At 38.6% G+C, this 143,455-nt stretch overlaps 7 protein-coding genes across 10 annotated transcripts; 5 read left to right on the top strand and 2 right to left on the bottom strand.

Moving 5' to 3' along the window:
* Positions 1 to 23,732: 23,732 nt before the first annotated feature.
* On the bottom strand, positions 23,733 to 38,671 carry LOC111611613 (zinc finger protein 260-like). Its single transcript, XM_023348715.1, has 4 exons — positions 38,488 to 38,671; positions 34,170 to 35,479; positions 32,654 to 33,487; positions 23,733 to 24,454 (listed from the first exon to the last, which is right to left on the bottom strand). The coding sequence occupies exons 1-4, from the start codon at positions 38,624 to 38,626 to the stop codon at positions 24,341 to 24,343; spliced, it is 2,397 nt and encodes a 798-aa protein (XP_023204483.1). The 5' UTR covers positions 38,627 to 38,671; the 3' UTR covers positions 23,733 to 24,340.
* Positions 38,672 to 81,734: 43,063 nt separating this feature from the next.
* Positions 81,735 to 91,002, top strand: LOC102226415 (platelet endothelial cell adhesion molecule-like). 2 transcript variants are annotated; one of them, XM_023348745.1, is made up of 15 exons: positions 81,735 to 81,942; positions 82,060 to 82,083; positions 83,120 to 83,410; positions 83,893 to 84,189; positions 84,279 to 84,539; positions 84,664 to 84,942; positions 86,372 to 86,671; positions 86,760 to 87,038; positions 87,133 to 87,265; positions 87,948 to 88,012; positions 88,119 to 88,181; positions 88,265 to 88,357; positions 88,450 to 88,506; positions 89,070 to 89,092; positions 90,652 to 91,002. In XM_023348745.1, exons 1-15 carry the CDS (start codon positions 81,888 to 81,890, stop codon positions 90,820 to 90,822), a joined length of 2,391 nt encoding a protein of 796 aa, XP_023204513.1. In that variant the 5' UTR covers positions 81,735 to 81,887; the 3' UTR covers positions 90,823 to 91,002. The 2 variants fall into 2 exon arrangements, with proteins under 2 accessions (XP_023204513.1, XP_023204514.1); XM_023348746.1 differs by having other exon boundaries at positions 81,736 to 81,942; positions 88,119 to 88,172.
* A 10,633-nt stretch (positions 91,003 to 101,635) lies between these two features.
* On the top strand, positions 101,636 to 103,707 carry LOC102226162 (protein phosphatase 1 regulatory subunit 27-like). The gene is made up of 3 exons (XM_005807041.2): positions 101,636 to 102,342; positions 102,472 to 102,622; positions 102,848 to 103,707. The coding sequence occupies exons 1-3, from the start codon at positions 101,916 to 101,918 to the stop codon at positions 102,966 to 102,968; spliced, it is 699 nt and encodes a 232-aa protein (XP_005807098.1). The 5' UTR covers positions 101,636 to 101,915; the 3' UTR covers positions 102,969 to 103,707.
* A 515-nt stretch (positions 103,708 to 104,222) lies between these two features.
* On the top strand, positions 104,223 to 107,332 carry mcrip1 (MAPK regulated corepressor interacting protein 1). Of its 2 annotated transcripts, none has more exons than XM_023348769.1 (5): positions 104,223 to 104,322; positions 104,927 to 105,008; positions 105,113 to 105,231; positions 106,387 to 106,491; positions 106,618 to 107,332. In XM_023348769.1, exons 2-5 carry the CDS (start codon positions 105,001 to 105,003, stop codon positions 106,680 to 106,682), a joined length of 297 nt encoding a protein of 98 aa, XP_023204537.1. In that variant the 5' UTR covers positions 104,223 to 104,322; positions 104,927 to 105,000; the 3' UTR covers positions 106,683 to 107,332. The 2 variants fall into 2 exon arrangements, with proteins under 2 accessions (XP_023204537.1, XP_005807078.1); XM_005807021.3 differs by having other exon boundaries at positions 104,922 to 105,008.
* Positions 107,333 to 108,101: 769 nt separating this feature from the next.
* On the top strand, positions 108,102 to 112,453 carry LOC102217946 (THO complex subunit 4-like). Of its 2 annotated transcripts, none has more exons than XM_005807020.2 (6): positions 108,102 to 108,484; positions 109,810 to 109,968; positions 110,059 to 110,206; positions 110,692 to 110,755; positions 111,705 to 111,876; positions 111,972 to 112,453. In XM_005807020.2, the coding sequence occupies exons 1-6, from the start codon at positions 108,233 to 108,235 to the stop codon at positions 111,984 to 111,986; spliced, it is 810 nt and encodes a 269-aa protein (XP_005807077.1). In that variant the 5' UTR covers positions 108,102 to 108,232; the 3' UTR covers positions 111,987 to 112,453. The 2 variants fall into 2 exon arrangements, with proteins under 2 accessions (XP_005807077.1, XP_023204524.1); XM_023348756.1 differs by lacking the exon at positions 108,102 to 108,484 and adding an exon at positions 108,491 to 109,392.
* A 1,362-nt stretch (positions 112,454 to 113,815) lies between these two features.
* On the top strand, positions 113,816 to 124,850 carry LOC102217692 (rho GDP-dissociation inhibitor 1-like). Its single transcript, XM_005807019.2, has 6 exons — positions 113,816 to 113,900; positions 120,953 to 121,153; positions 122,175 to 122,258; positions 122,680 to 122,756; positions 122,892 to 122,955; positions 123,394 to 124,850. Exons 2-6 carry the CDS (start codon positions 120,964 to 120,966, stop codon positions 123,594 to 123,596), a joined length of 618 nt encoding a protein of 205 aa, XP_005807076.1. The 5' UTR covers positions 113,816 to 113,900; positions 120,953 to 120,963; the 3' UTR covers positions 123,597 to 124,850.
* A 191-nt stretch (positions 124,851 to 125,041) lies between these two features.
* Positions 125,042 to 142,948, bottom strand: LOC102217281 (cerebellar degeneration-related protein 2-like). Its single transcript, XM_005807017.2, has 5 exons — positions 142,775 to 142,948; positions 129,618 to 129,730; positions 129,000 to 129,148; positions 128,412 to 128,576; positions 125,042 to 126,866 (listed from the first exon to the last, which is right to left on the bottom strand). Exons 1-5 carry the CDS (start codon positions 142,851 to 142,853, stop codon positions 125,942 to 125,944), a joined length of 1,431 nt encoding a protein of 476 aa, XP_005807074.1. The 5' UTR covers positions 142,854 to 142,948; the 3' UTR covers positions 125,042 to 125,941.
* Positions 142,949 to 143,455: the final 507 nt, after the last annotated feature.

Here is a 143,455-nt window from a genome sequence, read left to right as displayed (position 1 = left end):
GAGCTGTGCCGTCATCGAGACACCTGCCATGGCGACTTGACTGACCGACTCCTGCTGGGTCAGCATGAGGCCTGAGTCCTGCACCATGTGGGAAAAAAGAGCACAGGCACAGTGGGGGGAAATGATGATTACTGCCTGATAAAAAGGGTTATTTACAGCAAATTGCAAAATGCTCAATGGCTTTTTTAGAGCCAGAGGTCTCCTACAGCCTTTAACAAATTTTCTTCGTGTACTAAGCTCTATTTGCACAATCTATCTTGTCTTCGGCTTCTCTCTTTCTCCTAAAGAAAACACAGTGTTTTCTGTGTTGACCAAATAGTTTTTGTCTCATTTGGCCCAAGAACTTTCTTTCACAGGTTTCTGCTACTTACAGGACTTCTGGTAAACTGAATACATGACTTCTTATGCCTTTTCTTTCAACAATTGCTAGTTCTTCCAAAATTCAATTAATACCAAAATCCAATGGCTATTCTATCAACACGTATTTCCAGCACAGCTATGGATGTAGGCATTTGGCTCCTTGAGTGATTATTGGTCTTCTTTCCCATTCAGTAAATTTAACTGGACAATCATGTAATGTTGGGTTTGAACATGATATTTCTACAAGTGGAATGCATTCACTAACAATGTGAGCTTTAGAGGCAATTTGTTTCACTGGATTTGAAATTTAGGAGTATCGCTCAAAAGTCGATGAACACAAATGGCGACCTTGTGTATTTTTATTTTTGAGAGAGAAAAAAAATTGAAAGCCATACATTGTTCTCTTTTTGCTTCATAGCTTTGCATCATTTTATATCAATCTATCACTTAAAATCCTGATGAAATTAGGTTTAGGGTTATAACATAACAAAAATGCTTCTTAAAGGCATTGTAACTATTTGTGAAATCTGAATAAAAGGGGGATAAATATGCTAAAAAAAACAGCACAGAGCTATGGAAACATGCATCTACACATGCTTTATTCCTCTCCAACAGAGAAGGACTGAAGTTCGTCCCACAGTAATTTGGCTGCCATGGCGCCTTGGCAAAGATTTCAGGGTATTGGTTTCATCTAGAACTTATTGCAGAGAAGAACCTCTGAAATTCCTTAAATTTATCATTGCAGTCTGAGGCAAGTATTCTCTATTCTAAGCCAGCATCTTCATCTGTATATTTATCAAGTCATCCATTATTTGTTTCAGAGCTCTAGTTATGAAACTGCTCCTTCAAGCAATAAAAAACAAACAGAGAAATTGACAAGCACTGAGCAGAAAGCCGGCACAACTAAGGAAAATCAATGCTGTCATGGAGACAGGAGCTCAGACCTCTCTCTCTGTGCTCTCTCTCGCTCCGTATTAATTCCTCCGTTGTAATTACTAACCCCTCCTTTCAATTCACATCGGCCATCCTGCCCCTGCCCTGCAGCCGCCCACCAGCTGCTATCGGGCAGGATACACCCACAGGACATTCCTCAGTTCCTTGGCTTCCCTTTAGAGATTGGTGCAGGGCCTCAGGTTATCAGGTTGTTCTTTTCCCTGAGCAGGAGACAATCGGGGGTCCCATCTGCACAGGCTTACATTTAGAGATGGGTTGTAATGTTCTTACTTTACTTCAGCTAAAGTATCAGTTTCATCTCTCCTCTGTTTTTGCTTACCTTTAAAAAAAATCTGATTATATTTTTTTCAATAGGATTATTTAGAATGTTTTGACTAGAGATGCAGAGAGAACAAATGATGACTGAAATTCAATAATTATCCTAAGTAGCTGGAAACTCAAAAATCCAATCTTTTGTCACTCAGTGAACACACCATGTCAAGGTACTAACAGGTTTCATCTATAATCAATTTGGAAATGTTAGCTGTCATTATAAAAACTGAGTCCTAAACGCCATCCTACAACCAGTTTGCTTTCCCATCACATCTTTTCCCAGCATGCAATAGATTGAACCAGGTGTCAGAAACGTTTCTGAGGATCGGCCCACATTGACATGCTCATTATGCAGTTGTTGCACATTCGGCAAATCCCCTGTTCCACTAAATCCTACAGATTCTCCATTCGAAATCTTTCTCAGCACTGTTCTACATCCTGAGTGCAAGACAGGATAAGGCTCGTCAATAAATAAATAACTATGTATCGCAATAGACGATACATAATATCAGTGGATAATCTGTCAGATAGAATATTCAGTAATTTTATTGGACTACAATCCAGAACCACACAGCATTCTGGGGGATGTAGGCATCTCTTAACAACCAGCTAAGAAAAGTTGGTGGCATCAACTAACTCACTCACTGTTTGGTTACCTAGCAACGACCTGTTAACTAGCTTGCACAGCGGCAGTTTTAGGCATCATGCCTCAAACTGCTTAAAAGTAAAAAACAACAGAGTGAAGTGAAAACTGTGGATAAAACAGGAAAGTTCACATCACCAGTTTGACAGTATTTCTTACATTTAAAACAAAAAAAACCTAGTCAATAATTATTAATATCGACTGATATGAGACTCTTGTCTCTACAATTTTCAGCAATATCATCCAGCACAAAGACGTTATTTATCTATGTTTTTCACACCAAACTCTGAACCACCTTCTTGAACTTTCAGCGAAAGTCACGACTTATGCAGCCAGGCAACGTGCCATTGTCTAGTAATGCTAATTGTAGCCTCAGGATTTTTAGCCAGTTGCACCCAGAGTCATTTTTCTGCTACTAGTGGAACATCTGCTTCAGTTGAAGAATCAGAGATGGCGCACTGTGTGACTTTGTTTTAATGAATGGTTGTTTGAGCTACTGCAGCTGTTTCATCACACTGAGTGGGTCCACCCATTCACCTCTGACTCCAACTGGGCATTTTTGTGCAAACAGCCGCAATTAACTGGATATTTTTGTTTGCAAACCCCAGCAGATGCTCAGTTTGAGCTAGTCATCTTCACATGCCCGAACATGTGAAGATGTTCACATGTTTCACAAGTTTCTGCCTTATTTTTCTAAGACAGGAACTTGAATAGTTTAAAACTCCGTTGATAGGTATTATTTTAAAAAAATAAAAATAAAAAAAACAGAAACAAATTTCTGATCCATTTTATTTGTTGATAAAGATGTCCCTGGCAGACTAGACACACATCCATCCCTCTTGGTGTTTCGAGCACAATCAATTACTCCAATACGACTAAATGTCAGTATCCCTGTAAGTCGTTTTCAACGTTCTGCACCGCTTCACCTTTCAAACTTTGTCAGCTCCTTCTCCACCTGCACCCCCTCCTACACATGATCTCTTCTTCCTGTCTCTGCCCTGGGGGACATCATCAAGAGCATCGCCTCCTTTTCAATGCCTTTCTGGGGCTCCAGGTGTGTGCTGGCTCTTCCTTGCCCTGCAGTCATTGATTTTTTCCCCCCTCCTTTTATGTATAAATTTAACTCACCTCTTTTTTATCTTTTCTCTGAGGAATATGGTGCAGAAGACATTATGGTCATCTTTTTAAGTGGAGGAGTCCAGATGAAGGGTTTTATATGCTCTTGAAAGCTGTTTATTGTCGTTTATCTTTCAACTTTTATATTAAGTGACGCTCAGATATTGGTTTACATTTATTTGAATAGACTCAGGTTGAAGAGGTTTATAATTGAAGTCAGAGCAGAAAATCCTTGCAGTCAGCGGTGAGGATAGAATAATTTTCCCCTGACAAAGTTTTTACTTTTAGAAATTCAGCTGTTTAAGCTGTTAAGAGTTGAGCTAAAGTTGAAGGCTTTTCACTGATTGGTTTGGTTAGCTTGACCTTCTGCTAATTAGTTTACTCAATTTCTGATTCTGGTTCAGGAAATGCAGAGCTAAAGCACAAAATACAGCTCTGGAAAAAAATTAGACACCACTGCAGGGAACCCCACCGAAGACCTCACGGTTATTCCACCAAATATTGATTTCTGAACTCTTCCTGAGTTAAAACATTAGTATTGTTGTTTCTAAGTGAACTTGTATTCTTTGCATTATTTGAGATCTGAAAGCACTGCATCTCTTTTGTTATTTTGACCATTTCTCATTTTCTGCAATAAATACTAAATTTTTGCTTGGAGTTTCAGAGACATGATGTCAGCAGTTCAGAGAATAAAAGAATAATCATTTTACTCAAACATATACTGTACCTATAAAGAGTAAAATCAGAGAAACTGATCATTTTAAGTGCTCTCAGTATTTGCTTTTTCCAGAACTGTACATGGTCCACTTCATCAACATGTAATCCTTCTATACACAGGTTGAAAAATCATAGTATCGAGGGTGCAATCTTCAATTTGATTTAAGAAATTATTCCTGAATTTAGAGATCTCAAACACTCTCAGTATTATGAGAATAAATTTGATATATTTTCATTTCTTCCTCATCCAGACTTTAAAAAGTCAAGTTGCAATTTAAAACCTATATTTCTCACAAACAATAAATCAGAATAAAATGGTTTTAACTCTGCTTATATTATCAACATATTTGCATTTGCTGTATGCGAAAATAATGACAAATTAAAATTTTAGTCTTTATTACAAATATATTGCGTGTCTTTACTATGGTTTGCTGGATTTTTGGCTCATTCCTTCTGACAAAACTGATGTAACTGTGTCGGGTTGTAGGCCGTCTTGTTCAGCTCTGCCCAGAAATTATCCATGGTACCGAGTCACTCCAAAACATTGACCCTGTTGTCTTGAAACTTCTTTGCAGCTTTAATGGTGGTGTAATAAGGTTATTGTGCGTTCAAAGTTATTTGTGCTGATTCTCTTTGTGGATTTGCATCAGTGGAATTTATCTTTGTGGGATTGCTGGGTCACACTATTGGGACCAGTGTTTGTTTTATTATCGTTTATTCTCTAATATATATATTTTTTCTCTCTCTCTCAAAAGAATAAAATGGATTTTTCAAAAATGTTTCAATTTGGAATTATGTTACTGCAATCAAAAGTGAAACCTCATCATAGCTTTATAAACATCTCTCCCCAGGGGCAAAGCTAAATGTTTACTCATTTATTATAGGAATCCAGGATGGAAAATGTCAATATATGAGTGAATGTAGCTTGAAATTATTGTGACTTTGTGTAAAACCTCAGAGGTCTCAAGGACTTTGACACAACCAGAGCATTTAACACTGCTGTGTTTTATTTATTATTGTAAATTAGCAGTAAGTATAAGGTTCAAAACTCTGCCGCATAAAACACATCATCAAGTCATAGTTTTTGTCTTCAATCAGTTAAACAGTTCGCAGCCAATTCTGCTTCTCTGATGTTGCGGCTCTCTGGGAATTTTTTTTTTTTTTTTTTTCTGGAGGCTGGTGCAGTCGAAGATGGTGAAGACTGGGAATGAAGGGATTATGATGAACTTCCCCCATATGCCCAAGACAAAGACAAGCATTTCTAAGTAGCAAATCAAATTATGCAGCCAAATTGTGTTTTGAGGTCTAAGTCTCTGAAGACTGCCAACATAACAAAGAGACAAGGAGCTTGAAGGTCTTATACACTTCAAACTCTGGCCGAAACGAAGTCTTCACCTATGACGTCTTAAAGATGGCGCTCATTGTTGCAAAGTTTCCATATGGCCAGTAAAATAACAAAATAATTTAAAACTCATGAGTCGACAGATCTAACTACCAAGAGGAATCGCTGAGTGATTTGTGATAATAGACTCCTGAAATGGGGAGCAGAAAAGTTTAGATTGCCATAAAGGTTATTTGGACAGAGTAATTTTCAACCTTTTCTCACAGAGACATTTAGGAGATTGGATTTAATGAGCATTTAACAGGGGAGTTCCTGTGAAAGTTCCTCGTGAACTTCGGACTTTACTTGAAAAACACCGGCGCTCCTCTGGGCCTTGTGGAAAGCCTGGTACAGAAGGTGCTGGGTGTCTCTCAGGATCGGCTCTGCAATATTGATGAAATGCATTTTTACTTTTCACCTCTCTCTTGAAAATAAAAGTGTTTTAATTCAAACTTTCAGACTTTCTCCACTTCAAGTGTCGTTTTTCAACTTATCCTGTTAATCTTTTAAAAAAAACATACAAATCTGAGCTTCCCTAAAAACTGCTTTAAAATGATACCATTTATGTAGTTTTCCACATTTAAACACCAATCTCATGAATTCAGTCAAATATGAAAATCAATAACACTGAATATATAATAATTATAAATATATTATCAATATTCAAATCAAGTAGCCTTTTTTTAACTTATCAAAAATACACAAATTGGAATTTTAAAGCAAACATTAAAGTTGGGTTTTCAGTGAGTGATGTTTATATCTTATATAAGGAGCTTGGCCTTTTTATGCTACATAAAGTAGCTACACATTAAATATGCCTGCACTGTTATATATCCTCAGGATAGCAGCTGTTTCTCACGTGTGCTTGTGTTTTATTTCCTTTTTGAACACCCACTTATGAGTACAACTACATAGCATTAAGCTATTTAAAAGTAGCAGCTTCAGAGTCTCTAAAAATACACGCCTTGAAAATGTGACATAAGCATAATACGACCATTACACACACATGTACGCACCCAGTTCTGGCTGAGCAGCTAAGATAAGCCAGAGGATTAAAAGAGCACTAAAATGTCTCTGATGCGGAGGACAGACAGTTATATAACACGTGGAAATGCTGACCAAGAGGTCCAGCTCAGTGTGTGTCCGTTTATGAACGCGTCTGCCTCAGTGCGTCTCCGGCATCGCATCTGTTTGACGCTTATCTGTTTGCCTATGAAGCTCGATCATAAAAAATGCAAAGAAAAATATGATTTCAAGTTCCTGCCGCAGTGCGAGTATTAAATTTGTGGCTGTAACGCGGTGCGTTTTTTTTTTTTTTTCTTTTAGTGTGCAGCAGTTTTGCGCATGCAAATTTAATAACCCAACTCTCCTGTTGTCTTTGCTGCCTGGATGAATTGATTCCTTACAGCAGTGGAGTCGGTAAAAGTCTGCAGCACGGCGTTTCTGCAGGGTGAACTCCCCCTGCAGGTCAAAGTCTGCCCTGTGGAGAAAAGAGCTTTCAGCCTTTCATATACCGCTCCTGTCAGAGGAGGGTTTTGTAACAGAGGGGCCAAGGGAAGTTGAGGGAGATTCTATAAAGATGTGACACATATCCGCCACAGGTCATGAGAAGTATGGAAGTTAAAGTGAAAAGAAGAAGACCCGGACTTCAGCTGAGACACGTCAGGCTCTCTGCCTACCAGTTGTTTGCCATTTTAACCTGAGTTTCATACGTTTTCTGCATGTGAAATTGTGTTCAAGCATTGTTACTTTACTCTATGTTACTTATTTTATGTGCTGTTATTGTATATTTTATCAACTAAACTGCAAATAGAATAAGTCTTTAAGTAATAATGAAGATTTCAAGGGGGAGTCCTTTACTGTGTTTGTATCATTTGCAGAAATTATTTTGTAAATGCTGCTCAGTTGGAGGCACATCTGTGGACGTATTTGAGGGCAGCACCTGAAAACACGCTGCCTCCTTTTGTGACAGCATGGCTAAATGAAAATAAACCACCAAAATATCAGACAATTTTAACCTCCACAAGCCTAATTTATTCTCTGGTATGATCTCCAGGTACCTGATGGTGCCATGTTCATCCATTCATCAATTCAGCTTTAATGTCACTCAAGAGGAAAACAGTTCTAAGTACCAAAGATGGACATGTTTAGGTTTCTTCACTCCAGAACAAAACCAAAACACCCTATGAAGATTTTAACTGAAGGTGATGAAAAGCTATGATCTACAGTGAGTCCTGTACTAACTTTTACATAAACACCTTCCTCAACTGAGAACCCCAACTATGAAGTATCACAGTGCCATCATCATTTTATGGTGTCATGAGGAAAAAACACAAAATAACAAAGTCTCAAGACACAAGTCAGGAAGTTTAACCATGGGCACAAATGGGTCTTTTGCATACTGACTCTAAAATTTGTTGAAAAGTGGCTCAAGAGCAACAATGTTAGCAGCTCGCAGTGGACAATGGTTTAATATTAGTCTTGTAAGCAGCTTGTCAACCGGACTCAGATACACATTTTCTAATGGGAGAAATGGGTCAAAATCCATCAAAACTATCATGCAAAGCTCGTGGAGTTTGACCCAAGTTATTTGGTTTGAAACGTCATTCTACCAAATGTTAAGTAAATGAAGGAAAACTGTTAAATATACAGTACAACTGTTATGCAGTTTATGCAAATATCTGGTTTCAACTGTATATTCACTGCTTTGAAGGTAACATCAGCTTTGTTACCCACACAGATTTTCTAAAACCAACTCAGAACAGGATATACAGTATTTCCACAGATACAAAACAAACCTGAGCAGCTCTTGTTAAGTGGAGGCTTCGTCATGGCAACAAATCGTAAAGAGACACCTTGTACTCCGCTTAGGAATAAACTGTCTTCTTTTGCACAGTACAATCTGCTGCTGCTGTTACGGTGTAATCGAATTGTTAAACACTTGGACTTCAACGATTTCCCCTCAGGGTTTTTTTTCCCCTCCAACAGCCAGAATAATGAGGAGTCTTTTTGCCTGCTGTTATTTAGGGAATCTGGTCTGATCTGGGCTCACCAGGATCCAGCCCCTATGCTAAACCAGCACAGAAAACTAGAGCTGTACTTATACCCCTGGCATCTGCTACCCATTGATAAATTATACCACCCATTTTGGGCAAACTTTACCAACTGCGTCGTCATCAGCAGCACTGTGTTTAATACTGTAGCAGCCTTCCTTTTATAAATTTCCCATGTTTCCTTTCAGCTGTTTTAATTTAATGAATGACTCTGCTCTTTTTCCTCAAAGCACCTGCTCCCCATCCCCGCCGCCTACTCAGTTCGACCCACTTCCTCTCCCTCCCTCCTCATCCCATGTGCTCGCCTTGCACGTTCCCACCTGCATCCATAATCCACTGCATGAGTCCACACCCTGTGTCCTGATTTCACACAATCCTCCCCTGACTGACAACTCAAATTTTAATCATCCATTATCAGTGCTTAGCTAAGCCTCAATGCCGGAGGCCAATGACATTGGCCTCCGCAACGCTCGAGGTCACTTCCTGTTCCTGTGTGCTCTGTATTCGAATCTGAACGGCAAGGTTACACGATGTTTTGTTATCCGTGGGGACGTGCAGGTAAAATGCTCCACGCTACATTTTTGTTAAAGTCGTCCCCAATTGCTTGTCGTATTTTTATCTGTCTCTTTTCTTTGTCAAATGACACTTTCTTTATGCGATTACTCTCATAAAAACCCAGCATGCAGCATTCAGTGTTCTTAAATTGATCGATCTGTCAGCCATCTCCGTCATGACACACCAAAGAGTAAATGTTTTAATAACCAGTGTGCTCGCTGTGCTTTATGTTAATGGCCGTCCTCACACAGAGCTTGAGGAGCAACTTTAGAGCTGTGCAAAACGACGCCTGTAGTTTATTCCTTTATTCTTGAAAGATTTAAGATGACATCTTGTGCTATAATGAAATGTGATGGATGCACCGAGTGACGCATTGAGAAATCAACTTTTTTAAATTCTTTTAAAAAACGCACACACATCTAGTTTACTTTTAAGTACTGCAGCATCATGGTTATGATTTACTTTCTCCACATTTGTCCCTAATAAAATGCAATAATCATTTAACTGTCCATCAGCCGTGAAATTCAGTGTATCAATGCAATAATAGCTTCATTTCAGGTCTGTACAGTAGTGGTTCTCGAAGTTAGGATTAGCACCTCACTATAAAGGAAAACATAATCATATTTATGCACTAAATGTTAGAAGAGATTATAAAAAGATGACTCACAAAGATAGTACATCATAAACACTCTGACTGCTACTCCGGAGGACACACAGCACAGAGCAATTACCAGACAATGCTACTGGAATGACACCATTTGATGTAAAATTTATGTTTCTGAGCTGCTGCAAATTATGGCAATCTGAGACAAAGTGATGAGATAAAACATTGCCTAATTTTACTGGTTCCCATAGCAACTCAGGATGAGCAAATGGAGGACTTACAGTATCACGACCATAAGAAGTCTGGTTGTGGTTGTGTCAGGAGTCTCAAACATCCAATAGGGTCAGTCTCCTGCAACTTATAGCTGTCTCTGCTTCAATAGACCCAAAACAAATACTTAGGTCGTTATAGCAGGATTCTGAAGAATCTTAATCAATCAATCGAGTTTATTTGTGTAGCACATTTCAGCAACAAGGCAGTGTTCAAAGTGCTTTACATCATAAAAACACAAAAATACAAAGTCATAGAACACACAGTCAGCAATCGAATCATCACATTTTGTCAAGTGCCGTCGTTACACATCAGAATGTGTATTAATGTTTCATTTAGAATGCTTCAAAAGCAACTCTGAACAGATGGATTTTTAGTCTAGATTTGAGGAAACTCAATGTTCCTTTTCATCAGTCAGGGTACCGCTTTAATTAAAGCTTTCTGGTAATTTATAGACAAGTTTGTGGGTGAGTTTCATTGGCAGCATCAATCATTTCTCCACATCCATAAACGAAACGTTGGCAACTTAAGCACTGATAACTTTAGCTACATTTGGCCTTTGGCACCTGGTGTGGGTTTAATCTATCAATACGTGTAATTAAATGCTTCTGTTGCTTATTTTCTCTGATAATCGTATATGTGTCACCGATGCATCTCCACCATGATTGGCCATTGGTACGTTTTGTAATGGCACCGTAAAACCTTTAGATAAAAGCTGTATGTTAGCTGCTGATGCTGTTTATTCCCTGAATTTAGCATGACTAAATTTTGATGCTAAACTTCCACTGTTGTTATCAAAGAATCTTGATAGTTCAGCTTCCAATTTTCCTAAGATATTGGAGAATATTTGCGTGTGTACACTCCCTTGGTCACTTATTCTTCCAATAATGAATTAGTAAGGCGATTTCCTTGCTGATTATTGTGGTTTGGTACGCACAGAGTTTAAATCTTGTGGTACGCTTTGTGGCGGCTGTACGGACAGCTGAGCAGAAAGTTCTGCATGGAAGAAAAACAGGAGATCTTGAATGAGTTTTCATTTGCTTTTCTTATGTTGTTGTCAAACTCCTGGTTAGGAAATATTAACCAAGTCTCTCATCGTCAAATGTTGCCCACTGCTGTGGATCAGGAGCTTTATTTGTCAGGAAGCTTTTTAATCCTTATAGTAAAACCTGTTCTTTGTTTTGTCTCTGGCTACAAAATATGTTTCTCCCTTGGCATGTAGCCGAAACTAAATCCTCTTTGTGCAGTATGCTTCCATTATAAGAGCTTAAATCACAAATCAGGTGCAGCCAATTAGGCATGATGAAAGCATTACAAATGACAGATTGAAAACAGGATCATAAAATGACTTTTTAGAGGCAGTTTGCCACAGAAAAATGCTCTTTTTTTACTTCTTTATTGCACCTCAAGTAAAGCAATCAACCAACAGATCCCTTGAGTACAATTAATGACTCATTGAGCAAACAGATGCAAAAGCATTTGCGACTGTACAATGCTGTGACATAAAACTCACTTTAATTCACTCCTATTAGATTACTTATTCGTTGTTTTAACCCAGAAAACTGAAGTGCACAAATCACATTCAGGATCTGTGGCACGTATTGTATTTAAAGATGCAGTCTGAGTACTTTTCTAATAGGGTGGTGGTGTAAAAGTGTGAAGCAAATTGGGTTAATAAATTAATAGTTTGATCTTTGGACATCTTAAGAATTAAATTCAGTTCAATTCAGTTTGTCTATATTGCACCAATTCATATCAAGACACTTAAAAAAAAAGAAAATAACCTCAATCCAACCCATTCTAAATCATCCTAGATTACTGTAAACCTACTGAAGTAGCACCATGAACCTAAACAGACAGCAGACGTCAACAACACCTGTATTAGTCATGTACTCCACATGTTTGGTTTTTATGGAAGCGTTTTAAGAAAGGCGTTTAAAAAACAGCAAGAAATGTGTAAAATTGTAGTTTGCTGCAAGTTGTATGGGAGACACATCTGGAAGTCTTTTGATCTACATGCAGAAAACCAACTGCACATCATACTGCTGGAAGCATCTGGCTGTGGTCATCCATTGCTTATGCAGAAACAAAGTGACTCCACCCACATTTTTCATGAATGTGGGTGAAGCTAAATTTAGGGTATGAGAAGAAAACATGTTAGAGGCTGAAACATACTTGAAACCGGGTTGAGGGTTTACCATTCTTATGTTCTTCAGTGGCCAAGGCAAGTGCAGACATAAATCTAATTGAAAGTCTTTGACAGAACATAAAAAATTATGATAACAGATATCCTATAAGAATGACCTTGAGCTATTATATGAGGAAAATTTGCTCAAAAGCCACATTTTCAGATTTTTATCTCTAAAACAATAAATTGGAGAGGAGTGGTGAATGGATGGTCTACCCTTTAGTGTATAAAGAAAAAATAATTTAGAAAAATATATTAAAATGAAGTCTCATCTATAGTTTTGCAAAAAAAAAAAAAGAAAAACAACAAAAAGATGGTTGGGAACTACATTTTCTTTGGTAGAAAATCTTCTTTGCTTGTAAGTGGACATTTAAAAAGTGACTGATAGTCCATTTTAAGTTTTGGTTGTAACAAAAACATGTTACATGTTTTGTATACTTTGTATACATGTATACTTAATGGCAAAACGAGAAACAACTTACCCTCAGCAGTGAGTCTCATAATCAAACTGCACAAGAGACATGACCTGGAACTATCACTGTCCTCTCGGCTGGATGTGGGGCAGTGTCTGGGATTTATCGGTTCAATTTAATTTAGCTTTCATTCATTACGGCTTATCCTCTGAAATGTGACTGTTAATAGATAGTCTGTGGTCATCGGCACATGGAGCAGCGCTGGGAATTTGAGGTCAATAAGCCGGAGACGCACACTGTGTGCCAACAGATCCGACACAACATTGTAAATGAAAACATTGTGTGATGCAGCAGGAGTGATTGTGCTCTAACCGCTTACCTTCTCTTTGAACTCCCGGAAGCAAACTAGCACCACTTCAGTGTCCGTGTTTTAATACTGAATAAACATTTATGTAGAAACATTTCCAGTGCTACAGTCTATAACCTTGACTATTATACGGAGCGCATCACAAAAAAGTGTCTGACTCTGTCTGAGGGCGGAAGCGGCTCATTTGTACAAGAATTGAAATATCAAGTAGAAACACATTTATTCTAAAAAGAAGGTTGAGCAATAGGGTCGTTCCACTAAAGAAAGAAGTTATATTTTTAATTCTGAGAGAACAATCCCAAGGCCCTTCACAAATGCAAAGCCCACATGTATCTACACTTCAAAGCTGGCTTGGTGCCTTGTTGAACAGAGTAAAGACCCCTGAGTCACTGCGTTTTCTTACTGTTCATACGTGCCTTGAATACAGCAGAGACTGAGACATATTGCAGAAAAAAAAACACAGAGGGTTTTTTTTTTGTTCATCACATGCACCTTTAACATCTTTGAACGTATAAATTAATAATGGCATAAGATTTATCTCCTTGTTGTGTCCTCTCTGACACCACCTCTTTCTTTTGGGTCCGTCTTCCTCCCCTTGTGTATAGTTTTTAAAAATCGCCAACCGACAGCTTCAATAATTCACAGCAATGTTTCTAAAGTGCAGCAGATAAATCTGCTCTCTCAATAAAGTGTTCCTGGTTTTTTTTTAGACTTGTTTTTTGTTTCTTTTTCTGCAGCAAATGAACATCAGTAAATGGAAAAACTTTTTTTTTTGGAGCAAAAATAAAATCAGTTCATGGAGGAACAAGAATTGTGTAAAGTTACAAAAACTGGAATCACTCTTTCAATAAAATTAGTAGACTTGCACTCCTTTGTGTTGGAAACATGTTTTCTCTTTTTTTTTTAGTAAATTGAGTTTCCAATTGGCCTTTGAAACGTGCTCTATAAGTAAAAGTGATGTAACTTCTCTCCAAAGAAAACATTGATGTTTTTTTTATTGTGTCAAGATCACAACATATGACCGGAGAATATTGCAAGTGAAAGAACAATGTTCGATTTTCTTGTGATAAAATTACAAGACATTATACCTAGCCAGGACATTTTGTACTTTACAAGTGCACCTCCTATTTCTTAGTTAAAACAAAATAGAAACTTTCAGCTCAAAACTTGTCAAGATGATGCTGCAACGTCTTTGTGGTTGCAGTTCTTTTTCAAGCTTTGTCTGAGTATCTGGGGGCTTTTAATTACTAATCAACAATTTCCTGTTTCCCTTGGGTCCGTGACAAACAGGCCTATTTCTTTAAGCCACATTTATCTTACCAATATAAACAGTGAGGAGGAACGTACGGAAATTAAAATCTCACAACCTCATTGTTGGAGAAACGCTGCACAGAGTGGCATCTTGTTGTCACTAAGTCTCCATGACAACCACTGGGCTTCATTAAAGGACAACCAATAATTTTAGCTCTAATGTTTAGTCGTTTTCTTGTGGCTACACAGCTGTTCAGTTCCAATCGCTTTACTTCCCTTCACACTGTGAGTGAAAATGCTTTTGCTTTCACTATTAAGCGTAGCCCTTGATCATTGCCACAAATAAAAATAAAGGTGCACATGAATATTTTCAGCTGTAATTTTGTTAAAAGCAGGTGGCATGATGCATTCCTGTTGCTCACATAGTGTTAAAATGACCAGCATGGGTTACAGTATACAGTTGGTATTGGTGCCCTGCATGCTGGAATAGTAAAACATCTGAACCCCTACAGTATAGCAACTCTGCCTCCTGTCAGAGTGACAAAAAAAAAGTAGTGCAGCTCACACTGGTGCTGATGCTGCAGATGAGAGCCTCAGGTTTTATTTCCTAGAGAGAGAGGAGGGAGGGAAGGAGAGAGTGAGGGAGAGAGGGAGCAGGGCCATGAAGAAATGGAAGAACGCATAAACATGGAATTAAAAATAAACCCGCAACCTCTGGGGTGCAACCACCCACCATCTCCTTTGCTTTTCCATCTGCTTACACCTCCAGTGAACTTTGGAATTTTTCCTGTTGCTTGTTATTACCGTCGTCTTTGTTACATCCGCTCTGGACCTGAATGCAGCAGGCAGCTGTTGAGGTCAGGGATGTTGCTGCCTCTGTTGACCCGCCTTCTCCTCACGCACACAAATGCGTCTTACTTGACTATAACGCACTACATTGTGATTATGTGATGCGTCTGCTTGTTTATTGACGCTACTAAAAGATTTTCTACGCACCCAAAGACGCATGGCCCTGTTGGCCTGTTGGGGCCAGCATCAAACATCTGCCCCATTTAACACAGCCGTCACTGTATCATACTCTGCTTTGCTTTAACCAATAAACACAACCTCAGATGCCTCTATAAGCCTACAGGTGGCTACAGACAACTTAATGCACATGTAGACCTGCACAGCTTTGACTCCTTGTTGACAAATTGATGCGTTCTGTGCAGATGATGTGTTGTTTAAACAGCAGGAGTTTTTCTCAATTAGTTCAGTGTTTCACCACCTCTGAAGCTATAAGTATGTTGACATGAGTGGCAACAAAAACACTGTGAAGAAAACCTCGAAAATATGAAATGGCACGCATGGTGACAAATTGTGCCAAAAAACATTTTAGAAAATTTGCCAGGACTTTTCTCAACCTCTGTAAATCTTCAGTGCCTCTCTTATTTTTTGCACTACAACTTCAAACTTTCAATGGATATTTTTTTTGTCCATTTTCTGATGTATGCCACACTCATTTATTCACAGTAACATGGCGTCTCTGGAGTCTTACCTTTAATGTGGTACCAGAACTATTGCTCACAAAGGAACTGCAAACCTTGCAAACCAGTACCTAAGATATATACAAAACATTTGGCATGTTATTTTCGAGCAGATCTCTCAAAAAGTGGAGATAACTTTTTATGTGATACCTAAAATTTTCTAATGGATCCAGGTTGACATAGTCTAATTGATTACATTGACATTATATATATATATATACACTGCTCAAAAAAATAAAGGGAACACTTAAACAGGTGTTTCACACTTAAAGTGTTCCCTTTATATATATATATATATATATATATATATATATATATATATATATATATATATATATATATATATATATATATATATATATATATATATATATATATATATATATATATATATATATATATATATGAGAGAGAGAGAGATATTTCAGTGCGATGTCAGTTTTTGCTGAATCCTCAGTCTCTTAAAGTTTTGTTGGTGAGTTTAGATGTTATGCAGCTTTTACTGTGAGAACTGCACAATATTTTTTCAGGTGGGTGTTTCATAAAACAAAATAGCGGTTAAAGGGATAAGAAGCTGCATTTGGTCAGGAAAGTTTTCCGACAAACCTGCTGGTAAACTTGACAACAAGCCAATTTGGATGTGTTGGAGCAGTAAAAGAGCTCCAACAGGAGACGGCGCTCCCCAGATGGACAGGGCATCGCTCCGCTGTGCAATATAATGATTTTGCTTGAAGAATCAGAAGAATAGCCTGTTCTGTGTGTTCACTTTGAGAGAGATTTTGAAAGTCACTGCGATACATCTTGAGACGTCAGTAGTTCTTTAAAATGAGTCACTGGTAGAGCTGGCCTTTCCACTCTTTTACTTTTTATCCCTTCTGAAATAGTTTTCAATATTTGCTTCTTGGAGACACATAAGCAGCACCATAATAATGAGGCCCCATCATTTTAGTTGCCAAACTTTAGCCTTGAATTTTAGACAATTTTATTAACCGAGGCAATATGAATTACATATTTTTATAATCATACTGGTCTCATGATTATTACCAGCATTCGCTGATGCTCTTGTAATTGAGCCTTCGAGCTCTGCAGCACTCTGCAAGAAATGATTATTAGAATTGTGCTGAAGAGAGAGCAGAATATTGCTTCTATAAAAGCCAAAAACACAAGATCGCAAATGAACACACAGATTTAAGGTGGGGGCAGGTTGGTGGGACTACAACTTCTTAGTCTAGCTCGTTGGCTCAGCTCTGCGGAAACAAATTGGCTGATTTGGCTCAACTGCAATTAAAATAAAACATTAACACAGTTTGAATTATTGGTAACTAATCTTCCTTTCAGCGGTGAAATGTTGTTGCTTATTCACCCGACAGTTACACAGATACAAAGAATTTAGACAGCAGCAGAAAGAGGCTGGTTTGTTTGTTTTTTTTTTTTCTTCCAATAAATCTCAAGGCAGAAAAACACTCTTTATTCAATTTAAAAGCACATCTTACTCTTCTGCTGAATAGCAAGTGCAAATTGATTTTTACTACTTCTTTAGACTTTCCTGGGCTTCTAAAGCATTTTTTTTCTCTACCCTGATGATGCAGTGATGCAGATATTTGAAATTCAGCTGACTGTGAACCATTTTTACTAAACTCAACAAAATACTTCCACTGCTTATTTTCGGTTTTCTCCCCTTATATTAAATAGTGTAAATCAAATATAACTAATTGCTCAAAGGACCTTCTGGTCTAAATTATATGAATACTCTTTATCAAAACCTAATTAGCTTTCTCCGAACAATAAAAACAAAACAAAAGCGCAAAACGGGAGACACAGCAATGTTGTGAAAGTAATCACAGAGAGTTACACATCCAGTTTAATCATCTCTTTGAATCATTCAAGCTCAGGCCGCAAAGCCAGCAGCTTTAAATGCAAAAACTTCCTTCATGACAGGAGGCAAAAAAAAAAAAAGCTCCAGATTAACATAAGCAATAATCTCTCTGTAATGAACTCAACTATAATATCTGCAGCTAAAGAGACATGTTCATCTGATCACCGTTCCATATAAGCAAACCGAGTCCTTTGCTTGTTTTTTGTTGCGCTTCTCTGTTTGGAGCTCAGTTCTGTTAATTAAGGGAATATTCCTGGGATATTAATGTCAAATGCAGGATTCTCTGCAGTTACTGGCACCCCCGGTGAAGACGCATAAAAGGGCCTTCGTATAAATTCATATTTTACTGCGGTTCTGTCTCAGCCTGGAAATCTTGTTTTTATGGTGGAAAAATATGTTCCTGCAGTTAAACTATGGGCACCGCCAGTTACTGGTTTGTCTGACAATCTTTATGAAACAAAAAGTAATTGAAAATGTTTAATTTATATCTCACATAGCAGTCTGCATTAAATTGCAAATATTTCGTGTAAGGGCAATAATTCAAGTTAGAAGCAGTTCTACTGTGGCCAAAAGGGTCTCAATGAGGCTCCTTTGAGTCTTACTGGAGGATGTTAGGAGAGAGAAGTGAACACATCCCCAAAGGTCGCTGTTAGAAATCTGGGTGAGTCAACATGTTTCCATAGCAACCATTTATTTTAGGAGTTTTTAGAATTTTCTTTAACACATCTTTGCCAGAACTTGCTAATAATTGTGGAGGGTGTTTCTTTACCACAAGAGGCAGGGAGGTGTTTGTAATTCTGGTTGTCACTCGGTTTGGTTTCTTAGGATGCATTTTTATCGACGTCACCTGAGCACTGCTACAGCAAGACACAAGATGGCAGTCCTTAAAATAAACCTGACAAAACCGTTAAAATGCAGATGTTTGTAAAGTAAAACATTATCCACATCCACCTGCTTTGTGGACCTTGTGTCTGTTTTAATTCGAGTTAAACCTGGGCTGTGATTGGAAGGGGATGCATTTGCTCACTCCTCTCTAAGAACAAACTTTGAAAGACGTCAGAGCGAACCGACTGAGCGACGCAGCACATTAAACTATTAAAGTATTTCCTTCCAGGGCTTAAAGGCTTCTGATGGCCGCCTCAGACTCATGAAGGAGACATGAAGGTGATACAAAATACGGAGCAAGTCGTTCCATATAAAGATGGACCACATTTCTCTGGATCGAACAACCTCAGAAGTCAAGTCGGATTTCAACATACAAGGATAAACTACTTGGAGATTCATCCATGCGTTTCCATCTCAACCGTACAGTCGTGCCATTGGGATCTCTGTCCTGTCTTTGGTGGTTGTGCATAGCAGAGAGATGATTCTTCACTTAACGTGGTTTAGTTTTCACCACAGCGCCACGTTTCCTCGGCCCGTCTGATTTACTCTGCGTGATTAAATTTTACAGCAGCCCCATCTTCTCTCCTCGGTTGACCCACGAAACAAACCAGCCTGAGAGCTCAATCCATTAATGTCGCTCAATCCAACAAATGTCTTCTGACAGTCCCACAGATAGGCTTTAAAAATGTAATTGTTATTAAGGTGCACCATTATATTATTTGCTCCAGGTGTGCAGCTGTAATTTGTCTGATCGGGTCACTGGAAAAGCTCAGGGATGTTAGGCTTCTTCATTTAAAGGCTTAAAATATTCAAGGGTTTCACCACTTAGAGCCACTCAGCTTTTCATTAGTGTCAGTGGAGAACTTTAACGTCAGATAATAAAACACCTTGAAGCTTCACCCATTCTTTTAAAATTACAGTTTTTAAGACTGGAAACCTCAGTGGAAGCTTTGCTTTGGACAAAGTAAACAACCTTCTCCAGAATGAGTTTTTTCTCATTGTTCTCTAGTAAGTTTTTTTGTTTGTTTGTATTTTTTTAACTCCACACTTGTCTAGTAAAATGGACGCTCATTTATTTTCGGTCATTTATTTTGACACGTTTAGAAACTCTTAATTCATCGGAAGTAAATGTATTCCCATCTGGCTCTTTGGCGGCCCTCTGAGCGACCATTTGTTCAGACTGGATTGTGTTCTTTAATAACAAATGGATCGGCGGGTAAAGACCGGAGGCTGGTGGCCTACCGGAGCTCCCGGTGATAAATGAGTCCTGACAGCGTTATTGAAGGATATATTGTCTTCTAGGGCGCTGGAGAGTATTGTCAGGGAATGATTAAAGGGATGATACCACAGAGATTGGTACTGCACACAGATCTGCCATAATGCTACTTCAGAGGAAGGCCAAAGTTGGGATGTTAAAGAAAACTCAAAGTTCGGAATGTGTTATGCTCTTTAAAGCAATATTAGGTCTCCTTTTCTGACACTTATGTGCAAATAAGCCCAAATATTTTAAACATTCAGAGCTTATTGCATCCTTTGGGGAAACTACGTCTTTCTGCAGTTAGTTGACAGAAGTGACAAAAAGCAGCCTTTTTCTCTGAAGTGAAGAGTGTCACAAACACTGGGAGTGAACCGTAGGAACCCTATTTTTAGTTCTTGCATATAGTTGTACTAATAAGTAACACAGAGAGGTTCTGTCATCTAAATACTTAAACTTCAATGCTTGGCTTGAAGGTTGGGAAGTGTTAGTAATCTGTAAATGGGTTTTTGCTTGGCACAGACACTCACCAATCACTTCAGACAGTTTGTATGTATTTCTTTTTTCTTATATAAATGCAACATTTTGAAGATGTGCTGCTTATTTACAAAAAGCAGCAATGAGAGATGAGCGTGTTGTTCATGTCCCAGTGTTTTACAGAGTCTGACGTTTCTTTTTCAGTGATGCACTCTTGGGACAGTTCACCAGTCCATCCCTGGGCCACACAGAGACACGCAGCCATGTATGCCTAAAGGCAATTTAAAGAGTCCAGTTAACCTTACAGTCATGATTTTTTTTTTTGGCAGTGTGAAGACAAAAATACCCAGAAAAGACACATATATAGTAGTCACCCAAAGCAATTTTCTCTACTCATATTTTTATATTTCTCTCCTTTAATTGTATTAAATGTTTCTATATTTTTATGCATTTTTTAAAATTAATTAATTGGATTTTTAAAATAAATGTTCAATTTAGAAATCTGTGTTTCAGAAGCTCTTGAAATGTCACATGTATTTTACTACTTTAAAAAAAAATAATAATTATAATATCCCATATTTAAATACTCTGACTCTTATTTTAGGGGAAAAATCAACAAAAAAAAAAATCATGAGCTCAAATGACAGAGTTAAGTCATATCACTGTCTTTGGTAGAGGATTTTTTTTCCAGACTCAATGAATAAGAACTTTAAATACCCATGAATCCAGTGTTGTCCCATGACGGACTGGCCATTGGTCCGTGGTTTCCTGCTTCACAGTACGCCATGAACTGTTACAGCATTGCAGTTCATCACTATACTGTATTACAAAAACAAAAAACTTGACTTCCTCCACCAGCCTTCCTGTCTACAACATCTACTGGAGTTCAATCTAAAACACAGGGGAAGTACAAACCAAACACTCTCTGCTACCTGCCTGCCCTTCATCGTCCTCCACCACCATCTCAAGGTCCACTAACGCAAACATAAGTCACCTGCTGCAATATTTCAAGAGCTGAACTAATTCTCCTCTCTCTCTGACCAAACCCTGCTGACTGAACTCTTTTTTTTTTTTGCTCATTGATGAATTTTACCACAAAAAATCATGTTAAACACACCTCTGTCCATAATTGGTTCATGCATTAGTCCATCCATGTCAAATTATTCCAAATAGAATTCATATGTCACTTTTGCATAGGGCTGAAAAATCCAAAAACTGTGGTCATTTGAGATATTTGTTTAAAATGTAACTTTTATTTACTTTACAGCAGCAAAAAAATCGTTTCTTGCAATCTCTGCTTTTCTGTCTTTCAAGTCTGAGGGTCCTAGTTGCATTTGTAGCCATTTAGGTTAGCATGTCTTTAATATCTCCTCTTTTTTCCAAACTATTTATCCAACGATTTATTGTTCAGTGTTATCTCAGGTTAAATTCTCAGTTTAAAATCATGAAACTATTTTAGAAGTCTTAAGTGAAAATACTATGCAGCTTCTTTTTACAAATATGTTTGTTGATTTTTTTCCTCCCCAGCTCATGACATGACAGTAGATTTTTCTGACATCGGCAACATTTTGACTGAGCAAAACCGCAGCGGCAAGTTTCCCTCCATGAACGCTAACTTCACTGAAACGGCTCCACGAGCTGAAGACACTCTAAGGTTGGCCAAAACTTTTAAAAATTTGGATCTCATTAAAATGACTAAAAACTTTTCCCCACTGTATTGTAGAGTATATCTAATACCTTTCCTTTTGTGGCTAAACGAAAATAATGCAAATAAACAACTTTTATTTTAATTCATTAAGTACGCTATGATTTTTATGCGCTAAAAACAACACTGTAAAGGAAACAAAACTTTGTTTTTTTCTTACAGGGACATTGTGTCCTACAGAACGGACAAACATCAGGTGTTCCTGTTAATCCAGGGGCTGCAGAAGAACAGAAGAGCAGATCCAGTAGTGACCGATGATTAGGATCTGTGTTCACTGTGATGTTATTCACCAACAATAATGTAGCTTATTAGCATGGTGTTACATAAAGCCCTAAAGATAAAATGTACACTTCCAACTGTTGTGACTTATAAAGCAACAGTTTTACCGGTTGTACTCCGTGTTTTTCTTTCTTGTTAAAACTCTGACATGATAAACAAACGTTGGAGGATGGTTTTGTGCGGAGGATCGGTTTAGCATGATGCGCTCTGATTGTGTCTTAATGTGACTTTTACTACGACACTTTATGGAGTTCCAGTTGTGTCCAGTAATAGCGGATTAAGCTCTATCTTGGTAGAATTATATTCCTACATTTCCAATTATTTACCATCATTTGTAATAAAGTGATGCCAACACCACAAATTCAGCAGTGATGAATCTGTTCTAGTCATCTTAAAGATGGAAAGAGTCAATGTTGTGCTGATTCTGAGTAACTGAATTACTTTTTTTTTTCATGTCAGAGTTCGGTCAGTGAGGTTATTCATTTTGTGGCAGGCCTAGTCTCAGAAAGAAATGAAAACAAAGAAGGAAGACTGCAAATGTGCATATTGGTTCCACAGGTTTCCCCTGAAAATCCCCATAAAATCAATCATTACAGAGTAAAAGTCATTTGAAGAGGGAGAAGCATATAAACAAGTCAAGTCAATGACGAGTCAATGACATGATGCAATCTGCATTTTTAACTCGGATAACTTAACTTTTTTTTGTGACTTTTATTATTCATTTAAATTGCTGCACTATATAATAAGTAGCATAGAAATGACTTTGTTTTGGTAAATTGTCTTGAGATTACCTATTGTAAATTAGTGTTATACAAATCAACTGAATTGGATTTAGAAATGTGACTGGACTTAAGAGAAATTATACAGTGTTTTATAGGTTGATGAAAGCAAAGATTGGTATGTTTTTCTGCAGAGCCATCCTCTCAGCAGCAGTGCAGCTGCTGTGCCACAAGTGATGCAGACAGAGAAAGCTCTCCACCCCACAGCGATAATAGCTGCTAACCTTAACAGGTTCATTTACTGTTACCCAACATGATGTAGCATTTAAGGTAACATTAGCTTTTGTTTAATTGGGACAAGAAAGCTAAGCTAAACTTACTCAATGGATTGAGTTAATGTTATGCTAACATACCGCACCATGGTAACCAACGAATTTAAGCTAACAGATTAAATTTTTTTACCTAAAACCTAAACCACCCGTATTTAATGGGTTAAGTCGTGTTAACCAACACGCCAGCGTAAGCCAACATAATATTAATATTTAAGCTAACAGCTTTCTTTTTGACTAATGTTTTGACTCTTGTTACTGCAGTATGGGTTAAAAGTTGTTACTCTCTTTAATGCTGAAATACTTCAATATATATTATACTTTACCTTTGTAGCATGATCATGCACTTAAACTCAAATATTTATGCAAATTACAGCAGTAGAGTTCAGCACTCACTACATTTTCAAAGGAAATGCAAGTGATCATGTGACTTTGTAAGGAATTAATCAAACATATATCTATGTGTAGAGATTAAATTAGTTTCAACTTTAAAAAAAGATAGTGATCTTTAATAGAAAACAGCCACAGCAGAAAATAGAAAAATTATACAACTACGACAAGCTACACACCAAATTATTGGAGAGAATAATCACACATACTTTGTACAATCAAGCACAATCAATGAAGGAAAATATGTATATTGCATTTTCTAAGCAAAAGGGCATATTAATTTATTTGAAAAGCTTTTATATAGACTGGTTAATATAATTTGAAACAAATAACAGCATCAGTTTCAGTCTAGTTTTGCTTTAAAGACAAACCTATCAAAGATCTTTTTTAATACAGTAAATTTCAAAGTGCAAAACAATTACCGTAATGAAAATCTACAAAGAGTGCACAACAGCACATTTTATTTTGGATTAAAAATGTATAAAAGTAAACGTCATTCACCCCACTCATTCTTTCCATACAGAATAATACAAATCAATACTTCAAATTTATATTGTACATCTCTAAGTATCCAAATGTCAAGATCCAAATGATCACATTTAACAAATTAGAAACTTAAACCATTTTCCCACTTTATGAACAAGAAAGCCCTCCAGTTTTCATCTAAATGACTTTAATAATGAAACTCAACATAGGACAAATATGGAAAATAGTTCTAGGGCTTTTCACCAGTGTGAATCATCATGTGCCGAGTTAAATCCTGTTTTTGACTAAAACTTTGTCCACAGTTCACACATGAAAACGGCTTTTCACCAGTGTGAATCATCATGTGCTGAGTTAAATCCTGTTTTTGACTAAAACGTTTTCCACAGTTCCCACATGAAAACGGCTTTTCACCAGTGTGAATCATCATGTGCTGAGTTAAATCCTGTTTTTGACTAAAACTTTGTCCACAGTTCACACATGAAAACGGCTTTTCACCAGTGTGAATCATCATGTGCTGAGTTAAATCCTGTTTTTGACTAAAACTTTGTCCACAGTTCACACATGAAAACGGCTTTTCACCAGTGTGAATCATCATGTGCTGAGTTAAATCCTGTTTTTGACTAAAACTTTGTCCACAGTTCACACATGGAAACGGCTTTTCACCAGTGTGAATTCTAATATGACCATTGAGAGCATATTTGGTAGTGAAACTTTTTTCACAAATGACACATACGAAAGGTTTGCTTCTTTCCTGATTTTTCTTCTGAGCTTCAGCAGCTTCCTGGAAGTTGACTTGGTGTGTTTGCTCATAAACAGTAGACCCCATGAAGGTATCAGTCTCCTGTTTTGATGCAACCTGGTCTTCACTCTGACTGCAGTAAACTTCTGTCCCTTCCACTCTTATCTGCTGATGTTTTAGATCCTCCTGCTCTTCTTTTCTCTGTTGATCATCTGGCTCTTCCTGTTCTTGTTTCCCCTGCAGAGGTTCTAACTCCTCCTGGTCCAGAGTGGAGCTCCTCTCCAGGTCACATAGCTTCTTATAAACGTTATGTCGTTGGCGATCTAGAGAAGAAAACAGAAGAAAGAGGAATTGTTAACTTTATTTATTGAAGTAAATGAGAGAAGACTTTCATTTAATCCCAAATTTCTAATTGGAAATTTTTATTACATTTTATGTTGGTTATGTTAGTTAAATGTCAGTTTTATATTCAGGATTTATTGTTGCCAGTGGGAAACTACGTAAACTAATTTACACTAATCTAATCTATTTATACATACAAAAAAAATAAAAATAATAGCATGCATAACCTATAATAACGAGGCATGATTACAAATGTCTTTAGACTCGCTTTAGATGGCTGATCAGCGCAGAGTGCAGGATTTTTTTTTTTTAGATTTTTTTTTAAATGCCACATCATGCAGATGGCTTTGTCTTTATGTGCCAAAGTCAGGTGAAAATTTCTTATTATGCACAAATGTACATCCTGGAGGAACTTCTGCCTGTTTCACCAGACCAAGCACGACACTTGGTCTTGCTTGGTCTGTAGTAAGATGATCATCTTTAGTAAGATCTTACTAAAAGATGACAACATCATTTAGTAATTCAGTGCACTGAACATAGGCCATACTTTGTGGAAAGGGTCACAAAGTATGACCCTTTACAGCAGGGGTGTCAAACTCCAGTCCTCAAGGGCCGGTGTCCTGCAACTTTTAGATGTGCCTCTGCTGCACCACACCTGAATAGAATAATTAGGTCATTAGCAAGGCTGGGAGAACTGATCTACACAAGGAGGAGGTAATTAAGTTATTTCATTCCAGTGTTTTGCACCAGTGGCACATCTAAAAACTGCAGGACACCGGCCCTTGAGGACTGGAGTTTGACACCTGTGCTTTACAGAGTGGGAACTCTCAACTGAGGGAGTGACAGTGATGTAGAAGACATAGGATACATGCAGTACATAGTGAATATTCATCCATTATGTACTGTATTTATTTAGCCTTCATATCTTTTTGTAATCTGTCTCCCTTTCTCTTTCAATTTTTATCAGCTGGATCTTTCTAATTATCAGAAAGATGATTTTGTGGGGAGACAGTAAAAGGGCTTTTAATTTAAAAATAAATAGCTAAACATGTTTGCAACTTTCAAATAAAATAACCATGTTTATTAATACACTCTAAACAATAATGATGCAAACAAAAATGCTGAGTAATCATGTTAGTCTAAGAACCTAATATTTCCAATCTTTGAAGTCTATTTCTGTATGCAAAATCAATCTACTCAAGTAAGTACTATGGCATATTAGGATCAGTGCAGACCAGGGGCGTCAAACTCATTTTCATTTTGGGCCTTATTAAAAATCTGAATGTTCTTAAAGGGCCGGTTGTGTCAGGATCTATTGATAAAACCCATTAGACTGTTAAAATATCAATAAACATCTGTTTGTTTATCAGTTGGTTCCGCACAGGTGCAAAAACGGCGATAGTATCTTCGCGCTCGCGTTGAGTTTAAAGGCGGCTCGGAAAAAACATGTTAACGGTTTAAAAATTATAAATGCTGATAAATGTCCGGGGGACAGAGGGCACAGACATGGGAAGAGCGGGAGTCCCTAAAATAATAGAACCACTACGAGGTAAAGAAAGAAAGAGAGAAAGAAGAAAAGAGAAAAAAAAAGCGTGCCAACAGCAGAGTTAGCAGCACGGCTAACTCCGCTGGTTGCCATGCTTACGTTAGTCTTCTTATGTATAACGGATGCATTCGGGGATAAAATAATCAATATATACCTTCAGTAGAAGACCTTTTAAAGAACATATTATTAAGGAAGAATAATTTAACATTAATTTTGGACAAAATTTAGCCTCTTCTTCCTTAGAGTCCCGGAATCTCTGGCAGGCGGGCTGCGGCTGGAGGAAGTGAAACCACGACACTGCGCGTTGACGTCACAGATCACAGAGTTGAATTCATAAGAGCAATCGACAACAAAGCTGCAGAGATACAGAGATATATTCATTACCTGTAACAGGAGAAATAGAAAAAGAAACACAAAGAAACAAGGGGGGCAAAGACGCGTCTTTGGAGAAAGCTTTTTTTATGCCAAAAAGCAAAACAGTGGTAGCATTCTGAATTTTTAACGTTTACATGAAGTTTTATACTGAGTGGGCGTTTCTTCAATTTAATATATTCAACTAAGGCGTTCCGCTCTTTAACCAATTAGAAACTCCCGTAGGAACTACAGGAAACTTGAGAAGTCTCCCAATTTACAACGAAGTTCCAAAGGCGTCTGGTTTCTATCGAGAGACAAAGGCGGACCATCTTGGACGATACCAGGTACGAATGTCCCCGGCGCCGAGAGTCTTAAGATAAGATTTCGCAGACACCCATAAATCTGACGTCTCTTCCATTATCTCTCCTAACGTTCTCGAAGAGACTTGCATCTGGTAATTTTCAAAAAATGTTATCTTTACAAACCCCAGTTTTGCTTTTGCACATTCAGCCCCCCAAAAGATTAAGTTCTGCCAAAATAATACATAAAATCTACAGGACAAAATAAAGTATAATTCCTGAGCCATTTTCTAATAGTAAAAAAACATTTTCATTCAAACAATTTCCATTTGCTTCTAATATCGTCACAGATAATACAGTTTTCAAATACATTCATCCTTTAATAGTTTTTAAATGAGATAATACAATCTTCAGTAAACATGGTATTAATACTTAGAAGTTAAATGTTACGGGGTTTCAATCTTCTATTTTGCATTAGTTTTACGCCATCGCAGATGCTGGCCTCCAGCAATTCTCCCCAACTGCCTGCAAGAATGTTAATTTATGTTTCTGTGTTCTGGCCGGGCTGCAAGCGGCCCCATTTAGTGATCTGCATTCTAACCCCTGTCTGTCCGGTTCAAAACAAGAGTATCAAACCTACCCTTTTACACATGCGTAAAATTAACTGCATTAAGCACCAAAATCAATAATTTTCCTCGACAATATGTACAAGATATTTTACTTATAGTTGATTATTAAAGTATTTTATTGACTTGCTCTAGTACAGACAAAACGTAAAGATGCCTGGTCATGTGACGATTCGTAGCTAGATGAAACTGATATAACTTAAGAGTAGACAACCCATTATATTATTTTAAAACTTTAACAGGGACCCAAAATGTCAAAGCAACATTTTTACATTCCGAAAGTTAGAAAAAATGTCTGGCCACAATCGTTGCCTGCGAGACGGAAGACCAAACGTTGGTGTTTCCTACCTATTCGGTGTAAGATGATCTGGGGAGTCCGGGAAAAAGCCAGCAGTCTGCGCTGATCGTCCATCTCTTCCACCGACTCGACGGTTATTTCGTTAAACTCTGTGAATGTTTCTTCCGCAGCACTGAACCACTTGTTCATGAACTTGTTTAAGCTGGACCGAAGAAATGTTTAAACATTCGCACGTTAAACAAAACAGACCACGTGCCCTCCGTCTTCTTCCTCTACAACGGCTTCTTCTTCTTCTTCTTCGATTTTTTTTTTGGCGGTTGGCAAAGCTACGGAAGCCCGTTTCCGCCACTCTGTTAAAAAAATAAAAATAAATTATCTCATTATAATGAGATAGTATCTCAAAATAATTAGATACTATCTCAACATAACGAGATAGTAACTCAAAGTAATGAGATAGTATCTCATTATAATGAGATAGTAACAAAAAATAACGATATAGTATCTCAAAATAATGAAATACTATCTCATTATAATGAGATAGATTTTTTTTTTTACAGAGTGGCGGAAACTGGCTTCCATACAAATCAGACTGTCACTCAAGGATTACATACTATTAATGAATAACCGTTCATTTTAAATAATCAACACAGATAATCTGATGAATTTTACTTTTCCAATTATTCCTAAATAAAATCAACTAAATCCAATTAAACTTTAATTCTATTTCATTTTTGAGATTTCTTTTTCTTTTTTTAAACGATACATGCAAAAAAAGAGTATGGCAATTTACAATAGTGCAAATCTACAGAGGGCTTCGCAGAGACAAACTTAGAAATGGGAACACAAAAGCATAAGTGATATAAAATATATTAAATAAAACTACAAGTGGACGATTATTTTGGTTTTAACATGCATCAATGAGCAATTCCATTAAAATTTCAGTCAGGTATCCATGTTTCAATATATTTCAGAGATTCCCAATACCATTGGAATTCAGATTTTTAAAAAATTTAAAAACTGGGGATTATCTTAGCTCTCTTTGTTTATGAATAAACATTTTTACCAGTCAAAATATTAATTACAACACAGTTGCAGATTTTTGTTATTCAATAATACTCCAATTATTCAGCTTAAATGGTTAATTTTCTGTCACCAAATTCACAGACTATTTCATTTCTCCTGCTGATTCTACTCATTACATTTCAGTAACTATTCTCCAGCTGAACTCAAATTTCAGCAAGAGCATTCGATGAATGCAACATGTGCCCTTTTAACAAACAGTTAAGAAGCTACTTGTTAAAGACACTTCCATTTTTATAGAAAATGCAATTGTTCTTGTGACATTCTAAGACTTTAAACATATATCTATAAAAGAATCTTTAAAAGAAGACAGCATCAGAAATGAGAAAAATTATACAATTAAGATGGGAGACACCAAATTATTGCAGACAATAATCAGACATTCTTTGTACAATCAAAAATAATAAATGCATGAAAATAGTTTACAGATGGTATTACATTTCCTGTAATGGACAAAGGTATCTTAATGTATCTGAAAAGCTTGTAGACAGCTAAAAATAAGACTGGTTAATATAATTTGAAACAAATAACAGCATCGGTTTCAATCTCATTTTGCTTTTAAGACAAACCTGTCAACACTTCCGACCCCCTCAACTCATCACTCACGCCCCCTAATTATTCATATATTTTTTTAGTTTTTTTAGTTTTAGTTTAGTTTATTTCAGACAAACCTTTCACCGACAGTGTAAACGACACAAAGTACATAATATATTTCTTTTAAAAAAGAAAAACAAAAAAACACATCACATCGGTGATTATGAGTCTGAAAAGGAGTATGCTGAAGTATAACTTATGTAGTCATACCCCTTTTCCAGCTGTAATTTATTACAGTATTTTCAATGTCCGATATCCTTTCTGACAAAGGAAATAATAAGTATAATAAGATTTCCTCAGCTAGATGAAAATAGTGCATACACACACATACACATCTGTACACATGCATATATATATATTTACATATACAAACATATATACGTACATACACCCATATACACACCCATCTGCTTATACACAAAATACACTGTTATTTTCATACCTTTATATATTTACCCACACCTGCGCCGACATGCCACCTACTTGATGACATCATACCTAAAGTTTTAGTTCCCAACCAGGATTATCCCCCTTGTTCTTCCTTATAACTTTGAATAATAGCTGCCTTGAGACCTTTTTTAAAATGTCTCATACTTGGACTTTGCTTCAGCTCTTTAGAGAGTTTATTCCATATCCTCACACCAACCCCCGAAATGCACAATGTTTTCATTGTTGTACGAGCCTTCAAAGTTCTGAAGTTAAGGTTTTCTCTATAGTCATATCCCCCACTCTATCGGAAAATAATTGTTGAATCTTTTCTGGCAATATTTTATTCCTGACTTTAAACATAATCTGTGCAGTTTGAAGCTCTACTAAATCAGTGAATTTCAATAAATAAGAATCTATAAATAGATTGTGGGTATGACAGTAAAAATCAACCTTATGAACTAAACGAATGGCTCTTTTTTGTAATGTGCATAATGGTTGTAGTAACGTTCTGTAAGTGTTGCCCCAAATTTCCATTCATATTCATAACCTGTCATATTGAAGTTTGACGAGAGGCTGTACCTACTGTACATGTTGGTTCCACAGCTTCCCCTGAAAATATGGATAAAATCAATCATTACAGAGTAAAAGTCATTTGAAGAGGGAGAAGCATATAAACAAGTCAAGTCAATGACGAGTCAATGACATGATGCAATCTGCATTTTTAACTCGGATAACTTAACTTTTTTTTGTGACTTGTATTATTCATTTAAATTGCTGCACTATATAATAAGTAGCATAGAAATGACTTTGTTTTGGTAAATTGTCTTGAGATTACTTATTGTAAATTAGTGTTATACAAATCAACTGAATTGGATTTAGAAATGTGACTGGACTTAAGAGAAATTATACAGTGTTTTATAGGTTGATGAAAGCAAAGATTGGTATTTTTTTCTGCAGAGCCATCCTCTCAGCAGCAGTGCAGCTGCTGTGCCACAAGTGATGCAGACAGAGAACGCTCTCCACCCCACAGCGATAATAGCTGCTAACCTTAACAGGTTCATTTACTGTTACCCAACATGATGTAGCATTTAAGGTAAAATTAGCTTTTGTTTAATTGGGACAAAAAAGCTAAGCTAAACTTACTCAATGGATTGAGTTAATGTTATGCTAACATACCGCACCATGGTAACCAACGAATTTAAGCTAACATTAGATTAAATTTTTTTACCTAAAACCTAAACCACCGGTATATAATGGGTTAAGTCGTGTTAACCAACACGCCAGCGTAAGCCAACATATTAATATTTAAGCTAACAGCTTTCTTTTTGACTAATCTTAGCTCATACACTCTTGTTACTGCAGTATGGGTTAAAGGTTGTTACTCTCTTTAATGCTGAAATACTTCAATATATATTATACTTTACCTTTGTAAGCATGATCATGCACTTAAACTCAAATATTTATGCAAATTACAGCAGTAGCGTTCAGCACTCACTACATTTTCAAAGGAAATGCAAGTGATCATGTGACTTTGTAAGGAATTAATCAAACATATATCTATGTGTAGAGATTAAATTAGTTTCAACTTTAAAAAAAGATAGTGATCTTTAATAGAAAACAGCCACAGGAGAAAATGGAAAAATTATACAACTACGACAAGCTACACACCAAATTATTGGAGAGAATAATCACACATACTTTGTACAATCAAGCACAATCAATGAAGGAAAGTATGTATATTGCATTTTCTAAGCAAAAGGGCATATTAATTTATTTGAAAAGCTTTTATATAGACTGGTTAATATAATTTGAAACAAATAACAGCATCAGTTTCAGTCTAGTTTTGCTTTAAAGACAAACTTATCAAAGATTTTTTTTTAATACAGTAAATTTCAAAGTGCAAAACAATTACCGTAATGAAAATCTACAAAGAGTGCACAACAGCACATTTTATTTTGGATTAAAAATGTATAAAAGTAAACGTCATTCACCCCACTCATTCTTTCCATACAGAATAATACAAATCAATACTTCAAATTTATATTGTACATCTCTAAGTATCCAAATGTCAAGATCCAAATGATCACATTTAACAAATTACAAACTTAAACCATTTTCCCACCTTATAAACAAGAAAGCCCTCCAGTTTTCATCTAAATAACTTTTATAATGAAACTCAACATAGGACAAAAATGGAAAATAGTTCTACGGCTTTTCACCAGTGTGGATCATCATGTGCCGAGTTAAATGATGCTTTCGATTAAAACTTTTTCCACAGTTCCCACATGAAAACGGCTTTTCACCAGTGTGAATCATCATGTGCCGAGTTAAATCCTGTTTTTGACTAAAACTTTTTCCACAGTTCCCACATGAAAACGGCTTTTCACCAGTGTGAATCATCACGTGCCGAGTTAAATGATGCTTTCGATTAAAACTTTTTCCACAGTTTCCACATGAAAACGGCTTTTCACCAGTGTGAATCATCATGTGTTGAGTTAAATTCCGTTCATGACTAAAACTTTTTCCACAGTTCCCACATGAAAACGGCTTTTCACCAGTGTGAATCATCACGTGCCGAGTTAAATCCTGTTTATGACTAAAACTTTTTCCACAGTTCCCACATGAAAACGGCTTTTCACCAGTGTGAATCATCATGTGCCGAGTTAAATGATTCTTTCGATTAAAACTTTTTCCACAGTTTCCACATGAAAACGGCTTTTCACCAGTGTGAATCATCATGTGTTGAGTTAAATTCCGTTCATGACTAAAACTTTTTCCACAGTTCCCACATGAAAACTGCTTTTCACCAGTGTGAATCATGTGCTTAGTCAAATTCTGTTTATGACTAAAACTTTTTCCACAGTTCCCACATGAAAACGGCTTTTCACCAGTGTGAATCATCATGTGCCGAGTTAAATCCTGTTTATGACTAAAACTTTTTCCACAGTTCCGACATGAAAACGGCTTTTCACCAGTGTGAATCATCATGTGCTGAGTTAAATTCTGCTTTCGACTAAAACTTTTTCCACAGTTCCCACATGGAAACGGCTTTTCACCCGTGTGAATCATGTGTGTCCACAGTTCCCACATGAAAACGGCTTTTCACCAGTGTGAATCATGTGCTTAGTCAAATTCTGTTTATGACTAAAACTTTTTCCACAGTTCCCACATGAAAACGGCTTTTCACCAGTGTGAATCATCATGTGCCGAGTTAAATCCTGTTTATGACTAAAACTTTTTCCACAGTTCCGACATGAAAACGGCTTTTCACCAGTGTGAATCATCATGTGTTGAGTTAAATTCTGCTTTCGACTAAAACTTTTTCCACAGTTCCCACATGGAAACGGCTTTTCACCAGTGTGAATCATCATGTGCCGAGTTAAATCCTGTTTTTGACTAAAACTTTTTCCACAGTTCCCACATGAAAACGGCTTTTCACCAGTGTGAATCATGTGCTTAGTCAAATTCTGTTTATGACTAAAACTTTTTCCACAGTTCCCACATGGAAACGGCTTTTCACCAGTGTGAATCATGTGTGTCCACAGTTCACACATGAAAACAGCTTTTCACCAGTGTGAATCATCATGTGCTGAGTTAAATTCTGCTTTCGACTAAAACTTTTTCCACAGTTCCCACATGGAAACGGCTTTTCACCAGTGTGAATCATCATGTGCCGAGTTAAATCCTGTTTTTGACTAAAACTTTTTCCACAGTTCCCACATGAAAACGGCTTTTCACAAGTGTGAATCATCATGTGCTGAGTTAAATTCTGCTTTCGACTAAAACTTTTTCCACAGTTCCCACATGGAAACGGCTTTTCACCAGTGTGAATTATCATGTGCCGAGTTAAATACTGTTTTTGACTAAAGCTTTTTCCACAGTTCCCACATGAAAACGGCTTTTCACCAGTGTGAATCATCACGTGCCGAGTTAAGTCCTGTTTTTGACTAAAACTTTGTCCACAGTTCCCACATGAAAACGGCTTTTCACCAGTGTGAATCATCATGTGCCGAGTTAAATGATGCTTTCGATTAAAACTTTTTCCACAGTTTCCACATGAAAACGGCTTTTCACCAGTGTGAATCATCATGTGTTGAGTTAAATTCTGTTCATGACTAAAACTTTTTCCACAGTTCCCACATGAAAACGGCTTTTCACCAGTGTGAATCATCATGTGCCGAGATAAATCATGTTTTTGACTAAAACTTTTTCCACAGTTCCCACATGAAAACGGCTTTTCACCAGTGTGAATCATCATGTGCCGAGTCAAATTCTGTTTATGACTAAAACTTTTTCCACAGTTCACACATGAAAACGGCTTTTCACCAGTGTGAATCATCATGTGCTGAGTTAAATTCTGTTTATGACTAAAACTTTTTCCACAGTTCACACATGAAAACGGCTTTTCACCAGTGTGAATCATCATGTGCTGAGTCAAATTCTGTTTATGACTAAAACTTTTTCCACAGTTCACACATGAAAACGGCTTTTCACCAGTGTGAATCATCATGTGCTGAGTTAAATTCTGTTTATGACTAAAACTTTTTCCACAGTTCACACATGAAAACGGCTTTTCACCAGTGTGAATCATCATGTGCCGAATAAAATTCTGTTTTTGACTAAAACTTTTTCCACAGTTCCCACATAAAAACGACTTTTCACGAGTGTGAATTCTAATATGATCATTGAGAGCATGTTTGGCAGTGAAACGTTTTTCACAGATGACACATGAGAAAGGTTTGCTTCTTTCCTGATTTTTCTTCTCAGCTGCAGCAGCTTCCTGGAAGTTGACTTGGTGTGTTTGCTCATAAACAGTAGCCCCCATGAAGGTATCAGTCTCCTGTTTTGATGCAACCTGTTCTTCACTCTGACTGCAGTAAACTTCTTTCCCTTCCACTCTCATCTGCTGATGTTTTAGATCCTCCTGCTCTTCTTTTCTCCGTTGATCATTTGGCTCTTCCTGTTCTTGTTTCCCCTGCAGAGGTTCTAACTCCTCCTGGTCCAGAGTGGAGCTCCTCTCCAGGTCACATAGCTTCTTAGAAACGTTATGTCGTTGGCGATCTAGAGAAGAAAAGAGAAGAAAGAGGAATTGTTAACTTTATTTATTGAAGTAAATGAGAGAAGACTTTCATTTAATCCCAAATTTCTAATTGGAAATTTTTAATTAAGTGCAACTTATAATAATTTCTGTTATTTAGGAATTATTACATTTTATGTTGGTTATGTTAGTTAAATGTCAGTTTTATATTCAGGATTTATTGTTGCCAGTGGGAAACTGGAGGGTGCATGGGAGTTCGCCCAACCAGTCTACATGTGTTTTGTGGACTTGGAGAAGGCGTTTGACCGTGTCCCTCGGGGAGCCCTGTGGGGGGTTCTCCGGGAGTATGGGGTACCGGGCCCTTTGATACGGGCTGTCAGGTCCCTGTATGACCGGTGTCAGAGTCTGGTCCGCATTGCCGGCAGTAAGTCGGGCTCGTTTCCGGTGAGAGTTGGACTCCGCCAGGGCTGCCCTTTGTCACCGATTCTGTTCATCACTTTCATGGACAGAATTTCTAGGCGCAGCCAAGGTGTTGAGGGGATCCGATTTGGTGGCCTTAGGATCTCATCTCTGCTTTTCGCAGACGATGTGGTCCTTTTGGCTTCATCAGATCGTGATCTGCAGCTCTCGCTGGAGCGGTTCGCAGCCGAGTGTGAAGCGGCCGGGATGGGGATCAGTGCCTCCAAATCCGAGGCCATGGTCTTGAGCCGGAAAAGGGTAGAGTGCCTTCTCCGGGTCAGGGGGGGTGTCCTGCCCCAAGTGGAGGAGTTTAAGTATCTCGGGATCTTGTTCACGAATGGGGGAAGAAGAGAGCGGGAGATCGACAGGCGGATTGGCGCAGCGTCTGCTGTCAAGCGGGCGCTGTACCGGTCCGTCGTGGTGAAGAGAGAGCTGAGCCAAAAAGCGAAGCTCTCGATTTACCGGTCGATCTACGTTCCCACCCTCATCTATGGTCATGAGCTTTGGGTCATGACCGAAAGAAAAAGATCGCGGATACAAGCGGCCGAAATGGGTTTTCTCCGTAGGGTGGCTGGGCTCTCCCTTAGAGATAGGGTGAGAAGCTCAGTCATCCGGGAGGGACTCAGAGTAGAGCCGCTGCTCCTTCACATCGAGAGGAGCCAGTTGAGGTGGCTCGGGCATCTGGTCAGGATGCCTCCTGGACGCCTCCCTGGTGAGGTGTTCCAGGCACGTCCCACCGGGAGGAGGCCCCGGGGAAGACCCAGGACACGCTGGAGGGACTATGTCTCTCGGCTGGCCTGGGAACGCCTCGGGATTCCCCCGGAGGAGCTAGAAGAAATGGCTGGGGAGAGGGAAGTCTGGGCCTCCCTTCTGAAGCTGCTACCCCCGCGACCCGACCTCGGATAAGCGGAAGAAGATGGATGGATGGATGGATGGATGGGAAACTACGTAAACTAATTTACACTAATCTAATCTATTTATACATACAAAAAAATAAAAATAATAGCATGCATAACCTATAATAACGAGGCATGATAACAAATGTCTTTAGACTCGTTTTAGATGGCTGATCAGCGCAGAGTGCAGGATTTTTTTTTTTAAAGATTTTTTTAAATGCCACATCATGCAGATGGCTTTGTCTTTATGTGCCAAAGTCAGGTGAAAATTTGTTATTATGCACAAATGTACATCCTGGAGGAACTTCTGCCTGTTTCACCAGACCAAGAACGACACTTGGTCTTGCTTGGTCTGAAGTAAGATGATCATCTTTAGTAAGATGATCATCTACTAAATTACTAAAAGATGACAACATCTTTTAGTAATTCAGTGCACTGAACATAGGCCATACTTTGTGGAAAGGGTCACAAAGTATGGCCCTTAACAGAGTGGGAACTCTCAACTGAGGGAGTGACAGTGATGTAGAAGACATAGGATACATGCAGTACATAGTGAATATTCATCCATTATGTACTGTATTTATTTAGCCTTCATATCTTTTTTCAATCTGTCTCCCTTTCTCTTTCAATTTTTATCAGCTGTATCTTTCTAATTATCAGAAAGATGATTTTGTGGGGAGACAGTAAAAGGGCCTTTAATTTAAAAATAAATAGCTAAACATGTTTGCAACCTTTCAATAAAATAACCATGTTTATTAATACACTCTAAACAATAATGATGCAAACAAAAATGCTGAGTAATCATGTTAGTCTAAGAACCTAATATTTCCAATCTCTGAAGTCTATTTCTGTATGCAAAATCAATCTACTCAAGTAAGTACTGTACTATGGCATATTAGGATCAGTGCAGTCCAGGGGTGTCAAACTCATTTTCATTTTGGGCCTTATTAAAAATCTGAATGTTCTTAAAGGGCCGGTTGTGTCAGGATCTATTGATAAAACCCATTAGACTGTTAAAATATCAATAAACCTCTGTTTGTTTATCAGTTGGTTCCGCACAGGTGCAAAAACGGCGAGAGTATCTTCGCGCTCGTGTTGAGTTAAAGGAGGCTCGGAAAAAACATGTTAACGGTTTAAAAATTATAAATGCTGATAAATGTCCGGGGGACAGAGGGCACAGACATGGGAAGAGCGGGAGTCCCTAAAATAATAGAACCACTACGAGGTAAAGAAAGAAAGAGAGAAAGAAGAAAAGAAAAGAAAAACTTGCTAACAGCGGAGTTAGCAGCACGGCTAACTCCGCTGGTTGCCATGCTTACGTTAGTCTTCTTATGAATAACGGATGCATGCTGGGATAAAATTATCAATATATATCTTCAGTAGAAGACCTTTTAAAGAACATATGTACAAGATATTTTACTTATAGTTGATTATTAAAGTATTTTATTGACTTGCTCTTGTACAGGCAAAACGTAAAGATGCCTGGTCATGTGACGATTCGTCTTAGCTAGATGAAACTGATATAACTTAAGAGTAGACAACCCATTATATTATTTTAAAACTTTAACAGGGACCCAAAATGTCAAAGCAACATTTTTAGATTCCGAAAGTTAGAAAAAATGTCTGGCCACAATCGTTGCCTGCGAGACGGAACACCAAACGTTGGTGTTTCCTACCTATTCGGTGTAAGATGATCTGGGGAGTCCGGGAAAAAGCCAGCAGTCTGCGCTGATCGTCCATCTCTTCCTCCGACTCGACGGTTATTTCGTTAAACTCTGTGAATGTTTCTTCCGCAGCACTGAACCACTTGTTCATGAACTTGTTTAAGCTGGACCGAAGAAATGTTTAAACATTCGTACGTTAAACAAAACAGACCACGTGCCCTCCGCCTTCTTCCTCTACAATGGCTTCTTCTTCTTCTTCGATTTTTTTTTGGCGGTTGGCAAAGCTAAGGAAGCCCGTTACTACGGAAGCCCGTTTCCGCCACTCTGTTAAAAGAATAAAATTTATCTCATTATAATGAGATAATATCTCATTATTTTGAGATAGTATCTAATAATTTTGAGATAGTATCTAATTATTTTGAGATACTATTTCATTATAATGAGATTATTTTTATTTTTTTTAACAGAGTGGCGGAAACGGGCTTCCATAGCTTTGCCAAACGCCAAAAAAAATCGAAGAAGAAGAAGAAGAAGAAGAAGCAGCTGATAAAAATTGAAAGAGAAAGGGAGACAGATTAAAAAATATGAAGGCTAAATAAATACTGTACATAATGGATGAATATTCACTATGTACTGCATGTATCCTATGTCTTCTACATCACTGTTACTCCCTCAGTTGAGAGTTCCCACTCTGTAAAGGGCCATACTTTGTGACCCTTTCCACAAAGTATGGCCTATGTTCAGTGCACTGAATTACTAAAAGATGTTGTCATCTTTTAGTAAGATCTTACTAAAGATGATCGTCTTACTACAGACCAAGCAAGACCAAGTGTCGTGCTTGGTCTGGTGAAACAGGCAGAAGTTCCTCCAGGATGTACATTTGTGCATAATAACAAATTTTCACCTGACTTTGGCACCTAAAGACAAAGCCATCTGCATGATGTGGCATTTAAAAAAATCTTAAAAAAAAAATAAAAAAATCCTGCACTCTGCACTGATCAGCCATCTAAAACGAGTCTAAAGACATTTGTAATCATGCCTCGTTATTATAGGTTATGCATGCTATTATTTTTATTTTTTTTGTATGTATAAATAGATTAGATTAGTGTAAATTAGTTTACGTAGTTTCCCACTGGCAACAATAAATCCTGAATATAAAACTGACATTTAACTAACATAACCAACATAAAATGTAATAATTCCTAAATAACAGAAATTATTATAACTTGCACTTAATTAAAAATTTCCAATTAGAAATTTGGGATTAAATGAAAGTCTTCTCTCATTTACTTCAATAAATAAAGTTAACAATTCCTCTTTTTTCTGTTTTGTTCTCTAGATCGCCAACGACATAACGTTTATAAGAAGCTATGTGACCTGGAGAGGAGCTCCACTCTGGACCAGGAGGAGTTAGAACCTCTGCAGGGGAAACAAGAACAGGAAGAGCCAGATGATCAACAGAGAAAAGAAGAGCAGGAGGATCTAAAACATCAGCAGATGAGAGTGGAAGGGACAGACGTTTACTGCAGTCAGAGTGAAAAACAGGTTGCATCAAAACAGGAGACTGATACCTTCATGGGGTCTACTGTTTATGAGCAAACACACCAAGTCAACTTCCAGGAAGCTGCTGCAGCTGAGAAGAAAAATCAGGAAAGAAGCAAACCTTTCTCATGTGTCATTTGTGAAAAAAGTTTCACTGCCAAACATGCTCTCAATGATCATATTAGAATTCACACTGGTGAAAAGCCGTTTCCATGTGGGAACTGTGGACAAAGTTTTAGTCAAAAACAGAATTTTTCTCGGCACATGATGATTCACACTGGTGAAAAGCTGTTTTCATGTGGGAACTGTGGAAAAAGTTTTAGTCAAAAACAGGATTTAACTCGGCACATGATGATTCACACTGGTGAAAAGCTGTAGAACTATTTTCCATATTTGTCCTATGTTGAGTTTCATTATAAAAGTCATTAGGTGAAAACCGGAGGGCTTTCTTGTTTATAAAGTGGGAAAATGGTTTAAGTTTGTAATTTGTTAAATGTGATCATTTGGATCTTGACATTTGGATACTTAGAGATGTACAATATGAATTTGAAGTATTGATTTGTACTATTCTGTATGGAAAGAATGAGTGGGGTGAATGACGTTTACTTTAGTACATTTTTAATCCAAAATAAAATGTGCTGTTGTGCACTCTTTGTAGATTTTCATTACGATAATTGTTTTGCCCTTTGAAATTTACTGTATTAAAAAAGATCTAAAAAGAATATACATATTTTCCTTCATTGATTGTGCTTGATTGTACAAAGTATGTGATTATTCTCTCCAATAATTTGGTGTGTAGCTTGTCGTAGTTGTATAATTTTTCTATTTTCTGCTGTGGCTGTTTTCTATTAAAGATCACTATCTTTTTTTAAAGTTGAAACTAATGTAATCTCTACACATAGATATATGTTTGATTAATTCCTTACAAAGTCACATGATCACTTGCATTTCCTTTGAAAATGTAGTGAGTGCTGAACGCTTCTGCTGTAATTTGCATAAATATTTGAGTTTAAGTGCATGATCATGCTACAAAGGTAAAGTATAATATATATTGAAGTATTTCAGTATTAAAGAGAGTAACAACTTTTAACCCATACTGCAGTAACAAGAGTGTATGAGCTAACATTAGTCAAAAAGAAAGCTGTTAGCTTAAATATTAATATTATGTTGGCTTACGCTAGCGTGTTGGTTAACACGACTTAACCCATTAAATACGGGTGGTTTAGGTTTTAGGTAAAAAAATTTAATCTAATGTTAGCTTAAATTCGTTGGTTACCATGTTGCGGTATGTTAGCATAACATTAACTCAATCCATTGAGTAAGTTTAGCTTAGCTTTTTTGTCCCAATTAAACAAAAGCTAATGTTACCTTAAATGCTACATCATGTTGGGTAACAGTAAATGAACCTGTTAAGGTTAGCAGCTATTATCACTGTGGGGTGGAGAGCTTTCTCTGTCTGCATCACTTGTGGCACAGCAGCTGCACTGCTGCTGAGAGGATGGCTCTGCAGAAAAACATACAAATCTTTGCTTTCATCAACCTATAAAACACTGTATAATTTCTCTTAAATCCAGTCACATTTCTAAATGCAATTCAGTTGATTTGTATAACACTAATTTACAATAGGTAATCTCAAGACAATTTACCAAATAAAAGTCATTTCTATGCTACTTATTATATAGTGCAGCAATTTAAATGTATAATACAGGTCACAAAAAAAAGTTAAGTTATCCGAGTTAAAAATGCAGATTGCATCATGTCATTGACTCGTCATTGACTTGACTTGTTTATATGCTTCTCCCTTTTCAAATGACTTTTACTCTGTAATGATTGATTTTATCCATATTTTCAGGGGAAGCTGTGGAACCAACATGTACAGTAGGTACAGCCTCTCGTCAAACTTCAATATGAAGGGTTATGAATATGAATAATTAGGAGTTATGAGTTGAGGGGGTCGGAAGTGTTGACAGGTTTGTCTTAAAAGCAAAATGAGATTGAAACCGATGCTGTTATTTGTTTCAAATTATATTAGCCAGTCTGATTTTTAGCTGTCTACAAGCTTTTCAGATACATTAAGATACCTTTGTCCATTACAGGAAATGTAATACCATCTGTAAACTATTTTCATGCATTTATTATTTTTGATTGTACAAAGAATGTCTGATTATTGTCTTCAATAATTTGGTGTCTCCCATCTTAATTGTATAATTTTTCTCATTTCTGATGCTGTCTTTTAAAGATTCTTTTATAGATATACACTGCTCAAAAAAATAAAGGGAACACTTAAACAGGTGTTTAACACTTAAAGTGTTCCCTTTTTTTTTTGAGCAGTATATGTTTAAAGTCTTAGAAAGTAACAAGAACAATTGCATTTTCTATAAAAATGGAAGTGTCTTTAACAAGTAGCTTCTTAACTGTTTGTTAAAAGGGCACATGTTGCATTCATCGAAGCTCTTGCTGAAATTTGAGTTCAATTGGAGAACAGTTACTGAAATGTAATGAGTAGAATCAGCAGGAGAAATGAAATAGTCTGCAAATTTGGTGACAGAAAATTAACCATTTAAGCTGAATAATTGGAGTATTATTGAATAACAAAAATCTGCAACTGTGTTGTAATTAATATTTTGTCTGGTAAAAATGTTTATTCATAAACAAAGAGAGCTAAGATAATCCTCAGTTTTTAAAATTTTTAAAAACCTGAATTCCAATGGTATTGGGAATCTCTGAAATATATTGAAACATGGATACCTGACTGAAATATTAATGGAATTGCTCATTGATGCATGTTAGAACTAAAATAATCGTCCACTTGTAGTTTTATTTAATATATTTTATATCACTTATGCTTTTGTGTTCCCATTTCTAAGTTTGTCTCTGCGAAGCCCTCTGTAGATTTGCACTATTGTAAATTGCCATACTCTTTTTTTTGCATGCAACACATGCATATTCTGAACCATTCCAACCAGTTTGCGTTCATGTGTGCAGTGCAGCATGATCAATACAAGAACCTCATTGACTTTGCTATCTGTGTTAGAAATAAAATCTTTTCCGGTTTATCTTCTTTGTGTGAATTTAAAGCACCATCTTAAGGTGCTTCTAGATTTAGCGGAACTTTAATGAGTCTGAACAACAAAGCTGTGCATCAAAGAACCTTTAACGTTGTACTCAAAAGAAAAAAAAACCCAACAAAACGAATTACATCCACATCACAGTACAGAAAAAGTTGAGTTTCAAACTTAAGAACAAGTGAAATAAATGTCTTCTTTTTGACCCCCTTACCTGAAATGTCTCCATGTTATTGAGACAATTTATCACTGTCATCCAAAAACACTGCAGACGCCAAGCGCCACATGGCCTACTTCTCCAGGTTGCCATTTTCCTCTCACCCTCCTTTCTCGCTTCCTTTCTGCCTTCTCGCATTTTCACCCCCCAGCTTTCAGAGGATCATTAATGCAGTTCTTGTCTGTACGATCCACACAGCATGGGGAATTTATTAGCAGTGGTCACATATTGGTTGCATTAATAATTAGTCACTGCAGAGCCATTCGGGTCCTAATTACGGTCAGCGTCCGCTTTAAAGGTGATCCATCGTTGAGTCACATGTATATCACACATGTAAATTCAGCCAAACATGTCAATGTTGCATTACTGCAGCACATCATTAGGCGAATTTTTCTCTGTCATTCCCTGTACCCAGCTGAGGCCACTCAATTCAGCTGTAATGAATGTGTTCAGCTGGAGGAGCTGCAAAAGTGAACTTTATTTCACATTATTTCACTCAGCAATCCTATTAAAATGACTGGATCAAAAACACACCAATCAGAGTTGGATTCATTAAGATTAATTTCTCGGTAATTCTACAGTAAAGTCCAAAATTCCTCATACCCCTGACAGATTTAGGGTTAAGTCACTGAGGCAATGCGGTGTGGATAAAACCTCAAAGCATCACTGAAAACTTGCAGAAGGTTGCTCAGTAACTATGAGGGTTTGTTAGGTTTTATTTTCTATGTGCCATCTGTTTTATTTAAAAAAGTAAAAACAAACACACAGCCATTATATTTGTAAAAATTAACAACTTTCACATAGTTTTATTTTCTATTCAACGATGCCTGTCTCATTTTCAATCCCAAACAAACTTCTTGGTTGTGTAAAATAGATGTAAATCTAAAGGGGTATGAGGAATTTGGGAAATAATTGTAAACATAAAGCTATAGCTAGCTTCAATGTTGCCAATAATAACAAAATATAGAGTTATTCTTTTCTGGAAGTTTAAGAGTTTTTTTCTAGAAGTAAAACAGAATACACTTGTTGATCACATCCTTACCACCAACTGGACGTATTTTTCAGACTCTTTTGTTTCCAAAGACCAGAAGATCTGCATATAATGGCAAAAAAAAAACAAAATAATTTGAAGATGCTTCTTTGTAATATGTAAAACCTTTCAATAATCAGTTACTGTATAAAATTAGGATTTGTAGATGGGGAGAAGGAGAATCAGACACAAGAAGATAAAAATCTTGATGCATGGTTATGTAACTTCGCCAACTGGCCCTTAAAATCTTGTCTGGCCAGCATGAAGCTGAACGGAAGTGTTTTAACGTAAACTAATTAAAAACTATTGTGAGTTGTGAACAACAGACAGTATTGTCTACAATATGCCTGAGCAGTCTGTGTGATTTGAGTGCAAAAACAATTAAGACCGCAAACACAAAAAAGAACAAAGTTGGAAAAACTGCTGCGTATAGTTGGAAGTGTGGAAGCAGAAAAAAAAAAAGATTTCCTCACATTTGTTCACAAGATGCAGCAATGAATATTAAAGACCTACAATCTCAGTGTTGTCAGTAAATTGACTAGTTATGTGAAAGATTAAAAAAGTCAAAAAGCATTTCTTGCTTAAATTAGTTTTACACTTCAAGAATGTAATTTTATAGTCAAGTTCAGTCACTATTTTTAAAACACTATAGAACGCGTGTCAAACTCAAGGCATGTGGGCCAAACCTGGTCCGCCATAGCTTTTTATGTGGCCATCTAGAGTTTATTCGAAACACTAAGTGTGCTTACATATTATGTTATCCATCAAATCAATGCAGTTTTTATGCCAAATTATATCAATCAGCCCCTCCATTTTCTTGAGAATTATTGTAAAAATTTAAGAAAAATCAACAAATCCCTGCACTTTTCTGAACTAATTACTGGGAGCTTATTCCAGATTTTTCTCAAAAATTGTCAAAAACATTTAGCGTCATAAATAAGTGCAGATATTTCCAAAATATTACCACAAACACTTTGATTTTTATTGCAAAAAATCACAAAAAGAATCATGAAATCCTGAAGGGACTGAAAAGATCTTCAATATTATTTCATTTTAAGAATTCATTAATATCATAACAGTTTGTGAATAGGTTTTATCAATACATTCTGGCGTAACTGACCATTTAAGAGCCTTCACAATCTTTATTTGGTCCAACACAAAAATGAGTTTGACACCCCTGCTATAGAAGTTAACTTGGGTTATTGTCAGAGGTGGGTAAAGTATCCAACAGTTGTACTAAATTAAGAATAGCACTTCTTTAACACATTTTTGCTCAAGCAAACGTGTGCACTGTTCAATCAAGAAGTTGCTTGAGTAAAATAGTAATTAATAAAAAGGCTACTCAAGTACTAAAAAACCGATCAGAACGCCTGATTTTAATATTTACAACCAATGTCATCAGACAGACAATAAAAAAAGTTGTGTGGAAAGTGTGGTATTTTAAAGACTAATATGAAACAATGAATACCAGTGACATGAGGCTGCATGGTGACACAGTCAGTAGCCATGTTGCCTAGCAGCAAGAGGGTCATGGGTTTGAATCCTGGCCTGGAGTCTTTCTGCATGGAATCTGAATGTTCTCCATGTGCAAGTATGGGATCTCCCTGGGTACTCTGGCTTCCTCTGAAAGTCCAAAACCATGACTGTTAGGTTAAATGGTCTCTCTTATATGCCCTTAGGTGTGAGTGTGTTTTTAGAGTTGTCATGTGTCTGAACTGCCCTGCATCAAATTTCCTGATCTCCCTATGCACACGTTTTTCTACTAAAAGTTGTTTTTGCATGTATTGACATTTATTTTTACATGCTGGTATTGTCATATGTGCCTGTCTTTGGTAAGTACAATAAAAGAGGAAAGTTTGGTATCATTTCTCCGTCAGGAAATGCTACTCACCTGGCTGCAGTCCACCCTGCGCTCTACAGCGGATAATAGAAAAAAGATGAATTATTTAAAGCATGGTTCCAAATATTTTATGAAAAACACCATAGCACTTTCTGTTTGCTTTCCTTTTTCTTCTCTCATCTTTTATTCCTCATCTTGAATGCAACCGACTGTTTACAGGCTGTAAATAATTTACACAAAGGATTAACCGTGTTTGCGTGCTGTATGTGATACATCTCTTATGGGAGTTTCCGCGTGTGCAAATGTGTGATGATGCACAGCCTGTCGGTAGCCGTTGATCCATCCTGCGAGAATGTGAAAATCCCGCCTACTTGGCATTTACCAATGCGAGTTTGTGTTTGCTTGCCGCTAAACTATTCGCCACGTTAAAAATTTCAGTCGTGCAGAAGGTCGACATTTGTTCAGCTCTGGTCCTTATTACGCCTGTGCTTGTTTCTGCTCTCGAACGCTTGTGCTCGCGCGTTTGCTTTTGTGTGGGCCGTGCGTGGTGGGATCATAAAGCTGCTGATAGGGCCCTGTGTGCTGGTGAGCACATTATCATCAGCTGGCCTCAGGCATTTACTGCCTGCCACACCTCTCTGCAGCGCACTGGTGTTTTATGGGCGCTGCTAACACATTTAAGGCAGCACAGGCGGTGCAGGATAAGAGCCGAGGTGCTAAGATGTAAATTATAGACTGCAGGCTGCAGTGAAGCCACTGCAATGACCACAAAGCTGGTTGGTCGTGATTCCCTAGGCGGAGTGGGACTCATGAGGTGGAAGAAAAAGAATCACTTGCGGAACTCCAGCATTATCTCCTGGGTTGGTGGATCAGTTTTGCAAATCTATTATGAGGATAAAATAATGTTGCAGGAGACTGAGCTTCACGTTTATTTGAACTGAAGGGTCCTTCTGATTACCAAGGTTTCCAGTTTAACTGACGACAGTCAAAGCTGAGTCAATTAATCAGGACTCTGGAGAACCTGACTGCAGGCTGAGGAGGTGATTCGACCGTTTGATTCAGAATTGGACCAGAGACACATATAAAAGTTGCAGGACACAGGCCCACTGGAGTTAAAGACCTCTGATTGAAAGTGGATAGTAATTTCTTACCTTTACTCAAGTAACTCCCTGAAAATAGAAAAATTTACTTTTAGGAGTAATTATTTTTCATTGCGCCTTTACTTTACTAAGATCATTTTGAGGTACTTGAAAAGGGTTGTTGGAAAACGTTACTGAATGAAGAATAACAATGTTTTCATAAATAAATGCACCAGACCTACAGTTTATGTTAAAGAGAGACTTGATCGTGCACAATCAGATTTTCAATCTGCTGACGTATTCAGAAGCCAGGTGAATACGCAGTAATCAGTAAACATGTATGCACTGCTGATTGTAATGCACACCACAAGTTTGTTGAAAACATTTGATTTGGAAAAATGTTTCTCCTGCCTGACTGTGTTGTAATCGTGTCATTTATTTATGCATCCTCTTTTCTTTTTACTTTAGCTTTTAAATACCAAGAGTTGCGCATTATATTTATAGGTTTTTTTATGTACAGATGTTATTGTCAAACAGTTATTCAGAAATTAAGTTTTGAAACAATTTTTTTTTAAACTTATGCTTGTAATTTCTTGAATGGTTGCTTTTACTTGAATAAAAATATGTTGAAGTATAGCTACTGTTACGCAAGTTCAATTTGCACTCTTCAACTTTGACATGAAAGTTGGGGAGATTAAATATAACATAGATTAAACGTAACAGTTTAATCCAGCATTAAACCACGTTATGTTTTTTGGGTTTCAGGTTGAACCAAAATGCAAGATTAATATATTACATATCTTTAGTAAAACAATAACTGACAGAGTGAGAAACAGCAGAGAAAAAAACTGGACTTGTCACAGAAGGAGCTAATGTAGAATAATGAAACCAGAGAGCTGTGTATGCTCTGAGGAAGGAGTGGTGAATGGATTCAGGTGAGGAAATCAGGTAATTGGCAGCATCTGAAAAAGGGAACAAACAGGGAGACTGAGGGAAGGAAGGTGAATAATAAACACAGAGAGGCCGAACCAGGGAAGAAAACAAATCAATGGGAAAAAGAATAACACTAGATAAAGAGAACAAGATCTGATAGCACAGAAAATATAAACAACAAAAAACACAATGAATGAACATATAGGGAAAGTCCTTTAAAGTAATACTAATGAACTGAATATGGCTGAGTAATAATAGAGCACAAACAGAAATGACACCCAAAGTTACTAACACTGAGACGTTCATAAAACTGTGATGTAAAAAATTTTTCACATGTCAAATTATAGCCACACACCTTTTCGGTACCAATCGAAGATGTAACCTAGAGACGCATGGTTACTCTGGAGGAGCTACAGAGGTCAACAGCTCACATCAACTCCTGCTTGGTGATTTGCCAAAATCAGATAGAAACGATTCCTTTTTAGCGGCGACTTTTAAGCTTGAAAGCAAACTTGCCAACTTACTTTATTTAAAGGCAACTATTTCAAGCCTGGAGAGGTATCACTATAAACACACCATCCCCCACAGTGAAACACGGCAGTAGTAACATCATCGTGTTTTTCTTCAGCAAGGACAAGGAAGCCGGTCCAAGTTGGTGGAAAGCTAAATGCAGGACAACCCCAGAAAAAAAAAAAAACAGGGAGACGGCAAAACATTTGAGGTTTACCTTAGAGCAAGACGGTGACCCTAAAGGCCAGAAAACAATAAGATGGTTCACCTCATACGTGCTACCAACGGCCCTGTCAAAGTTCAGATCCAGTGCACCCATAGGAAAATTTTGAGGTTAGTTTTGGAAATTATCTACTCCATCCAACATGTGAATAATTTTTCTTAAACAATCGTCCACATTGTGGAAGCCCTTCGTTAGGTGGAGATTGATTGGCAATCAGCAGGTCTGCGGTGGTGAATTTGCAGAGCTGAGCTGAACTCCTGCTGATGGTTCTGTGGGGCAGGAAGACAGGATTTCTATTATCACTGTGAATGATGACACATTTTCACTCATCAGGCAGCCGCTCCTCCAGTACGGAAAAGGTGCACCTTTAGGCTACACAGCTCTATCTCATAAATACGCTTCTTATGGGAGGAAGATCGACTTTCACCGGGAAATAAACCACTATCACCTGCGAGAAGTAGAAAATTGGTGCATTTGTTTTCTTCACCAACAAGCAAAAAGACATTTGGACTGCTTTGTAACGGCTTTTCCTGAAGCTGGCAGGAGGCTGACTCCTGACACAGATTGGGATTTGTTAACCAAAATAAAACCCTGATGCTTTTGATTCTGTCATGTGCTTGTTTTGTTCGTTTTATTTCAGAGATTTTCTTCTTTATTGAAAAGCAACGGGTGAGTTTTCACAGGCATTTGAACAAATTGTCCTTTTACCCACAAAATGCAAACGGATTACACATGGACGGCAAAAGGACAGAAGTCAGCTCTGTCTATGCACGGTCTGATCTGACAGGGCCAGGCTGTAGAGCCTTGTAGTAATTTATAGCATGTTTAGAGAGTTGTTTGTGTTTCTAGTCAAACGTCTGCACAGAATTCATTATGCTCAGGCCTTTCCTGACATATGGTACTTTGTTATGGTGTGTAAATGTCAAGTGTGAATAATAAACACACTCACAGCAAAAAAGCCCTTGAGCATCAACAGTCATAATAGAGCACTGGCTGTATTTTATTATAGAAAACTAACAGTATATGTTTTTATTGTCCTTTTGTTTGTTTTCTTTTACACTTTTTGGGTCTTAAGAGCTCCTGTGCCATCATCCCCGATGTCAGTTAAAGACGTCCGGCCTGGCTAACACCTGAGTCCAGCAACGAGGCAATGGAGAGACATGAGAGGAGGAAAGTATGAAACAAAAGTACTTTTTTTTAAAACTCCTATTTCGTTTTATTGTCATTTTTCCCAGAGTTGACGAAGCCTAATATGCAAACAAACTGGAGTAAAACTCTACCCAAAACTTCTTAACCTGTATCCTGTTTTCTGCTTCATGCTCCTTTGTTCAAACCCTAGAGAATCATAAAAATGTCACAGTATTTCCATCATATACTGATTTTTTTTGTTTGTTTGTTGTTGGGGTTTTTTTTTTTAGAACAAACTGGCTTAACATCCTGCACTGGCACTTATTTTTAGTAAAAAAAACAAAACAAATTAAAAGACCGTTTTATTTTTTGTTTTGTTTTTTCCTAACTTCAAAAATACTACTCTTACGGCTCAGTGCAAAAGATTTTTCTTAAACCACCCACACTCAACAAGTGTAACAACAACTAATGGTAGCATTTTTAAATTCAGCAAGGTCGGATTTTTAATTTTTAATCCTTCCAGTTGCCAAAATGCTACTGTCTGCACATCAGCCTCTGTTATCTTTGGGATTTTAAGATAGTTTCACCTGAATGAGGCGAATCACACATGGGAAGTGATGGCAGCTGCACTTTTTTAATGGTGTAAAGCATTTTGAACTGCCTTCTTGCTGAAATGTGCTAATAAATTTAACTTGACTCGAAAAAGAGCAGAGAAAGTTATTGAGGAGAACATGCTAAGGATGGTAATGATGGCATCTGTTGTTGACAAAAGCAATGTCATTTACCATTACATGGTACTCAAAGAAACCAGAGGAAATTGATTATATTGAAATGTTTTTAGCTAAGTTTTTGTACCATAAAATTCCAAATATTATTTCTATTACTTTTAAACTTACCTATTTTTTCCCAATTTGTTAATTGTAATTTCTGACCTACAAAGTTTTATGGAATAATCAAAAAGTATCAAATATAAATGAGGTTTTTGTTGATCTCTTATTGCTTTGTTATGCATTACCATTATACTTTTCTTATTCAAAAATATCTAAAAACGTTTTTGTTTGTTTTTTTTCCCCTACCGCTCAAGTCATTATTATGCACAGGTTGCTCCTCTGAAACTGCAAACACCAAGTTAAGACACCATCTGTTGAGGATATTGGAGCCTTTAGCAGCTAAACACCAGGACTGAGCTAAATGAAGAGTAAATATCCAACTTAGATTTATCACAGTAGCAGAAATGGCGAGTGTTAGATCGAAGCAAGGCAAAACGCCATGCTCTGCTGTTTCCTTTCAGCACGGCAAAAACACAGACATCATCGGGCTTTTCATAGGATAAAACGGATCGTTCGTCACGTTAAAGATTCTTCGCTTGACATGAGAAAGAAAAAGCAAACACTATGTGTTTTTTCATTAGCTTTTCATTCTGGTTTTACTCATTTTGCATCTTGGTAACGATGACATGAGCGAAGCCACGCGTGTTTAGAGAACGTCTACAAGAAGAGCCTGTTGAAATAAACTCCAAACTCAGAGAGATGCGGGAAAACATCTCCGTTCAATTCAATTCAGGGTGATCTCATTTTGATCTCCAACCTGCATCCAGCTAACCATAGAGCTGACTCATAAATCACACGTGACACCTGTCACAGAGGTGATCCCTGGGTCTGGTGTGACCGCAGCACTGATCTGTGAATCAGAGGGCCAGCTTTCATCAGACGCCATTCCGCGTGGAAATCCCAGCGGTGGTGCAGGAGGATGTGTGTGCTATCAGAGATCTGAGGTCTGTCATGTATCACCTCTTATCTAGCTGCTGTGTTTCTGTCCGCATGTGCCTGTCTATCACCTTGCCACCCCTTGTCAGCGTCTATCTTGTCTTTTTTTATTTTCTTTTTGTGCTTAAAAAGGCTTTGACCTGCTGGAGCAGAGTTCCCTTTGAGTTCCCTTTCAGGACTTGGTTGGGGATCAAGCCCTTTCTTGCTTTTGATTTTCTTTTTTCTTCTTAACTCTTTGTAGAGTTCTGTATTTTGTTCAATAAGTTTAACTGTATTGTGTCTTTCATGTCATCAGACATGTTTTTTTTGTCTTTTACAAAACCGACATTGTGCCATTTTAAGTTTTTTGTATTCCCTACATGGATTCGCCATTACGTGCGAAGCAACAGCATAAATTTACATTTAAAGCTCGGCACAAATGTTTTTTAACAAAAAAAAAAAAAAATCAAAACAATTTTAATATGTGTTTAAATTTGTAGTCACTGCAAAACTATTATTGCAATCAGGACATGGTATTAACACCAAAAAATCGCTAAAATCAAAATGTCAACATTATAGTTTAAGCATTGAAAGTGTGTTTCAGTGCTTGTGTTCATTAAAACAAAACAAAAAAAACAATCTGGCTATTTCCATCATGTTTTTTTTGTTTGTTTGTTTGTTTGTTTTTGTTTTTTCGGTGCTAGAAATCAATAAACATGATGTCCAGACAAGTTGGGCATCCAAGACATTTTATTGACCACATCTGAAGGTGTTGCTCAGCCATTAGAGACCCATTGAGTTCAAACTTCCTATGTGTTTTTTGTCGTTTTTATCTTTTAATGAAACAATGTTAGTTATTTAGAATCCCATTGAAATAACTACTGTCTCACCTCCGATAGTGATTTGCCGCCATTTTAATATGCTCTTTGTAAAAAGATAGCTTGTTCATTTTTGGATCTGTAACTAGTTCTCACCACGTAATAAGAACCTCTGGCGAAGCAGAGGCCTAGACTAACACAAGGCTGCTGCAGAGTTCAGCATCACCTGCTCTGCGGGTGAAGAAAGCTGGGAACAGGTGTGACACTACCAGATTTGTTGCTCCCACTAATTGAGACAGCATCTGTTACCATGGCGCAACGCAGCTGGCACTGCTCAGCTCACAACAACACCTCAACCTCTGGTAAATTGGCAGCCGTGTTTCCTGAAAAGGCAGATTGACAAAAATATTATCGGAAATTGGTTCCTCCCAAGAGGAACTATAACTTTTGTTTGTTTGTTTGCTTTGACACTTCAGGCGGAGGTTTCCATCATTTTCTACAGCTTTACAAAATTCTTTTTAGCTTTTCACTAAAAATCAGATTGCTGAGATGATATTTTGCCACCTATGAATCCAGAAATGACTTTTCAAGGGCTTAAACATTGTGGTGGGCAGAACGATGACTCAGACTATGACTCAGTGGGGTGTAAATAGGGCTATGTGTTGAATATACCTTGTGTAACACTGGCACTGTAATGGGATCCTTTTGTCTACTTGAATCCTAACCAATGACCTTCAGTCTTTCTGATTTAAATCTGTCCAGAATTATGCACATATTGTGCCATTTTCATGCTCGTCATAAAACTGTTGAATGCTTTATTTTTTTAAGTCATCATGCATAAGTGAGATATTGTCAAGTATATCTGTGGGATCGGATGACCTGTACTGTATTTGCAACAGGTGCAGTAACTCTTGATCAGGTTTGTTGTTTCGCATCTTTCAAAAACTCTGCAGTGGAACATTGCTTTTGGAAATCTCTTCTTTTCGTCACTGATAAGCAGACATGCTTTTAGGTGGAAGCAAGTCTAGGGTAGAAATGTGGCAATGTGGGGCAAAGAGCTCATTCAGAAAGCCCTAATTGAAGGGCAACTGTAAATAAAACCCACAGAAATTAATACCTCATCAGAGCTGCACGTGAGCAAGAGGAAGACAATCTGTGACGCACAGAGAGAGAGAGAGAGAGGGATTGAAAATGAACAAATCAGCAAAGTGAAGGAGGAGGAAGAGGAGTATTTGCGTCACACAGCTGGGATTTTATTATTCTTTATTTTTTGTGGCATCTTCAGGATGAAGGCCACTGCTGGATTTTTTTTCATAATTCACTTCTTTGCCAAGTGAATTATGCCTAGCGAAGACAAAGTGTAGTCAGTGAACGGTATATCACCTGGAAACTTGCATCCATATGAAATACTGGGGTCTCTGCGGCTATACAACACTCATGAAGCATGGCTTTTAAATGAGTCCTTTCATTTTCTTTTTTTGACAAACAAGAGATGGGATGGTAGTAATGTTGTTACCTGAAATTGTGGAGAAAGAAATCTGTTTATTACTATTTCTTCTTGAGAAACTTGCCAGCCATAATGCTGAATTTGCTGATCTCTCTTTTCTCTTTGTTTTCTTACAAATCATCAAATTAAAAGCCTTGTCGAGCCACACTGTTTTTGCTGTCAATCTAATTAATATTCAGAGATTATTAAGTATGTGCCATATATGTATTACTCTTTCAACTAAATACATCCCCATAGCAAGACGCTGTCACTTTGCTTGTTTATTTTTACAAAAATAAAAAAAACATTCAAAAGGAAAAGAAACATTTTATCTGGGAGACATAATATATGCCTTGATTTATGTAAATGAACTACACTAGTAGCAGATAAACCCTGCTCCGAGCAAGGCTATAATACCTCAGCTTAAATTTGTTAAATTTGAACGCGCTGGATATTTTAGCATCTTATTGAGAGTTGCTGAAAGGAGACAAACTGCATAATCAGTTCAACTTCAGCACAAGTTTCAGTGCTTCACGGTTAAGACTGCAGCTCATTAACTACATGTGGAAAGTGGAATGTTTCCAAGCCAAAATGAGATGCGTGCAGCTTAAAAAGCACATCACGTAGTCTGACATTAGCCGGCATGAATGTGAACATCGCAGCTGATGAGGCTAAGCAGTCCTGGCCTCTCACTTATTAACTGCATCATTTCATTGAATGTCATCATCTTCTCTGCAAACATCAGAAATCGACACCCGTCTTTTTCTTACATTAATAATTTGATCGTTTTGTTTATGAAATACATTTGTGTGTCTATATACACTGCTCAAAAAAATAAAGGGAACACTTAAACAACACAATATAACTCCAAGTAAATCAAACTTCTGTGAAATCAAACTGTCCACTTAGGAAGCAACACTGATTGACAATCAATTTCACCTGCTGTTGTGCAAATGGAACTTTGTACAGAACAAAGTATTCAATGAGAATATTTCTTTCATTCAGATCTAGGATGTGTTATTTGAGTGTTCCCTTTATTTTTTTGAGCAGTATATATATATATATATATATTGCCTGATGAGGATGAGATTCTGCTTTCAGGGATTAACCTGAATTTATTTATTTTTCTGTGACTATTCAACCTGCAGCTCTAATCCCCTCCCTGCTCACAACCATCTGTCCACTGTCACCCCCACCCATGTCTCTTTTGTGCTTCCTTGTCTCACTTTCATACCAAACATTATTAAACAGAGCAGATAAAGAGGGCGATCAGTCGTACCTTTACTCAGGGAAGTCTGAAAGCACAGGGCACAGCTTGACCTTTCACCTAAGGTGAAGCTGTGAACCTGCCGAGGCGACGGACCAAGAGCTCAACAGTAAATGTCAAATGAAGTGCTGAGAAGGTATTCAGTCTGGTAGCATATTAACTTTCCTTCTAATTACATGGATATGTTGTAAAGACTCATGACTCATGTCTGCATAGCGACAGGAAAGAAGGTCATTATCTGAAGCAGTGGATGCCAACTTATATAAAGATCTGCACTGTTCTGTCTCTAACTAAATACACATTTTGTCATGTATGAGACTCTTAAATCTCCAAGTGAAACCTGAAACGTCTGTTTCTACACTAAGGACATTATCTCCTAAAATTTTGACTCACGTGGCCTTAACTCTCCACCATCTGTTGCATGTGCCAGCTGCTCCCTCTCGTCATCTTATCCAGAAAGCAAATAGCGCTAATGATGGGATGGTGAACGAAAGACCCATCAGAATTCACAAGTAAGAACAATTTGCACTTTTTAGCATCAGACTTCAGTTGTCTTCCCCTTACAACTTATGTAATATGAAAGGATGGCCGCAGGGTCCAGATTTTTATAAGAACTCCAAGTACTGTGAACAAAATCCAAATTCCTATGAAATGTATTTAAAAAATATGCAACATCGGGTGAGGAATAAATTAGGACACACCCATGTTTATTCCAATTTAAATGGCTATCAGGAGCACATGATTACAACATCATTACTAAGCATTTTGAAGGAGGTTGGAACTGTTTTAATATCAGACATTTAGTTTGATGTGCGTCTGTCTCTTGAAGTAGGAAGGAACACCACGGGTAAATCCAAAGGAGTCTCTGAGGTCTTTAGAAGAAAGATTTTAGCAGCACATGAATCTGGTTAGGTATTTAATCAGTCTTTACAGTGTACACAAAATAATGCAATATTAATTGCATAAATATTAGCTGGCACACTGCCCTGCAAATGCCTAGTAAGTACTTAGACAAACTCAGAATACCTAGTGCTGTAAGTATTAAAGTTGCACCTTGGGTCAGTTGTTGGGATTGTTTCCTCACAGAAAGAAAATCCTAAATGCAAATCTAGAACCTGGGCCTGTTCTGCTTGGAGTTTGCATGTTCTCGCTATGCATTATTGTAAAATTATTTTTATTTTTGCTATAAATTTTCTCTTAGGTGTGAACGCATGTGCATGGTTGTGTGTCTGTATTGTTTGGTGATGGGCTGGAAACTTCCCCATCTCTTGCTCAATGGCAGCAGCCTCGTCTCGCCACCTTCCCAAATCTGCAAGGAGAAACAGGTACAGACAACAGATGGATGGATAAATATCCATCCATCACAAATTCTCTCCTAAGTGCATGCACAGACAAGTAATGACTAATCTTCTGTCATTCTGTCAACTCTTTTACCCTTCCTGTAGCTTGTAAGCTGACAAATATGGAGAGCTGTTTCTACTAATTGCATGTACAACACCTAAAATGTGGAAAATTTGTGTCGGTGCAAAGAGACACTACTTGCTTGGTAGCACAGTTTAAGGTTTTAATTTTGCTTTGCAAGCCCTTTGTAAGTTAGACCAGAGTCCCAACGTCACATCATGTGCAAAGCAGCATGATTAACCTAAAATGTTTCCTCCATACAGGCTGAGTAGTAAAGTCTTTGATCAAACACCACACTTTCTACTCCTAAGTCACCTTTATGTTTGACAGCTTTTTATTCCAAACTCACATTTCTGCAAGAAGACAAACAGAAAATAAAAAAAGAAACAGCATTTCCAGACAGTAGCATCAACCATTTCAAAGCAGATTGCACATAGTCGTCATTGGGTGTAACTTTCTTTTCATGGAACCAGACTCAAAGTAGATATTTACACTTGCACTCTTTGTTTATCCTGGAAAGATGTTCAGAAATCTCTCTGTTGTAGTCAGGCAGGAATGCCAAACGCTTTGAACTCAGCCTCTTGGAGACTTTAGCTGTCATCCGACTGAAGCATGAGTCTGAGCTGTTTTTCACTCCTGTGAATTCATGAGAAATGTGACAGCTTGCATGCACTCCAATATGTAAAGCGACTGAGCAGCTTGGTCTTTCACTGAGACCCACATGAAGAAAACTTATTGCAATACAAGCAAAAGTACTAATATGCTTTGAAGATCAAAAAAAGATAATGTCACGTGACAAAATGATCTGATAGGATGGCCACTTATTGTCTTTTTCTCTGCCATGTCGCATATTACAGGAGCTGGTTTCCCCAGCAGAATAAACATTTGCCAAAATATATTCATATACAGTAAATTTACATGTAAATCAGTGCTACTTTTTCAAATATGCATAGCTAGAGGCCATGAGAGAGTGTGCATACAGTGAGGCTCTGAAGGGTCTCTTGTCAACAGGCTTTTGATCGCACATCCATCATCTCCCCTGAGAGTGTCAAATTAGCAATAAGCGAAACAGGTGGCCTGCCAGCAGATGCCAAGGAGCTAACAGCAGAGAAAATTGAGGTCACGTTTGTTTAATCACCTCAAGCATAACAGGGATTTGACGTTTTTCCCCCCCCATTTGATTCAGGAGAAACAGTTGTGTAGCAGTGTGGCAATGTTGATGCGTTTGGTGTCTTCAAAATTTGATCTTCAACTTTTAGTCTCAGTGTTGCCGTTTGCTAAAGTCTCCTGGATGAGTGACAAAACTTGTACTTCTCCTCTTAGATCTTTTTTTTTTTTTGGTAAATTAACTGCATTACTGATTGTTCGTATTCTGATCACACATCTTTGGATAAACATGCATATAGATGGTTGGGATATTTTTTTGTTGTTGTTGCAGAAATACATACAGTATATATCAGATTAAAATGTGGGCACATTGCTTCAGTGCAGAGAGACAATATTAGCTTGGTATCTGTTTTAGAACCAGATATTGCTTTTCTGCAGTTTGAGAACGAAATTGACCCACTAACTCTGATTTCACACTATATGCATATACTATAGCAAAGGGGGTTTACCCCTCCCCACTGTAAATAGAAGCAACTTGGTTTATTTTGAATTCACCTACATTTTTGTTAATAAGAGATTAAAGTGAAGTAAAGGTAAGGCAAAGAGGTGGACCGCACACTCTTTTGCAATATGTACATGTCTAGGTAATGAGGTGATGAGGAAACGCTGTGATGAAACTCTACTGCTGAGAATCTTCTCTTCCTGATTTTTTCAAGCATGTAAATTGAATCCAATAATCGCCTCAGGCAGCAAAGAAGATAATTCAGTCAGTAATTTGTGGAAGATAACGTCGAGGTCAGAGTAGTCCTTCCATTCATGTGCATTTACTTTGGTGCACTTCTCGTCTTTTCAGTCGCAACAACCAAGTGTTTTCTCGCCGTCACATTTTTCTTACTTCCTGTCAGACTGAGATATTCGGAGAAAAAAAAAGTCTAAATCACATAGCTGAACTGGGATTTCGCTCCACGAAGCGCTCAAGGGCTCTCATTACCTTCCGATCTTGCAGTATTAGAGTTTCCGTTGTGACTTCAGCTGCAGAATATGGTAATCCAAATACATAATGTTCTAATGCAAGTTCATAGATGCCTTCTCGTAAGGACCGGCTGAGAACAGCAACCATTACCAAGAAACAGAGATGTAACTCAAGCAAAATCGTTTTTTGTTTTTTGTTTTTTTTAAAGAGGACTTCAGAAGAGGGAGAAAGAAAAGGCATGGCCCAGATCAGATTGTTCTGGAGGATATAAAGGAGAATCATCATGAAAATATATTGATTTACCCAAACATATCCGCTGAGGAGCTGCAAGATAGTAACCGTTGTTTTTACAGCTGCAAATCTTTTATCCTAATGCATGCCTCTCCCAGCTTTTGCACTTAACGAAAGAACATTCTTGGCCATTTGTGTTTGTGAAATAACTCCGGCTCAGCCAGACTGGATGGAGACAGTTATTAGTTTTGAGGTCTTGCCTTGGATTTAGAGCTGGGCTTTAACTGGGCCATTCCAGAAACAGCAATGCAACGATTCAGAGTCGCTGTCCTGCTAGAAGGTGAACCTACCTTAGGGTTTCCTCCAGGGTTACCCCATGCTTCATCCAACTACATCTTCTCTCTCTTGACCCTGTGAAAGAATAACATCGCCAGATTTTTAAACTGCCAGCAACTTGTTTCACAGTGTGGACAGTGTGTTCAGGCTGAAACATAGTGTTATCATTCCCAATGAACAGTTTGCATGTAGACTAAAAGAAGTATGTTCCTGCTGCTGTTTGCTGTATAGTCTACATGGTTGGTGAAACACTTTAAATTTGTGATTTTATTGATTCCTTTAAAATAATGTCTGTCTTCTTCCCAGTTTTCTTTTGAAGTGAGATAAATAGACATAGAAAAAGAGGGAATAGTTGTTCTGTCCACCTGAGCTAGCATACTTTTACAGCTCCTCTGAAGTTATAACAAGTTCTCTGATGATTAACACTCTCTCTACTTAAGGAGTTTGAACTGGGAATTAAGGGGTAACCAGTAGTTTTACACAGGTAGGCTTATTTACTAATTAGGTGAAGACAGTTGGTTGCACAACAGTTTACTTAAGAGCACAAGAGCGAAGGAGGCGGCTTATAAAAAAAATAAACTTTGTGAAAGTCATCTCTTCTTGTTCAGCTTTACAATCACGTCCTAGTCATGTTTATTTGTATGGCACATTTCAGAAACAAGTCAGTTAAGAATGCTTTACCTCATAAAAACATTGCACAGTCAAATAAGTAATGAGCAATAAAACATTATCAAAATCATCAATACTTTGTGATGTGCTGTGATCTGCTATTACATAAGAATCCATATATGTATATATACATATATATATATATATATAAGAAAATACAGCAGCACAAATATGCTGCTGTCTTTGTTTTTTAATGGGATTCAGCCCCACAGATATAAGCTGTGAAGCTCAAGCTGTCTTCTCTGAGCCATTAGAGGTTTCCCTGCATTTTGTTGCAGCATGAGAGTGGAGCAGAACAGAGGTTTCTGCTGGCACAGCACTGCTGGATGTGAAGAGTCATGATTTAGTCAAGAGTCTCCTCATATCCCAAGGACATGTTCATGTTCAAAAGGCTGTTCTCCCTCAGGCTCGTGAACCCTACCCACGAGCCCCTTCTGCCCCGACTTCTTTCATGTGTGCGCATTGTTATTTTGCTGGCGCCGTGTCAAATAGATTTGCTGCTTTAATTTATTGAAGAAAATAACTGTAGAAATTGTCATTAAAATAGTATTTGCAACTTTTGGCTGTGGTCAGAGAAAGTGGGGGAAATTCTTGCGTTGTTGACCCTTCCGGAGATGATTTGTACAGGAGACGTGACCTTTGCTGTTACATAACCGGAGGAATCATCGAGGAAACATAGCGTTGGTTAGATTTACATTTACAGACATTTAGAACTCGGAGCATGCACAAGCCTAACCACGCCTGCAGTGCTGCATGGCGAGGAGCCACAACAGCTGAGTTAGTTCCTCTGCCGAGTGCCGAGGAGAGCTTACATATTCTGCACACAAATGGGCTGGAAGCCCGCAAGCAGCAAAAAAGAGCTGTTGTCAGCCAGAGAGGAGCACACACAAAGTCACTGGAACAGGATCAGAAATGCCTGACTACTTGTTTATACCTCTTTCTTAACTTATCATAATTTCTCACTGCACTGTTATAATTTTTATGTGATTGGGAAATCGGCTCAACCATGCAAAACAACTTGAGGGCAGAAAAGGCCCCTTCGTGACAGCAGCATCTTCTATCAATGCGTCATGTGTAGATTTTTATTTTATTTGGATTTCATGGTTCAGACCATGAAATCTTCATAGTCTTCCACAGTTTTCAGCACAATTTTACTGTAGCATTCCCTGAAGTGTAACTTCGTTAACATTTGTATTTTAAATACTTTTTCACATTTCGTCCATTTGAACAAGCAAATTAATTTTATTGGAATTTGATATAATATATCAACACAGAATTGCGTGGCTGTGAAGTTTATATTTAATATTTGTAAATAAAAAGTTGCATGGATTTGTATTCAAACCTGTCAAACTTTTCACTGCATTTACAGCTGCAAGTGTTTTGGCTGTATGTCTCCAGTAGGAAATGTTATTGCCCTCTTTCTAACTTCATCCATCTTTCCGTCAAATCTGATGGAAAGTTCAGGAATAGCATCCCTGCAGCATGATTCTTCCACTGCTGTGCTTCACAGTCAGAATGCTGATGTTGTTTCTGTCCACTAGACCAGAAGCTCAGACCGGATCACCTTCTCCCACATGTTTGCTGGGCTTCCTACAAAAATTTTGGCAACTACTAAAGGCACAACTTCTGGTTTTCTCTTTAATTATAGATGGACAGACAGATTCTCAGAAAACCTATGCTGAGCTCCAGAACTGATGCTCAAACAAATTATTTAAAAAAATTTTTTTTTTTTAAAACTTGCTCGTTTTCACTCACAAAAAGTATGCTAGTGTGCTTAGTCAGAATCATAAACAGCTCGAGTTTTCACAATTTTGAAAAGCAACCCCCCCTTTGCTTCTTCAATCCCATCCGACCTCTGTGCTGGAGAGACTTTGAGACGAGCAAGAGGACAGGAAGTCTCCGTGGGCTCGGACTCAAAAGACTCACATAAATCCCATCATCTGCCTTGGGCACAGTTCAGGTGTTTTCACACTGAGGTTTTATCAAGTGACGACTGAAGATCCGTGGCTCCAGTGTCAGCTTAGGCACACACTGCAGCAAAATGAGGAGTGAGAGAAGAGCCTTTTCCAAACTACTATGCTTTAGAGGTGCGAGACGGGGTTTTACGAAAGCCATAAAGGCTCTGACAAATGACACTGCACCTAAAGTTTCTTCTTATATACAGTCACTGGAATCTACTTTCTAATAAGAACATGAAAGGCAGAGTAAAGTTTGTTTTTGGGTGGAACTTTTGTTGGGGTTTTCCCAGAGGACGCTGCATGTAACTGCATGTGGGATTGTTGCCTCTCTTCGTGAGGATATTTCATGCTTCCCTGCAGTGGACTGACCAAAGCCTGTTCAGGTGCGTGCCAGAATACTCTTCTACCTTTTGAAATCGTCCCTAAGACAAAATCACTGGGGATTTTTTCTGCTGTGGTATCAACAACACAATTCTTCTGTTTCTTCCTAGCGGAAACCAGTGGGAGTCTCGGTGAGAGGGGAAACTTGGAAAACTCAGGTCTCTTCTTCAGTCTTGCTTTGCACACTTCACCACATGCATTTTGACATTCTCCTCATAGGAAAACACAGGGCTGCTTGCAGATTTTTCTCACATACCTGGATGTTCCTCTTTTCAAAGTAAAAGGGGAATTAGAGCTCTGACAGCCCACAGAGGAACTGAACTACACAAGACTCGGGCTCCAAAGCAAAGGAAAGATAAATGTGAGGGAAGCTACTGTAAGGGAGTAACATTTTTAATGAGTTTCCAGAAAGATTTTTTTAATCAAGAGATTGTGTTTCTCCACATAAGGCACTTTCATAACTTTCGTTTTTTAATTAAGGGTTCAAAAATAAAACGATAGAAGATTTGAAAGTCTTTCTTCAAATCCAAAAACATTACATATGGTGAGATTACTATGACTTTAAGCAAACTGGGAAACCCCAGAAGCTTTGTAACATCAAGATGATTGGCGGTGCCAAGTTTATCTGTTAAAATATTAGGTAAAAGTATCCACCTTATTCCTCAATCCCATGATGCTTTGCATAGCGTTTCCTGTCGTTTTTGAAAGATCACAAGGATGACCAGAAAAAAGATGAATTGTGATCGTAAACCAGTTCTTTAGTAAAATGAGTCCTGTACTGACATGGGCTGAACGGCCACCCAGAAGGGAAGACGCCTCTGCTCAGGGGGAAAAAACTCAATATTTGGAGTCTGATTAAGCAAAAGTTTTAATTTTTGTTCAGTAGTTGTGGCATTTGCATTTTGAGCTATATTGAAATGCTAACCAGCCAAGCAAAAATAGCCTGAAACACTATAGGTAAAGTTAACAGGTATGAGATGTTTAGTTTGTATATTTATGTTAAATTGAAAATGGAAAGGGACAAACTAAGTTGGATGTTATATAATTGCATGTGTATATCATATGGGTGCAAACTGGTAAATTGGCTTAGACTAAAATACATACTTTACTTCACTTAAATCTTTATTTTTTCTGTTCACACACTGTTACTTTTACAACCGTCCCATTTTGCAGGTATTTGTTGTAGAAATGCAGATTTGAAGAAACGTTTATCACTCCGGGTGTTTGTGTAACTCGCTGTGTTCAGATTGCAGCCTCATGTTGTTTTTCTTTAAATGTGCATTCTGCTCTCCCATCACATTTTCTCCTAATTTGACTCCCAGTCATTCATCTGGTTTTGTGCTGCACCTTAGTGAAAGTTCATACTGCGTGATTTAAATGTAAGGGTTGTTCACAGAAGCATGGCAAATATTGGGTATCAATTTTCGTATCTCGTTGAAGGGATACATCAACATTGAAGAAAAAAAACAACAAGTACTCCGGCCTGTTTGAGGTTAATCGTATTAAAAGATGATCGGCAGTGTCTACTAGAGGAAAGTCGGGATTGTAGTGCAGATTCAGGAAGAGATATCAGACTCACAGCTGAACAAAGTGGCATGGTTAGGATTTTTTAAGGCCCAGACAGCTCGGGGGACCTGCTATGGGGTTGCTGAGCCTTGTTCTTTGGAAGGAAAGCACTTATTATTAATAATTCAGGACCGGCTCCACTTTATTATCAGAGGAGGTGCTTTGTCCTCTCATCGAGCGAGAGCTTAAACCCTCAGTCTTTACACTGGATCTCAGATTAGGAATCAGAGGCACAGGATGTTATTATGAGTTGCCGACACTTTAGCAGGTGTCAGTCTGGTTCTTGAAGTCTTCTGTTGTCTGCTGCCCAGTTTTCTAATTATGTGGCGTAACTGGTAAGTTCCTAAAGAATACAGAAAGAATGGTCCTTGAATGTAATAAATCTGTTTATTTCTTAATTTTCTTCTTGAGTGTAATAGCGCCTAAATAAAAAAAAAAAACTGTAATGTTGCTTTTCTCGTAAAAAAAGAAAAGCAACTGATGTCTTGTTTTGTTTATATCGGTGTGTTTGTAAAATTGGAAGGCAATGAAAACGATTTTTCATTCGTTTTTTTGTCTTAATTTTTGTTAGTTTTAAAATGTCAATATTATCTTACTGCCCTGCGACAGACTGGCGACCTGTCCAGGGTGACCCCCGCCTCTCGCCCGGAACGTTAGCTGGAGATCGACACCAGCACCTCCCGACCCCTCTAAGGACAAGGGGGTTAGAAAATGGATGGAATATTATCTTAAATAAAACAGTTTGGAGGAAAACTATGAAGAGCCAAATAAAACAACAATACTGCAGTTCCTCATTAAATAATTTGAACTTAACAATCATTATTATGGCTTTTCAGTTTGACCCTAACTTCTGATCGGTTCTGATTGATCGGTGTAAGGACCGCCTTCTGAAATGCTGGGTGAGGCTGAAAAGAAATTCATACAGTGATGAAAAGCATTAATGTAAAATAATTAAACACTGGTGAAATACATGTATTACTGAGTACAGATTTTCATTAATAATTTATATATATTATGAATTAATAAATAAAAAAATCTTATTATACATATCCAATCTAAGAAGATTTCCAGGTGTTGCTTAATTATTATTGTTTTTTTATACACAGTTTGTTTTCATGGGATCAGCTGGATGAAGCTACTTATGCATTCTTCAAATTTTTCACTGCCATGCGTGTTGTTCTGTCTTAATAATTGCTATTTATAAAGCTAGAGTACTCTGTCTTCTGCATATCAAATGTGAGACTATTTCACATGTAGTGGGCTTCCACTGAAAGGGGGGAAGAGTAGGGAGTACTTCCTAACCGAAATGGTTACCTTATCTCATGCAGTAATTTGCAACTTCACAGTCAGAAGACGATAGAAACATTTCCGGAAGATGAACTCTCGGTTTATCTTCTCCTATTCTTTTCTGTCTTATTAATATCACAGATAAATCCGTAATAACTTTAATAAAACTCTATCTGACTCCCAGCTGAAATAGAGGCACATGAGAGCAGTATGCCTGAAATTATTCTTACCACTGTGAGATTTAAGTTCAGTAATCTTTATAGGTTTGGAGAAATCATTTAATTTTACCAACATGTTTCTTGGGACTGGGAGTAACACTCATGTTCAGCATTCAGTCAGAGTCCAGACATGAATCTAAGAGAAAATCTATGGAGGGAGCTAAAGATTTCTTGGTTCAATAAAAATTATGTTAAATCTGAAACTGCCTCGGGTTTGAATAAATTAAGTCTTATCTGCATTTTCTGTATATTTATTGGTTTAAAAGTATAAAACTCTACTAGCTTAGCATTTTCCCCCTCAAGATACAATCCATCCATTGACTTCTGATTATCTGAAGGCAGGTTGCACAGGATAGAAAGCCAGTATGCATTTGTTTACCAGTAAACTCTATGGGCTGACTCATTTCATATTTACTATTTATGGAAGATTAAAAACTTTTAATACATTTAAAGCACCATTTCCCTTATTTCTATTTTTGTTTAGCTTTTCTGATTTGAATAATCAGACGTTTTCTTTGCTAAAGGGAGTTTTCTAGTGTGCAGAACACAGAGAATTCCTCACATAAATTCCTTATGTTAACAAGAGAACATTTATTTACAGCAGGTACAATCTTTCCAGTAGCAATAACACCTAAAACCCTCAAAACCAAAGCTGTCAACCAATCTTCCCTTCCTCATACACACGTCCAGCCAGTCTGTCAGCCAGGTAGAGCTTGCTGACAGTAAAAGGGTTAGAATGAATCAACCTTGAGGTGTTAGGAGTTAGCTTACATCAGAGGGTATTTAGATATGTCTATGTGATAAATCATGTCGCCTTTCTTGTTCGGCGTTGTGTTTTTAATCCAATCAGTGGGAATTAATCTTCAAAAAATTGTTTCTACTTCGGAGAGAGGTTGGTATAGATTTAAGGCTAATTGCATCACTGGATACAGGTTCAGTAAATGAAGAATGATGGAATAAAATCACATGGCTGATTTAAAAAACTATCAGGGTAATAAAATGATGATCAGGGAGTTTCCTCATGAATCCATTCGTTATAATTTCTTTAAACACATAAATTTTAAGAATTAACATTTTCTGTTGATATTAATGCTGGTGTACCTCAAAGCACTGCATTCGGCCATCTTAATTTTCCCTTGTGTCATAATAACGTCCCTGCAATTTGTCCATCTCACATTTTCTCATACTTATCAGATGTACATTTAGGATATTGTGTATTTGCACATAGTTTAAGATCTCAGACTGGTTAGATGTTGAATGTGTTCTTCTTAATGTCGATTAAGCTGTCTGCAGATATTTTTTAAGGACAATAGACAGAGATCTGGAACTAGTAATGTCGTCGGGAAAAACATTTATATTATTTATACTGGATTGTAAACACATAGGTGAAACAGTAGATTTACAATCTGCCTTAAAGTACATGTTCAGAAAGTAGCGAATATATTTAATTTTTATAGATTTTTGTAGATGTACACGAATGCCATGATTATGCCACATACACATTTCTGACAAAATAATGAGAACACAACGGCAAACAGCAGAAAAATTGTACAGTATGAGCAGGCTTTAAAAATATTAAGCAAAAAGTCAAAGTCTTCATCATTATAGAGATTTAACTATATTAAATATTTATGCTGGGGGAAAAAACAATTAAATATTCAGATATTTCACTAGTGAATAAAATATTGCAATATGTAGTTCTTCTGCTGCTGAACAATGTCCTTAAACAAATTTTGACTTTTTCATGTAATGAACTGCCAGGCGTTGCTGATTGAAATAACCCACAATAACAAAATCTGACACCTTTAGATGGGGGCTACATGTCCTTCTTGATATGTTCTACTACTTTCAATGTAGTTTTAAACAGTTTGATGAATTTGTCAATTATTTAGCTCTTAATTTCTTGCTTATTCTCAGGTGTCTATAGAAGATTTTTGTGTCCTTGGTAAATTCTTGCCATAATAAGTTTTTTTTTGTCTGTTGCAGAATTCATTTGTTTACATCTATTTGAATTCATCTTTTGGGGTCGAGTGGAGAGACAGACGGAGAGAGAGAGAGAGCAGCTCAAAACTACGCCCGATCATAAATTCACTTAAAAGCTGGGATGGTTTTAAATATTCACAGTGGGACCTTCAAGTGCATAAAATCTGATTCCAAATTTCTATTCAGCTGTCAAGTTTAATTTTTACTCCCACAAAGAATGTTGATAGCTACAGTATATCTCTGTATAAAAAGAGTCATAATATTTCTATTATTAATCAGACAGAATTGAATTTCATTTTAATAGCTCCACCTAGCACTATCTGCATGTATGCATTACACTGACAAGAACCTTTAGTGAACAGACATGCTGGAGTTCTGCGACTTACAAGATGTATGTTTAACCTAGAGTTTGTAACATTTGTAAAAAATATGTTTTTTTTGACATATTTGTTGAAACTGTTACCATCTCAGAACAGTAAAGTATGAGACAGATGATCGGTGAAAAAAAATCAAGTTCTTTTCCCAGTGCCAATTACAGAAATCCACAGCTCGGTCACAAACAACCAATCAGAGCCGTAAGGAGGGTCTTAGCGCTCAGGAAAGGGGTGGAGGAGCTTGATTTTTTATATATATTATTTGTCTTATATTGTCATGACATAAATATTTTTTTAAAAAAAGAAAAGAAAAAAGACACTTTTTATAAAAGTTACATGCTTTAATGTCGTAAATGGAGGCCTGTGACACTGTTTGTTGTTTGTTTCTACAGTAGGTGAGATGATGGCAACAAAACAAGCAACGACTCAATGTCTCTCTCTATCTCAGTAAACCAGAATACATATGGCACCGTCAGTTATTTATATGTCAACATATAAATAATAAGCATATGCCGTATGCATAAGCGTATTCCATGGATATAACTATTTTCAGTTTAAGTTGCTTTGAGCTGATAGAATTTATATGTCAACCTGAACTATGTACTATATGAAAGGCAAATATTCCACAGTTTCACTGAACTTCAATAAATAAATTCCAAACAACTGATCTCTGTCAACCAAAAAGCCTCCTGAAATTATCTCTAATAGGAAAAAAAATATATAATCTGGAAGATTGGAGTGTGAACCACACATTCTGTTCAAAGACATCAATTTCATCAAACAAGCTGAAAATACCGTGGTTATAAATACATGATATTAAAAAAGCAGCATGATGACACCGCAATGCTTTATGGAAAACAACAAGGGAAGTGCCAATCTTTTGAAACAATGAGATTTTATTCATGCTAATTGGAAGTTTTCGCAGCATGTCCTCTCCTGGATGGTCTTCAGTGCCATCCGTAGTCTTTGGTGCAGACCAGATCTGAGCTGCATGTGAAGGACTTTCCGCTTTGCTTTAGTTGAAAGAACCTTACTGACAGCTCTTCCTCTGGGGTGCTCTGGGGAAGTCCGTGTGGGTTAAGAGAATAATCTCTTTTTTCACTGAAAGGATTATGCTTTTGATTTGGTATGCAAAGAGTGTCTTTTTTCAGTCTTAACATTTCTCCCTTGCTTTTTTTGTAACCCCCATTGAAGTGGGGACATAAAAAAACACTTAACAGAGGAATGTCTAGAGGTGTCACATACAAGTCTGGGGACTAATAATAGAAAATAATTGGTACAGTTGTTTTGACATATGTCATCTAAATCTGGTGTGTTGTCCCCTTAAATTATAGAGGTTATTTCTATGCACTTTGCTCTTTAAGTACATTGTTTTTCAGGATTTGAGAGATGAATGTCATATGAACTTGAACTAAAAAAGGCATTTGTTTTTGTATAATTTCTGATCTAAAATAAATCACAATTTCTTCCAAATGTTGCAGTTGGGCTTAGCAAAACATTGGTCAACACAAGAGATGAAAAAAAAAAGTAGAGCTAAGATAGTGGAGCTTTTTAAAAATCAGTTTAAATAACTGCTCATTTATACTTGTACATTTAAATATTCACTCATAAAGCAACAAAGTGGTCTTCCTTTAGCGTCAGGTAGCACAAAAAATCCATGAGACGTTTATCTTAAAATGTTGTTTACATTCAGCGTCTAAGCAGTGAAGCTCCATCTCTTAATAAAGAAGTGGTTAAGAGTGAATTATACAATATGGTCCCAACAGAGCTCTTTGCTCTCAGACTGAAGGTTTATTGGCGATTCCTAAAGTTTCTATAAGTGGATGAAATGTTGTAGTTATCATTACCGCTCTTCCGGGTTTTATCCATAAGGCAGACACACTGTCTACTTTTAATAGGCTTAACATTTTCTTTTTTGATAAAGGCAATTATTAGAAGTTTTACTGAACTATCAATATAGTTGTGCTGCTTCAGGCTGTATGAGAACTTGTTCACCCACTTTTCCAGACTAATTTACTCTTGCTCTTCTCCATTTGTGTGTGATTTCTCTTCTTTTTGTAACTCCTCTTTATAGAGTGCGCTTTGCCCAGCTCTTCTGTGCTTACATGTAATTCTTTCCTAGAAGGGCAATAAACTGAGCGATTGCACATGTTAATGTTCTGCTCCCTCAGTTTGTTGTCCTTCCACAGCAGACACAATTAGCCCTTAGATTCTGTCTTTAACTTTGTATCTCTCCTGGACAAAAGCCATTCAATGAGCTACTACTGCCATTAAGCTATCCATATCTTCACCCCTGACAAAATGCTTGTGTGCTTAGCCCTGAACACAGATGTTACCTCTTTTAACTTTGTGTACTCTTTGTTTTTCTTTCCTGTAGAAAACGAGCCTGCCTCTGTGATTCTGTGCTGCTCAACCGGACCCTGGTTCTGCCGGATGTTTCTTTCTCATATAAAAGCGTGGTTCCTCTCATCAGTCTGGATGAGGGATTCCTGCAAAGCTAAAAGCTTAATGCGATCTATTCGACTTCCATAGCTGACTTATCATCAATTGACTTTAAATGAGGAAATGAGTTTTGATTTATAATAATTTGAAGTTGGACTTCATAAAACTTAGATCTGAGTCTGATTATAGTGCTGGATTGGAGCTGATTGTATTAGACTGGATTCCATATGACTGGGTGTGAGCTGGCATTGTATAAATGAACGGAGCTGAACTGTTTCACAGTTTTCAAGTCACGTTTCTGATGTTTTTATGTCACTGTGACATGATGGTGTCAGAAACATTGATGTAGTAAGATGCAACCATGATCAGATTACATGTAATATATGCAGAGTGGACATGAATAAACAAATGAAGAACATAAATGGGAAATTAGTGTTTAGCAGATGAATAAGTTTGGACACCAGTAATGTTCTGTCGCTCTATTTAAGTAACAAGGTCTTTTTTTTCTTCAATGAAAAATAACATCAACGAAAATGCATGCAGAGCACATGAGCCCTGAACCCATTACAAACTCTAGGCCTTTTATTTAACATGTAATGTATTCAGATGCTGGCTGTAGGGAAATGGTTAAAAAATAAATAAATAAAAACTCAAAAAGTACTGATTAGACCACACCACTACTCTGCAACTACAGCTGCCACTCACACTTTCCATCTAAGGTAGGATCAAGAAATATAAAAATGGAGGGATCTGAAGGGGGGATGCACCCCACACACCTGCAGCCCGGCCTTAGTCGTCATCTCACTCTTTGATTCTCTGCCACGTGAAGCAGGTTCGCCCTTTTCCAGCGGTGGTCCCTATTAAACCGGTGAAATCAAAGGAATCCACTCTCATCTTTTCACTGTGAACACGTAGACAGCCTCCTCCTCATTACTGCAGCCGTTTCTCCGGTTACACTTTTATTATATGAAATGTTTGACTAGACAAAAACCCAGCTGTCATTTAACAAACTGTTTCCAAGTGCGGCCAGATCCAAAGCACCAAGGTCATTCTGCGCTTATTCTCTGCTGCAATTTTTCCCCTGGCGAATGTTTCTGCCGGAGAGGAAACAACAAGGTGGAATGTGTCTTTGTAAACAGAGGACACGTCACAATAGCTGGAGTTGTTGAACAGCTAAATTGAATACCAACTTTTATGTGCAGACAAAACATTGCCCAGATCTGGAGGACCCTTTAGGTCATGTACTTTAAAATAAAAAGTGTTTCAACAAGATTGTGTTGTCAGTTTCATGGTCTTCTCTGTAACAGTTTTGTTTACGGAACAAGGTCAAAGAAAGGGTAAGAGTTGTCTCCCTTTCATCTGTTTTTTTATTTTTTATTTCTAAGACAGGAAAAATCTTTGCTCAACCCAGACTGAACCGGCAAAGAAGGGATGCAGCTCATGTTACCTTATTGCTTCCTTTCAGTGGGCTTGTAAAGTCAGCTTACATAGGACATTGTACGCATATTAATTACACCGTACAGTCCATTTTTATCTTGATGAACCTCTATTACGAATTGTCTTAAAGATTTAGTTTGGAACACAATACCTTCTCATTTGAGGCTATTTTGTTTCAGTTTAAAAGGATTGAATGTAATAAATATTCTCCGTGTTTGTTACTAGAGAATGGCATGATGTTTAATCAAATTCAGGCTCATTCGCATTGACAACACTTCAACACATTTTACCAAAAGTTGAAATCGGTTGTAAAATAATTGCTCTGCCTCTTGGCTTGTGGTAAATGATAAGTAGTTCTATATCGACTCTCCTAAGACGAAGGTTAAATTGAAAATAAACTCAAAACGAAACGTTTTATCAGAGCTCAACCAAAATCTATACTGACCTGTAAGCCATGTATATTAAGTAGATCATTTCCAGATTCCCTCTTGATGCAAGCGTATATAATCACCGCTATATACATTTTGGTCAAATAATAAACAGTTGGAAAGATGTGGTCTGATCCCACTTTAAAAAAGTAATAAAAACTTATAACATTTTGAGCATTTTGTGCAATTATTGGCTTTACATGTGCCATATGGGTTTTCACTCAGGACGCTGCAATCTGAGGGGCTCACATTTAGCACCTTTGTAGTAATTATTTACTTTTGATAACAAATAGCAGACTTTTACTGGTATGAACGTCCACTTTAGATTGAGGCAGGCAGGAAAAACACTATAAATCTGTTCCATATTGACTTGACAACGCATTAAAGTACATCATGAGCTAGGAGTTGGAGCTGTTTTCAGTTTCCTGCAGAAAATATTTTAAAATATTTGGTAATGTGGGTTGCTATTTCACTCATTTACCTTAAAGCAGCTTTGAGAATCTGTAACAGCATCAGCAAAATGCAAACTTATTGGCAGAGACAGACAGCTATCGCCTTTATAGTCTTAGATAAACGGTTGTTTCACTGAACTCAATCAGGCCGGTGTGGTTGCTAAAACACTCCGAATAGAAAGAAAAACAAGGAGACAGACTTCTCTACATAAACAGTGGTCCTTTGTAAATTGCCATCTACTGTCTGGTGGATGAAAACAGCCAGGTTTTTATAGAAATAATATGTATCGAGGGGAGCTATTTCTACAAATGAAATGCGGAAAAGAGTGTGTTTTGACACATGTGCAGGTCTGTGCTGTGACTCAGAAAAACAGTGGGTGAAAAATGGATTTCAATTATCTGACAGACATCTATTATTTATGTTAGCCTATAAGCATCAGGGTGGGTTTTGTGTTGCACCTAAAGGATTCATAAGGAATGTTCTAGAGGACATAACCTGCAAAATGACCAGTGGAATAAATTATTCTACGTCAGACTCACGGTTCTGCCTCAAAGCTCAACGCCCACAGAAACTGGGACCTTTCCAGGTCTCACTGAGGAGAAAAGAAGAAACGAGGCATGTCTGGTGTTGTTTAGCTTTGTGTATTTACGCCTTATTAATAGCAATTGTTTGTAAAGGCCAGATTTAATGAATGCTTTGCCTCCTTGAACGTGATAAGCTGCTTCTGGCTCCCTGAGCAGAACAACAAATGTTCACAATTACCAATGAGTTTTCAGGTCATTGTTATTTCAGGTCTCTAGGAAAGAAGGTGCAGTGGAGTGAGAACACAAAAAATGATTTAAAATCAATCTCAAAGCCACTGGAAGAGTGTGCAGTGTGCAGATCTGCTGTCTTACATGGGAAGCAGCATCTGCATAAATATCAGATAAGCATCCTTTACTTTCATCCTGTCTGCTAAATTCAGCTCCAGGAGTTTACAGATGAGTATCTAACGAAGCCTGTCGCTCAGACTGATGGAGCTGAAACAGAACATGTTGGCCGCAGTTAAAAACCCTCCGTTTAGAGAAAACGGGGGTTGGAGTTTCTTTTTTTTTTGTTTTTTTTAAAAAAAGCTGCAGTGAGGCAATTATATAAAATAAAATGGATCCAGTAAATACTGGAACAGATGAGCAGGCAAGCTTCAGCAGCAACATAATGATTGAAAACATATCGAGATGGTTACTACTCTGCCTTAAATATTTGCAGAAGAACATCAAAACTGGCCTCTTGGTTAGATTCAAGATTTGAGTTTTAAGAGAGGAACTGGAGAGGACAAGATTATCTGTCTTTCTTCCATTTGGTTTGTTGTTGTGATAGTTTTAGTCTTTTTTGGCTTTTGGTTTGTAGATCCTTTTAAGTTAAACTCCAATTGTGTTAAGTAGTCTCCCCCTCAGTTTCTTCCTGCCACAGCTGTTCCACATCCACTAACTAACTCACCACATTCCTTTGTCATTTTCCATCTGTCTCAGTTTTTAAACTGAGTTCATTTTTTATAATTAAAGCTCTTCCTTTCATCTTTCGTCCTCTTCCTTCATTTGAGTTTGACTGAAACTAAAATTTATAGAAACACTAAAAATATAACCTTAAACCATTCAGTAAACATACAAAGATCAACCAGTTTGTGATCAAATCAAAACTAGTTGCAGATATCAAAAAGACAGAGCAGAACGTGCCAAAAAAAATACCATAAATGAAGACAAAAATCATAAAACATGAAGAAGATACTGAAACTGCTCATCAAAAACTTAGGTTGAACAATAAAATAAAAAAAAATTTAATAAATATTTAACTATAAGTTAAAAAACCCCCTGAAAAGAATCACTTTAAAATCAAAATAAACTCTCAGCTGGCCCTCAGCTGTGCAACAGTCTTGTAGGGTTGGTATCCTGCATAGTTTAGTTCTTTCTATGGTACAAACAGACAACGACAGGTGACAACAACTATTTAGATTCAGTTTTAATTCTTAAGTTTAAGTAGATATTTCACCTTGGTCTCAAATTCTCACAGTGCACAGATAATAAATACATAAACTTTAGAAGAAATTAGAATAACAAAGAACAATGTGTGAAAATCAATTTGCATATATAATATACAATGGCAACATTTAATGATTAAAAAGTGTGGGACCTAAGATTGAGCCTTGTGGAACACCATAGTTTAACACTCCACTGAACAGTTTTATATATTTATAAAAAATTTCGGACCCTGAGACACAAGCTGAACAGCTTGAGGACGGCTGCAGAAGTTTCAACATGTCTGAGTCGTCCATGTTCACACTGATCGAGTAACAGCCTATCTGGTGACTTCATCTCATCGCTATGCAGAATCCTGTTGACTTCAGCAAAGGACCTCATGTAAAAAGATCTTAACCAAATCTATTCTGAAAAAACTAAGATTGCAGTATTGTTTTCGGGATGCTGATTTGACAAGATCATTCTGCACTTCCTAATCACAGAGGAAAGTCACAAAACATGTTATATGACGATGCATGTTTGTGTATGCACTACAGTCTCACTGTTTCTCCACTTTTCAAGCACTGGCTGCCTGAACGCTTTCTTGTGTCAGCCTCTTGAGATCGGAGCTCTCAGAATAGCCCTGCATGACGGATCGTGAGGATTCTCTCCGTCTTCTCTCATCGCTATGCAGAATCCCGTAGACTTTAGTGTGTCAGCACTTAGCTCTAAGAATAACCCAGCACCCATGCCAGAATGCATGAGAGGAGTTTCCTTGTCACTAAAGTCCATACCACCTCTTTGCCTGCTTTCTTTTTCCTCGTCCCATTTTGTGTATCCCTCTGTACTCCATTCTGATTAGGTTATATTTAAAGGGAAATGTGTTTGGAAGATTATTAAAACAACCACCAAACTGATCTGAAGGGATTTCTTGGACTCAAAATGTCAGGGAAGTTGCATTGTAAATTGCCCCGTCTTTGAAAGAAAAGAAAATGCAGCTGCACGTTGTTTAGATTTTGGTCACTGAGCGTCACTCCTTTCTCACTACTTATGTCTGTTAGTCAATTTGCTGAAACACAGTTCAGTGATTAGCTGTACCATTCACATCTTAAATGTGTGTGTTAACATGGGATGATACCACAGTACCAAAGGTTCCGGTGACCAAAAAGTGGACCATTTGGACAAGTTGTCTCCTGGGCTGATTTGTTCTTCTTAGGTCTCCGTAATGACTCCTGAGAATCACACACCATGGGATTCTCCCGCCTAAACAATTTCAAATTAGGTTCAAGGTTATTCAGCAGGGTGGTTCTAATTTTAGTTTATCAAAAGCAGAAAGGAACAGTGGGAATATTGAGGAAACCTTGGGTTCATGTTTTTATTGGGGGCTCCAGCAGCAGCAGAACAACAGGCCCTGTGGAGCTTTTGGACATTCGGCACACCCTGGATCCAAGTGATGTAGATATGCTTTAAAACCAGCTAAGCTGTCATGCGCACGTCCCTCAGTTCTCACCGCTAATGTTCTGCAGTATGGAACAGTGAGCATGACTCTTCTCTGCATCCCTTCTTTGTTATTCAGTGGCCCTTGCTGGTGGAGAAAAACCTGGGGTGTTTGGCTTGTTTTTACCCCTGGAACCCTGAGGGATGCAGGCAGCCTGTCACAGCCAAGCCTTCCACTTAATATATTATTGATTTAGCTTATAAAAGTGAGGTAAAAGTCAAAGAACCAAGAGTGGGAGTAAGTTAATCATGAGTATTTGGCAAAGAATAGTTATATATTGCAAAAAAAAGAGAAAAAAAGACCCAATATTTTTAACTAGAGTTGTAAACCACAGTGACAATGACAGATGAGCTCAGAAACAGAACGTGAAATAAAGAGTGATGGGAGTTTGCATGGGATGCTGTGTAGAGCAGGTGGCCTCAAAGCGTTGCCTTGTAACAACAAGCTCCCTGCTTCCTGCAGGCTGTTGTGCCACAGGCAGAAATATCTCCATGTCACAGCACATCATCCGGGACCTTTCACTCATTCAGAGAGTCACAGAGGAGAGAGGTTTCTTTAAGGTCAAAATGTGGAGAAGTTGGTCGAAAAACAACTAGCTATGAATTTGGTCTTACATCTGGTCGCTTTCACTCTTGCTTAATTAATTCGATGAATTTAACTGATTAACCCACAAATCATCTTTTTTTTTTCTTTGCAGGTAAACTGTCTAAATTGTTTCTTAAGGGTGCTGTCTTCATGTAAATTTGTTCAATTCTGCAATATTTTTGCCAAAACCAGAACTTAGTGCTGCCCTCTTTGGGTCGAATGGTGGCTACTACAGTTAAAGTTTCCTGTTGGTTGCAACAGCATGGTTGATGTCTACGTCACTGCCCCGGGTTGACGTCTAACACCATCTCACTCAGACTCACCAGGAGTTTGAATAGCAAGCATTTGCGAGCACTGATTGACAGCATTTCTTGGTTTTGCCCGCGTGATTCGTGTGCAACGTGGACACAGAGTGGAGTGGGTTTCCTCTGCTCTAACCGCAGCCCGTTTGCTGCAGGATGACTGGAAATATGTCAGGGATTAATATATTGATGTCTTGATGCTTAGAAAGAGAGAGTGGCCAATGGCAGCAGTTGCTTCTCACTCTGAGGACAATCATTGCAGAGGATTGTGTGCTTTCACTCATTTTCGCCATAGACATCTCCTATAAAACTTAAAAGCTACTAGTTGCGTTTTTGAAAGAAAAAAAGTCATAACATGGGTCTGAGAAGTCTCTTAATGTTGTGACAAAATGACATGCTGGCAACAAGCCTTTCCCTCATCCTGACTCCCTCTGCTCATCGTTGTCTTTTGGCCCCGCCCATTTGGGTGGAGTTTTTCCACAATTTTACCAGGGCTAGGGGACGTCTTATGCTTTCACATGGGTTTCATTACACTTTAAAAGCTTCATTTTATTCCCAGCCTCAATTTTTATTTTTATTTTTTTTTATTTTTTGCCAAGCATATCCTAAAAGCTAATTTTCTGCATAGGTTTTTACTCAGTGTTGTCATTCTTTCTCCAAATAACTGAAAATGTGCTAATTATGCAGTACAGTACAATGTAATACATTCATTTTGACAGAGTGTCCATCTGCTTCCCCCCTCTAAAGCAACAGTTGACCCTACAGATACCATTAGCTATGTGTGCCTTTTGTTTTTCATGATAGGTACCAATGGTTAGTGCCTCTGTGTTTAACTGTCTCATTTCTGGATGAAGCAATAACTATATGCACCGATTGTTTTTCTGTTCTACATAAAGTACTCCCAAGTCCTAATTTCTAAGGTAAATACATCAAAACCTGTCTTTGGTGTGTGCTTTTTTTTAAAAAAATGGTGAAATTTCTAAAGGTATGTGGATTTCAAGGCTTACATGTTGACATATTTTTGAGTATGCGGCAGTGTTTGTCTCTGTCATTTTAATTGGAGTCAGGTTTGAATACCTGCTTTACTTCGTTAAATCCAGACCTTCACAACATATTGGAGTTGAAATGTTTTGTGGCACAAGCCTATTAAATTAGATTTCTTAAAGAAAAGTTGATGCTCATAAGGTAAAGAATCTACAAAACTACCTTTGAATAATCTGAACTGCAGCAGTTCAAGGAAATACAAACAAGCAGAAGACATTTAAAATCCTTGTTATCATGCTGGGGGGTGACAACCACACCACTGCTTCCAGAAGTCATTCTTTTTTCGAAATAAAAAAAATAAATAACAAGGTAGGAAACATATGAATCACATTACTCGCAGTGGCTTAGCTGAAGGCTTGTAGCTCCGTATTAGAAAAAGATGAAACAAAATATCCGCGCAAGGAGACCAATAACAATGTACTGATTTACAAAATGGTCAATGCTGTTTATAGAATTAGCCTGCAAAGTATTATTGTGACGAGTCAAAATGATGTGAAAAAAGCAATCCCCAGAAAATGAGTCATTGATTAAAGCAGCAGCTTTAACCACACAGGTTCTTTCATCAAACACTGGATGCAGAAATAAATACTTAAACTTGTTTACCGAGTCAAATACCCGATCTTATCCAAGTGAAGCAATTCTTACCAATATTTTTAATTGACTGAAATTATTTGTCTTGTACCACTAGTTTGTTGTAAGATATTTATTTGAGAGGCAAAATAGTTTCAGTAGTGGGTGAAATTAATATATATTTTTGTGTGTATGTGCAAGATCTTAGTTGGAAAACAGAGAAAATGACTGGAAGCATAATGGAGAAGTTAGGGAAAGAGCAAGCAGTTTGCCATCACATTTCATCTGCCAGTCTTCAGCGCCTCCTAGTGGTCACGCTGAGGGATTGCATACTACTGCAAAGCACTGCATTAAGAAACCAGGCCTTCAAAAACTAAAGACACCGTCCTCTCTCTGTATTAACTTAATAGTACGGAAGAGTTTTGCTAACTTCACTTTTTACTCTCAGATGAGGTGTTGTACTGCAGGAGCGACTGATGCATTTGAAATAAATAAACGGCATCATGTGGAAACAACACATTTGGAAATACCAACAAAAGGTCCCACAACATCAGGTCTTGGAGATGAACAATGACCCTAAGCATATCAGCAAATTAGTTACAAGGTGAAGCAAACAAAACATTTAACCCAGGTCAATGAGTTCTCACCAAATGTAAAGGAAATATACATAAAGTTTGTTTCTCTCACTTTTCTGGCATTTACTACATTATTTAAATAATGGTCACAAACCTAAAAGCTTAGTCTGATTTAATGTCCTGCAGTGGCTTTGTGTGCAAGCATACGGCTTCAGCAACGTGTGAGGAATGGTAGAAAAAAAAATGATGTAACCAGTCTCTGTTTTTTCTTGCAAAATGTATTAACAGCTGGGTTTACTGTTTTCAGATCTTGCTGGGTCAGAGCCGGGTTCGACCCTTTGAGATGATGAGATGACTGATTTGTTTTGAGGGACCAACTTTACCTCATAGATTGCAGCAGCTTCCAGGGAAAGATGCGACTAGCAAATGATGCATTGATTCAAGAGGTGTTTAATAAAACATGTTGTTCTTTTACAGGACATGCAATTGGTTCAAATGATTGCAGATTCCTTTCTAGGATGGGCCGCCCCCTTTTGACTTCAGGAAGCCGCTGTGGGATCAAACAGAAAACAGGAATGTAGCTGAAACACTCTGTGAGTGTGAGTGTGAGTGTGAGTGTGAGTGTGCGTGCGCGGGCGTGTGTGTGTGTGTGTGCTGTCGAAGTTACCATGCAAGCTAACAATGTTTGACAACAGAGGAGGAAATCTAAATGTGTGAACTCCGCTAATCCTGGTACATGTGACAGTACCAGTATTCGTTTTTTTAAGATACAAAAACTTTTTTTTAAATGTACACTTTTTTTTTAAATGAACTACCTTTCTATTATTTTGAGTGTAAAAGACTGAACGTATGTATAAAGGATCATGTGTGGAAACTCTAGCTGTAACATAGCAATCTTAGGATGAGGCGCTCTTTATGAAAGTGTTACAGCAAGTGTCAAGAATTTAAAAAAATAATGCTCCCAATTACTTTGCGCCCTTTAAAAATGTTCGTTATCTTTTGTTTGCATTCTTTCTAAGCAGCCACTGTAGATCAGTTTTGTTGTGCAATGGGGGAAAACATAAGCTGTAAGTTTTTCTTGTTAAAATCAGGATTTTCTTATAGTCATCCTAATTACTGTAGAGTTCATAATGGGAAAACAAAACCCTGCTTCAGATTTTAGGTTTCCACCAGGCATTTTGGACTTTTTTAGTCACAGAAACACATAGGCATACTGTAAATATTAGTAAACTTGATTTCTGAACAGATTTCAAACAAATCCTTTGGCATTCACAGCAACCTCTAACCAGATCAACAGTTTTTTGATTTGACAGGGTTAATTTACTCTCCAGAGGACTGATATCGGAAGTCATGTTGCACATATTTTCTCTTGAAAATATCTCAAATATTCTCAATTTCATAATTTATTTTATTTAGTTTAGACTCCATTCAACTAATTTTGTTTGCCTGGGACTGATTGATTGTTATTGATTAAACATTTTCTCCATCCGTCCTTCTATTGTCTTCTTCTTGACCCATGTCACGTTGCTGGGGCAACAGGTCCAGGAGGGAAACCTAGACATCCTTTTGTTTGGCTTTTCTCTCCAGCTTATTCCTTCAGGCCAGAAAGGCTATGTAGTCCCTCTAGTATAATTTGAAACTGCCCCTGGGTTTCCTCCCAGTGTCCAGAGAACATGTAGAATGAAAATACACTGTTTGTTTCATTGTTTGTTTTTTGTTTGTTTGTTTTTTTGTTGTTTTTTTACTAATTCAGGTTAAATTGGAAAATCATTATGTACAGTGGTGTGAAAAGGTATCCAGCACTTTACTTTGTCTACTGAAGTGTTTTAGATAATTAAACATGCTCACTGTGATCCTCTGTAATCACAATTAGTCATAATTAGAAATGACCACAACATTTCCTCTTTAGATTGGGACACAATTTGGATTGTTTGTTTGTTTTATTGTTTTTTTTATATATGTCCTTCTCCATGTTGTTAGACAAATTTGAGGTTAGTTTGCAAACTCTACAATATATAACATTAAAAAACGTTTGGTATAAGCTGGTATATTGTTATACCAGAGTTATACAGTATGACACAACTTATATTTCAGCTGTTGTTTCTCCAGGAAACAAGTGTTATGACAGAACTTTGTTTTATTTCAGTCAATCTATCAATTTTATTTATAAGTCACCCTCTATGCTGGAAGCACATGTGTGGGGTGGCTTTAGGGAGATTGTTTTTTCTGAACTCGGTTTGAACCGTTCATGGTTACAGCAAATTCCAGAGTTGTAAGTCATTGCTCATTTTCTATATTTAATAAAATAATAACTAAAATGCATTTTGATTTGTTCTTGATTGACTCAGTGTTTCACTTTAGGTGAGATTTAACTATTTCCTTAACACGAGCCTCCTGTGCCGAGACAAAACCGAGTAGGATATGAGTTCAGCGGGTTGGCGGGTTCATCTTTTTGTTTTCTTCTCTCTTAACAACTAAAGAAAACAGCAAAGTAATGCTGGGTTCCTGAGGAAGCAGCATACGCTTCTGGGCAGTCAACGCTGATAAGACAAGCCACACGCCTGCAGTGCCAACGCCCCCACAGACAGTCTTCGTCTTCTACGCACTCCACTTCTCCCACTGCAAGGTCCTCCTCCGTCCCTTCCAGTGTCCCTCTGTCTCTTCTTCTGCTCACAGGAGTTGAATTTTGATCTCACAGCAGCGAACCACCTTCACTCAGGATGGGCTCCAGACCCCCTGGACTGCTGCTGCTTCTCTGCAGCCTCCTCCTCATCTGTAAGAATCCACTGCTGTGTTTCTTTATGGATAAAGAATAACGCATAATTTAAACAAAATGCCTGGATTCTCACTTTTCTGTTCTACTTCCTCTCGTTTCCTTTTTACCTAATACAGTGAAGTGTGCCAGAGGAGAGTCATGTAAGTAATGCTTTTTTTGTGTGTGTTTAAAAAGTGTTTTTATGGTATTTTCAATCCATACAAACAATTTTTATATATTAAGTGTAAGATTTCAAAAATCTTTCACATCATCTTAAATTAAACAGAACAAAAATAATGTATAGAACTAAATTTGTTCACATTTTATCCTGTCAAAGCTTTTCTTAACATTTAGTTTTCTTAGTAAATCTCCGTCACACCCTCTTCCTTCCCGAGGTTCTTAGTATCAAGTGTTGCGCGCGCATTAAAAACACAAGCAATAGCTTTCTTACACAGATTTTCAAAGATAAATAAAGAAAAAATGTATCTAACATTATTTCAATTCAGTAGAAGAAGGAGCTTCATTAAAGGGAGTTGTAAAATTTACAGGAGAATGTTTTTTAGACATGGCCTTAAAATCTTTTTCCTCACTGTCTGAAGTTAAATCAGACCAAACTTTGATTGCTTCAAGTGAGTTAGAATCACCAAAACAATTTCAATTTACTGCAGGCTACAATAATGAAAGAGAAAATATGTCAGTGATTAATATATTAATGTCTTCAAAATCTTCCTGAGGCATAGTTAGGCTTGCTCTTTTATCAAGTTTGTTCTGAAGTCAGGCTAATCGCCTTCAGGAAACTTAATTTCCCTGAAAAGTATTTCAGGAATATAGTTTTCAAGACATCTGTTTAGTTTGTTTGTTTCTGCTGAGCTTAATTATGATGCTAACCTACTTATGCTAAAAGTTAGTTTTCTATCTCTAACCAATGTAAAATATTACTTCAATAACTAATAGTAAAGTGCCCAACTTATAATTATGTGTTAAAGTAATAGTTACTGAGACAGCTTGTTTCTGTAAAAACTCACTTGATGAAAAAAAGTGGATGCAGCACTTCTCAGGGAGACATGGGACCAAACACTGTTTCCTTCCTACCACTTGTTGTGTTTGTTGCATCAGTCATTCTTCCTTCTTGTTTCTGACTGTTTACCTCTACTGTTTTTTTTTTCTTGCCTCTGTGCACCTCTACGGGATCCACAGCATACATTATAGATACTGTTGGTCTCTCAATCCTGCCTGACAATGTTCAGAGTGGAACCAAGGTGATGATTCATTGCAACGCAAGCGTCAGTTCCAGCAGCATCTCTCATCTGGAATACCGTTTCAAGTTTATGCGGGATGGCGCCAAAATCCACACAGCCAACACCACAAAAGACTTTACTTACTATGAGATCAACCCAGCCAGGGCAGTCGACTCGGGAAATTACCAGTGCCAAGTCTCTGTGAAGAACAAGCGCAAGTTCAGCAACACCAAGACGCTTGATGTCAAAGGTATGTTTACACAACACTACGCAAGGGTATTACATTTTTGAGTTAAAGCGACACATCATCTGCATATAGTCTAATTTTAGGGGTTCTGCAGTTCTTATTAATTCTGTGAACTATTCTGTTTTGAGGGATTAATGCCAAAAATTAGCTAAGATAAGAGGGAGACAGCAGGTTCTGCATAAGTCCATCCTGGTCCAGGTTCATAATATGTGAAGTCATATAGATTATTTAGACACCATACATCCATTAACATAATATTGTGGGTTATTTTCCAAATAAGAATGGGCAAAGCATTTTTCTTTAGATGTCAAAAGTTTGTACGACATTCCCAATGACCTGAAGATGTGATTTTTATGAAAGGCATCTATACAAAGTATTGACTCAAGGAGGATGAATTCAAATGCATGCCACATGTGTGACTTTTGCAAGGTCTGTGTGCATGTTTCAAGTGATTTTCACTGTCTCTGTGGGCTTCCTCCTTTCAGGCCTACAAACTCCCATTCTTCATCTTAATAATTCGACACCCTATGAAAGTGAGGAGTTCAAAGTCACCTGCAGTGCTCCAGATGAGAAAGGAGGTCTTACATTCAACTTTTACAAAACATTTAGAGATGGACAGCCTCAGCGGATAAAGAAGCAACAAAGCACTAATAACTTTCTAGAGACCACTCTGACACTCAGCCACATAGGGGACTGCTTTCTGTCCTGTGACTATGAGATCAGTTTGGTCTCAGGTCCCACAAGCTCTAACATCAGCAATGAGATTCAAGTGGAAGTCAAAGGTATTTATATGAAGTCGTTGTTTTCCACTAGACACAAATGCTAAAAGAGAAAATGAGTGTGCCTTACATTTTTAAATTATGCTTTACAGAGCTCAACATCATCCCGGACATGACTATATTACCCAACGATATCTATGAACCAGATATAGTAGAAGTGACCTGTAAAGTAAAGATTCATTTAGCAGACATTGAAATATTCCTTGTAAAGGACCGGACTGTTCTCAGTAGAACCACAGGTAAAACTCTCATTCATCGATTTAGTTCGAAACCGACAGACTCTGGAGAGCTTGTTTGCAAGGCAGAGTGGAGAAACGTCCAAAAGGAAAACTATAAAACCATCAAAGTCAAAGGCAAGTCAAAGTGTCCTCTTTACTAAATGCCTGATGTAGAACCAGGTAAATTGTTGCTGCAACTAAACTATATACGATGACAATTTCTATATGGTGCATGAATTTTGTTCTCTATATCCAACAGAGGTATTTTCAAAGCCCCAGCTGTATTTGGAGCCCGTGGACCTGTTTGAAGAAGAACAATTCAGACTTAACTGTTCAGTCAAGGTTTTTTTTCCTGAGATGATTGGTAAACCTTTGAAATACCGCCTCTACAAAGATGGCACCGAATTGACCAGTTCAACTACATATATTGCTGTTGCACACCCTAATCTTAATGGAAACTACTCCTGTAAAGTTGAGGGCAATCGTATTTCAACCCCTTTTTATAAGGAGAGCGAAGCAGTTATTGTTAAAGCTAAAGGTAAGTCCTCTGATGTATGCAGTTTTAATCAATTCAGCGATTCTCACATACTAACAGCATTTACCAGAGATCAAAGCCCTTTAGATGCCCCAAATTATTGGCAGATTTAAATTTAAAGTAAAGGTTTTAATTTTAACTAAGTTTTTCTTTAACATTAAAATTTTGGAGTGGCCCATCCAGAGGGCTAATTTTACTCCAATAGAGAATCTGTGAAGTCAGCTAAAGATTATGGTAAAGGAAAGACTGGAAAGATTTCAAGTTTATTACCAAACATAAATTGTCAAAGTACCATGTGAAAATTTACAAAAAGCTGGTCAGCAATTGTTAAAAGGCATTGAAGGTACTGAATGATTTAATTCTGGTCAAGGTTTTGTCTTCTTACATCTGGAAAGATAGAGATAATTCTAGACGCATTTTTTAAAATGAAAATAAAATAAATAAAAGCAGATTTCTTTCAGAACCAGGTTGCTTTTTCATAGTTTTAATAACATTTGGGGAAAGTATTTTTAATTTCAGCAAAACAAACTTTCTGGCTGAGTAAAAATGATCTTATTTCTAGATTTGCCGGCCAATATATTAACCTAAACTGTAACATCACTGAATTAACATTACAGGACTACCAAAACAGTGGGAACCAGATTTTGTGCTTAGCTAGTGAAACTTAGATGGTTTATAAATTCAATATACAACCGGCTGATATATTTCAGTATATTAGTGTACTGTGCTGAGTATGAATTACCGCTAGTGAAAACCCCAAATTTGGCCTATCAGATTTTCTGCTTGGTCTATTTCTGTTGTACTTGCAGCACAATCAAGCAGATTGGGTTTATGGTCATACGATAAACAGGAATTAGTACTACTGCCAGTGTGAGCATGTACCAAGTCCTGCTGGAAAGCCAAATCAGCATCTCCATAAACCTGTCAGCACAAGAAGAAGACACAAAGTGCTTTAAAGTTTTCTGGTTGTCCAGACTTTGAACTTGATAAAGCACAGTGAGATGAGATGACTCCTCAAATCATGACTGACTGTTGAAACAAAAACTGAACCTCAAGCAATTTGGATTGTGTCCCTTTCCAATCTTCCTCCTAACTTCTGGGACCAATGAGCAGTAGCCCAGTCCTTTTTCTTCTTTTAACACACTTTTGACTGTGTTCAGGAGCTGCTTAACAAAAGTAATATAGTAATTGTAGCTTGGGTCCCGGTGACTCTTGAAGCACTGACTCCAGTTCATATCCACTAAATCTCCATCAAACTACTGGATGGACTCAACTGAGTTATTGTATGAAACAAAACAGCTCAGGTTTTAATCTATTAAACTGATAATGTATTTTTACCACTACCAGATAAATAGACAGTGCAAACAAAGTTTGATTCACAGAGTTAATGAACTGTCTTTCATTCTTTCCTTTGTCTTGTTGTTCTTCCCAGTTCCTGTTTCAGATCCTGTGCTGAGTGTGGTCGGGGGCAAAATATTTATAGGCAAGACATTTCAACTGATCTGTCACAGTCACACAGGCACTTTTCCCATCAAATACACCCTTTTTACACATAATGGGAAGAAGATGAGCAGGGAGGTGAGCAGACCTGAGGACCGGGCTATCTTTGACATACTTCCAATTTACAAGAGCTCCGATTTAAAAACATTTCTATGCCATGCAAGTAATAATCCACGTACACCTTCTAAAAGAGCTTTAGGGGAGCATCTACTGAAGTCAACCAATATTATTGGTAAGTTGTATGCAGTAATATTATAAATGTTGCTTTTTCAAATTGCTCTTAGAACATGTGAATTTCTAACACTTGTTCTGTTGCTCAGAGCCCATCTCAAAACCAGAGCTGACCATTCATCCCAGCCAGGACATCACTGAGGGACAAAGTATAAAACTCGTCTGCTCTGTACAGACAGGCAGTCGACCCATCAACTTCACATGGTACCACCAAGAGTCCAATGGAGCACTGGCTTCCCTCTCAACCAATAAACTAGAAGAATACCACAGCATATCTAACGCCAGTAAAAAACACTCTGGGAAATACTACTGCATGAGCACAAACCCAGCTGATGAATCCAAATGGAGTGAATCTGTCACAATCGAAGGTGGGTTACAACAAGTTAGCACGGTGTGCAAACTCATGTAACTATGAGTGAAGTGTCTTTCAGTAATTGATTATGGAAAAAATGTCTTCCACAGTGAAAATGGCAGGGTGGAAGAAAACACTTATCACTGTCTTCTGCTTCGTACTTCTCCTCATCCTCTTCCTTGTGATTGCCTTAAAAACACGGCTTTTTCATTTTAAGAGGAAAAGAAAGGCTAACTTGTCAGTGTAAGTGGTATTTGCTAATGGACTTATTCAAAGATAAAGGGCATACTTCATTATTTCTACATTTATTTGTGGACTTCTGACTCAATGGTTATAATTTATATTTCCATGTCCAAAATTGAGAACTGTGTAAGAAAGTCTTAAAAGAATGAAACCATGCAGGTACAAGGCAAGTGAAAATACAACTGAGAAATGTTATATAAGGAACCCCTAGTTCAGATATCAATCAGTTACACCATGGAAAAGAAAACAACTTGGAAATTTATTTCCCTTTAAGCCAAGAATATGAAGTACGGTAACTAGTTTTTGCATTTGAGAGAAACCACCCGGTTCACCTACTCAGTATTTTAGTTATTGTGCTCACACTACCATTGTTTATGTTCCAATGAGATGGTACATAACTTTGACTCTATTCATTTTAGAAAGGACTTCTTCATCAGTTTTCTGTTTAAAACAGCTTCAGTCAACACCTTGTCATTAATAAATGATAGTACTGTTTCAAGAAGCCCTCCCTCCAAAATGTGACAGAGGAGTGTGTCACAGGGCTTATCTGCTTTTATTCATGTTAGTACCGTTAAGATTTGGACGTTTCGTTGCACTAAGTTATGATAAAATATGCTCGCTAAGGTCCTTACATGTCTAAAACGCCCTCTGTTCATTGTGCTTTGTCTCAACCCAACCCCAGGAAGTCAGTCAGCACCAAAGTAGAGCGACTGAGTCTCACACAAGCTGAGGTCATTGATGCAAATGGTAACATTGGTCATCCATCAAAGCAATGCAGTGGAACGCAGGATACTGGAGTGATAAGAAGGTTTTATTGATTAACACTGCTGATGTTTTTGTCTACCCTGTGCAGCCACCCCAACCATGATGGGAAAAAGTGTTTGGAGTGACCAGGTCTCAGGTTCTGGTGGGTATGGTGCGTCAACGGCTGTCATCTAAACATGTGGAATTGAGAATGCTATTTTAGAGAAAATTAACTTTAACCAAACTGTTGTGCAGAGTCGGATGACCAGAACAGCAGCATGTTACCAGAAAAAAAGGCTGAACCTGAATATACTGAGGTTCAAATAAAAGACGCAGACCCAACCAGAGGTGAGAGATTGCATCCATGAGAAAAGAAAAACACAGACGTAAATTTATGCAGCAATATTCTTTTAAAAGTCTAATATTTTGTTTCACGTTAGCTCCGGCGAAGCAGGGCACGGACAACATCTACAGCGAAGTCCGCAACTCCCAGCAAGGTATGGCAGCCATCGCTCGCTTTAGTGAAATCCTTCTTAGCAAATCAGTGAACAGAAAAATTGTTGACATTAAGGAGAGAGAGAGAAAAAACAGGAAACAGGATCAACCGAGACTGTGGACATTTCATTGTTAGTGAAAGAATGACCCATTAAAAACAGTAGGCTCAGTCTCCAGGTGGCCACTTCCTGCTTTCGTCAGAGGGAACTTCCTGTTCAAGCAATGCACACAAACAGTTTGCGCTCTCATTCAAACTTAGTGACCAACCGTTTAATTGTTCGATGCCAAGGAGACTACTGCTGCCCATTGTCTAGTAATGGGGTTGCTTTGCTGAATCGGTGTCTTTTGCTGAAATTAAAGCGGAAACACTATTTCTGTACACCATAAAACCTGCCTGTGTTTGAAAGCTGTGTAAGTGGCTACAATCCATTTTAAATCATCCTGAGAAGCTCCTTGTTTCCTGAAACCACTGTGCTGCTTGTGGAAATTATTATTGCCAAGTAAGTCCTCCTCCATATCCTTCTGCTTTTGTTTCCTGAGAATGTCCTTTGGCTTTGTCTTGCAGGTGTCCCAGAGGTGCCTGATGGTGTAAGTAACATTTGGTATTAGTCATGCATGCACACCCAAACACATGCATGAAGTTTTTTTGTTGTTTTTTTTTTTGTTCTTTTGATCCAGAGTCTTTGCAGTAATTTTCAGCTACATTAGACAATCTAAGAGAAAGAAGTTATTAAACAAAATTTTCAGATGACACATTGGTGGTCTTCGGAAGTGTAGAAAGGTGAGGCTGTGATAAATCACTTTACTCACATTTTGTATGTGACAATGTGTTCTTCACAAATGAGCTGAAAAAGAAACACGTGTTAGAAGGAAAAATCCCCCACCCCCAAAAAATAAAGCTGCAATAACCTGACTGTGTGAATATTTATGCCCTTAAATTAATACTTCGTTGAATCATCTTCTGGTAATGTTTTAGCATTCAGCATTCTCTTGTCAGTTGTCTCTTTCGGGTGACTCAACCCATTTTCTGTTAGATTTAGTTTTGAACTCTGGCTGTGCCACTCCCAAACTTCACTTTTCTGCTGAAGCTATTTGTTTATTGATCCGTGGACTCAAAGGGAAGCTGAGAAATATATCACCCCACCTTCACATTTCTAGAAAAGGCCCGGAATGTTTGGACCCAAAACTACCTGGTGGTTAGAACAGTTTACAGTTTCATCAACCTAAAACAAAAGTCCTAGTTCCATCAGAAGACCAAGAGCATTAACCCGCCACCACCATACTTCATAGTAGCCGTGGTGTTGTTCGGCATTGGAATCAGCCTTTTGGAGGCCTGCTAAAGCACAATCTGTCTTGTCTTTTTATCAGTAATGGAGAAATGTCTAGTCTCATCAACATTATAAGGCGTCAAGTGAACTTAAATTCGGATTTATCAGAATCTCTGTAACTGATGACAGATGCAAGGCCAAGACGAAATGATTTTTGCGATTTTTAAAATTCTAGTATTTTTTCTCTTCAACAGGTTGTTTTTGATTGTAGATATGTCAAATTTAGTGTGAAGTAGTTTTTTTATACCACAGAAACGTGGAATTTTAACAAAGGTTCCTAGATTTTTGAAAGCCAGTGTTTGTTTTTATAATTTATGTCTTCTTTCAGTTCTCTGGCATTTAATTGGATCTATTTTACTTCACTAACAGTGATATGTAATTTAAACTTCTGATTGCCACAAACGCCAAAGCATGCTCCTTTGTTTAACGCTGGAAGATGCATTGTTTCTCACATTTCCGCAAGCTCATTTCCTCCAAGCTTATCTTTACATTCCTCTTTTCAAAGTCTTTTCTCTCAGCTAAAAGAGTTCAGAAGAGTTACAGGACAAAGAAATTCAGCATTTAGGACTTTTTTCTTTCATCTTTCCATAAAACTCATCGTGGTATTGCTTCTGCCTTACAGTTAAAAAATACGCCATCAGCCTTCTAATCCTTAGCTATATTTTGCAAGGAATATAACAATTTTCATCTGTTATTATTGCTGTTATTTAGTTCTGTTTGTTGACTTGTTTCTGATCCCTGTTAAACATGATTTGTTTAAGAATCGCTGAGATTTCTTTTACTTTCACTCTTCTTAATCTGAGTGCTGTGTTTCAACAGAAACCAGTGGAATACGCACAGCTGAATCATGACGGAAATCACCAACCTGACAACAGTCGGGTCGTCGATCAGAGCCTGAAGCGTGAAAACATAACTGATTCTGAAAATAACACTGATGTTTACACTGGTGACCCGGAGGAAGGAACCTGTGACCCTGCGCCTGACTGTTGATGAGCCAACAAACGTATTTGTTCCTCTTTTCACCCATCGTGTTATTGCAGCTGATGTTTTTTGTTTTAACTAGAAGAAACTGAAACCTGTAACATTGCACAATTATAGTCTTGTATTATTGCTGAATTCTGTTAAAAGGTTCCTCTTTTTGATCACATGAATAAAATGTTTTGCTATTAAGTGTCATGTTCTGTTTTTAGTAAGGGAGACACAGCACGTGTCTCTTTAAACCACAAAGACTAAAACTTAAATGAGACTATTAAGTCTCATTTTCTATCATTTTAGATTTTCTTTCAAGCAAAATGCTTCAGATCATCCAAATATGTAATATCAGCAGTGGATAACTTGTTGTCTTTAAATGGTCATCTTATTTCTTAAGAAAAGCTATCCAGACTACAGCCTAAAACCTGGTTGTGTCATCCTTTGCGGCAACAATAGCCGTCAAGCGTTTGTGATGACGATCATGAACCTCACACGTGATCGTCATCGTCATGCAAAGGGATTTTGGTTCATTCTTTTTGGAAGAAGCCTTTTAACCCTTTCATGCATGAATTATGGTCCTTTCTGTCAGGATGTTTTTCCAAAGTATTTTTTTGATTCTCTTAAGGCATAAAACAAAAAGGTGGGGAAAAAAGATTTGGTTAAAAAAAAAAAGTTTTTCTAGGATATTTTTTCTAGTTGATGAATTGTAATTTTCTCCGAATACAATGCTGTTATTTGGAAAAGACATCAGTAGTATTAGTTTTTAGGGATTAGTTGTCACAATATTTTTTTTTTCCCTGCAAGAGTCCTCTACAGTAGAAAGAGGGATGGGTTGTCCAGCACGCTTTTTGGTCTGTCTGCCATGTTGGATTTAACAAAAACAATTTATTTTTTTTTTGCACTTGCAGTGGATGGCTAGTGATGTTGGTTTCTGAAAACCTGTCCATGTTGTATGCCAAATGTAGCGGGACACGCTGTACGTTTTAATAAGGTCTCTGGGATCAACAACATGTTTTAAGGAAACATGAGAAGAGATGGGCCTTTGTGTTTATTTTGATCAGCTGGCCTTGAACCTTTCTAATGAAGTCTCTTTCTTACTGTTGAATCCTGAGCCTACTGAGGCCTGCATTGATCTAGGTGTCGTTTCAGAATGTTTTGTTACCCTCTCGAGTCTTTGGAGAAACTTGGGTGGTCGACTACTTTCAGGATTTTCTCAATTTGTTGTATGATGGCACTCACTGTGGTTTCAGATTGATAAATATCAACAAATTTAATTCTCATCTGCTCTTCAATTTCCTTAGATGAGTTTGCATAATGTGTTGTTTACCCTACTTCTTGTTGTAAGACAGGTTCTATTTAAATGGGTTCTTGATTCTACAGTTCAGGCAGATATTATGTTTGGGTGTGGCTGGCTAGATTGAATAAAAAATGTGACCGATTACCAGTTAATTCATAACTTAATTAGGGGGGCAATTGTAGTTTTATACAGAGAAACTATAAGTTTGACCAATTTATTTCACTTAATAAAATAATTTATCATTTGAAATCTGCATTTATATTTACTCCTGTTATCATTGTCTGATATTGAAATTTATTTGATGAACTGAAACACAGGAAAACAGAAGAAACCTTGACTGAGATTCTGCAATGATCATTCACACCACTAGAGGGCATATTAGAGGCAGTTCTTGAGTGGAAACTATATCTTCTGGCTGTGATCATCTTTATGATTAAGTCTGTCACTACAACCACATTATCAGGGGATCCGTTTCATTTTCCATTATCTAAGCATAAACTAAATGACATAACACTCATTCAGGTCAAAGCCAACGAGATTCGGGTCAATCCCGCTGGATCAGAAGATCCTATGAGGACTGCTGGCAGAATTTAAAGGCTAAAATGCAGTTAGGTTGAATTATAATTTTGATACCTAGAAAGAAAACGCCTATCCCAAAAGATTTGTTAGTACCATGATGTCGCAAAGTATTCAGAAATGACAGTATATGTTGCTAAATGTGGTGATTAGATAAACGCTATTCCTTCAAGAAAAGGAAAACTGAGGATGAGTTAGTTTGCTCTCATCTATTGACCAACACTAAAAAACCAATTTAGGAAGACTTTACACAGAGCTCACAGACCTAACAAAATGTAACTTTGTGTTGTCTCAGAACCAAATTTTAAGCATGTACAGTGCAGATAATATATCATATAGAAGTGCAACAATATAAAACCTCCATCTTTGTTAAATGCCAGACACATTCTCCATTTGCACTCTATATATCTAATGATGGTGCTTTGATGAAATAATGTTTTCAGTCATTAAAACTTATTTGAAGAATTATGAAAATTGGCTTTCCTGTCACTCCCAAATGTTTTAGTCAAGAATCAAAAAGTTAATGAAAAAAGAACCTGTTGGGAAAGCAGTTAAGAGGTTTATGGAGAAATTATTTTCACAAGGTTTATTTGGATAACTCCTTTCCCTTAACAATTAAAATCATCTTGCATATTCTCCCCTTTGCATTTATGTACACTATCTTTGCCTATAGTTTTAGGATTATCTAAGTCTTTAAATCAGTAAGGAAGCAAATACTTTTCTAGATAATAAAACTTTCTTTACAGTGTAAAATAGCATTAGTAGTTTTGTTTATTTCTTTGAAGCACATTAGACCTTTCAAACAAGCTTAAAGACTTTTGTTAGTTCTCACTAAGTGCTGCAGAGCATCTGGATTATGGGAGTCTCCTTTTTGACAGGAAGCTCTTACAGAGTCTCAACAACAGATCAAATGTCTGTGAAAATCTGCAACACTCTACACCGGTGTAAACAAGGGCACTTCCACTAACTCACAAGCTGCTGTGACTTGTTCATTAGCATGTTACAATCTGTATAGAAGAGAGTTCATCTCTCTTTCTAAATGTGAATTTATTCTAATTACAGCAGTTCAAAGACGTGCCAGGTTTGTACTCTTCCTTGATCTTAGAACTTTATTTACCGAATGTGAACTGGCTTAATGAATCCATGCATATGTGGTAACAGAGAGTTTTACAATATTTTTTGAGTGCGTACCATCCCCTCGAACTTCAAACGGCTAGTCCATGTAATAATAAGCGTCCTTCTTGCCTGTATGACATTCACAGAGGTGCCAAAATGAAAACACACAGGTGTAATAAAGACATAACTGTACCTCATTCCACTCATGTTTTATTCATCACATTACTTAGCCATAAGACTGGACTTGACAGCAGGGAACAGTATATTCTGGACTTCAGGTGCACAGTAATTGATACTGTGTTATGTAAATTTTAGGCGCATGAGTGGAACAGTACCATTAGAAAGCTGCTTGAGTGAAATTAAACTTCAGGAAAAGAGTTTGCATTGGTGGACTAATGTACTAAAGATGCAAAACACATAATTAGCTGTGCTTGGAGGTATTGACTTGGGTTTGCTGCATTGCTCAGGGTCAACCCAGACACTGTACACTCTGCCCAAGGATGACTCCTGGTATGGTCTGGAGATGATGGATCTGGTACTGTTGTGTACCGTAGTTATAATATATGAGTTCAGGTGTCCTGGCAGGATTTAATATGCAAGGCATGACCCAGAGCCCAGCAATACTTTTCACATGATTACCAAAGCGTATTGTGTCAACAAGTATGATTTAAAAACAAAGGTGGCTTGACTTTGCTTACATATGTCAGGGTTAAATAAATTCATCAAGGAGTCAGAGTGAAGTTCTCTGCTCACCCTCCTTCACTGCCGCACATACTCTGTCTCTGTCATGACCATGTAATCAGATCCAGCCCCTTCTGGATCTGGAGCACGACTCTTCAACTGTCATTGGCTGTTGTGCTAAAATTAGCATAATGGCCCCTGGGAAATGCATTCTGGGAATAAATTGCCTTCAGCTTTGGCCTTATAGAGCTGGTGCCTTTCCTGATTTTCAGTTGCAGCGGTGAGGTCATTAATGTCTCGCTTCGGCAACTGAATATTTACAGTCATTTGCGCACAGCCAAATCCTCCTGCTTAATGTGGCTTTATAGAGGCGACAATTATCACTGAAATTAACCACCACAAAGTGTCTTATATTTTATTAGAGTAATGCCTTTCTCTAATAAAGGCATATGATACTGCATGTCCGGCTGTGGTAATAAATCATAGCCACATGGTTGCACCAGTTACGTCACACAACGTGATTGAGCACATGTTTCACTCACCTTTAAGGGAGGCAGATGATGACAGAGCAAATCTTTCGTTACAGGAAACGCATTTATAAATTTGTCCTAATAAACACAAAGAATGGAAAGAAAGAATTCTGAAGATAAATCATTGAAAGTTTTATTTTTTTGTTTGTTTGTTTCTTCTACATAAGACTGTAGTCACACTGTTTCTTATCATACATGCATCTTACCATGCATGTATGTTGGTGTACCAAATGAATTTCAGGACTTCAGGAAATTAAACATATTTTTTTGAACATCAAGTCCTGTCATGTCTACGATTCAATCAAATAAAATATATATTCAGATTGGGCCTGATTGTCAGATTACAAGTACTTTTTGAAAATAACACCCTTAAAGCAGATTTTAAACATACTTTTCACTAAACCCACATTTCTGTGCTACATGTGTGCATTTTCTACTGGTCTGGTGCGATATTCAAATTTGAAATGTCAGGTTTTCATTACCTGTATGTGGAAAATCATCTCACTTAACAGAAATAAAAGCTCTCAAACATCTGTCTTTCAAACATCTGTCTGGGTGTAATTAATGTTTCACTTAATGATAAAGTTACTGAAGTAAATTAGCTTTTCAGTAATAAGTCTGTATTCCATCTATATTGAGATGAAGTATACAAATTTTACAAGGGATGAAGCAACTTAGATTCTGCAATGTTGTGGCCCCTCTTTCTGGCACTTTTCCACTCAAAGCACCTTTACTCCAGAGCCGCATCCAGAACATTCACACATTGGTAGACATCACAGGCTGAAGTGCCTTGTCTGAAGCCACATTGGTACACAGAAGTTGGTCTCAAAACTACAACTTTCTGATTACAACAGAGCGACTCTTCCCACTGAGCTCCAGTCGCTCCAGTAATGAGATGTAACAAAATAGGTCCGACTCCCCTGACATGCCAGCAACTCCAAGCATTCACCATACCAAGATGAGTTTTCATTAGTTCATACAGAGTGTCTGCACAGTCTAGCATGTGCCAGTTCCTTCCAGTGACATTTGTGTGTCATTTATATATGGTGCCTATGTAAGGTGTGTAAAATACAGCATGAAATACACAGAAATGTTCTGCTGGGGAATTATTTACCTTAAGTCCATGCATCTTGTTATAGTACAAGCGGATATAAAACATTATGACAAGGTGGGTACTGTTAAATGCACTGATGAAGTCAAGTGGTTAAAAGTTTTAGATAACATGCTCATTGACTGGATATAGCTACAAAAAAAAGAATAAGTTAGTAATCCAAGCAATCAAGAATTATAGCACTAATCAGAACAATTGATACAATTTCTGCTGCTTATCTTGACAGGATAAGCAGCAAAGATTGGCAAAATAAATAAAAAACTAAATTGATCTTTTTGTTTTGTTTGGTGCACAACTGAGTAGAAAAAAAAAAAGAAAGAAACAAAGCCATGATTTGTGCTGGAAAGCTTTTTCTGAGGTGGAATCAGGTGAAATATGAGTTAAAGCCATTCACACAGCATGCACATGTCCAAGGCACTGTCTGCTTTGAACTGGGTGCATAATCTATATTCATGAAAAAGATCAAATTTATATGATATTTTGCTGCAGGCAACAAAGCGGCCTAAGTCATTCAGTTGTGTGATACAGTATTGCCCTTCATTTGATATGTAAAGGAGACATTACGTCCGTCCACCTGTTTGATGTCCTCGATCGTTAATTGTTTAAGCCTCGATGAATCCTGAAAATTAATTCTCACAACCTTGTTCCAACCAGGTTGAACAGGAGAGAGAAGTTCAGCGGACACATGGCAACTTTATTACTGAAACACCCATTGTGCAACAACAGATTAAAAAATTATGCAAACTTTTAACCTCCGTTCTCCTTCTCCACGGATGTGGAGTCCAGCTAAAGTAACCCTATCCTCGCACAATCAGCCGCTCCAAGTGCCTCTGGTCTCATTGTACCCTGGACAGCTGCAGCTTTGTGTATGAAGAGCTTTGCACCCCCTCTCATGAGACAATTTATTCACAGCTGTACTGCGAGCGATTTAATTTTGGATGACACAGGTCACTGGAAAATATAAGGAGAAGCAAAATTCAGCTTAAATCCAGTGTACAGAAATCTGCAGCAGGTTGAATTTTTTTTTCTTTTTTAAATCTGCAAAGGCTTATGCCTACAGGCAGATGAACTGACCAAGATTATAAAGTCATGAAAAGGTGTCTGTTAATAGCAGGCAGAGCATAATTTACCATCAGACAAAAATAATCTAAGTAAATGCAAAAAGCAACTGTTTGAAGAAAAACCTCCAAATATGGGCCCTGGAGGCATTTTAATCAGATGTCCAAACCACTTCAACTAACTTATTTTCATGCGAGGAAGCTTGGATGACAGAGTTTCTAAAAGGTTCATTTGAGTCATTTGTTTTTTTTGATCAACTACAAGCTGAGGGTCAGAAGGTAGACAGCCTGGTAAAATGAGAGCTTTGCTTTTTGCCTCAGTGGTTTTAATTTCTAGGAAAATGTTACAACCAGCGGAGAAAAAAAAAAACTTTGTTGTAGAGTCAGACAGAAATAAAACTGAGGCTGCCAGGAATCTGGTCATGAGTTCAACAGAAGATCTCTAGCAAATACCTAGAAATCACATTATATATATTGTAATCTAAACCACCAACAAAGTGGTAGCCAGAGACTTTTTTTTTATAGGAGGCTGTTGTGTTTCGCTTTGAATTTCCCATAATGGAATCACCTCTATTGAAACACATATCACGGTGTCCCCTCTTTCCCACTAACCCACATGGGATTACTGCGTCCAGATTTAGATGCCAACTCCCTTATTTCTGCCCTCTGCGCGTGCCGTAACCTGAAACTTGTCGACCTGAGCGAGTGTCCTCCAGTGGGCCATTCAGGTCCAGACTCAGACTAATCCCCACTGTGCTTATAGCGGTCCAGGTGTGCTCGTGTGTTGACTGACCGGAGCCACAGCACTGCTCCGGACGTTACATGTAACTAGAAAAGCAGAGAGGTTTCGGAGAAGACGATGGAAATGTATTAATTGAATTGGGAGTGGGAGGTGGTCTTTCTTGCAAGATCTATCAGTTTAAGATGACAAATACAAGAGCTGTCCCATTGCCTTCTAATATATATATATATATATATACACATATATATATATAAAAGCATTGAGCAAGAAGTCACACTGACCTTTAAAAGCACAGACTGGATTTTTCACAGCTCATATTTTTAGAAGTTAAAGTCCCAACTCTTACTTCCATCAATAATCTCAGCAGAGCTTTAAAGAATCTATAGCTGGATTTTCTGCAGATAGATTAACTTCACTAAAGGATCATTGTTACAAAATTTGTCTTATCCGTGGCTCTTCCTCCATTCTCTCTGTCCTTCTTCTCTGCCTGAAAAACAGAGCAAAAAGATACAGAGGAATTCCTGAATATCAGTAAAAGTGGGTAAATCAATATATTTTAAATATAAGTGCATTTAGACTCTCAGAATTGGAGAGTCTAAATGCACTTTAGACTCTCCAATTTGAATATTTAGAATGTGGCTGTTTTATTCAAGGACATACAACTTGCACAACGTTTTCTTTTCACACTGTAATCTGTAGCTCTTAATACTTGTAAATAAATTGTATGTCCAAATTGAATAAATACTTTAAGAAATTGCAAAACAAAGGGTTTCACAAGGCAACCAGAATGCAATCAAAACTGAGGAAGAACTCCAAACAGCAACAATAAAGTCTTTGGTTTAAATTTGAGTTCATAAAGGGAAGGTATAGAAGGTGTTTTATCCAGTGAGCAGAAGGAAGGCCACAAAAAAGCTATAAAAAAAGATTCTGCAATTAAGTCAAAGTGGCAAATGACTGCTTGTCACCAACATTTTGTTCAAAACATTAAACTCACAGCATCATTGAAGTTAGTTTTTAATTATTTCTGCTCTGTGAATTACCAGCACTGCTGCTCTGCTGCTCACGGGTGTCAGCAGCGCTCTCATTTTTTCCAAACAACTTTCCACCACAATACTTTATATTAGCAAAGGCATCCAGTGGTTTTGCAACTCTCACTTTTCTCCACATAAACAGTTCTTGTTTCATTTAAAGGTTTAACTAAACTGGAGTAATATACATGTTAAATAGATATTTTTAGACCACCATGTAAGAAACTAGTTCCAAAATAAAATTTTGTTTTTCGCTAAAAAGGTCACTTCAACCGAGCATTTTCTTACATCAGTAACTTTTTGCTTGCAAACAACACCTAGGGTCATCTGGCAATGACCCTAGGTGGTCATTGCCAGACCACCTAGGGTCTGGCAATGATTAATTCCTCTCACAGGCTTCAAGACAGACCTGGTACCATTTAGATATGGTATCATATCTAAATGGTACCTTTTTTATAGACTATTTTATAAATACTGATCTGCTTTAAAGAACAGTGAAAAACTCTATTGTCAATTATGTTTCCTTGTTTTTGCATTTTTAAGTTTAAAATATCATTTGACCTCAAATGTTTGTTTGTTTGTTTGTTTGTTTGTTTGTTTGTTTGTTTGTTTGTTTGTTTGTTTTTAAGGACTTTGGGTAATTTAATTGCTCCTATTCGTATCAACTATCACTTCACCAATTACATTATTTGCTCTTTGGCTTTTTAATCTGCCTGCATTGGAATGCATTTTTATTTCATACTTCAGGTTAAAACTGTTAAAGAGGATCAGAGCACAACATATTACTAACAATGTTAGCTTACTCGGTCAGGATACATATGAAACTGTTTAATCTGCCAAAGACAAGGGTTGACATGTGGGCCTCCATGGACTAATCATAAAACGTACAACAAACAAGTTAAATAAGGAAGGTATGAAACATGCATATCGAACGTTGTTGCCTCAGTGGTGTGTGTTCCCTTGCATATGTCTGGCTGCTTTCCCGTCCCTGTTTTTGAAATGCTGTGTGCACAATGACCCCGTTGGAGGCAAGAAGCCAAAATACCTTCTTTTAATAACAGGGCCTATAAAAAGGGCTCAAAAACAAATATTAATGTAGTCAATAAAAACCAACCCTGTACCTAAATGGTACATGACAAACCTGGTGCCAGTATGTGAAGGAGACATTTGATATTCGAATTTTAGTCACTCTGCTTGTTTAGAACTTTGTCAAATTGGCAATTTGACAAACCATAACGCTGGCTCTAAAGGACAACATGGTCAGACGGTAGTCTGACTCTATGTTTAGCTAGAAGTGGCAATGTGTGAGACTTTCACTCTGGTATGTGACAAACAAACATTCCCGTCAAGCAGAAGTTTGCATTTCTTTTGGTGAGCGCATTGCTGCCAAGTGCCATTGGAGACTCTGAAAGGTGCGTCAGGAATACCTGGGCATTGCCAAATAAGACACTGTACAACAGAACAGCTGCCTCAAGAACTTGCCCCACCAAAAAGTCCAGTGTCAGCCCGCTTCATCTTGTTTTTTCACCAGTCCTCAAGGTGAAAAAGCATTAGGCTGCAGCTACACAAAGATAGCATACTTGATTGTGAAGTGGATCACATTAAATCCACATTTCTCTACAACATTTTGGAAAACATTTTGGTTGTAGATACTTTTATAATCATCAACAAAAAAACAACAACATATCTATTAAAAAGAGATGCAAATAATGAAAAATCTGCTTTCACATGAATGTATGCCCTGGAACTAATATAAACTAATACTTTTCTTTCATTTCTGCACTTAATATCAGTTCTAGCATTTAGTTTTCTAGGGTACATACCAGCCATCAGTGATAGAAAATTATCATAGCTGTTAATACAGCTCAACTGTCCTAGTAGTTTTCACACTTATAGTGTAAAGATTGGAGCACTTTGCACATTGTACATGCAGTATGAGGGCAACTTATTTTTCCTCTGTTGTTAAAAGGACAGATTTACAAATTAAATTGTGCAGTATTAAGCTATACACAAATTCATTGCGACAGTACACCACAGGAAACCAAATACAATTTTTACTGCAACTTTAAAACCTCTCCCCTGATCTCTAACAATAGTTTCTCACCATGTTACGTTCAAATTCACCCAAATCCTCTTTCTTTCTAATTTTGATGCCTGGATTGAACCTCATGTTGTTTACAGGTCAAATAGTTCCAACATGAAATGTCCTCAGAATATTGCTACAAGATGCCCAAGTCACGTCACTGATACTTAAACCACAGTTTGAGAAGATGTAAAACATGTCTTGTTTCTTGACCTCAGGTCACTGCTTGTAACCATGTCAAACAACATGTCACTTTTAGATCATGTGTTGTTGTTGTTTACTACTGTACAGCTGTTCTGCAATCTGTTTTTTGATCATTCTGTTCTTCTGTTTATCATGCATAAACAAAATAAGTCAGTATTACTCCTTGCATAGTGTAGCAGATGTTAATTATAGTTGTTTATATCAGCACTCTAAGTCTGTTTGGCTCAGGAAAAACTAAGTGAACTTTGTGGCTGTCAACATTTTTATGATCTAGGGGCGTTTACAGTGTCGGTGGGCATGTGACTAAAGTGGGTGGAGCCTGCCATGGGTCACTCATTTCTAAGCTGAGGTCATTGGATTTTAAGCCCTAAAATAGCACTACAGAGCATATATAGGGATGCAGCCCCAGTTGCTCCAGTAGACCACAGTTCTGTGCAAGAGTCGGCATACTGTTTGACAAATTCTGATTAAAAGAGGCTAAATGAACCTTCGACTAGAGGACATACACCGCTAAAAAAAAGAAGAAGAACATAGACTTTGAAGATTTGAAAACTTTTGGTATTATTTATTAGGGGAAAAAAGGACGCATCGTAAAGGATACCGCTAATTCCTTGGATTGTTTTGCCTTCTGGGATTTCCCATTTCCCTCCTTTTGATCTAGAAAGGAGGTGCGACATCTGCAAAGATGAAGTACAACTACCCAACACCGGTGTCCACCTACACACGAAGTTCACAGTACACACCAGTGTACCACTCACCTTCCTACTGCAGCCCCTCGCATTACACGCCGACATCCACGTATGCCGCTGTATCAAAGTACAGCCCAACGACACAGAGTAGCACTTATTACTCCCCGTCACTTTACACGTCCACCTACAAAGCTGCATCGACGTACGTCCCTTCATACAGCAAGGTTTCAAGGTATACCTCAACACGTCGCACTCAAGCGAAGGAAAGCCCTGCACCTGTAATACCGGTGGCACCTGCAAAGAGGACTGTGCACTTCCCCAACGACATCATCTTCCAGGACATCGTCAGGCGAGGGGATCTGGATCAAATCGGACGCTTCATGAGAGCAAGGAAGGTCCGCGTGGACACACTGTTCCACTCTGGTGAGCAAAGTCTTTTTCTATTCCCTTGGCAGGTGCTCATCTACTGCTCTGGTCTTGGAAATGATATTTATTAGCAGAAGAGCGACGTGTATATCTAAATGCATGGGATTGATTTTTGCATATGTACAGGTATGGCTGCTCTGCATGAAGCCGTGCTATCGGGAAACCTGGAGGTGGTGAAGCTCCTGATTAAATACGGCGCTGATGTCCACCAGAGAGACGAGGACGGCTGGACACCACTGCACATGGCCTGCAGTGACGGCTACCCAGAAATTGCCAGGTAGTATCCTTACATTCCCACGTCAACTACTAGGATGTGCAACAATTAAATCTTCCTAAGATTAAATTCCTCCGGGGCGAGAAACTCATTGCTTATTTCTGCTTTTACACGGAATTTACAGAAACAAGGCCACACAGACAGCTACTCAAATCTATAAAAGCATTTAGAAAGATCGCAAAAATCTCTGTTTGATTTTTTGCAACACTATTTTTCTGCTCTTTTTAGGTATCTCCTGTCAATGGGAGCAAGCACAGAAGCGGAGAATGAAAGCGGAGAAAAGCCTGCAGACCTCATTGACCCAGACTGCAAAGATCTGGCTAAACTGTTTGAGACAGGCTGTGTGTGAGAACGAGTGGACCCGAGGGAGAGAAAAGGCTTAAATGTCGTAAAAATAAAATGAGTAGCAACACCAATGAAGCATTTTTCTGCGGCTTGTGCAATACCTCTGATCTTGGAAAGCAACATTTTGTGCAAATCGTCTCTGAAGGTTATTCAGTGTTTTAAAAATGTCATCTTATACAACACAAACCTTATTGCAGTTGAGTATTTTCTCTTAGGTCATTGTAAAACTATGACATATTTTTGAATAACTCTCATATCAGAGCTGTAAATAAGATTGTGTGGCTGTCCGTTATGTGATTCAGTACGTGTCCTTCAACCTGAATCTTTTTCCTGTAAATTCTAATTCAAAATGAATAATGTGTTTATGTTTGGAGAAATGCTGAGTTTTTCTGTTACAATCTTTTATCACTTGTGTCTGTGCTATGTTTCTATATAACTTGATGCAGGCTGTAAACTGTGTGCTCTCAAGTCATGGCTAAATCTACACAAGAATCTGGACTGATAAAGTGTTTTGTACAACGTTGTGCACCCTCACTGCTGGGCAGAAAGAGGATCAATCAGATTGGTACAACCTACTTGTATGTTGTTCAGAAAGCTTAAAAGTGCAAGTCTTGTTTTGTGAAAGCTCTTGCACCTCCACAGCATTTTGACAAATGTATTTCACTGTTATTTGTTGTAAAAAGACAGAAAATTTGAAGTCTTATAAATTTCAGTACAATTATTATTTTTGTACTTTTGATAAATAAAGGACTTTTTACAAATAAAAGGCTGTAGCAGTTTTATTATGGAAAGCAACAATGAACCTCAAAAAAAAATGAAGCAATAAAATCCTAGTTGATGGTCCAGTTGCTGGCTCTCCAAATTGTCCTTGGGAAGGACCGAAAACCTCAGAGTGGATTTCAAGAAACATGAGATGGTCAGAGTATAAAAAAAGCACTACGTGTACGTGTGAACGACTGTATGAATATGTCTGTCATTGTACAACACAGAGTAGTCAACAGTTTTAGTGAAAAGGATATGAAAACAAATTAAGTTTGCATAACATTTTTTTTTTTACATTTTATGTCCTGTAAAGGAAACGGAGGTATGATAATGTAAAGAAATAATTTTAAAACATCTTTTAAAATAAAAAACATTATGTGAAGAATACGAATAAGAACAGTTTTGTTTTTAAGTTTGTACTTGGTTTATTTATTATTGTTTTTTTTTAGAATTTTATTAGTTGTTTTGAAAGTCTTTCTTATCTCTTCCGCGTCTCTTCCCGGAAGTGATTGGTTGGCATTGGCAACGATTTTTAGCCACATCTTTCGGCGTACTAAGTCTTTGTATAAAGAAATAAAAGAAAGAAATCAACGAAGGTTTGTTGTTTACCTTAACGCTTATTTAAAGGACAGCATGAACGTATTGTTATGGCGAGTAATAACTCAGACATATTAGCTGCAACAAGCTAACAATGTAAATCGCCAACTAGCTAGCTCAAGGCTACTGTTAGCTTAGTAAAATGACTGTTTGACATGTTTTGGTTGCACCCCATATGATAACAGCATGGCGTATGCCAGAAAACAGTATTAGTTACGTTTAGTTTTGTCAAAATTTTGTGATAATTTCTCTGTTACCAACAGCTAACTTCATTGAAGCTACTCGAGTCAAAACGTAAACAAAAGCTTATTTTTTAGCTAACCCCTTACGTTGCAGACGTGTTGTTCAGTATAGATTTAAATAAAACACTCCACTCTGTTAGCCACTAAATACTTCTGCTGTGTAATTCGGTATCATGCCTTAATTATATAATCTAATTTATTTGAAATGATTAGCTAGCAAGGAGCTGTTAACTGTGGCTGCAAGGTAGTATACCTGTGGGATTTGATCAAAAGAAATTGCTTGTATTGTATGTAAAATTAAAATGAATGTCCAGTATTATGATAAAATACTTACAATGGTTCTGTTGGGCTTTAAGTTTAGGACTTCGAGTTGTTGCATCCCTCTAAATCCACTCACCACAGAGGAGCAAGGAGCGAGTACAGACTGCAAACAGAATGACCAGGTCTGCAAAACGTTATGGTAGTAGTCAAGTGCTTGATAGTCAACTGTACTTAAAGAGTAGCTTGCTGCGTAGTTGCTGATTTTATTCTGTGTATATGTGTGAAGCTCATCTGCTCCCAGGATGGTGAATAGTTACAAGAGGACCTCAAGCCCCAGATCTCCGACTAACAGTGGGGAGCTGTTTACTCCAGCACATGAGGAGAATGTGCGCTTTATACATGATAGTGAGTACTGTGTTCTACAATTTTGTATCAAAATTATATATAGATATATTTTTCTTTCATCTTGGGACTAAAGTTGAATCGTATTGTCTGAGAAAAGTCTTGGTCGGACCTTCTTGCAACATATTGGAATTTACAAAAATATCTTCTAGAAGTAAAGCCCCTGTTGAAATTTTAAATGTTTTAATCTGTATTGTTCCTTTCAGCATCTTTATTTTTTACAGGCTGATGTGTTGATGTTGATTCAACATCCTACACACTTTAAAAAGGCTGCAAACGATTACGAACTAGCCAAATAGACATGGTTTTCTTTGTTGTTCCAGTTTAACCAATAGCTGTTTTGCAGTGAAGATAATTTGGAAATTGTTTTTAAATTTTGTGTTCAGTGAACTATGAAACAGAACTTATTTCACAAATGTTGAGTTGCTGCTCCTATATGCAGATCTGTTTTCTATGTCCTTGTGTCCAGTTCTTCTTGCTAAGAGGTAGCTGAGCTGTTGTCCATACAATATTTTTTTCCAACTTTTGGACTCAAGATTGTCACAGAAGTAAATTGATATTATGTCTGGTGACCGCTTTCTGCTTTGATTTCTCCAAATGATTGGGCTCCTTATTCTTAAAGGATTCATTGCCACAATGTTTTCTGTTTTCTTTGCTTTCTACCAAGTTTTGGGTGTTCTTTGAATAGAAACATGGTGGGCCTTTCAACCTTGTGGTTGAAATAAATAGATGTCTTTGTTATGTCATACTTATATCCTAAAAAAACAGAAGATAATTGGGGGTTTTTTAGGACATAAGTATCATAATTAGTCTATTTAGACTAATTAGAAGTTCTGATCAACCTAAAAGACATATATTTATTTTAAATGGATGGTTGGGGGATACCAATAATTGTGCCTCCGGGGATTTTGTTAAAATGATCTTATAACATAGGTTTATTTTTCCTAATGAATAAATGTAGTCAATTTTAATGTTTCAGTGTGTGATCATACCTCTCTAGTAAAGACTAATTTTATACATCTCTGCCAAGGATGCAACTAAATATGGCGAGTATTATATAAAATGAACTTTCTTCTGACCATCTTACAGTGTGTCCTTGTAAGTGGCTCCTTTGTGTAACAAATATGATCCTGTTCTCTTTATGTTTTTTCCTCCCAGCCTGGCAGTGTGTGCTCCGAGATATCAGATCAACACAAAATAGTGAGCGCAATGACCGTGGACCACAGGAGTATGTGGAGAAAAACCCAAATCCTAACCTACATTGTAAGTTAACATAATAAATTTTATTCTAAATGCATTTTATATTAAAATATACTTTTTAATGTCATTCTAAATGGATTAAACCAGTCGACTGCTGTAACAACCTCTCTTTCCTGTTTGGTTTTCCAGCTTTCACACCAGTGGACCTGAGTGACCTAAAAAAGCGCAACACACAGGACTCCAAGAAGTCTTAGTTTTTTCTGTCATGTTCCTGTTACTTTTTTTTTTCTTTTCGTCCATTATCCTCAAGAACTTTTCGTTTCTCTGCCCTCTGACAGCCAGAAACTTGACCCTGTTGGCAAGTCTAACACAGAATACAAATCTCATTTGTATACAATGGACCATAGCAACCTATTTGTTTTTTTTTTCTTTCTGTTGACAATGACTAAAAAAAAAAACGCGGTTCCAAGGGGAACAGATTCTCCCTTCTCATCTTTTCAGGTATCAAAGTGTTCATATTGATGCTTGTGGTGTGGATGAGACTGCTCCGGGGGGGTTCATCAAAATTTGCTGACAACTGTTGCTGAAGCACCGAGTGAAGCCCAACAGGACACAAAGACTGAAGTCTTAAACAATAGTAAAACTACTTAGATATGTATGGAAGAAATTGTAATGGGGATCACTTCGTTTCTGTTTCATTCCGGAAAATAGATTGATAAATTGTGAAACGACCACATTTGAAAACATGTTATGGGCAAGTACTGGAAGGCAAAATACAATGTAGAAGGCCAACCTTTTGATTAAATCATCCCTTGCCCTTGGTGGATTTAATTTTACAGCCCTTAGTTAACCCCTCTGCTCAAAGCCTTGAAACAAAAATGTTGAATAAAAGACTTTTACAGTAGCTTTGTATCTATTGATCCTACATACATAATGATAAGTTGTAGTCCCACATCACTGAGTTACATGAACTCTAGATCACTTCCTAATGATAAAACAAATATTGTGTTGAATTTCCCAGTAATGCTTAGGTGGCCATTTTTTATTGTAAATTTAAATTTGGATTACGTGAAGGTGAGGTTAAGAATTAAAGATTTAATTTTGTTTGTAGGACATCTGTAATTTCAAGCCTAATGATATATATATTAGCAAGATTTCACCGTTCTGTTTACCTTTTGTTGAAGCTGTAACAAAAGGTGTTCAATTTGGCTTATTAAGTGTAAAAATGGCAACTTTCCTTACTGAGTCTTCAAAAGTGTGCATGAATGAAAAAGGTCTCCCACAAAAGTATAAGCTCATTTTGTAAAGCAATAACCGCAAACAGTATTTTATTGAGATTTTCGCACGGACAATGAACTGGAAGGTATGTGCAGTGACCGGCTTCTCTGTGTTTTTTATGGAAGTGGTGTATTACGGATTGTGTGTTGTAGTTTTCTTCCACATGAAGTGTTTCGTATGCTGGTCAAAACGTAGTTTATATCCCATTTAACATGACTTCTGGTATCTCATGTTTTATGGTTTTCTTTCAATAATGGCCTGTTTATCACTTTTCCCATAGAGTCAGGTGCGTGGCTAAATGCACTTAACCAGACAGAAGAGGGCGCGTTTTCCCTTTACGTTGATGTACGTGTTGACGTCGGAATACACGTGTTACGTAATGAGGCTGTTTCTATTGTGTGGCCGTTAGCTTATTGTGTGTTCAGTCGACGGTGCAGTGCTGTGAAAGGGCAGGGAGAGGGACCAACAGAGCCTAGGGTGTACATTTTATATTTTCCTCACAGTTTAGTATTATTTGGGAAGAGTAATGGCCGATAAAATGGATATGTCTCTAGATGAGATTATCAAGCAGAACAGGCAGCAGAGAGGTGGAGGCCGGGGAGGAAGAGGCCGCGGCCGAGGCGGCCGTGTGGGCCTAGGCGGCGGCCGAGGCGGAGGCCCTGGGCGACTTGGAGGCGGCGGCGGTGGAGGATTTGGAGGCCGAGGCGGCGGATCCGGCCCCATGAGGAATCGACAGAACCTGAACCGCGCTAGAGGCAGGCCGACGCCTTACAGCAGGGTATGAGAATGTTAGAGGAATAAGCAGTCAAAGGAAAAAAAAAACCTTCGACACAGCTGAAAATTCCCGGTTAACATCCTTCAGTTTGCTTCTAGCTAATCCTCTTGCCAGCTTGCTAAGTCAAGCGAAAAATGAAAGCTAGCCGCCGAGTTCTCCCTCATGGCGAAGCTCTGTAGTTTTGCGGTTAAGCATGAATGGAAGTTGTTTGTGTAACGCGTCCCTTCTCCCACAAGCCAAATGGTTTTACACCACTTTCCAAGAAGAGCGAATGGCTAGGCCTCAACGGCGCCATTTTGAATCCACTACCCGAAATTTAAAGCCAGACGTTGGAGGCGATAACTGCTCCCCAGCTTGCATTGGAAAGAAGGAAACCACATCATCGAGAATGCTGACCCTCAGATGAGTTTTTCCTACTAATGGGAGCACCGTGATTCTCCCTATTCGTCGACCAGGCGGCCTTCTGTTCTGGGAGTGGCTGGCGGGTTTATCGAGGCCTGTTTTGAAGGTTTTTCAACCACTCTCGTTGGCTGTTATGGATGTAAAAGTGGACTTTAACACCCTGATAAATTCCATATAAGGCAATTCTCCATCCTTTGGCTATTAAAGAGTGCCTCGGAAAAAAAAGCCCAAACAAAGCCCCAGTCAAAATGGCGTGGTCTCAAAATGGACGCTCGCATAATCCACGCTAGTAAAAGAAGGGCCCGGGGCCCTTTTCTATATATTTTTTTGTCAACAATATGGACATTATCCACATTCACGAGACAACAAAGAACTCTCCGGTGGTCGAGGACGGGCTGTTCAGCGCTGGAGGCGGCTGCTTCAGATGGAGACCCCGGTGTATCAACGGAGCCTCTCTGGAGGGCCTTTTGAAGGAGGCGCAGATGGCACCACAACAATGGGAACTTCTGGTAGCTAGTATGGGCAGTTTTTCAGGTTTAGTGTACAGTTTTTTTTTTTTGTTTTGGGGCTATGAAGTTCACTTTGCACTATTTTTACTTTGACTTTGGGCAGTCAGTTTAAGGAGATTTTGTAATGTTTCTAAGGATCAGTTCAGGTCTGTCCTATAAATGTAATTCTCCACTATATCCCCTTGCTTTCAATGAGCTATCTTGTCTGTTTGAACTGATTCACTTGCTTGTAGTGATGGGGTGGGCAGGGAACGTTTTGGGGACCAACCCCTCCTACATTAAGGGAACTGACAACCCTGGCCTTGTTGGAAGTGGAGCCCCTGCTTGCCCCAACACCCAGACGTGTGGACTCTGTGATTGACAGAGAGGCAAGGGGATCCTGAAGTCAGCAGGTGCGTTCTCTTTCGTCTGTTGCAGCCTAAACAGCTCCCCGACAAGTGGCAGCACGACATGTTCGACACCGGCTTCGGAGGCTTTAATGGTAGTGCTGGTGGTGGCGGAGGAGCTGGTGTGGAAACTGGAGGGAAGCTCCTAGTCTCCAATCTGGACTTTGGTGTTTCAGATGCAGACATTCAGGTACATTACACTTTGTTGCAGTCCTTGGTTGCCTATGCTTTCTGTTGTTCAACGGATAAAAATTAACTTTTTTTTAAATTCTTCTTTTAGGAACTTTTTGCTGAATTTGGGACTCTGAAGAAGGCTGCCGTTCATTACGACCGCTCAGGAAGAAGCCTGGGAACAGCTGATGTCCATTTTGAGAGGAGAGCAGATGCACTGAAGGCCATGAAGCAGTATAATGGCATCCCACTTGATGGTACGATTCAGATCAAAGCATTATATGTTCCCATTTTTAGAGAGTGACCCCGTAACCCTACGACCTAGGGTTAGCCCTCCAGAATTTTTAGAAAAAGGCCCTTTTTTCCCCCCAAATGTACACTTTTTTGGCCCTGGCCCTAATTAGGGTTAGAGGTAGAGTTGGAACTAAAAAGGGTTCCTGCGGGGTCTTAAAATCGTAGTATTAGGCTTTAGTATGACCAGAATGTAAGTGTGTTGTCAAGATCTTAAATTATTCTGCTTCTTTACTCTTTCTGCAAATGTGCTGGTTGTTTTCCTTTTTGACCTGCATTTATAGCTGGAGGATTTGGGTTGACTCTGTGTTAAAACTATCCATTGAAAAACAATAAGTTAAAGGGAATCTTTGGCCAGAAATTCAGCTTTTTTTTGTTTTGTGTTTTTTTTCCTCAAACCTACAAAATGCATTCATGTTTTTTATGTATGGTGTTCTATTTGTCTTTTTAGGGCGACCAATGAACATTCAACTCGTCACGTCACAGATTGACACACAGAGGCGGCCTATGCAGGGGTGAGTTAGGGTTGCTTCCAATGATTAAGAAGACTGGTCAGTTCACCGCTTGGTCATTTCTTATGTTGCCATTATAACTTGTTCTACTTTGATTTTTAACCAAGGCATTTTGTTCCTATGAACTTGCATTATTATTCATCATTTTGTGTGTGCGTGTTCTGTATTTGATGGTAAATTTCTCAGTATTTTTGCATGGTTCTGGTTAGGGCTGAAACGCTTAACAGTGTATGGATTATTGAAATGTCAATTAATTTAGTAATTTTTAAATTAACTGGAGAATACAGGCTCTAAAGGCCATTTGCTGAAAAATAACACAGAGGAATAATTAAGCTGAAACTGTACAAAAATATATATCAATTTTGGATTCAAGATAAAAATAAAACTGTAGAAATGTGCTACTCAAAACTCAGTTGGCATAGTTTTAGCTTCATCTGGTGTGAAAGAAAAATCTCATATTAAACAACTTTTTCTATCAATTCATTAACCAAGTGATGGAAAAATAATGAACATATTGTATGTTGTACTGATAAGGCTAGCAGCAAGTGCTTAGCATTTCATATGTTAATGTTGAAAGTTTTTTTTGTTTTTCTTTTAGCTGGAGATGTTTAGCTACAAATGATCAAGCGTACATTAAAGAAATGCTGTATTTATGTGCTAAATGTTTTCTTATTTAAAAAAGTTTAGATGTTTATGTATTTTACTGTATGTCTAAGTTTGGTTAAATGAACTTAGCCAAATTTAATCTTGTTCAAATTTGATCAATTGTTCAAATTTAATGAACAATTGATCACTGAATTAATTACTTGCAACTCCAGTTCAGATCAGCAATAAAAACACTTGGCTCATAAATTTTTTTTTTTTTTTTTTTTTTTTTTTTTTTTTTTTTTTTTTTTTTAGAAAATATGGATACATTAGATTATTTTATCCTTTTTTGTTAATTTTATTTCAGGCTGGTTGTAGTTGGGGGCATGAACAGAAATCGCACCTTTGGCATGCAAAGAGGTCGAGGTGGCCGTGGTTCAGCTTTCTTCAGAGGGAGAGGACGGGGTGGCCGAGGTGGCGGAAGCAAACCGCTTTCAGCAGAGGAGCTTGATGCACAATTAGACGCCTACAACGCCAGGGTACGTTCAGCTGACAATCTATAAGTAGCTTTCATTTATTAATGTTTTACACCTGTCTTGATAATTTTTTTTGTTTTGTTTATTTTTTTTACCAGATGGACACCAGTTAAGAGATGACGTTCTTCTTAGTTGTCCTCCCTTCCTTTCTGTGCAGAAGAGGGTGTTTGTTACAAATGTCCAGAATATTTTACACACGCTTGTCTTCTGATGTGATTTGAAAGTGTTCCAGCCTCTTCTTTTAAATACTCCAAAGTGTTTTTTACCTGTTTGTTTTTTGGGTTTATTATTTTTTTTTTTTTTTTTGATGGAAAAAAAAAATGGTTTTGACTGTAGGTTTTTGAACTGGGGTATCCCAGCTCCCCTCTGCCCTGTAGTTAATGAAACTTGTAATAAAACCTGCAGTGTATATTAACCAAAAGGTCTTGGATTTATGTATCTATGAATTTGTAATGTCTGTTTTGTTGCGTATAATGTTCCACCATATGTTGTGAAAAAATTCCTCATCGCTGGTAGGTTGACAGTGTTTTAAGTATATGCATTTGGTGTTCGATTATGCGAAATATAAAGTTAATCTTTTGGGATGCTTGTAGAAATATTTTTACTTGTTGGGCTGATTAACTGACCCGAGAATTCTGCCATGCCAGAACACAACCACTAGGTGTCGTCTGCTATTAAGATTTTCCCGCCCTAGTATGTCCTCTGTTGGACTGGCACCACTTCTGAGTCCATATATGGAGACGTACAAGAAACGCATTGGTGCAAATGGTGTTTAGGTTAAAATGGACTTAATTGTGACATGAACAGTAAGGACTCGAATTTCTAAAACTCAGAATTGTCAGTGATGGTTTCCGGAAACATTTCCTTTAAAGGTTTGCAAGAAATACTTCCGGTGGGATTTTCAGGATTAAAGTAAATCTCCAATTGGGAAGAAAACACGCATCACAAGTGTTTATCAAATCCCTAAAATATTTTAATATTCTTTGGGTGCGTTCAAACACTTCTGCATACCTAAATCTATGCTAAATAAAAAAAGGCAGAAGAGCAATATTTGTTTAAAAATAAACATCTCTAGTGTTTCCATAATTTAGAATGCAAATCTCCCCTCAAATCAACGAGTAATTTAGTCCAGTCATTGCCAGTTACTGGAATTTAAGTTTTACAGCGTTTTTATATATATATATATATATAATTCAAAACATTTGTTGCTGCATTATAGGAAACATTTGCTTTATTTTTTTTCTGGATTATATAAATATGAGCAAACACTGTGCTCGGTTCTAAATCCTAATAGGGACAATTAGTGTTCTATGTATAGGGGGTTATCAGAACTTGTGGGTTGTGTTTTACAATACATGTGCCTCACAAGTTTTTCCCTTTCTTTTGGTAAATAAACTTGATAACATGCTGTTTCTTTGCTTTTGTTTAATCGATGTTAAATTCAAGTAAAGGTTCTGCATTTAGAATATGCCTGTGGCTGTTTTTGATAAAGACAATATGGCAGACCGCCCAGGGTCCACGACGAGTCATCTTGAGTTGCGCAACCAATTTTCTACTGGTTATATTTATGTCTAGTTGACCATAAAGAAACTGGTGTCTGATTTAAATTCAGTTCAACTTTATCACGCTGATCCTACTTATTCAAATGAAAGGACTCCCAAGAGGTGCAATTCATTCAACAAGCACACTGCTTCTGGCACGTAAGATGTTCAGGCTTGTTTTTATAAATGAATAAAATACATCAAAGCTGTGAGTTTCGTGAATATTATAAGATGTGGCAAAAATCGTCTAATTGTAAGTTTAGACGTGTGATTCTTTATAGGTTCATCGCGTTGTTTCATAAAATATAGTTTGTAGGTAAACATTTACAGTGGGAGATTTTCTTCTCGTAGTTTTGTTTGCATGCTTTTATTTTGAAGGAGAGTATCCGGAAATGGCAGTGAGCGGTCTCTTGTTCAGATTTTCCTCCGCCGCGGAGCTTCACTCTCATTCACAGGAGACTGGCCCAGCCAACCACAAGTGAAACGGTAAGACTAGACACGAGGACACTTTTATTGACTTAATTTAATGCGAACAACACTTAGCTGCTATTGCGAAATCTGTAATTATTTTTGCTTCGGGACAGAATTATAATTTTGTTATTTTAATATTTTTGAACGGAACTAGTTATTTGCCAAAACGCAAGTTTCCGTCGAAAGAATTGCAGTTTTTCGTCTCAAATTAAATTGACTTTGCGTTAGCATCGGTGTTTCAAACTGTTGTTATGAAGTTTATTAGTGAGTCATTAAGTTATTCGCCCTGAACGAGGAACGTAGACGGTTGCCAGTTGTGAATTTCCGGGTGTAGGCGGTTAGGTAAGTGTGCCCTCTGAATACAATAAACTTATAATATAGCGCATGCATTAACCAATGCAAGGTCAAAAGTGTAAATAAAGTGACTAAATTGGTTTACTTTAAGAAAGAAATGCATGTGTGACGCCCTTGACATGCATCTGGCTTTATGAAGAACATTTGAACTCACTTCCTGGTAATCAGCCTTGTTTAAATTTGATTCAGCTCACACCTTAAACCTGCCTCCATTTTTGTTTTTTTATTTTGAAAGCCTCCCCAGTGAAGTGCCCAAGGGCAATTTGATCTGATCAAATCGGTTTCAATCAACTTTTTTTTTCTGATTTTGAGACTTTGTGTTTCACTGAATGTCTGCCGAGAGATTTGTACAAGAGATCACTTAAGCCGTGAATCCTCCCTTTTCCTTCCTGTTGAAGAAATAACGGTCTTGGGTTCTTTTCAGCTTTTCTGTAAGCTTCATTTCTGTTTATATTTTTGGTTGTCCATAAACTTTTTAATTTTTACTTCCGCTCAGCTAGAAAATCTGCAAGCTTGCATTGCCGGATGTCTTACTGAGCGGCTCCTTTCCTCTCTGGTGTATGCTGATAGACCGAAGAAGGTTGATTTTAAACAGTGGACAAAAGCTTTGTGTTTATAACAGAAGGGTTTAAACTTCCTAGCAGCTCATTGTAAGGAATGCTGGGGTCAGAACCAAATTTGAGAAGTTTAAAACGTTGACGGACTGATCTGACTTTTCAAGACCAATATCAAAATCTTCAAAAGCCAATTCTGATTTCTTTTTCTACAACACATGAAGTTAAAAAAGTAGATGATGTTGATGAATAAATATAACCTTATATTGCTAGCCAAACCATTATCAGATTTTTAATAAGCTCTGGAATTTGAATAGATATATCCCGTTGGTTCATGTATTTACAGAGTGAGAATGGTGAATTTTGATTAATGGAAGTAGATAAGGGGTTGTTTTCAGGGTTTTGACCTTCCAGTTGAGGAAAATGGGTCTTTCTCAATTTGTTTTCTTCTCTAGCCTTAAAAAAATCCTTATGTTGTAGGAAACATTTCCTCCCTGATCCTCTCATGCCAGAGCAGCCCTCTTTAGTTGCCTCTCTAAACAATCATGTCAGTGACCTGTTTCTGTTCAGCCTCGCAGGGGAAGGCATACAGGTATGACGGCCTCTCTGCATACAATGAAGCGTCTGTCCTCGCGTTAGGCCAGCTTGATGGCTAGAAAATGAAACAACCCCCCCCCCCCCCCCCCCCACCAGTTGTGGGATATCATGCAACAATATTAAGTTGAGATAAGCCTCAGTATTCTTTACATATTTCATTTTTACATTATTTAAATGTTGCATGTCTCATAGTTTGCACCTGAGCTCCCTTCCACCCCCCATCCTCTCCCTGTTTCCTGTAGTTGCAGGCGCTATTCAGTAACTATTTATTCCTCTTTGTTTTGGACCTTCCCGGAATAGATTTGATTTGCATCTTCGGTTCCCACAGGCTGCTATTTATGTGGAGTTTTATTACCTGAAATTAATCTAATTCTTTCCTGCAGATGTAAAGCGATTATCAAGCCACTTCAGACCTTCTTGTAGCTGTCCAAAAATACCCAGTCGCCTCTTTCTTCACCCCCACGGTCTGTTGGCGTTGAGCTCTTCTGCGTTGCATCAGCCCTAAGCTCTCGCGGCAACACTTCCTCAAAGCTTTGGGCAATTTCTGCTCTGTATCCCCAATTTACTGGGATCCAACATAATTTAGTCTACTGGTGTAAGCATCTGTGTCAGTGTTTTTTGTTTTTTTTTTCTTTTTGCATTTGAAACGGTTTTTGTTGGTTTTAAGCGTCTATTAGAAGTACGAAGAAGAAGCTTCATCTCTGCGCTGCTGCGGTTTAGCACACCAAAGGATGTGAATCATTGCGCTCCTCCTCATATGAAAAAGGAAGTTTGCAGTCACTTCTTGACAGCAGAAAATGGTCGCTGCTGCGCTGGCTGGCATGCAAGGCTCTCTTAAAATGTGCACCCCTCGACTTTATCATCACCTCATCAAACGTCGAATTTTGGCTTTGCCTAAACACGATTGCAGCCATGGCAGTCTCCTTGCAAAAGCAACACAGCAGAAGCGTAATGAGGAAGCATATCTGCGCTGGTTAGAAAGGACGGGTGCAAAGGTCTTGGTTACACTTGGTGTTGCATGAAGAGACTTCAGCGCCAAGAGACCTGAAAGGTTCAAAGCAGCTGCATAGCTCCACTAAATGTCACAGCATACAAGTTCCCCAGTCACCATTAGTGCAACAGTACTCGTGTTCTTGGGTTGTCACTAAGGTGAATATGAGCTTTGTTCCTTGTTGGAGCATTCTGTTGTGTAAATTATGAACTGGAGGACCAAAATGTCTGATTTCAAACTTTTCTTTTTCCTGTTAAGTCCCTTCCTGCCTGCTGAGTGTATATTCAGTCATCTTGGACAAAATTCACATTAGGTCTGCTTTTATGTTGCTGAGGGAATGCTGTTTGGGCTTAAAGTTGCATCATGATATATTTTTCTTATTAACTGTGATCATGATAAAACAGTGTGGCAATACATCTGTTAAAGCATAACAATAGATCCCCTCAAACACATATGCTGCTCTAAAAACAAAAAGTTGGGTTAGGGATTCAAAAATCCTTTATTATTCCTAAGGGAGAAATGAAATGTTGCAACTCATATTATCAAAGCTTCTTTGAAGAGTTGTTGTAGATTGTGACGCAGCAAGAATCTCCTGTAGCTGTCTGTGCTACAGCGGCTCAGAAAGACCAAAACCACTAAGTTAACGGCCGTGTTAAGATCACAATGGTTTTAATTATTCTCACTGAGACGGGGCAAATTGAGCATTTATGTTGAACATAAAGTTTAACATTGAAAACTTGTAAAGCAGAACGTGCCATAGCTCGCTTTAAAGTTGTTCTTTTTTCTTTCTCAATAACATTGTCTAAACATCAAGAATCCAAAACTGAAATGGAGATGCACCAGTCATTTGGTAAAAGATCACACATGTAAATGCTTCGAAACAAAAACTTAGAGCCATTTTCAGTCTATAAACACAACACCCAACAGCACGAGGTTTGCTCCAGTGATTGAAATAAAAGTAACAGAAGAATATATATCTAATCAAGATATGATTGCCTGGGTGCATAAATTGCAATAACCTTGTAATTTAGTCTTATGTTTGATTTAAAACAAGCACCTCCCTCAAAGAACCTGCAGTCGATGGCATTTTCTGTCACGTGGAACAACTGAACCAACAGGCCAGACTTCCAAGAAATCACAGAAATCTGTATCGGGAAGGAAGTGCTTGAGCGGTGAATCTCAACTCTTACCACAGTTACTATTTCAGGTTCATTCGCGTATTTTTGTTGTTGCTTCTTGGCTGGTTTGTCTCTGACCTTTTAATGGAAAGCGTAAACATAAACACTCACCCCTGCCAGAAATGTTTGTGGATGGAGCTCTGAGATCTTGCCTGACCGGGTTTTGTGTTTAAACTTTACTTCAAAAATTGTGGAAATGGCGGCGAATAAAGAAGACAAGGTTGTCAGAGATAAAATTAGATGTTGTATACTCACAATAAATCAGAAGCAGCATTAAAAAGGTAGCGGGTCATAAAACACAGAGGCAATTTGATGATTTTATTAAAGAAGAATAACATGTTTATGATCGTTGCTCAGCCCTGTGAAAACTGAACTTTCTCAAATGGCAGTGGTTGATTAGTTGGGGTATCGATGTACACCTCGCATCGGCAACATGGACGCTACAGCCATGCAGGGGGGAGACTGTGTCTCAAGTGACGGTCGAAGCAGTTTGTCCACAAAAGGACAGCTGACCCCTGATCTGCCCACTTGCTAACAATTCTCCCTTAATCAGCAGAATTATACTTTGCAGAAAAAAAGAAAAACAAAAACGCCTCCTCAGCCATAACTCAATGTTTCAAGAGCCTCCGCAGCGTTCCTAAGGAACGGGCCTAATCTCCCGCCTGAGCCGCTGCCAAGTCTGGAGTGTTTGTAACTTTCTGCTGCTTGCTCAGTCCGCTCAGGCAAACAATTTATCCAGCCTGCGGAGCTGTTCAGGTGGCGGGAGAGAGATCCAAGTTCAGCAGAACGTTCAGTCCCATGACCGCAAGGGCTTATTCCCAGCAGGCCCAACAATGACAGGGCCTCTTTCTGGCAACTTTAACTTGCATAACTTGCATTGTTGGAGACTGGAGAGAGAGAGAGATAAAAAATCTCTCATTGTAAAGGTGATGATGTTAGCATTGTTTGACTGTTATATGGAGCATGTGGGCCATTTTAAATGACTAAACCCGCAATGCCACATTTGATTAAGAAGGCATTTCTAAATAATGTGATATATTGCCATCACTGCATAACACTTTAGAAATAATTGGCTCAACACACTGCATAAATCAATACAATGTTCATCAGGCTGATTCATGTTTAAAAAAAACCCTGTTATTTATGGGTATTTTAATTAAAAAAAAATTAATTCAAGTATAACCACTAGCTAAAGTCAGTTTTATTTTTGTAATTTCCAGTCATACATGATACTAGAGCTTATTTTAACTTTTATATTTACCACGTGGTAACAGCTGCCTAATCAGCCATGCTAGCCGGCAGTCTGCTGCTTTACAGAGACGCTCATTTTAACTTTAGGATTTGTAGTTTTTAGTCACTATAATTTTAAAAAGAGTGGAGGTCGGTGCTCTATTAGTTTCCGTCCTCGTGTCAAATTGCCCATTCAGTGAAAGTCTTCCAAGAAGCTGCGTGCAGCTGCAGAGCACCTGCTGCATCTCATTAAAAGGACTTTTAAAAATGTAGTTTAAGTAGATTTATATTTGCTCCCGCTCCTTATTTTACCTCATCTGTCTGCGTTAATTTCAACAACAAAAAAAGAACATGACCGTCTTAAAATAAGTGCACAATTTGGGATCAGTGGTCACACAAACATCCCAGTTAAGATGGGGAAGTTCTAACCAAACAGCGCGACCTCTTCAGTAGTTTCCAGTAGAGCGTTGTGTGTCGCTGAGTTGACTGAGCACTTCCTGCTGTGGGACAGCTTGGTATGCTGCTGCACTGCGTTGCTGCAAGACGAGTCAAGCAGAGGAAGCGAGAAAAGAGAAGAGAAAGAGAAAAAAAAAAAGCCAACAACCTGCTCCCCCAGCTCTTGAAGAATGAAAATTACGGCACCGCTGCCTTATCTGCTCCTGGTTTCCCTCCAAACGCTCTCGCACTGCTGACCAGCCCAAACATGCACTCGCTTTCAAAGGAATTTTGGGATTTTTTTTTTGGGTGCGCCGAGGCCCTCAGTTGGGAAAACCGAGCTGCGTTAGAGCTCCTACTCGCCAGATGTGTGGAGGTTTGGACGCAGATGAGCAGCAGTGTATTCGCTTTAGACTCCTAAGCATCCGCCTCCTCTGGACAGGTGCAGCGAGCCTCATCAGCTGGCATCAGTCAGGATTGTGTCTTCTGAGAATTTAGGTCTGTTTGACTGTCTGTGTTTGATAAACAGCACCTGGGATGTCTAACGGATTAGCGAGTCATAAATTACAGGGCGAAATGATTAGTATAGGGGAAGAGTAATTTGTAACACGATTAAACTGTTTGTCCTGACACCTTCCTCTTTCTCTTCAGAACAGTTCTGCTTCCAGCCGTGAGCTCAGATTTTACCAACATTCAGCACCAATCTTCTTCTCACCCATTTTATGTTATTAATGGAGTCGCAGACCTTTGTCGCTCTTGATTAACTCTTGCCCCCTTTGTTTTATTTTTTCAAATAAGGCCTTTTCAACATTGAATTCTTGAAAAACGTCACTGAGACGCTTCAGGTTGTTTTGTTGTTGGCTGAAAGGAACCAGCAGATAAATCTGCTCTAGGCTTCATCTTAAAGTTATATTGAGTGTCACTTCTTTAAATTAAGGAAATGCTTTCTACTGTGATTCTCCCCCCACCTTAAAAACATTAAGCTGATTTGTGTGTCTTTATCTTCACGGCTTAAACCAGAACAAGTCAAGAACCAAGTTATGGTTGCAGTGTAATCCAACTGTTGTTTGCAGGTGTTGCTTGGCTCTCATTAAGTTTTGCACGTGTAAACCAGCCGTTCTCAATAATTATACTCTAACATTACCAAGGCTCTGCAACAAGATATGTACCGATCAAGTTTTCAGGTCAATACCGATTTCCGCTTTTCTTTGAAATACCTGTATTTTGAACACAAGAGAAAATGCATATGCTGCTCCCTGTTCTTTTGTAGGGCTAATGGGTTTCAATAAAAAAAAACGGAACTTCGAGGTCATTAATGCATCAAACGCATATCATAACCTTTATTTGATTTGATCAAACTGTAAAAGTTCATTAAAGTACCTTCTGCTTGTTAGTTGATGCCTTTATGGATTGAGAATGACGAGGTTTCTTCGTTTTGATGCAACTTTATTAATTCTTCAAGTTATTGTTGCCAGTCTAAGTTATGCCATTTAAACCAACCAAACTATGACTAATTGTCCTAACTCTGCTTAGAAGTGTTTTAAATTATGTTGAGCTTCATTGTGTAAACATACCTTTGTTTATATAAGAGCTTGTGTTCTCAGGTCAAAGTTCACCGAGCAGCCATGACTCTTTGCTGCTTTGCTTCACTTGTAGTTTTCATTAAAAAAAAAACAGCCCCTCCTTTTCCTCAATTTTTTATCGTACCCTCCTTCTCTGTCGCCACAGTCTAGCGCACCATGGCAGAGCAGGACCTCACTCCGGAGCAGCTGAAGGAGATCGCCGTGGCCAACGAGGAGAAAGAATCGGACATAAACTACAAACCTCCTGCACAGAAGAGCTTACAGGAGATCCAAGAGCTGGACAAGGATGACGAGAGCCTGCGGAAGTACAAGGAGGCGCTGCTGGGCAAAGCTGCCGTGGTCGCAGGTTGGTGCCGGACCCGACTCGTTTATCCGTCCGTTTGGCCCGTCAGTAGTCTCCATCATCGAATGTCAGCTGTTTGTTATGAAAACAAAGCAACTGAGATCAATATTCGCACATATGAATACTTATCCCGCCTCACAGAGAGCAATGACTACCATCTACTTCATCATACAAACATCCGAGTGTTGCAGAGAGTTTGCCAAGGCAACCAGCGCCTCCATCTTCTTTTGCTTTGGGTTTAATGATGGGTTAATACCACCATGTGCTGTAGGGCCTCCTCATATAAACAAAGATGATTATATGAGATTAAACTGATGTCACGTGTCAGAAGTTTCCATTTATCTCCCGCACGCCATCACTAGAGGCAGTTTTTGAATATGCCACACTTTAATAGTGTTTTGGAAAAGTGTGCACCTTTTGAACTCTTCACGGTAAAACAGCAGTGCTCTTTTAGGTTATATGAGATTGACCTGCACATGAGAGCTTTTCTAATAAAGATCGTTTGGCTTTTTAATCCCTTTTTATCGTTAACGAGAGTAACCCGTCAAAGTCCAGGCGGAAATCCATTTTAGAATTTGAGTGAAGAATTTAAAAAATGTTCGGACACTTTCATGCTCATCTGGTTGAGCTACTTTGCAGCAAAGAACAGGCAAAAATGTCACTCTGTGAGAAACCAGAAGTAACATGGAGCTGTAATTACACCACAAGGTGGTTCTAATAATTATTGATTTAGAGTGAATATAAATGCACACCACAGTTTCTGATTTTAATTTGTATTTATTGTTTCACAATTATGTCCTAGTCTGTAAGATTCCCTTCCCCCCCAACGAAAACAAACTTCTTTGGCATGTGGAATTTATTTATTGTTTTTGTGGCTGAAAAAGGAAACCGTCCTCAGGATGTGTCTGAGGAACAACAATATGATGTCCAAATAATCAGCTGAAGGAAGATGTTGCCTAATGTTTGCTTTTAGAGAAAGAAAACACACAATTCCCATCATTTATTGAGCTTTTCTCTTCACTAGATCCCACTGCACCAAATGTCCAGGTGACACGGATGACTCTGATGTGTGAAAATGCACCCGCTCCCTTGGTCCTTGACCTGCAGGGTAAGTACTGTTCAGCTGTAGGTTTTAGAGGTCAAAGGGCAGGAGGAGGAGCATTTCCTCTGCCCTCATACTAAAGGAAGTCCAATCACTACAGACAGTAAGCAGTCCCTTGTCTCTGTGCAAATTTAGACGCTGCGTCATTAGTCTGCTAATTAGCAATGAGGAGATTCTTATGGAAGTGGGTTAATTAGCCACTTCCTGGTGGCGCACTTTGTCCCCTCTCAGTGGTCAAAATGGGTTATAACAAGGAAGGAAAACTGCTACCTGTTTTTATTCACTGCGCCCCCTGGTGGACAGTGCACTCACCACCTCACGAAAACGAAGAATGTTTTAGATTATGAAGCAAACAATTTGCTCTAAGTGTTCAGAAAAGTTTTATATATATATTAAATTAATTTTACTTTTATTTTCTACATTCCAGGAGACCTGGAGAGCTTCAAGAAGCACCCATTTACACTGAAGGAGGGAGTTGAGTACAGAATAAAGATCAACTTCAAGGTAATGGTTGCTGTCATTCTGTGGGTTTCCATCAGCCTAGAACAGCTGGATGTTGTTTTGAAATTTATGGTGATTTTTTTTTTTCCTTTTAATGATTCTTGAAGCTGATGGCATAATGCATGTTGCTTTTTGCAGGTGAACAAAGAGATCGTTTCAGGCCTCAGATACAATCAGCAAACATTCAGGAAAGGAGTCAAAGGTAAAGATGTTTTTATTATTATTCTAAGTTGATTGCAATTCGAAGTTAAAGACACCAGAGGTCTAGTGTAGCTGGAGAAATATCAGAATCCCTTATGCATCATGCTTCCTGTTTCAATGAGTTTCAAAACAAAACATGTAGTTTTACCATTTGTTTTATGAACCAGTCCCTTCTGCACTTTTAATGATGGATCTACTACTACTACTTTGTTTGTCCAAACAAAGTTTCTCTTTTTGGATTCAATTACAGAAAATAACTTTTATGACTTACTTGTTCAGATGCATCTGTGTAGAGCAACTTATATTGGAAGGTGGGGTTGTTTGGACGGTTTCTGAGCAGTCAGTATCTTATCTGGAGTAGAAAAGTGATCAGAAGGATGCTCCTTTTCTAGATTCTGCTCATGCCACTGTCTCCTTTCCCTCCTTGTCTCGTGTGCAGTTGATAAGTCGGACTACATGGTGGGAAGCTACGGCCCGAGACCGGACGAGGAATACGAGTTCCTCACCACCCTGGAGGAAGCCCCCAAAGGGATGCTGGCCCGCGGCACTTACAACATCAAGTCCAAGTTCACAGACGACGACAAGTATGACCATCTCTCCTGGGAGTGGAGCCTCGCTATCAAGAAGGACTGGAAAGACTGATTTTTCTCCGCCGCGTCTCGTTCACTTTCCTCCCCACTCGGCGTTTTTCCAGCCTTTCCTCGTCTTGCTGTCATTCCAGGATTTCTCTCCGCATTATCGTCTTAGGCTTCTGCTCTCTCCGTCCATCATCACAGCCCTCCCTTCTGCTCTCGCACCTTTTGTTTCTAGCTTTTAATCACGTCATTTATCATCATTCCCTCAATTGTAACAATTAATTCGTTTACACCCACCCTTTTCTGATAAAGTATTAAATCCTCATAAATGGAGAAAGCAAACTGTGCACAATCCAGATTTTCAAGATAGTTTGTTATACAAGAAAAAACAGAGGAAAAAAAACAGTGTAGGATTTCCTCTCCCCCTGTACTATTGATTCTTTCTTTTCCTAACATTTTTCATTGTTCTGTGTAATCATCATGGTCTGCCTCGGGCAGCAGCGTGCAGAAAGCCTGCTAGCGCTCATTTAGCAATCACTGCTGGACGTAACTCTTGGACAGAGCCCAGCTAAAGCCTCTGAGCAGATTATAAGTACTTGGGTCTCGTTAAAACTAGTTGGGCTAATAAATAGTTTGGATCTTGATATAATCTACTCAGAGAACATGGGAAACGGTTACCTCTAACCACCCAACAAGCCCCATTTAGCTTTAGCTGCGGCTCGTTCTCACCTGATCAGGGTTTTTAATAATTATTTTTTCTATTAGCATCTACGTTGCCTTAATAGCAGTTATGAAGATCTAGAAAAATAGTTGAGCCATTTGCCTTCTGAGTTTATGAGCCTGTTTTAACACATGGAATCAGAGCTAAGAGTTTGTTTTTACTTCAGGTTTAATTACTCCATTACATGTTTTGTTGGAGAACATTCATTTCTTCATTTTTCTTCGTAGTGGTCTAAAAATCTAAAACTGAACTCTAAGAGTCCCGATCGCTGTCTTCTATGCTGAATCGAATACAGGACGCGTTAAACCGTTCACTTTACGACTTGGAGATTATTTCTGCTGACTGTGCCTCCAGACTCATTGTCTCAATCGGTATCCAAACCTCAGCCTTTAAGCACGTTAATGGTTGCACGCACAGCTGGCCATGCTAAGTGTTATCTCGTTTTATACACTCCATATGTAAATGAACGCCAGTTTGGCCTCGTTTAGCTCGTGGGACTGACGGTTCTTCTCAGTGAGGTGGGTTAAACTTATTGTGTGCTGTCTGTATTGCCTACAGTTTACGGATCTCTGGTGTTCAAATTAAAGTGTTCAGACTGGGCGCGTGTGTGTGTGTCTCTTGTTTGTGTTCAAACTGCAGAAGTTGCATTTAAATGATTTTAGATTTTCTTCCAGTACTCTGGTCTTAATTCATGTTTTACAGTAGATCTGATCAGTCATGGCATGATGCTGAGACTTGGGTTCTATTAAATGTCTTGGTTTTAGTGATAATAGAAATGTCTATAAAATATGAAACATGGAAAAAAAAAAACTGGCACATCAGTTTTATTTTTTCTGTACATCTTTTCTAAACCCGTTTTAAAATAATCGAATCACTGAAATCTTAACTGCTAAATCTATTAACCTCATTGTTTTTGCAAAATCCGTCAAGATAGCATTGCTGTGGTTTGATGGATTGTAAACTAAACTGAATTGAATGCTGGCTTAGACTGCCCCTCCCAAAACCCTGACCTCTATTGACCTGTTCAAAACTGCTTAAGAACAAAGTCCGTGCCATGAATGTACACAATGTAGATGAAAACAACCAACTTGCCCAAGAAGAGTGGCTAAATATCTGCCCAGAGCTTTTGTCTGAAGCTTGTTGATGGCTACAAAAACACAATTAAATTTACCTTTTGAGGGGATATTAAAGAGGCTGTATGAAAAATTTTAATCCTGCAGCATGTGCAAGTAAACTTCAGATATAATTTAAATGCTGATTCTCTGAATTTATCATATCCAGGAAAACAAAATTAAATATATAACATTAAGATTTACTTCAGTTTTAAAGCTTGTGATTTTATTTAGTCATTTTTTTAAGCATTTAGTGAAGTTATAAACAAGTACATGCTGGAAATGTCCAAAGCCCCTCACGCTTTCTGCTTTAGGTTCATTTGGCTTCTTACTGAAATAAATAGTCAGTCACTCTGACATCTGGATTACAAAAAACTAAACAAAACCATCTTTACCTTCTGATCTCTGTCCTGTATAAGACATCCTGCACAGCAAAATAACATTTGGCAGTTTTACATGAATAAGTAGTGTTTCCTATACTTCAGCAGCTGAACTGTGAGGTAATGCTTTGTAAATTAGCTTGAGCTTTTCTCAGTGCATTTAGGTTCTTCACTGCGGGGTGGAAGGGGGGGTTCAGTTTTATTTGTGAGTCTTTCGGCTCTTCGGGGAGTTCATGTCCCTCTTGGTCTTCTGCAGCCGGGAGAAGATCTCTTTGAACAGCGCTTTGTACTCTGGCGTGTTCTGACTCAGCCGCTTGTCCACCTGCTCCACCTGCCTGCTGATCCCCTCCAGCGCCTCCGGCGTGGAGGGGGTCTGCGGAGGCGTTGGGGGGCCGACGGCGCCGGCCCCGGACGTGGAAGGCTCCGCTGAGCTCATGCTGTACTCCCTCATGGAGGGGTCTCTGGAGACGGGCCGTGAGGTCTGCACCCCGGCGTGGCACAGGGTCTCCTCGTGGCGCCTGCACTTCCCCAGCAGCTCCTCGTACTTCTCCAGCAGGGCGTGGTACTGCTCGTCCACCTCACGCAGGATGGACATCCCCCGTTTGCGGGCGCCGTTGCCCTGAAGCGGGTACCCGCCCTGGCGCCGGCCGGACGCGGCCGAGATGGCGTTCAGGGCCGTGTCACTGCAGCTCTTCCGCACCGGGCCTCCGCCCTGCTGCCCGGCTCCTCCCTCGGCTTCACCCCCCTCCTCCTGTCCACCTTCCTCCTCCGGGGTGTCCGTCTCGGGGCCGTTGCCGAGCAGCGTCTCCAAGCCGTCCTCCATGTCTCCGATGAGACACACCCTGGACTTCCGGAGCTGCTGCATCTCCAGCAGCTCCGCCTCGAGCTCCTGGACCCGCAGCTTGCAGCCTTCAGCGCCCAGCAGGCGATGCTCCAGCTGCTCGAACTCCTGCAGCACCATGGCGCACTCCCTCTCCACGCTCTCCCGCTTCGACCGCTCCGAGGCCATGGCCGAGTGCAGGGAGGACACGATGTCTCTGAGGCGATCGTTTTCCTTGTCAAGAGGCTCCTTCTCCACCAGGTCGACGCTGCCAGGGTTGGCCAAGAGGAACCCGTCCTCGTATCTAAAAAAAGGGCCATAACACTGGCTTAGAAACAAAAGCATGGAGTGTAATAAGCACACTCCATGCAAAGCCTATTAATAAGAACTCTTTTTGTATCCAAAGTCCCTTCATGATGTACATCCACAATCTGGTTCTGCATCTGACTACACCGTGTTCTATGTTATTATGCAAATTGGATTAAAGTGTCAAAGATAAATTTTTTGTTGTGCTATTAAATTTATAGATGGTATTGTGTGTCAGGGCTTTTTGAATCACTATAATTAATTTCAGAGAGCTGGGTTGATTAGTTTGTCTGGTGAGCTCAATTAAAGGAAATCTACTTAAGAAGGATGTTCCACATTATTAAGCAGGCCACAGGTTTCAAGCAATATACGAAAGAGAGGATCTCTGCTGACCAAAATCATCAGATAGTGTAGTGCCGTATGACAAGATATGAAAACATTAGATATTTATTGGAAACTGAAGCGTTATCATCGTACTGTGAAGAGATTTGTGGCTGATTCAGAACAAAGATGGGTTTTGCAGTTCATATCAAACCAGCAGCTCTGGGAAGGTTTTCTGACATCCTGCAAAGAAATTCAAGCAGAAACTTTCAACAAACTCACAAGTTCAATGGATGCAAGAATTGTGCAGGTGATGTCAAAGAAGGGGTAACATGTTAACATGTAACTCGGTCTGTTAAGATGTTTTTGATGGAAATAACTTGATTTTAGTACATGTGACCACTTAATGCTGCACATTCACAGAATGACCGTTAGCAGTTCTTTATAATCCTTAAAATGTTTAGAAAATCTGCTGTGCATAATAATTTGTAGCAGTGCATTTTGAGTTTTTTATTTTTGAAAAAAATACTGTTCTCATGGGGAGCTTTGTTCAGTAAAATTTGATTTATACTGTAATAGTTCATGACTTGAAAATTATACTGACCATCATTTGCACTGACCATTTAAGAAAATCTGAGAAAATATCACTTGCATAATAATTTGGAACACAGTGTATGTTCTTCAGGATCTGTGGGTTTACATGTTAATGTAGTTTTTTTGGTTTACATGGTTCCTAAATTGTTTTATTAATTTAATTTATTGTTATTAATTTATTCTGACTAGTTTATAATAGAGAGAATATAGTTTGAAACACTCAAAGAAAATGATCTATTTTTGTTCCCATAGAAAGTACTCCTGGCTCAGAGCTGGAGTGTTTAGTCGTTTCTTCTTCACCCAGCCTGGCTCTGCTGAAGGTAGTGGTTCCTTTCTCTCACACTTGTTAAAAATACAAGAAAAGTCAATACCTCGTTGCGATCAGATGGGCTTCCTAAAAGTTGGAACAGTTTTTACCAACTGAACGATCATCTGACTTGGATGCTATAATTTGATCTGCATGCAACTGCATCATATTGGAAGGAAAAGGATTGATTTGAACAAGGTTCCAGTAAACGGATATGACTTAAAGTTTGTCTTGAACGTTTCCTTAAGACGACGTCTATTGTGACCTGTTGGGATAGAAATAAGGCAAAGAGAAACGGCGGCGTGTGCCGTAGCCGGCAACCTGGGAGCAGTGCAGAGCTCCTTGAGGCAGGGGAACGAGTGGACCGTCTTGCGCCGCTCCTTCTTCTCTCTGTGCACCCTCAGCTCCTCCAGGGTCCGCAGCTCCTCCACCCGAGTCGTGAGACCGTCCACCTGACTCTGCAGGGTCTCCATAGTGCCCGTCAACCTGAGTGCGCAAACACAACTCGGATTAATCTGCTTGGAAAAAACAGAGGCGGCTATTGAGGAGGGGGGTTATAATTAGCCGTTAGCCCCAGCAACATGATTTGTAAATGACTAATCTCCGATTAGGGAAATTTCTGAACATGTTACGAGCGGTTACGCAAGGGGAACAGCAACAAAAAAAACAAAAACAACTTCCCCGATACCTGAAATACCAGCCCTGTGTAGGTTAACGTCTCTGAAATCGCTTTAACGGGTTTATGAGCATGAGGGAAATCATTGCTGCTGCTTAATTTCCCCGTTTTTCTTCAACAGACTATAGAACATTTCTGCATTCCCTTCGGAAAATAGCTGCTAAAATTCACGGTACACCAATAGATGTCTCCTGTGACCGTCTCACTGTGGGCTGTAGGGGGTCAGAAGTCACCTGTCTATCTTCTGCTGCGAGGCCTTGCTCTCCAGCACCAGCTTCTCGTTGGTGATCTCCAGCTCTCGGGCCGTCACGTCCAGCTGCTCGTACACCTTGGCGTGCTGCTCGTTCATCTCCCTCAGCATTTCCAGCTGCTTGGACAGGTACTGCGAAGTGAACGACGGCGTGAAGAGGTGGCGGGCAGCGATTTACATAAAACGTCCGTCCAGAGAGGACATCGACTCACTCCAGTCTCATCGTGCATGCATGACACGACAAAATACAAAGAGCTATTTGACCTTTTAGCTCAAAGCAATCAAAAATTTGTCAGCAGGGTTCAAACCCTAGGACCTTCTTGCTGAAAGGCAACAAACCCCAGAACCGCAACTAGAACTGACTAAATGATTAAAGTAAGTCGGTTCAGTTAGAATAAAAACAAGAACCTGTTGTAAATGAGTAAAAAAAAAAAAAAAAAGGTACGGTTTGAAATAATAATAAAAATCTTTAGTTATGTAAAACGCCATGAGAAACATTTTCTCTCACCGACTTGAAACATGTAAAAGTAAACATGGACGCAAGGAATATTGGAAGAAACAAAACAAAACGGATGCTTGGAGAGACGTTACACTGCCGCACCTCTATCTCCTGCACTTGCTCCTCGTTGTTGATGTACATCTGCTGGAGAGAGTCCTCCAACTCCTTGTTGCGTTCGAGGAGAGTCTTGCCGAGCTCCGCAGCCAAATGCAGGTCTGAACGAGAGCCGAGGCAGAAAGACGGACATAAACGAACAAACACAAACAGTCTGTGGGAGCTTGTAGAAGAACTGCAGCTTTTACAGAGCGGCTGCTGAAAGCAAGGAAAGTCAGTGAAACAGAAGAACACGGTTACGGGTTTGTTTGATGAAAAACACGCATAGACAATAGGGCTGAAGTGATTAATCGGATTCATTGTGATTAATCGATTATTGGTGATCATCTGGTCATCAACTTATTTAGTAATTGATTAATTGTGAACTGGTGCATACATACAAAAAAATTGTTTTGCTGAAAGAATATAATATTCAGAGAAGTAATTTAGCCCTCCGTACAAAAAATATATACATTTTGTGTTTAAGATTTTTTTAAAAACTGTACATGTTCTAGCCAGAACTCTAGTGACAATTTTAGTTTCACCTGGTTCAAATTCAGATAAAAATAATTCTCCTATGAAGTATGTAACCCACATAAAGTGGGTATGCCACTTTAAGAGAAGAGGTTAAGGAAGCTGGGTGGTCTGCCTGGCCAATGAGAAGTTTGGTTTCCAGAGCGTCTGGACCAATCAGGGTGCAGGCTGCCGTTGTGGATCCCGCCCTTCTCCCCCGGGTCTGCAGTACCGTTGGTTTTGCTCTAGAGATCCGACGCGGTGAGACTGCTGAGCGGGGCAGCGCCAGAGTATGTATCCCGACAGTTAAAAGTATTTTTTACGTGCTGTATTAACTGTATTGTGGATAAACTCTTTTGTAAATAGATTTTATGTTGATTGTCCAGCTTTTGTGCTGGAAATTATTTATTAAATGAATACAAACTGAACTTCAGTTTTTTACCGTTAGAGCCGTTAGGAATCGTTGGCTCTTTCTGGCAGTTATTTCAGCTTGTTCTTCGTAGATAAAAGGTAAAATTTAGGCTTTAACATAATTTTATTTTATTAAGTTTATATTATTTAGATCAAATATGCCTTGTTACATCGTTTAGTGCCCCACGCATCCGGATTGAGACCCACTATACGGTTGTCTGAAGTGTGTCGCACTGAGATCGGTGAGCATATTCGGAGCCTTTTATTTGTGTTTTTGTCGTTTGTTACATTGTTGTTAAAAAAATATCCGTTGTTTTAGTAACTAGGTAATGTTTTGTTACTGTGTTGGAAAGAAGGATTAAAGCTAGAACGGCTTGGTAAAGTCCTGTATTTCTGCTGGTCCTGTCTGTTGACAGGTCAGGTTTTTTTTTATACTGGATCATTCCTGAAGTGGATCCCTCCTTTGATATTGATGGCGAGCCTTCCCACCTGGACCTAAAGAGAGAACCAGATTTCGTCTACCCCATTTGGAGTCATGCTGCACCCTGCGGTGTGGTAGGAGAGCAACATACATCTTCACACACGGTTATGTGTGAAACCTACAACTGACATTCTCCATTATTATTGTTTTTTTTATTTATTGATTTTTGGACAATACTGTTTGGATTGTTTTATTTCGGACATTGTGCCGCACAGCTGTGGTGGAAATTCTCCTGTGAATGAAGTTGAATCAAACCAAATTGGGATTAATTTGATTAATCTGCTGACTAATACAATTTGGAGTGCAGATTACCAGGGTGCACCCGAATTATTTGAAATTAAGAATTAGCACTTGGCCAAGTATTATTGTTATTTCTTTTTTTTTTTCATTTTATTGTGTGTAATTTTATTTTCATAATTGTGTGTTTTGTGCAACTGTTAATTGTGTGTTTTCTGTCACTAAAACCAGTTCTTTAAATACACCCAACTGCCCTTGTGTGTCATTTAAACACTCCACTGTGCTCCGATAGCCGAACCTATTGGCCCATTTATCCAAAATATATGTAATACCCTTCTCTACTGTGTTACAGAGGAAGCTATGGCGAGCCAGCCAGGAGCATGAGTGTGTGTGTTTAAGTGTCAGACATCTTACACATATTGTTAGAACGTGCCAAGTACTTCTCCTTAAAAACAAAAAAAAAATAAAAAACCAAATATGGATGTGGTACTCCGGGAGTCCATCCAAATTCCCCATTCTGTGGTTGTTAGTGGTTTAACAGGGTCAGAGACAGATGAGGAAGTGTCAACCTTTCTCCAGAAGTATGGTTCCATTAACCGTTACATTTGCTTAGATGATCCTAAGTCAGATTACCATAAAAACATGATCGTTGAGTTTGCACATGAAACTGCCATGCAGACATTGGAACCATTGTTGCCTCTTCAGTTTCCAAGCATGACTCAAGCAGGCATTGTGTATGAGTTAAAGGCTTTAGGAAGTGTCTACACCATAGATGCCAGAAGCAAAGCTACTAAGATGTACATGGAACAGCTCTCTGAAATTGCCAGGCTGAGTGGAAATTCATTAGGAGAAATGTTGAAAGAAGAACTTAAAAATCTGGTTTCATCTGCAGAATGTGCCTTTTCCCAATCACTTCAGACTGATCCAGAATCCTCAGCTCCGCAGAGTCCGACCCCACAAAAAGATTCAACCATCAAAAGAAATGTCCCATCTTCTGAAACCCCTCAGTCAGTGATGCCTACAGATCCCATGACTTTGACATCAGCAAATGATCCAAGTAAGCCTCTCATCCCTTCCATTTTCAGAAAAAACCTGATTGATCTCAATCCCTCGCAGACTTTCTCTGTCTCATCTGAATCCACTGCTACGCCCCTAATCGATGTCAATCCACCTGCAGTTCAGCGAGTGGTGGTTGAGCATGTGGTGCGCAGTAATGATAACTCACCCCAGTTTGCTTCACCCAGTAGACTTAGAGCTTTTTCAGGCAAGAGTCCACGACCAAGCCATGAAGCAGATTATGATACATGGCGTGCAAGTGTCGAAATTCTTATCAGAGATCCATCTGTGTCAGACTTGCATTGCACACATCGTGTATTGGACAGTCTTCTTCCTCCTGCTTCTGAAATGATCAAACATTTGAGCCCACAGTCTAGTCCCTCAACTTATCTCCAGTTGCTTGACTCTGCCTACGGGACAGTTGAAGATGGTGACGAGCTTTATGCTAGGTTCATGAGCACGTTCCAGAATGATGGAGAATTACCTTCTGTTTTCCTGCAGAGATTGCACACTGCTTTAAGCAAAACAATGAGACGTGGTGGTGTGTCCGCTCCAGAGTTTGACCAACAGCTTTTAAAGCAGTTCTGTAGAGGCTGTTGGGAGAACACTTTAATAGTCGATCTTCAGTTAGAACAAAAGAAAGAAAAACCTCCTACCTTTGCAGAATTGTTGCTCCTTCTTAGGACAGAAGAAGATAAACAGGCTGCAAAAATGACTCGCATGCGACAGCATTTCAGCCATACTAAGTCTGGTGCTTGCAAGCAGCGTGCCATGTCACAAGTGCATCTTGCACATGACACAAATGATTTGATAAATAAGACTGATTTTGAGATGCTCAAGCAACAAATTGCTGACCTCAGCATTCAGGTGAAGAGCATTGTGTCAGGGAGTCAAAAGCCAAAACAACCTAAGCAACAAAAAGCAAAGTCTGTTCCTCTAAGTGTCACACATGAAGCCCATGTGGTGAAACCAAAAACAAGCTATCCTTCCACATTTAAAGCAAATGGCAGACCACGTCCCTGGTACTGTTTCCAGTGTGGAGAGGATGGCCATGTTGTTTCAGTCTGTGATAAAGCACCAAATCCTTCCCTTGTAGCAGCTAAGAAAAAACAGCTGAGAGAAAAGCAGGCTGCTTGGGAAGCCTCCAATGCTTCTCAAAGTGAGACACATTTAAACTAGTGTCTGCTCTCATAGAGGGACATATGGGAGCGAAGTTACAAAACTCCAGTCCCGAAACCATAAAATCTGTTGTCAAGAGTGTTGAGGTAGAAGGGTCAAAATTGCCACATGGCCTTGTGGGAACTAAAACCACAGCTCAAGTATACATTGTAGGGAAAGAAACAAACTGTCTTCTGGACACAGGTTCGCAAGTCACAACTGTGCCCCAGTCCTTTTATGAAGAACACCTTTCTGATCTGACCATTCATTCTTTAAATGATTTGCTTGAAGTGGAGAGTGCTAATGGCCAGTTTGTTCCCTATTTAGGATATGTCGAGCTTACCATCACCTTTCCAAAAGAGTTTGTCGGTTCTGATATTGAAATTAACACTTTGGCCTTGGTTATTCCTCACCTCCGCTCTGCAGCCCATGAACAAGTGCTTATAGGCACAAACACACTAGACGTTCTTTATGCTGATTACCGGAAACGTTCATCTTTTCAGCCTTTGATGAATGGATATCAGGCTGTTCTCAAAATACTTGAGATACGACAAAGGGAGCTTAACTACAGCAGTCTTGGTTGTGCAGAACTAACGGGCAAGTTGCCTAGAGTTGTTCCTGCAAGACAGACCACTGTTGTTGAAGCTTCTGTTCATGTTGATCAATTGAACATTCAGAGAGATGTCATTCTTGAGCAACCATCAGCTTCTTCTCTACCGAATGGCTTACTCGTTTCAGCGATTGCAGTAACTCTACCAAGCAAACGCTCATGTCATATTCCTGTCGTACTAAGAAATGACACCAATCATGATATAGTCATTCCTCCCAAAACCATTGTGGCAGATGTTAATGCTATAGTACAGGTGTTACACAAAGAACACACTGTCAATGAACCAGATGGTTCTCAATTTCAAGCAAAGTCTTCCCCAGAACTGAGCTTTGATTTTGGAGATTCACCTTTATCCACTGAATGGAAAAGGCGAATAACAAAAATGTTAAACACCATGCCAAACGTTTTCTCTCAGAATGACCTAGATTTTGGCCATACTGATAAGGTGAAACACAGAATCAAGCTCAGCGATGAGACGCCTTTTAAGCAAAGAGCACGTCCGATACACCCCAACGATGTGGATGCTGTGAGACAACATCTACAGGAACTCCTTGAATCTGGAGTCATACGGGAATCTGAATCCCCATTTGCTTCCCCAATCGTTGTGGTTCGCAAAAAGAATGGTTCTGTTCGTCTGTGTGTGGATTACAGAAAGCTGAATATGCAGACCATTAAAGACGCCTACGCTCTTCCAAAACTGGAAGATGCTTTCACTGCACTTGCTGGTTCTAAGTGGTTCTCTGTTTTAGACCTCAAGTCAGGCTACTATCAGGTCGAAATGGAAGAAGCAGACAAGCATAAGACTGCATTTGTGTGTCCAGTTGGATTCTGGGAATTTAACAGGATGCCCCAAGGAATAACGAATGCACCTTCAACTTTCCAAAGACTGATGGAAAAGTGTGTTGGTGATATGAACCTAAAAGAAGTTTTAGTGTTCATTGACGACCTGATTATTTTCTCATCGTCCCTGGAAGAACATGAACAGCGCTTGCAGCGTGTTCTTGGACGATTGATGACATATGGTTTGAAACTGGCACCAGAGAAGTGCAAGTTCTTTCAAACATCAGTGAAATACCTTGGTCACATTGTTTCTGAGAGAGGAGTTGAAACTGATCCTGAAAAAGTTGCGGCCTTAAGTACCTGGCCAATCCCCGCAAATCTTAAAGAACTTCAATCCTTTTTAGGATTTGCTGGATACTACCGACGGTTCATTCAAGGGTACTCTACTATTGTAAAACCACTTAATGAACTAACGTCTGGTTATCCACCACTCAGAAAGCTGAACAAGAAGCAGAAGATAAATCCAAGTCCAGAGTATCGCAACCCAAAGGAATCCTTTGGTGAGCGGTGGACATCCCAATGTCAGAAAGCCTTTGATGACATAATAGGAAAGCTAACATCAGCTCCAGTCTTAGGATTTGCAGACCCCCAACTTCCGTATGTCCTACATACAGATGCCAGCACTGTTGGCCTTGGGGCTGCATTATATCAGGTTCAAGATGGTCAATCTCGAGTCATAGCTTTTGCGAGTCGAGGACTTTCAAAGAGCGAGAGGAAGTACCCGGCTCATAAGCTCGAATTCTTGGCCCTTAAGTGGGCAGTCACAGAAAAATTTTCTGATTACCTATATGGTACAGACTTCACAGTAGTGACTGACAGCAACCCACTGACATATATTTTAACATCCGCAAAGCTTGATGCGACAGGGTACAGGTGGTTGTCCAGTCTTTCTACTTACTCATTCAATCTTCAGTACAGAGCCGGAAAGCAAAATCTAGATGCTGACGCACTCTCTCGCCGACCTCACGATCCACCAAAGGATGATTATGCATCCAAGAAGGAGAGTGAGAGAATCCGGCAGTTCACACTGTACCATCTGAGCAATCCTGACAATCCAGAAACTGTTCCCAAGGAAGTGATAAAGGCAATTTGTGAACGTCATATGGTTACTTCATCTGTAGCTGGTGTTCAAGCCACCGCTCCTGGGTTGACATTAGTTGAATCCCTCACTCACCAGTCCACAGCCATTCCCGACTGCTTCCAGCAGGAACAAGTGGATGGGTCCCCTCTGGTCCATTCATTTTCAGAAGAAGAGTTGAGGCAAAAACAAACATTAGATCCTGCTATCAATGCAGTCATTGTACTCTTGGAGACTGGTGAAACTCCATGTCCCAGCCTTAGGTTGGAACTCCCAGAACTACCTTTGTTACTCAGAGAGTTGTCGCGGTTAGAGATCCAGAATGGAATTCTCTATCGTAAGCGAAAAGACGGTCCAAATGTCTCATATCAGCTTGTGCTTCCTGAGGCGCTAAGAGCTACAGCACTTAGGAGTCTTCATCATGATATGGGCCACCTTGGAGTCGAACGAACAGTAGATTTGGCAAGAACCAGATTTTACTGGCCGAAAATGTACATGACCATAGATAAAATGGTTAAAGCCTGTGAGAGATGTGTTCGTCGAAAAACACATCCAGAAAAAGCTGCTCCACTTATGAACATTAAAACCTACCGACCTCTCGAACTGGTGTGCATTGATTTTTTATCAATAGAGCCAGATCGCTCAAACACTAAAGACATTCTAGTAATTACTGATCATTTTACAAAATATGCAGTGGCTATACCAACTCCAAACCAGCGAGCACAGACCATAGCAAAGTGCCTCTGGGAAAACTTCATTGTTCATTATGGTTTTCCTGAAAAGCTCCTTAGTGATCAGGGTGCTGATTTCGAATCAAAAACCATAAAAGAACTCTGTGAACTCATTGGCATGAGGAAAGTGCGCACAACCCCTTACCATCCTAGGGGAAATCCGGTTGAAAGATTCAACCGCACTCTTCTTCAAATGCTCGGAACACTTGATAAGTCAGATAAACTCCGCTGGAAAGATTTTGTCAAACCTCTGGTACATGCTTATAATTGTACAAAGAGTGATGTGACTGGATTCTCCCCGTACGAATTAATGTTCGGGAGACAGCCCAGATTACCCATTGATTTGATTTTCAGATTGCCCACCAATGCTGCTAAGCAGACTCATTCTCAGTATGTTGGCAATTTAAAATCTCGGTTGGAAGAAAGTTACCGTATTGCTACTAGCAAGGCAGGAAAGAACGCAAGTCGCAATAAAGCCAGATTTGACCGGCGAGTGATTGAATCAACCTTGCAGACAGGAGACCGAGTTCTCATACGAAATGTGAAGCTGCGTGGAAAACATAAATTGGCAGACAAGTGGGAGGAGGATGTTTATATTGTCCTCAAGCGAGCTGGAGAAATGCCAGTTTACACAGTTAAACCAGAAAGTAAAGATGGACCAGTGCGAACTCTGCACAGAGACTTGCTTCTGCCATGTGGATTCCTGTCAGTAGCTGCAGAAACTGAAACAGTCAAGCCTTGTCGAAACAGGAGGCCCAGAACAAGACAACGTCCAGTCGTCGAGAGTGAAGAGGAGATCATCTCAGATTTGGATGATGTACCTGATTGGACATTCTTCCCTCATGTTATGTCAAAACCTGATGCACATGTCGTGGTGCCTGAAACTCACAAGTTGAGTGAGCCTCCTTGTGCAGTCCGACACTCAGTAGAAACAGAGGAGTCTGAAAATTCCCTCTCACCTGATGCTCCAACAACTCAATCCCTTGTAAGAGATGGAAGTACTGGAGATATTCAGGGTGCATCAAGTGTCAACTCACCTGAAAATGTCAACTCACCTGAAAGTGTCAACTCACCTGAACAAGACAGATTATCCGAAGCAAACGTTTCACCTGAACTGAACTCAGTAAACAGATCCCCTCAGTGTTTCGATTTGCAGCAATCTGAAGAAACTCCTCCAGATAATGAGATGAGCTCAGATGCAGCATGCAATGATGGGTTTTGTGAAGTAAATGAACCTGTCACTGCCCAGCCTGAACCTTTAAAGTTTCTGACTGATGGACTTCAAGATGCTGAAACATCTCTCCGTCGATCTCAAAGAGTGCACACAAAGCCTAACAGATTAGATTATGTAACACTAGGAAATCCTCTGATGATGGTGGTGAATTCTCTGTTCCAGGGTCTAAGTGATGCATTGACTAGCTCCTTGAATGGTTTTGAGAATGTATCCCATAATTCCGTCAGGCATCCTTAAGCTGTGTGACTCCATGTCACATTGCAGATGCCCAGGGACGGGCATACCCTTCAGAGGGGAGGGTGTAACCCACATAAAGTGGGTATGCCACTTTAAGAGAAGAGGTTAAGGAAGCTGGGTGGTCTGCCTGGCCAATGAGAAGTTTGGTTTCCAGAGCGTCTGGACCAATCAGGGTGCAGGCTGCCGTTGTGGATCCCGCCCTTCTCCCCCGGGTCTGCAGTACCGTTGGTTTTGCTCTAGAGATCCGACGCGGTGAGACTGCTGAGCGGGGCAGCGCCAGAGTATGTATCCCGACAGTTAAAAGTATTTTTTACGTGCTGTATTAACTGTATTGTGGATAAACTCTTTTGTAAATAGATTTTATGTTGATTGTCCAGCTTTTGTGCTGGAAATTATTTATTAAATGAATACAAACTGAACTTCAGTTTTTTACCGTTAGAGCCGTTAGGAATCGTTGGCTCTTTCTGGCAGTTATTTCAGCTTGTTCTTCGTAGATAAAAGGTAAAATTTAGGCTTTAACATAATTTTATTTTATTAAGTTTATATTATTTAGATCAAATATGCCTTGTTACATCGTTTAGTGCCCCACGCATCCGGATTGAGACCCACTATACGGTTGTCTGAAGTGTGTCGCACTGAGATCGGTGAGCATATTCGGAGCCTTTTATTTGTGTTTTTGTCGTTTGTTACATTGTTGTTAAAAAAATATCCGTTGTTTTAGTAACTAGGTAATGTTTTGTTACTGTGTTGGAAAGAAGGATTAAAGCTAGAACGGCTTGGTAAAGTCCTGTATTTCTGCTGGTCCTGTCTGTTGACAGGTCAGGTTTTTTTTTATACTGGATCATTCCTGAAGTGGATCCCTCCTTTGATATTGATGGCGAGCCTTCCCACCTGGACCTAAAGAGAGAACCAGATTTCGTCTACCCCATTTGGAGTCATGCTGCACCCTGCGGTGTGGTAGGAGAGCAACATACATCTTCACACACGGTTATGTGTGAAACCTACAACTGACATTCTCCATTATTATTGTTTTTTTTATTTATTGATTTTTGGACAATACTGTTTGGATTGTTTTATTTCGGACATTGTGCCGCACAGCTGTGGTGGAAATTCTCCTGTGAATGAAGTTGAATCAAACCAAATTGGGATTAATTTGATTAATCTGCTGACTAATACAATTTGGAGTGCAGATTACCAGGGTGCACCCGAATTATTTGAAATTAAGAATTAGCACTTGGCCAAGTATTATTGTTATTTCTTTTTTTTTTTCATTTTATTGTGTGTAATTTTATTTTCATAATTGTGTGTTTTGTGCAACTGTTAATTGTGTGTTTTCTGTCACTAAAACCAGTTCTTTAAATACACCCAACTGCCCTTGTGTGTCATTTAAACACTCCACTGTGCTCCGATAGCCGAACCTATTGGCCCATTTATCCAAAATATATGTAATACCCTTCTCTACTGTGTTACAAGTACTTTTGGCTATCCAGTTATTAATCATTTAATCCAAAACGTAGTCAACAGATTAACCCTACACTGTACTGATGGGAACAGAAAGGGCTGAAATGTGTATATGTTGGTTGTTAGAACCATTATTTTTAGTTGGAGGCTACAAACTTTAACAATAATTTGTTTTTGTCACAAAAACAATATATATTATTTTCATCTTTTAAAGTATTTATAATATTGTATACAATACGTGGTTAAATAAATAATTTGTAGAATGTGCCGATTTTAAATGCGTGATTAATCGTCAAAATAGTCTGTAGAATAATTATCAAAATAACTGTTAGCTGCAGCCTTAATACACAAACAGATGAACATGCTCGATGCCCATTTTCATATATTTTTGATCAATTCTGCCGTTATCAAGGTTAATTTAAAAAAATCTACAGTTTTTGCTATTTCTGTGTTGTACTTTAGTAGTCATATCGATTCAATTACACATTTTATTTTATTTTATTTATTTATTTATTTAAATGGTGATTGTGCCACAGCGGTTTGCAGACAGCACTTTCCCCAAGCTTAGAAGATTAAAACTGGACCCTGGTGGGAGTGCGTAGCCGAAGCTGGAGAGGAAAAAAAAATAAAAATAAAAAAAAAAAACTGGAAAAGTGGAAAGACGGCAGGAAAGAGAATCACTGGAAACGATCGAAAACACGCGGTGAGTGTTTCCTCACCACAGTGACGAGCACTGACAGGAACACGCTTACAGTTTATCACTGCTAAACTCAGAGCTGCCGTTTATCTCCGCATCGTTACTGAAAGCAGCAGAAATCTTCGAGTTATCGAAGCAGCGGCAGGCTGCAGTCTAGAATGCGGGGGGTTACGCAACTCCTTAAGGAGAGGAGAAAAAAAAACAAAAAAAAAAAACAAAACAAGGCCAAACATCAGATATGTTCTGCTCGTGTTCCTCCGCTGGGATGTGTGAATCACACTCGGGTTCCCCCCTGGAGCGGCAGCCGCACCAGCATGGCATCACCATGCAAACGCCCTCTGCACACACACACACACACACACACACACACACACACACACACACACACACACACACACACACACACACACACACACACACACACACACTTCAGAGGTTTGTGGAATCGTAATCAACACGCGGGGTTTAAAATAGAAGAGCCGGCGGCGAAGATGTTGCATAACAGCGTCGTTTCTGGGGTCTAACTCCACGAGTGCGTGGAAGATAATCATACCATCCACTCTGACCCCGAGGAGTCAAAATCTCTGCGCCCGTTTTTGTCTGGAGGGCTGGAGGGAGGGGCTCTAATCAGCTCAGGCATTTAACGTTTTCGACCTCAGATCGGAATAATGGCGACATCAGAGAGTCAAGTCCACCTGATTCCCTCCTCTACGACGACGATGCGTAATGTGGCGATGAGATGCAAAGCCGCTTTGGTTCTCTGGGTCAGCAGGTGATCAGGAGATGGGGTGATGTTGAGGACGGAAAGGAGGAAGGGCGCTCTCATCTGGCCTCTGAGGAAGCTCTGCTCCAGTTAACTCATCAGGGAAGGATTGATCTCTGTCGCAAGCCAATTATACTTGGACCAGAGCACCAAAGCACAAATTCGCAAGTCGGTTCTTCACGTGCATTTCGATAATAAACAGTTGCATTCACGTGCATTTATCGACATTTGCCCTCGATCCACAATAGACATTTTAGATCGTTTCAGACAAGTTATTTTACGATTGATTAGGTCACGCAACTCCAGAATAATGCCTAAAGGGAAAACTGGGTGAACAGAAGAAAACAAGAAAAGCACAAACAGCAACAACGCGTCAGATGAAGGGATTCTCCACAAAAAAAGACATCACTGCTACAGAAATATAGCACTTGAACTCCATGCAGCCAGTTTCCTCACCAGTCTTATTCTGAATAAATAAATAAATAAAAATGCCTAAATTGTAGCTGCGAAAAGCTAATTTGTCACTCAATTGTGAATATCTGCAAACATTTTGAAATTAACGAGATAATATTTCATCTTTGTTTTTATGATCGGTAATCATTACTGCGATGTTTTGAATCTATGCATAGGAACAGATTAACTTTTGGATGCCTAAAGTTCATCTTCACCAGTCATGTTTATTAGGATTTTGTCTCCAGATATATACATCTTTTTTTAATAAATTCTTCCTAACTTTGGGATCTAAAGATACGACTCACATTTGCATTTCAGATATCATATCTGTGAAACGCACATGTAAATCGTAAGAGCTCCAACTCTCATAGCTGCAAAGTCTACAAATACTTTAACTTTATGACACCATCTCAACATCTGTCTATGCAACGTATTTTCAGCCATCATTACCAGCAGCTGATATAAATCATGTTTAGAGTTAATTTAATAAAATGATTCACCTCTCTTTGATTTATTTTCAAATGTTTTCCACTTTGACATTTGCTTGAGAATTTAAAGTACAACTATAGCTGCAAAATATATCACCATATCCCAGATGTCATTGCACAGAACTGTTTAGATGCAAAATTTGGTATAGGCAATAATATTTCAGATTTGTTCAAATTTCCAAAAGCATGTTTGCCCCTCTTTGCAGCCCTTTATGCCCACCGCTGATCCATGTCGTGATAGAATCATCATATCCAGCAGTTATACTGCATTGTCATGTTTTCCTGTTGTGCTGCAAAAATAACCAATATTAGAGCTAGTATCTGGACAGGAAGGTACAATAAAACTGATTTGTGTATCCAAGTAACTTGATATTGGAGGATGGTCTGAATATATGATAAAGTGGCAGCATATTCTAAATTAGTAATATATACATTTCTTATTGAGTCTGGCGGATGGATCTCTGAAATAATGTGGAATCAAAAGGAGATGTTTGCTTTCCACGCTTGGAGTAGCGAGCAGCGTGAGTACAGCGATGTGCCAGGACGGAGGAAGGAGCTGAAAACAGAGGCAGCATTCACGCAGGGTTATTCCGGGATGCCTCCCTGACAAGATCCCAATAATTAGCGGAGAAAGGGACCGGGAGACGACGCAGGGAGGCTCATTCATTCTGCATTTTGCAACCCTGCGACCCACCCATCACCACTCAGATGACCTCACCTTGCTCCAGGTCCCGCTGGTCGTACCACGGCTCCTCCTCCTCCGTTACAAACTCCTCCATCCTCCCAGCTCGAAGCATCGATGCCGGGTGAACTTCTCCTCCTCCTTCCGCTCCTCTCCTTCTTCTTCTTCTTCCACCGGCGATGAAGAGCAGACCCGCCCGGAAGTGGAAGCAAATGCACGCAAACAAACAAACAATAGCGGCGCTGCCTCTCGGAGTGAGTGAACGAATTAAATCCTGGCAGAGCAGCTGCTGCTTCTGCAGATGTTGGAGGCTCCAGAGAGATGCAGCAGCGCTGGTAGTTCAGGGAGCCTCTGCTAGCGGGGGCCGCTGCTGCTGCTGCTGCTGCGGCGGCGGCGGCGGCGGCCTTTAAAGACGCAGACTGACAGCCAGCAGCCCGGTGACCAACTACTGCTGCCTTCACGAGCCGTGGGAAATACCAGCTCCGTAGAGATCACAGAGCAATAATCAGTAGGTTGTTGGATTAGTAGTGGCGTGGTTCCGCCCACAGGAAGGAAGCCAAATAGAAAGAAAGAAAGAAAGAAAGAAAGAAAGAAAGAAAGAAAGAAAGAAAGAAAGAAAGAAAGAAAGAAAGAAAATTGCTCTGCTAGTTATTTTATAGCTTGTGGAGATGCAAATTAACAGTAGAAAATTACCTTGGTGTAACTGATAGAGTGCTT

The sequence above is a fragment of the Xiphophorus maculatus genome, chromosome 16, assembly GCF_002775205.1.
Source record: "Xiphophorus maculatus strain JP 163 A chromosome 16, X_maculatus-5.0-male, whole genome shotgun sequence".
NCBI classification, from domain to species: domain Eukaryota; kingdom Metazoa; phylum Chordata; class Actinopteri; order Cyprinodontiformes; family Poeciliidae; genus Xiphophorus; species Xiphophorus maculatus.
The sequence above is the reverse complement of the archived record's forward strand: the minus strand, read 5'-3'. Positions and strand labels throughout refer to the sequence as shown.

What these genes read in the sequence shown, in the direction of transcription:
- LOC111611613 (XM_023348715.1), bottom strand. Translation starts at nt 38,626, where the DNA reads ATGAACAAGTGGTTCAGTGCTGCGGAAGAAACATTCACAGAGTTTAAC. An exon ending in AGAATTTAACTCAGCACATG is followed by an intron (nt 33,488 to 34,169) that starts ATGATTCACACT and finishes CTGTGGACACAC; the next exon opens with ATGATTCACACGGGTGAAAA. An exon ending in AGCATCATTTAACTCGGCAC is followed by an intron (nt 24,455 to 32,653) that starts ATGATGATCCAC and finishes TTAACTCAGCAC; the next exon opens with ATGATGATTCACACTGGTGA.
- LOC102226415 (XM_023348745.1), top strand. Translation starts at nt 81,888, where the DNA reads ATGGGCTCCAGACCCCCTGGACTGCTGCTGCTTCTCTGCAGCCTCCTC. An exon ending in CTCAGGTTCTGGTGGGTATG is followed by an intron (nt 88,182 to 88,264) that starts GTGCGTCAACGG and finishes ACTGTTGTGCAG; the next exon opens with AGTCGGATGACCAGAACAGC. An exon ending in AGACGCAGACCCAACCAGAG is followed by an intron (nt 88,358 to 88,449) that starts GTGAGAGATTGC and finishes GTTTCACGTTAG; the next exon opens with CTCCGGCGAAGCAGGGCACG.
- LOC102226162 (XM_005807041.2), top strand. Translation starts at nt 101,916, where the DNA reads ATGAAGTACAACTACCCAACACCGGTGTCCACCTACACACGAAGTTCA. An exon ending in GGACACACTGTTCCACTCTG is followed by an intron (nt 102,343 to 102,471) that starts GTGAGCAAAGTC and finishes GCATATGTACAG; the next exon opens with GTATGGCTGCTCTGCATGAA. An exon ending in GGCTACCCAGAAATTGCCAG is followed by an intron (nt 102,623 to 102,847) that starts GTAGTATCCTTA and finishes TGCTCTTTTTAG; the next exon opens with GTATCTCCTGTCAATGGGAG.
- mcrip1 (XM_023348769.1), top strand. An exon ending in TGTGCGCTTTATACATGATA is followed by an intron (nt 105,232 to 106,386) that starts GTGAGTACTGTG and finishes TTTTCCTCCCAG; the next exon opens with CCTGGCAGTGTGTGCTCCGA. An exon ending in CCCAAATCCTAACCTACATT is followed by an intron (nt 106,492 to 106,617) that starts GTAAGTTAACAT and finishes TTGGTTTTCCAG; the next exon opens with CTTTCACACCAGTGGACCTG.
- LOC102217946 (XM_005807020.2), top strand. Translation starts at nt 108,233, where the DNA reads ATGGCCGATAAAATGGATATGTCTCTAGATGAGATTATCAAGCAGAAC. An exon ending in GGCCGACGCCTTACAGCAGG is followed by an intron (nt 108,485 to 109,809) that starts GTATGAGAATGT and finishes CGTCTGTTGCAG; the next exon opens with CCTAAACAGCTCCCCGACAA. An exon ending in TTTCAGATGCAGACATTCAG is followed by an intron (nt 109,969 to 110,058) that starts GTACATTACACT and finishes TTCTTCTTTTAG; the next exon opens with GAACTTTTTGCTGAATTTGG.
- LOC102217692 (XM_005807019.2), top strand. Translation starts at nt 120,964, where the DNA reads ATGGCAGAGCAGGACCTCACTCCGGAGCAGCTGAAGGAGATCGCCGTG. An exon ending in CAAAGCTGCCGTGGTCGCAG is followed by an intron (nt 121,154 to 122,174) that starts GTTGGTGCCGGA and finishes TCTCTTCACTAG; the next exon opens with ATCCCACTGCACCAAATGTC. An exon ending in CTTGGTCCTTGACCTGCAGG is followed by an intron (nt 122,259 to 122,679) that starts GTAAGTACTGTT and finishes TCTACATTCCAG; the next exon opens with GAGACCTGGAGAGCTTCAAG.
- LOC102217281 (XM_005807017.2), bottom strand. Translation starts at nt 142,853, where the DNA reads ATGCTTCGAGCTGGGAGGATGGAGGAGTTTGTAACGGAGGAGGAGGAG. An exon ending in TCGCAGCAGAAGATAGACAG is followed by an intron (nt 128,577 to 128,999) that starts GTGACTTCTGAC and finishes TTGCGCACTCAG; the next exon opens with GTTGACGGGCACTATGGAGA. An exon ending in GAGCTCTGCACTGCTCCCAG is followed by an intron (nt 126,867 to 128,411) that starts GTTGCCGGCTAC and finishes CCCTTTTTTTAG; the next exon opens with ATACGAGGACGGGTTCCTCT.